This window comes from Ranitomeya imitator, chromosome 2 (genome assembly GCF_032444005.1).
Source record: "Ranitomeya imitator isolate aRanImi1 chromosome 2, aRanImi1.pri, whole genome shotgun sequence".
Classification (NCBI taxonomy): domain Eukaryota; kingdom Metazoa; phylum Chordata; class Amphibia; order Anura; family Dendrobatidae; genus Ranitomeya; species Ranitomeya imitator.
This window is the reverse complement of record NC_091283.1, coordinates 310,443,990-310,588,168: the sequence shown is the minus strand read 5'-3', so window position 1 is coordinate 310,588,168 and position 144,179 is coordinate 310,443,990. Positions and strand designations below refer to the sequence as shown.

General features: G+C 44.7%; 1 protein-coding gene across 1 annotated transcript; it reads left to right on the top strand.

Moving 5' to 3' along the window:
* The first annotated feature begins 34,572 nt into the window (after positions 1–34,572).
* On the top strand, positions 34,573–92,678 carry LOC138663395 (oocyte zinc finger protein XlCOF22-like). Its single transcript, XM_069749572.1, has 8 exons — positions 34,573–34,623; positions 39,065–39,089; positions 81,616–81,766; positions 81,898–82,074; positions 82,157–82,280; positions 82,367–82,464; positions 82,744–82,834; positions 90,266–92,678. Exons 2-8 carry the CDS (start codon positions 39,073–39,075, stop codon positions 91,444–91,446), a joined length of 1,839 nt encoding a protein of 612 aa, XP_069605673.1. The 5' UTR covers positions 34,573–34,623; positions 39,065–39,072; the 3' UTR covers positions 91,447–92,678.
* Positions 92,679–144,179: the final 51,501 nt, after the last annotated feature.

Here is a 144,179-nt window from a genome sequence, read left to right as displayed (position 1 = left end):
CAAGCCATTCATGACTGGATTCAACCCACATCTGTGAAGAGCCTTCAGAAATTTTTGGGCTTTGCTAATTTTTATCGCCGTTTCATTGCCAACTTCTCTAGTGTGGTTAAACCCCTGACCTATTTGACGAAGAAAGGCGCTGATGTGACTAATTGGTCCTCTGAGGCTGTTGAGGCCTTTCAGGAGCTTAAACGCCGATTTACTTCTGCCCCTGTCTTGCGTCAGCCGGATGTCTCTCTTCCCTTTCAGGTTGAGGTTGACGCTTCTGAGATTGGGGCAGGGGCCGTTTTGTCACAGAGGAATTCTGATGGTTCCTTGATGAAGCCATGTGCCTTCTTTTCCCGAAAGTTTTCGCCTGCGGAACGCAATTATGATGTTGGCAATCGGGAGTTGTTGGCTATGAAGTGGGCATTTGAGGAGTGGAGACATTGGCTTGAGGGAGCCAAGCATCGCATTGTGGTCTTGACCGATCATAAGAATCTGATTTACCTTGAGTCGGCCAAGCGGCTGAACCCTAGACAGGCTCGGTGGTCCCTGTTTTTCTCCCGTTTTGATTTTGTGGTCTCGTATCTTCCAGGATCTAAGAATGTTAAAGCGGATGCCCTCTCTGGGAGTTTTTTGCCGGATTCTCCTGGAGTCCTTGAGCCGGTTGGCATTCTTTGGGAAGGGGTGATTCTGTCTGCCATCTCCCCTGATTTGCGGCGGGCGCTTCGGGAGTTTCAGGCTGATAAACTTGACCGCTGTCCTGTGGGGAAGCTGTTTGTTCCTGATAGATGGACAAGTAAGGTAATTTCTGAGGTCCATTGTTCTGTGTTGGCCGGTCATCCTGGGATTTTTGGTACCAGAGATTTGGTTGCTAGGTCCTTTTGGTGGCCTTCCTTGTCACAAGATGTGCGTTCTTTTGTGCAGTCCTGTGGGACTTATTCCCGGGCTAAGCCTTGCTGTTCCTGCGCTAGTGGATTGCTTTTGCCTTTGCCCGTCCCGGAGAGGCCTTGGACGCATATTTCCATGGATTTTATTTCGGATCTTCCTGTGTCCCATGAGATGTCTGTTATCTGGGTGGTTTGTGACCGGTTCTCTAAAATGGTCCATTTGGTACCTTTGCCTAAATTGCCTTCCTCCTCTGATTTGGTTCCATTGTTTTTTCAACATGTGGCTCGTTTGCATGGCATTCCGGAGAATTTTGTGTCTGACAGAGGTTCCCAGTTTGTTTCCAGGTTTTGGCGGGTCTTTTGTGCTAGGATGGGTATTGATTTGTCTTTTTCTTCGGCGTTCCATGCTCAGACTAATGGTCAAACTGAGCGACTAATCAAACCTTGGAGACCTATTTGAGATGCTTTGTGTCTGCTGATCAGGATGATTGGGTGACTTTCTTGCCGTTGGCCGAGTTTGCCCTTAATAATCGGGCCAGTTCGGCTACTTTGGTTTCGCCTTTCCTTTGTAATTTTGGTTTCCATCCTCGATTTTCTTCAGGGCAGGTTGAGCCTTCTGATTGTCCTGGTGTGGATTCTGTGATGGACAGGTTGCAGCAGATTTGGACTCATGTGGTGGACAATTTGACGTTGTCCCAGGAAAAGGCTCAGCGTTTTGCTAACCGCCGTCGGTGTGTTGGTCCTCGGCTTCGTGTGGGGGATTTGGTATGTTTGTCCTCTCGTCATGTTCCTATGAAGGTTTCTTCCCCTAAGTTCAAGCCTCGGTTTATTGGTCCTTATAAGATTTCTGAGATTATCAATCCTGTGTCTTTTCGTTTGGCCCTTCCAGCCTCTTTTGCCATCCACAATGTTTTCCATAGATCTTTGTTGCGGAGATATGTGGTGCCCGTTGTTCCATCTGTTGATCGTCCTGCCCCGGTGTTGGTTGAGGGGGAGTTGGAATATGTGGTTGAGAAAATTTTGGATTCTCGTTTTTCGAGGCGGAAGCTTCAGTATCTTGTCAAGTGGAAGGGTTATGGCCAGGAGGATAATTCTTGGGTTGTTGCCGCCGATGTTCATGCTGCCGATTTGGTTCGTGCTTTTCATTTGGCTCGTCCTGATCGGCCTGGGAGCTCTGGTGAGGGTTCGGTGACCCCTCCTCAAGGGGGGGTACTGTTGTGAATTCCGCTCTTGGGCTCCCTCCGGTGGTTGTGAGTAGCATTTTTGTGAGTTCTGCTCTTGGGCTCCCTCCTGTGGTTTTGAGTGGTATGGCTGCTTCTTGGATTTAGCTTCAGCAGCTGTTTTTACTGATCGTCTTTCTGGCTCGGCTATATTAGTCTGGCCTTATCCCTCATTCAATGCCAGTTGTCAATTGTTCCTGCCTGGAGTCATTGCTCTTAGGATTTTCCTGACACTCTGACCAGTTCAGCAAAAGCTTGCTTGTCCTTTTGCAGTTCACTTGTTGTGGACTTTGTTGTTCAGCACTTTCTATGTTTTGTTCATTTGTCCAGCTTATCAGTATGGATCTATTCAGCTAGGCTGGAAGCTCTGGGCAGCAGAGTTTGCCCTCCACACCTTTAGTCAGGTGTGGAGATTTTTGCATTCCTCTGCGGTGGACTTTTTCTAGTTTTTATTACTGACCGCACAGCGTTCTGTCCTGTACTATTTCTATCTAGCTAGAAGTGGCCTCCTGTGCTTAATCTTGTTTCATACTACGTATGTCATTTCCTTCTCCTCTCACAGTCATTACTTGTGGGGGGCTAATCTATCCTTTGGGGATTTTCTCTGAGGCAAGATAGTTTTCCTGCTTCTATCGTTAGGGGTAGTTAGCTCTTAGGCTGTGACGAGATGCCTAGGCAGAGTTAGGAGCATTCCATGGCTACTTCTAGTGTTGTGTCGACCTTAGGGACTGCGGTCAGTATAGTTACCACCTGCTCAGAGCTAGTCGCATGTCGCTCCTTAATCACCAGATCATAACAATAACCCTTCCATTTGACAAGGTACTGAAGCTTCCGCCTCGAAAAACGAGAATCCAAATTCTTCTCAACCACATATTCCAACTCCCCATCGACTAACACAGGGGCCGGAAGATCAACAGAGGGAACAACGGGCTCCACATATTTCCGCAACAAAGATCTATGGAAGACATTATGGATCGCAAAAGAGGACGGAAGCGCCAGACGAAAAGACACCGGATTAATAATCTCAGAAATCCTATAAGGACCAATAAACCGAGGCTTAAACTTAGGAGAAGAAACCTTCATAGGAACATGACGGGAAGATAACCAAACCAGATCCCCAACCTGAAGCCGGGAACCAAAACAGCGACCTCGGTTAGCAAAACGTTGAGCCTCCTCCTGAGACAACACCAAATTGTCCACCACCTGAGCCCAAATCTGCTGCAACCTGTCAACCACAGAATCCACACCAGGAAAGTCAGAAGACTCAACCTGCCCAGAAGAAAAACGAGGATGAAAACCAAAATTACAAAAAAAAAAGGAGAAACCAAAGTAGCCAAGCTTGCCCGATTATTAAGGGCAAACTCGGCCAATGGCAAAAAAGCCACCCAATCATCCTGATCAGCAGACACAAAGCATCTCAAATAAGTCTCCAAAGTCGGATTAGTACGCTCGGTCTGGCCATTTGTCTGAGGATGAAATGCAGAAGAAAAAGACAAATCAATACCCAGCCTAGCACAAAAGGCCCGCCAAAACCTAGAAACAAACTGGGAACCTCTGTCAGACACAATATTCTCAGGAATACCATGCAAACGGACCACATGCTGAAAAAACAACGGAACCAAATCAGAAGAAGAAGGCAATTTAGGCAAAGGCACCAAATGAACCATCTTAGAGAATCGGTCACAAACAACCCAGATAACCGACATCCTCTGGGAAACAGGAAGATCGGAAATAAAATCCATAGAAACATGCGTCCAGGGCCTCTCAGGGACCGGCAATGGCAAAAGCAACCCACTAGCACAGGAGCAACAAGGCTTGGCCCGCACACAAGTCCCACAGGACTGCACAAAAGACCGCACATCACGCGATAAAGAAGGCCACCAAAATGACCTACCAACCAAGTTTCTGGTACCAAAAATGCCAGGATGACCAGCCAACACAGAACAGTGAACCTCAGAAATCACTCTACTAGTCCATCTGTCAGGAACAAACAGCTTCCCCACAGGACAACTATCAGGTTTGTCAGCCTGAAATTTCTGAAGAACCCGTCATAAATCAGGAGAAACGGCAGAAAGGACCACCCCTTCCTTCAAAATACCGACTGGTTCCAAAACCTCAAGAGAATCAGGCAAAAAACTCCTAGAGAGGGCATTAGCCTTAATATTCTTAGAACCCGGAAGGTACGAGACGACAAAATCAAAACGAGAAAAAAACAAGGACCATCGAGCCTGTCTAGGATTCAACCGTTTGGCAGACTCGAGGTAAATCAGATTCTTATGATCGGTCAAGACCACAATACGGTGCTTAGCTCCCTTAACCCCTTTACCCCCAAGGGTGGTTTGCACGTCAATGACCAGGCCAATTTTTACAATTCTGACCACTGTCCCTTTATGAGGTTATAACTCCGAAACGCTTCAACGGATCCTGGTGATTCTGACATTGTTTTCTCGTGACATATTGTACTTCATGATAGTGGTAAAATTTCTTTGATAGTACCTGCGTTTATTTGTGAAAAAAACGGAAATTTGGCGAAAATTTTGAAAATTTCGCAATTTTCAAACTTTGAATTTTTATGCAATTAAATCACAGAGATATGTCACACAATATACTTAATAAGTAACATTTCCCACATGTCTCCTTTACATCAGCATAATTTTGGAACCAATTTTTTTTTTGTTAGGGAGTTATAAGGGTTAAAAGTTGACCAGCAATTTCTCATTTTTACAACACCATTTCTTTTTAGGGACCACGTCTCATTTGAAGTCATTTTGAGGGGTCTATATGATAGAAAATGCCCAAGTGTGACACCATTCTAAAAACTGCACCCCTCAAGGTGCTCAAAACCACATTCAAGAAGTTTATTAACCCTTCAGGTGTTTAATAGGAATTTTTGGAATGTTTAAATAAAAATGAACATTTAACTTTTTTACACAAAAAAATTACTTCAGCTCCAATTTGTTTTATTTTACCAAGGGTAACAGGAGAAATTGGACCCAAAAAGTTGTTGTCCAATTTGTCCTGAGTACGCTGATACCCCATATGTGGCAGTAAACCACTGTTTGGGCGCATGGGAGAGCTCGGAAGGGAAGGAGCGCTATTTGACTTTTCAATGCAAAATTGACAGGAATTGAGATGGGACGCCATGTTGCGTTTGGAGAGCCACTGATGTGCCTAAACCATTGAAACCCCCCACAAGTGACACCATTTTGGAAAGTAGACCCCCTAAGTAACTTATCTGGATGTGTGGTGAGCACTTTGACCCACCAAGTGCTTCACAGAAGTTTATAATGCAGAACCGTAAAAATAAAAAATCATATTTTTTCACAAAAATTATATTTTTGCCCCCAATTTTTTATTTTTCCAAGGGTAAGAGAAGAAATTGGACCTCAAAAGTTGTTGTCCAATTTGTCCTGAGTACGCTGATACCCCATATGTGGCAGTAAACCACTGTTTGGGCGCATGGGAGAGCTCGGAAGGGAAGGAGCGCAGTTTGACTTTTCAATGCAAAATTGACAGAAATTGAGATGGGACGCCATGTTGCGTTTGGAGAGCCACTGATGTGCCTAAACATTGAAACCCCCCACAAGTGACACCATTTTGGAAAGTAGACCCCCTAAGGAACTTATCTAGAGGTGTGGTGAGCACTTTGACCCACCAAGTGCTTCACAGAAGTTTATAATGCAGAACCGTAAAAATAAAAAATCATATTTTTTCACAAAAATTATATTTTTGCCCCCAATTTTTTATTTTTCCAAGGGTAAGAGAAGAAATTGGACCTCAAAAGTTGTTGTCCAATTTGTCCCGAGTACGCTGATACCCCATATGTGGCAGTAAACCACTGTTTGGGCGCATGGGAGAGCTCGGAAGGGAAGGAGCGCCGTTTGACTTTTCAATGCAAAATTGACAGGAATTGAGATGGGACACCATGTTGCGTTTGGAGAGCCACTGATGTGCCTAAACATTGAAACCCCCCACAAGTGACACCATTTTGGAAAGTAGACCCCCTAAGGAACTTATCTGGATGTGTGGTGAGCACTTTGACCCACCAAGGGCTTCACAGATGTTTATAATGCAGAGCCATAAAAATAAAACAAAATTTTTTTCCCACAAAAATTATTTTTTAGCCCCCAGTTTTGTATTTTCCCTAGGGTAACAGGAGAAATTGGACCCCAAAAGTTGTTGTCCAATTTGTCCTGAGTACGCTGATACCCCATATGTGGGGGGGAACCACCGTTTGGGCGCATGGGAGGGCTCGGAAGGGAAGGAGCGCCATTTGGAATGCAGACTTAGATGGAATGGTCTGCAGGCGTCACATTGCGTTTGCAGAGCCCCTAATGTACCTAAACAGTAGAAACCCCCCACAAGTGACACCATTTTGGAAAGTAGACCCCCTAAGGAACTCATCTTGATGTGCTGTGAGAGCTTTGAACCCCCAAGTATTTCACTACAGTTTATAACGCAGAGCCATGCAAATAAAAAATATTTTTTTTTCCACAAAAATTATATTTTAGCCCCCAGTTTTGTATTTTTCCAAGGTTAGCAGGAGAAATTGGACCCTAAATGTTGTTGTCCAATTTGTCCTGAGTACGCTGATACCCGATATGTGGGGGGGAACCACCGTTTGGGCGCATGGGAGGGCTCAGAAGGGAAGGAGCATCATTTGGAATGCAGACTTAGATGGATTGGTCTGCAGGCGTCACATTGCGTTTGCAGAGCCCCTAATGTACCTAAACAGTAGAAACCCCCCACAAGTGACCCCATATTGGAAACTAGACCCCTCAATGAACTTATCTAGATGTGTTGAGAGAACGTTGAACCCCCAAGTGTTTCACTACAGTTTATAACGCAGAGCCGTGAAAATAAAAAATCTTTTTGTTTTCCCACAAAAATTATTTTTTAGCCCCCAGTTTTGTATTTTCCCAAGGGTAACAGGAGAAATTGGTCCACAAAAGTTGTTGTCCAATTTGTCCTGAGTACGCTGATACCCCATATGTTGGGGTAAACCCCTGTTTGGGCACACAGGAGAGCTCGGAAGGGAAGGAGCACTGTTTTACTTTTTCAACGCAGAATTGGCTGGAATTGAGATCGGACGCCATGTCGTGTTTGGAGAGCCCCTGATGTGCCGAAACAGTGGAAACCCCCCAATTATAAGTGAAACCCTAATCTAAACACACCCCTAACCCTAATTCCAACGGTAACCCTAACCACACCTCTAACCCTGACACACCCCTAACCCTAATCCCAACCCTATTCCCAACTGTAAATGTAATCTAAACCCTAACCCTAACTTTAGCCCCAACCCTAACTGTAGCCCCAACCCTAACCCTAACCCTAGCCCTAACCCTAGCCCTAACCCTAACCCTAGCCCTAACCCTAGCCCTAACCCTAGCCCTAACCCTAGCCCTAACCCTAACCCTAACCCTAGCCCTAACCCTAACCCTAGCCCTAGCCCTAACCCTAGCCCTAGCCCTAACCCTAGCCCTAACCCTAGCCCTAACCCTAGCCCTAGCCCTAACCCTAGCCCTAACCCTAGCCCTAATGGGAAAATGGAAATAAATACATTTTTTTTTATTTTTCCCTAACTAAGGGGGTGATGAAGGGGGGTTTGATTTACTTTTATAGCGAGTTTTTTAGCGGATTTTTATGATTGGCAGCCGTCACACACTGAAAGACCCTTTTTATTGCAAAAAATATTTTTTGCAATACCACATTTTGAGAGCTATAATTTTTCCATATTTTGGTCCACAGAGTCATGTGAGGTCTTGTTTTTTGCGGGACGAGTTGACGTTTTTATTGAAAACATTTTTGGGCACGTGACATTTTTTGATCGCTTTTTATTCCGATTTTTGTGAGGAAGAATGACCAAAAGCCAGCTATTCATGAATTTCTATTGGGGGAGGCGTTTATACCGTTCCGCGTTTGGTAAAATTGATAAATCAGTTTTATTCTTCGGGTCAGTACGATTATAGCGATACCTCATTTATATCATTTTTTTATGGTTTGGCGCTTTTATACGATAAAAACTATTTTACAGAAAAAATAATTATTTTTGCATCACTTTATTCTCAGGACTATAACTTTTTTATTTTTTTGCTGATGATGCTGTGTGGCGGCTCTTTTTTTGCGGGACAATATGACGCTTTCAGCGGTACCATGTTTATTTATATCTGTCCTTTTGATCGCGTGTTATTCCACTTTTTGTTCGGCGGTATGATAATAAAGCGTTGTTTTTTGCCTCGTTTTTTTTTTTTTTTCTTACGGTGTTTACTGAAGGGGTTAACTAGTGGGACAGTTTTATAGGTCGGGTCGTTACGGACGCGGCGATACTAAATATGTGTACTTTTATTGGTTTTTTTTTTTATTTAGATGAAGAAATGTATTTATGGGAATAATATTTATTTTTTTTTTTCATTATTTTGGAATATTTTTTTTTATTTTTTTTACACATTTGGAAAATTTTTTTTTTACTTTTTTACTTTGTCCCAGGGGGGGACATCACAGATCAGTGATCTGACAGTTTGCACAGCACTCTGTCAGATCACTGATCTGACATGCAGCGCTGCAGGCTTCACAGTGCCTGCTCTGAGCAGGCTCTGTGAAGCCACCTCCCTCCCTGCAGGACCCGGATCCGCGGCCATCTTGGATCCGGGGCTGGAGGGAGCAGGGAGGGAGGTGAGACCCTCGCAGCAACGCGATCACATCGCGTTGCTCCGGGGGTCTCAGGGAAGCCCGCAGGGAGCCCCCTCCCTGCGCGGTGCTTCCCTGCACCGCCGGCACATCGCGATCATCTTTGATCGCGGTGTGCCAGGGGTTAATGTGCCGGGGGCGGTCCGTGACCGCTCCTGGCACATAGTGCCGGATGTCAGCTGCGATAAGCAGCTGACACCCGGCTGCGATCGGCCGCGCTCCCCCCGTGAGCGCGGCCGATCGGCTATGACGTACTATCCCGTCCAGGGTCAGATAAGCCCAGGGCACCTCGACGGGATAGTACGTCTAAGGTCACAGAGGGGTTAAGCCAATGTCGCCACTCCTCAAACGCCCACTTCATAGCCAACAACTCCCAATTGCCGACATCATAATTGCGTTCAGCAGGCGAAAACTTACGGGAAAAGAAGGCACACGGTTTCATTAAGGAACCAACAGTATCCCTCTGAGACAAAACAGCCCCTGCCCCAATCTCAGAAGCGTCAACCTCAACCTGAAACGGAAGAGAAACATCCGGTTGACGCAACACTGGAGCAGAAGTAAAACGACGTTTAAGTTCCTGAAAGGCAGAGACAGCCGCAGGGGACCAATTCGCCACATCAGCGCCCTTCTTCGTCAAATCAGTCAAGGGTTTAACCACGCTGGAAAAATTAGCAATGAAACGGCGATAAAAATTAGCAAAACCCAAAAATTTCTGAAGGCTCTTCACGGATGTGGGCTGAATCCAATCATGAATGGCCTGAACCTTAACCGGATCCATCTCTATAGACGAGGTAGAAAAAATAAAGCCCAAAAAGGAAACCTTCTGCACCCCAAAAAGACACTTAGACCCTTTCACAAACAAGGCATTGTCATGAAGGATCTGAAATACCATCCTGACCTGCTGCACATGAGACTCCCAATCATCGGAAAAAATCAAAATATCGTCCAAATATACAATCAAGAATTTATCAAGATAATCCCGGAAGATATCATGCATGAAGGACTGAAAAACAGATGGAGCATTAGAGAGTCCGAATGGCATCACAAGGTATTCAAAATGGCCTTCGGGTGTGTTAAACGCAGTTTTCCATTCATCACCCTGTTTAATACGAACAAGATTATAAGCCCCCCGAAGGTCAATCTTAGTAAACCAACTAGCTCCCTTAATCCTAGCAAACAAATCGGAAAGCAAAGGTAAAGGATATTGAAACTTTACCGTGATCTTATTTATGAGGCGATAATCAATACAGGGTCTTAAGGAACCATCTTTTTTAGCAACAAAAAAGAACCCCGCTCCCATCGGTGAAGAAGATGGCCGAATATGCCCTTTCTCCAAAGACTCCTTAATATAGCTCCGCATGGCGGCATGTTCAGGTACAGACAGGTTGAAAAGTCGGCCCTTAGGAAACTTACAGCCTGGAATCAAGTCAATAGCACAATCGCAGTCCCTGTGCGGTGGAAGGAAACTGGACTTGGGCTCATCGAATACATCCTGAAAATCAGACAAAAACTCCGGAATTTCAGAAGAGGAAGAAGGGGCGATAGACATCAGAGGAACATCATTATAAACCCCCTGACAACCCCAACTAGTCACAGACATGGACTTCCAGTCCAACACAGGATTATGTACCTGTAACCAGGGAAAACCCAGCACGATAGCATCATCATGCAAATTATGCAACACCAGAAATTGACAATCTTCCTGATGGGCTGGCGCCATGCACATGGTCACCTGTGTCCAAAACTGGGGCTTATTTTTAGCCAAGGGGGTAGCATCAAGGCCCCTTAAAGGAATAGGGTTCTGCAAAGGCTGCAAGGGAAAACCACAACACCTAGCAAAGTCAAAGTCCATTAAGTTCAAGGCAGCGCCTGAATCCACAAACGCCATGACAGAAAAAGATGACAATGAGCAGATCAAGGACACAGATAACAGAAATTTAGGTTGTACAGTACTGATGGTAAATGAACTGGCGATCCTCTTTGTCCGCTTAGGACAGACTGAAATGACATGGGAAACGTCACCACAATAATAACACAACCTATTGAGACGTCTGAAACCTTGTCGTTCTGTTTTAGACAGAATCCTATCACACTGCATAAGCTCAGGAATTTGGTCTGAGGATAACGCCATAGCGCGCACAGTTCTGCGCTCCCGCAAGCGCCGGTCAATCTGAATGGCCAGAGACATAATATCACTCAGATTGGAGGGTGTGGGAAACCCCACCATAACATCTTTAACGGATTCAGAAAGACCCTTTCTGAAAATTGCCGCCAAAGCATCATCATTCCATGTAGTCAACACAGACCATTTTCTGAATTTCTGACAATACAATTCAGCCGCCTCTTGCCCCTGAGACAGGGCCAACAAGGTCTTCTCAGCTTGATCCACCGAATTAGGTTTATCATATAATAATCCTAACGCCTGAAAGAAGGAGTCTACATTAAGCAAAGCAGGATCCCCAGATTCCAGGGAAAATGCCCAATCCTGTGGATCACCACGCAGCAGAGAGATGATGATTTTAACTTGTTGAATGAAATCACCAGAGGATCGAGGTTTCAATGCAAAAAAAACAGTTTACAGTTGTTTTTAAAACTCAAAAATTTGGACCTGTCACCAAAAAACAAATCAGAAGTAGGAATCTTCGGTTCTAAAGCAGGAGTTTGAACAATATAATCAGAAATACCCTGTATCCTAGCAGCAAGCTGGTCTACACGAGAAGCTAATTCCTGAACAATCATGCAAGCATAAGACTCTTCAGCCACCCAGAGATAAAGAGGGAGGAGAAGACAAAACAGACTGAAGAAAAAAAAAAATGGCTCAAGACCTTTCCTCCCTTCTTCTGAGATGCATTTAACTCATTGATGGCCAGTTGTACTGTTATGATCAGCTGGCCTTGGAGCAGCATGAAAACCTTCTCTGGAGTAGGTGGTAACTTATACTGACCGCAAACCCTGATCCTATCACCGCAACTAGAAGTAGCCGTGGGGTGTACCTAACAAAACCTAGACACCTCGACACAGCCGGAGGACTAAATACCCCTAAAGATGGAAATAGGAAAACTATTTTGCCTCAGAGTAGACCCCCAAAGGATAGGCAGCCCCCACAAATATTGACTGTGAGTTGGAGAGGAAAAGACACACGCAGGCAGAAAACAGGCTTAGCAAAGGAGGCCACTTCTAGCTAAATAGAAAAGGACAGGACAGAGTTCTGTGCGGTCAGTATTAAAACCCTTCCAAAATATCCACAGCAGAAAATACAAAAACTCCACCATCTAACTAAAGACGTGGAGAGTATAACTGCAACTCCAGAGAATCCAACCAGACTGAGAAAAACAGCTGACACAGTCTAAGCTGGACAAATAGAAACAAAAGATCAGCACTGAAAATAAGCACACAGCAAGTGTGCTTCAGAAAAAGAAACAGACACTTATCTTTGCTGAACTGGCGGCTAAGCAGGTGAGGCCAGGCAGAGATCCAATACTTCCAAAGAAACATTGATAACTGGCAAGGGCTAATGAATCCTGCACACTTAAATATCCCAGTCCGAACAGCAATTAGCAGATACACCTGGCCAGGACTGTAACTCAGAGACAACTGCATTCCCACCTACAACCACTGGAGGGAACCCAAGAGCAGAATTCACAACAGAGGTGCCAGGGATATTGGCCCCCTCCCGGCTACAAATACCAGCCCCCATCTGCCCCAGAAATGGTGCATCTGTGAGATGCGCCAATTCCAGCACTTAGCCCCTCTCTTCCCACTCCCATGTAGTGGTGGGATATGGGGTAATAAAGGTTTAATGTCACCTTGCTATTGTAAGGTGACATTAAGCCGGGTTAATAATGGAGAGGCGTCAATAAGACGGCTATCCATTATTAATCCTATAGTAGTGAAAGAGTTAAAAAAATAAAGACTCAGCCAGAAAAAAAGTATTTTAATATTCTTAAATTAACCATACTTAATTTAGCCCGTAGAAGCGCAGGCACAGCGCAAAACGGCCGTCGTCCTCCCCTGCTCACACGAGCTTTGGCTCCCTCTCCCCCGGCAATGAATTTTATCTGGAGTTGTGATTAATAAAGAAGTGACTTTTGAAGACTGGTGAGTGCCCTCAGTATTTTTCTTACAAGGATTATGCGGATAGAAGTCTTTTTTTCCTGAAGGAGCACCCGAAATTCTGAGTCAGCGGTGTGTGGATAAGTTTCATGTAGTGGCATACCCTGTGTGAAACAGTCTCGTGGCATCGCTGGATGTGGGATTGTGCTGCTCGTGCTTTGTTTCTGTTGTGGTAGTATTAACCATACTTACCATACTCGATCACCTGCAAAAAATTTAAAATAATAAACAAACCGTATACTACCTGTCCGCCATAGTTCAACTAATAACGAATGTCCCACGATGATCTCCCCTATAGAAAAGTGACATCGGGTGATGTCACTGCTCTATAGGCCCTCCAGTGACACACTGACAGGAGACAATGGCTCCTGCAGTGCATCACTGAGGTTACCTGAGTTCATTGGTCTCACTTTATGGTATTGCTGCGTGGGAACTTTCTCACACTGTAGTGCCACAAGTGAGACTAGGGACTATTTTTTACAGTGGCGGAGGAATACAGTGCGGAAGGATACCTTCCGTCATTGTATTCCTCAAGCCCCAGGAGAGCGGTCGCATCAGCTGATGCTGCTGCTCTCCACGGGAGATTGTCGTGGGACACTCGTTTTAATTTGACTTCTGCGGATCAGGGAGTATAGTGTTTGCTTATTATTTTAAGATTTTTTAACAGGTGACAGTGGCTTCGGGATCAAAGTGACAAGTGATGGTGAGTATGTACTCTTTGTTATATGTACTGTATGTCTGCATGTACAGTACAGACCGAAAGTTTGGACACACCTTATCATTTAAAGATTTTTCTGTATTTTCATGACTATGAAAATTGTACATTCACACTGAAGGCATCAAAACTATGAATTAACACATGTGGAATTACATACTTAACAAAAAAGTGTGAAACAACTGAAATTATGTCTTATATTCTAGGTTCTTCAAAGCAGCCACCTTTTTCTTTGATGATTGCTTTGCACACTCTTGGCATTCTCTTGATGAGCTTCAAGAGGTAGTCACTGGGAATGGTCTTCCAACAATCTTGAAGGAGTTCCCAGAGATGCTAAGCACTTGTTGGCCCTTTTGCCTTCACTCTGCGGTCCAGCTCAACCCAAACCATCTCGATTGGGTTCAGGTCTGGTAAATGTGGAGGCCAGGTCATCTGCCGTAGCACTCCATCACTCTCCTTCTTGATCAAATAGCCCTTACACAGCCTGGAGGTGTGTTTGGGGTCATTGTCCTGTTGAAAAATAAGTGATGGTCCAACTGAACGCAAACCGGATGGAATAGCATGCCACTGCAAGATGCTGTGGTAGCCATTGTTACAAAACCCCCAACACTAAGAATATGTTATGCAGTATATATTATGTATAATAGGTTCCATGTGAAATGCATCAGTCCACAGGCTGCGCCCCTGGACAAGATATTCTCTTTCTGACCTCCCCCCACCTTTGTAATTCCCACAGTAAATAGCGGCAGGTTCCGGCCCCCTGCGGCTATTGTAATGTATGTCTGGCCAGCTGTTTTCCTATTGGCCTGCCCTGGGTATCTGTGTTATATATTCTGTGTGCTGTAAATAAAGGTTGTTCTTAGACTGGAAATACGTGGGGTAGCAGTCAGCTTTTATATGCTCTCACGTAATCAAGGAAGTCCAGCCAGCGTCCTTCATTCAGAATCCAGCAAAAACAGATTGGACCTCCTGAAACACGGGGTGGTACTGAAAGAGGTACCCCAGCTTGGTAGACCCCGTTACAGCCATGCTGGCTCAGTATGCCTTCAATTTTGAATAAATACCCAACAGTATCAACAGCAAAGCACCCCCACACCTCACACCTCCCCCCTGCTTCATGGTGGGAACCAGACATGTAGAGTCCATCCGTTCACCTTTTCTGCGTCACACAAAGACATGGTGTTTGGAACCAAAGATCTCAAATTTGGACTCATCAGACCAAAGCAAAGATTTCCACTGGTCTAATGTCCATTCCTTGTGATCTTTAGCCCAAACAAGTTTCTTCTACTTGTTGCCTGTCCTTAGCAGTGGTTTCCTAGCAGCTATTTTACCATGAAGGCCTGCTGCACAAAGTCTCCTCTTAACAGTTGTTGTAGAGATGTGTCTGCTGCTAGAACTCTGTGTGGCATTGATCTGGTCTCTAATCTGAGCTGCTGTTAACCTGCAATTTCTGAAGCTGGTAACTCGGATAAACTTATCCTCAGAAGCAGAGTTGAATCTTGGTCTTCCTCCTGAGGGTGGTCCTCATGTGAGCCAGTTCCTTTGTAGCGCTTAATGGTTTTTGCCACTGCATTTTGGGACACTTTCAAAGTTTTCCCAATTTTTCGGACTGACTGACCTTCATTTCTTAAAGTAATGATGGCCACTCGTTTTTCTTTACTTAGCTGCTTTTTTCTTGCCATAATGCGAATTCTAACAGTCTATTCAGTAGGACTATCAGCTGTGTATCCACCAGACTTCTGCACAACCCAACTGATGGTCCCAACCCCGTTTATAATGCAAGAAATCCCACTTATTAAACCTGACAGGGCATACCTGTGAAGTGAAAACCATTCCCGGTGACTATTTCTTGAAGCTCATCAAGAGAATGCCAAGAGTGTGCAAAGCAGTCATCAAAGCAAAAGGTGGCTACTTTGAAGAACCTAGAATATATGCCATACCGTAATATCAGTTGTTTCACACTTTGTTGTTAAGTATATAATATCACATGTGTTAATTCATAGTTTTGTTGCCTTCAGTGTGAATGTACAATTTTCATAGTCATGAAAATACAGAAAAATCTTTAAATGAGAAGGTGTGTCCAAACGTTTGGTCTGTACTGTATGTATTGTATGTAATGTATGAATGTACTGTATGTAAGTATTGTATGTTATATGTTGTATGCTATATGTTATATGTTGTATGTTCTGTTGTATGTAATATGTTGTATGTTCTGTTGTATGTTGTATGTTATATGTTGTATGTTATGTTGTATGTTGTATGTTATATGTTTGTGTTGTTTTTTTTTACATTCAACACATTAGCTGGATGATGGGACTACTACTGACCCATCATTGGCTACTGTGTCAATCACTGTCATTGCAGCAGGCATAGCCCGATGGGACTTGTAGTCCCATCGGACGATGCATGCACACTCACACACACAAAGACCCCCGGCAGCCCGCACAGACCCCCGAGAGGCCCGCCCAGACCCCTGTCAGGCCTGCACAGACCCTCGACAGACCCACACAGACCCTCGACAGGCCTGCACAGACCCCCGACAGGCCCGCACAGACCCACGACAGGCCCGCACACACCCCTGAGAGGCCCGCACCGACCCCCGACAGCCATGGACAGACCCCTGGCAACCCGCACAGACCCTCGACAGGCCCACATAGACTCCCAGCAGGCCCACACAGACCCCCGACAGGCCCGCACAGACCCCTGAGAGGCCTGCACAGACCCTCAGCAAGCCTGCACAGACCCCCAACAGGCCCGCACAGACCCCCGACAGGCCCGCACAGACTCCTGAGAGGCCCACACAGACCCCCGACAGGCCCACACAGACCCCCGGCAGCCCGCACAGACCCCAGACAGTGCCGCACAGACCCCACCTGCACACACAGTCTCCGCCCACACTCCACCCACACTCTTCCCCCCTCCCGATCTGCAGCATTTTCACCCACAACAAAACCGAAGATCTTTTTTACATCTGCGGATTTGCTGCGGAAGTGCCCGACTCAATACAAGTCAATGGGTGCAGAAATGCTACAGATCCGCACAAAGAATTGACATGCTGTGGAAAAAACAACGTTGCCTTTCCGCACGTTTTTTTCCGCAGCATGTGCACTGCGGATTTGGTTTTCCATAGGTTTACATGGTACTGTAAACTTATGGAAAACTGCCGCGGATCCGCAGTAAAAACCGCAACATGTTAACATGGCCTTAACCCCTTTACCCCCAAGGGTGGTTTGCACGTTAATGACTGGGCCAATTTTTACAATTCTGACCACTGTCCCTTTATGAGGTTATAACTCTGGAACGCTTCAACGGATCCTGATGATTCTGACACTGTTTTCTCGTGACATATTGTACTTCATGATAGAGGTAAAATTTCTTTGATATTACCTGCATTTATTTGTGAAAAAAATGGAAATTTGGCGAAAATGTTGAAAATGTTGCAATTTTCCAAATTTTAATTTTTATGCCATTAAATCACAGAGACATGTCACACAAAATACTTAATAAGTAACAGTTCCCACATGTCTACTTTACATCAGCACAATTTTGGAAAATCTTGATTTGAAACTACAACCAGATTCACCAGTTTGTACAATTGTTGGTTTTAGAGGAAAATGTGGAACTAAAGCAACCTTAGTTACTGATGTGACATTGGAAATACAGTACCTAGTTCTTTCAAGACAGGAATTGACATTTGGTATTGTCATGATTCTGAAAATATACTTGGCACAGATTTTATGCAGAAATTCGGATGGGTAGTCGATCTAGGAAATCAAGTGATCTGGAAAGATTCTAATGGTTGTAAACCTGTAGTCATTGATCCTAGTGATTATAGCCATGTTGGAAGTATTTGCTTAAATGATGTTGTGTCAGCAGATAATTTGTGGCCTGAAACTGGTGGTGATGAGGTATTGACAGACTTGTACAGCTTTTTCCTTCTCTTTGGGCTCAGTTCAGGAATGACGTTGGTACAATGAAGGAAATTGTAAATGTGGAAGGGCGAGATCCTCCACCACAACGTCAGTATAAATTGCCTCCAGAATCGATTCTATGTCAAAGATCATACAGGAATTGTTAGATCAAGGTGTCATCCGAAAGGCTAATTCTGTAAGTAAGAATCCATTGTGGTGTGTCTTGAAATCTGATGGTTCTTATCGAATGAAATTGAATTTGCGGATGTTTAACAAACATACTCCCAATGTAGCACCCATTGTTGCAGATACTCAAGACATGATGGCAAGGATGAATGCAAAGGCAAAATACTTCTCTGTACTGGACATCACTAATGTTTTTTTTCAGTATACCTCTTGAATAGGAAAGAATAGAGCCAATTGCTTCTCTGCCAATTCCAACATCACACAAGGCATTGCGACATTTCTTGGGTCGTGTGAACTATTCAAGGGACTTCATTGAGAATTTTGCAGACAAGGCCAGGCCTTTTGTTTGATCTTTTAAAAGATGAAAATTATTACTTTGGTCCTTGGGGTGATGAACAACAAATCTCATTTGAACAATTGAAAATCAATTTATAAAATGCACCTGCTTTGTCCACAGTAGATACTTTGGCGCCATTTGCTTTGCAAGTACACACATCAGGGACATCTGTGTCTGCTGTGCTATTAGAGTTCCAGGGAGAAGAGTGGAGAATTTGGGGCTATTTTTCTAAAGGTACCTTCACACTAAACAACTTCACAACGATATCGCTAGCGATCCGTGACGTTGCAGCGTCCTGGCTAGCGATATCGTTGTGTTTGACACGCAGCAGTGATCTGGATCCTGCTGGGAGATCGCTGGTCGGAGCTAGATGGCCAGGACTTTATTTCGTCGCTGGATCTCCCGCAGACATCGCTGAATCGGTGTTTGTGACGCCGATTCAGCGATGTCTTCACTGGTAACCAGGGTAAACATCGGGTTACTAAGCGCAGGGCCGCGCTTAGTAACCCGATGTTTACCCTGGTTACCAGCGTAAACGTAAAGAAAAAAAAAAAACACACTACATACTTACATTCCTGTGTCTGTCCCCCGACGCTGTGCTTCTCTGCACTGTCAGCGCCGGCAAGCCATAAAGCACAGCGGTGACGTCACCGCTTTGCTTTACGGCTAGCCGGCACTCACACAGTGCAGGAAAGCACAGCGCCGGGGGACAGACACCGGAATGTAAGTATGTAGTGTTTTTTTTTTACGTTTACGCTGGTAACCATGGTAAACATCGGGTTACTAAGCGCGGCCCTGCGCTTAGTAACCTGATGTTTACCCTGGTTACCAGGGGACTTCGCATAGTTGGTCGCTGGAGAGCTGTCTGTGTGACAGCTCTCCAGCGACCAAATAGCGACGCTGCAGCGATCGGGATCGTTGTCTAGATCGCTGCAGCGTCGCTAAATGTGAAGGTACCTTAAGCTTCTCTCACTCGTTGAAAAAGGATTTGAGACCTGTGCAAGACACCTGGTAAGTGTCCATATACTGAAGAGAAAAAAGGGTGGCACTCACCGTTTTTAAAATCCAATCTTTATTCTGACGGTTTAAAAGATCTTCAGCAGGGGGGTGTAGAACCGGAAGAAAAAAAATCGCCGTTTCATGCTCCTTTGCACTTTTACGGGTCCTGTTGGACTGGGACGTGACGAGGCAGAACAAATACCCTATGGCAAATAGGGTCCTCCCCCATTTTTTTCTCTCTCCTCCACTTCACTCCCTTAAAATTCCCAAAATACCTGTAACATACCTAGTGCAATAAATATATACAATTTCACATTTAAAATAACTTGATCGATACACAAAACCTCAAGGGACCAGAACTTATACAATTTTCAGAGAAGTTCACGGAAATTTTTTTTTTTTAAATGTTTTTTCTTTCAAAAAAACCTTTTCACAAAAAACAGACATGTCTAATTTATCATTGAAGCCGGTACTTCTATCGCCCATGTACTCATTATCCACCTGGCTTCTCTTCTCAGGGGTAATTTATGTAAATCTCCCCCTTGCGGTGGTGTAGGAACCCTTTCCAAACTTGCAAAATGTAGGACACCTGAATCCCCTTCATGTTGTTCTCTAATATGTTTAATAACTCCTTTACCTGTACTAATTGAATTCACATGTTCCCAAAATCTAATGAATAAAGGGCGAATAGTTTTCCCAATATAAAAAAACCTGCCCTGGGCAGAATAAAGCATAAACCACATAATTAGTCCTGCACGAAATAAAGTCCCGTACAGCATGATGAATGGAACCTGTTATGATCCGGTGGTTAGGACAAATAATGGACGAGCTCTGGGACGTGGGAACTCTGCTGACCGCAATCCCTAAACCTATCAAAACACACTAGAAATAGTCGTGGATTGCGCCTAACGCTTCCTATGCAACTCGGCACAGCCTAAGAAACTAGCTAGCCCTGAAGATAGAAAAATAAAGCCTACCTTGCCTCAGAGAAGTTCCCCAAAGGAAAAGGCAGCCCCCCACATATAATGACTGTGAGTAAAGACGAAAATACAAACACAGAGATGAAATAGATTTAGCAAAGTGAGGCCCGACTTACTGAACAGACCGAGGATAGTAAAGGTTACTTTGCGGTCAGCACAAAAACCTACAAAAGACCACGCAGAAAGTGCAGGGAAAAATACCTTCCGCATCGACTCACGGTGCAGGAGGCGCCCCTCTGCGTCCCAGAGCTTCCAGCAAGCAAGGCAATATTGACAAAAGCAAGCTGGACAGAAAAAATAGCAAACAAGCAAAATAGCACAGAGGAACTTAGCTTCTGCTGGAGCAACAGGAACTCAGAACGATCCAGGAGCGAACTAGAGCCATAGTACAACATTGACAGCTGGCATGGGGCAAAGATCTAAGTGGAGTTAAATAGAGCAGCCCACTAACGAATTAGCCTCGTCACCTGTGGAAGGAAACTCAGAAACACCCACAGGCACCAGAGAAAGTCCATGGACAGAACCAGCTGAAGTACCATTCATGACCACAGGAGGGAGCCTGACAACAGAATTCACAACAGTACCCCCCCCTTGAGGAGGGGTCACCGAACCCTCATGAGAGCCCCCAGGCCGACCAGGATGAGCCAAATGAAAGGCACGAACCAGATCGGCCGCATGAACATCAGAGGCAAAAACCCAGGAATTATCCTCCTGACCATAACCCTTCCACTTGACCAAGTACTGGAGTTTCCATCTCGAAATACGAGAATCCAAAATCTTCTCCACCAAATACTCCAACTCCCCCTCAACCAACACCGGAGCAGGAGGGTCAACGGATGGAACCACAAGCGCCACGTATCTCCGCAACAACGACCTATGGAACACATTATGGATGGCAAAAGAATCCGGAAGGGCCAAACGAAATGACACAGGATTGATAACCTCGGAAATTTTATACGGACCAATGAAACGAGGCTTAAACTTAGGAGAGGAAACCTTCATAGGAACATAACGAGACGACAACCAAACTAAATCCCCAACACGAAGTCGGGGACCCACACAGCGCCGTCGGTTAGCGAAATGTTGAGCCTTCTCCTGGGACAATGTCAAATTGTCCACCACATGAGTCCAAATCTGCTGCAACCTATCCACCACAATATCTACACCACGACAGTCCGAAGACTCAACCTGCCCTGAAGAGAAACGAGGATGGAAACCAGAATTGCAGAAAAACGGCGAAACCAAAGTAGCCGAGCTGGCCCGATTATTAAGGGCAAACTCAGCCAACGGCAAAAAGGACACCCAATCATCCTGATCAGCAGAAACAAAGCATCTCAGATATGTTTCCAACGTCTGATTAGTTTGTTCGGTTTGGCCATTAGTCTGAGGATGGAAAGCCGAGGAAAAAGACAAATCAATGCCCATCCTAGCAAAAAAGGATCGCCAAAACTTCGAAACAAACTGGGAACCTCTGTCCGAAACGATGTTCTCCGGGATGCCATGTAAACGAACCACATGCTGGAAAAACAATGGCACCAAATCAGAGGAGGAAGGCAATTTAGACAAGGGTACCAAATGGACCATCTAAGAAAAGCGATCACAAACCACCCAAATGACTGACATCTTTTGAGAGACGGGGAGATCCGAAATAAAATCCATAGAAATATGCGTCCAGGGCCTCTTCGGGACCGGCAAGGGCAAAAGCAACCCACTAGCACGAGAACAGCAGGGCTTAGCCCGAGCACAAGTCCCACAGGACTGCACAAAAGAACGCACATCCCGTGACAAAGACGGCCACCAAAAGGATATAGCCACCAAATCTCTGGTACCAAAGATTCCAGGATGCCCAGCCAACACCGAACAATGAAGCTCAGAGATAACTCTACTAGTCCATTTATCAGGGACAAACAGTTTCTCTGCTGGGCAACGGTCAGGTTTATCAGCCTGAAATTTTTGCAGCACCCGCCTCAAATCAGGGGAGATGACAGACAAAATTATCCCCTCTTTGAGAATACCTGCCGGCTCAGAAACACCCGGAGAGTCAGGCACAAAACTCCTTGACAGGGCATCAGCCTTCACATTCTTAGAGCCCGGAAGGTACGAAACCACAAAAACAAAATTCGAGAAAAATAACGCCCATCGAGCCTGTCTCGGATTCAACCGTTTGGCAGACTCAAGATAAGTCAAATTTTTGTGATCTGTCAAGACTACCACGCGATGCTTGGCTCCTTCAAGCCAATGACGCCACTCCTCGAATGCCCACTTCATGGCCAACAACTCCCGATTACCAACATCATAATTGCGCTCAGCAGGCGAAAACTTTCTAGAAAAGAAAGCACATGGCTTCATTCCCGAGCCATCAGAACTTCTTTGCAACAAAACAGCCCCTGCCCCAATCTCAGAGGCATCAACCTCAACCTGAAACGGGAGCGAAACATCTGGCTGGCACAACACAGGGGCAGAAGATAAACAACGCTTCAATTCCTGAAAAGCATCCACGGCCGCAGAAGACCAATTGACCACATCAGCACCCTTCTTGGTCAAATCAGTCAACGGTTTAGCAACACTAGAAAAATTAGCGATGAAGCGACGATAAAAATTAGCAAAGCCCAGGAACTTTTGCAGGCTCTTCACAGATGTCGGCTGAGTCCAATCATGAATGGCCTGGACTTTAACAGGGTCCATCTCGACAGTAGAAGGGGAAAAAATGAACCCCAAAAATGAAACCTTCTGAACTCCAAAGAGACACTTTGACCCCTTCACAAACAAGGAATTAGCACGAAGGACCTGGAACACCATTCTGACCTGCTTCACATGAGACTCCCAATCATCCGAAAAGACCAAAATATCATCCAATTACACAATCAAGAATTTATCCAGGTACTCTCGGAAGATGTCATGCATAAAAGACTGAAACACTGATGGAGCATTGGAAAACCCGAATGGCATCACCAGGTACTCAAAATGGCCCTCGGGCGTATTAAATGCTGTTTTCCATTCATCGCCCCGTTTAATACGCACAAGATTATACGCCCCTCGAAGGTCTATCTTGGTAAACCAACTAGCCCCTTTAATACGAGCAAACAAGTCGGACAGCAACGGCAAAGGATACTGAAATTTGACTGTAATTTTATTAAGAAGGCGGTAATCAATACAAGGTCTCAAAGAACCATCCTTCTTGGCCACAAAAAAGAACCCTGCTCCCAACGGTGATGACGATGGGCGAATATGGCCTTTCTCCAAGGATTCCTTTATATAACTCCGCATAGCGGCGTGTTCTGGCACAGATAAATTGAACAATCGGCCCTTAGGAAACTTACTACCAGGAATCAAATTAATTGCACAATCGCAATCCCTATGAGGAGGTAGGGCACTGGCTTTGGGCTCATCAAGTACATCCTGATAATCCGACAAAAACTCCGGAACTTCAGAAGGAGTAGAAGACGAAATTGACAAAAATGGAACATCACCATGTACCCCCTGGCAACCTCAGCTGGACACAGACATAGATTTCCAGTCCAATACTGGATTATGGACCTGTAGCCATGGTAACCCTAAAACGACCACATCATGCAGATTATGTAACACCAAAAAACGGATATCCTCCTGATGTGCAGGAGCCATGCACATGGTCAATTGGGTCCAGTACTGAGGCTTATTCTTGGCCAAAGGCGTAGCATCAATTCCTCTCAATGGAATAGGATGCTGCAAGGGCTCCAAGAAAAAACCACAGCGCCTAGCATACTCCAAGTCCATCAAATTCAGGGCAGCGCCGGAATCCACAAATGCCATAACAGAATAGGACGACAAAGAGCAAATTAGAGTAACGGACAAAAGATATTTAGACTGTATCGTACCAATGGTGGCAGACTTAGCGAACCGCTTAGTGCGCTTAGGACAATCGGAGATAGCATGAGTGGAGTCACCACAGTAAAAACACAGCCCATTCTGACGTCTGTGTTCCTGCCGTTCAGCTCTGGTCAAAGTCCTATCACACTGCATAGGCTCAGGCCCATGCTCAGATAGTACCGCCAAATGGTGCACAGTTTTACGCTCACGCAAGCGCCGATCGATCTGAATAGCCAAAGACATAAACTCATTCAGACCAGCAGGCATGGGAAATTCCACCTTGACATCTTTAAGGGCTTCAGAGAGACCCTTTCTGAAGATTGCTGCCAGGGCACATTCATTCCACTGAGTGAGCACAGACCACTTTCTAAACTTCTGACAATATATCTCTGCTTCATCCTGACCCTGACACAGAGCCAGCAAGATTTTCTCTGCCTGATCCACTGAATTAGGTTCGTCATAAAGCAATCCGAGCGCCAGGAAAAACGCATCTATATCACGCAATGCCGGATCTCCTGGCGCAAGGGAAAATGCCCAGTCTTGAGGGTCGCCACGTAACAAGGAAATAATGATCCTTACTTGTTGCACAGGATCACCTGAGGAGCGAGGTTTCAAAGCCAGAAACAATTTACAATTATTTTTGAAATTCAAGAACTTAGATCTATCACCAAAAAATAAATCAGGAATTGGAATCCTAGGCTCTGACATCGGATTCTGAACCACAAAATCTTGAATGTTTTGTAACCTTGTAGTGGGATTATCCATCCAAGAGGACAGACCTTGAATGTCCATGTCTACACCCGTGTTCTGAACCACCCAGAGGTAAAGGGGAAAAGTGAGACAGAACACGCTGCAAAGAAAAAAAAATGGTCTCAAAGCTTCACTTATCCCTCTATTGAGATGCATCAATACTTTTGGCCAGCTGTACTGTTATGATCCGGTGGTTAGGACAAATAATGGACGAGCTCTGGGACGTGGGAACTCTGCTGACCGCAATCCCTAAACCTATCAAAACACACTAGAAATAGCCGTGGATTGCGCCTAACGCTCCCTATGCAACTCGGCACAGCCTAAGAAACTAGCTAGCCCTGAAGATAGAAAAATAAAGCCTACCTTGCCTCAGAGAAATTCCCCAAAGGAAAAGGCAGCCCCCCACATATAATGACTGTGAGTAAAGATGAAAATACAAACACAGAGATGAAACAGATTTAGCAAAGTGAGGCCCGACTTACTGAACAGACCGAGGATAGTAAAGGTTACTTTGCGGTCAGCACAAAAACCTACAAAAGACCACGCAGAGAGTGCAGGGAAAAATACGTTCCGCACCGACTCACGGTGCGGGAGGCGCCACTCTGCGTCCCAGAGCTTCCAGCAAGCAAGGCAATATTGACAAAAGCAAGCTGGACAGAAAAAATAGCAAACAAGCAAAATAGCACAGAGGAACTTAACTTCTGCTGGAGCAACAGGAACTCAGAACGATCCAGGAGCGAACTAGAGCCATAGTACTACATTGACAGCTGGCATGGGGCAAAGATCTAAGTGGAGTTAGGCTTCTTTCACACTAGCGTCAGAATCTCCCCGTCGCAATGCGTCGTGGAGAGATTCCGACGCTAGCGTTTGCTGCATTGCACAATGGAGGCAGCGGATGCATTTTTCCGGCGTATCCGCTGCCCCATTGTAAGGTGCGGGGAGGTGGGGGCGGAGTTCCGGCCGCGCATGCGCGGTCGGAAATAGCGGTCCGTCGGGAGAAAAAAACGTTACATGTAGGGTTTTTTTCTCCCGACGGTCCGCCAAAGCACGACGCATTCGTCGCAAGACGGATGCGAAGTGTGCAAATCCGTCGCAAATGCGTCGTCAATAGAAGTGTATGGGGAAAAAACGCATCCTGCGAGCACTTTTGCAGGATGCGTTTTTTCTGCAAAACGACGCATTGTGACGGATTTAAAAAAACGCTAGTGTGAAAGTAGCCTTAAATAGAGCAGCCCACTAACGAATTAGCCTCGTCACCTGTGGAAGGAAACTCAGAAACACCCACAGGCACCAGAGAAAGTCCATGGACAGAACCAGCCGAAATACCATTCATGACCACAGGAGGGAGCCTGACAACAGAATTCACAACAGGAACCTATTTGCAAAGAATGACCTACAAGGTGTTGAGAATAAAAGGAACAATGGCCACATTTAAAATTACTCTTAGGGTACCGTCACATTTAGCGACGCTGCAGCAATATAGACAACGATTTCGATCGCTGCAGAGTCGCTGTTTGGTCGCTGGAGAGCTGTCACGCAGACAGCTCTCCAGCGACCAACGATGCCGAAGTCCCCGGGTAACCAGGGTAAACATCGGGTTACTAAGCGCAGGGCCGCGCTTAGTAACCCGATGTTTACCCTGGTTACCATTGTAAAAGTAAAAAAAAAACACTACATACTTACATTCCTGTCGCGTTCCCGCCGTCAGCTTCCCTGCACTGTGTAAGCGCTGGCCGGAAAGCAGAGCGGTGACGTCACCGCTGTGCTCTGCTTTACGGCCGGCCGGCGCTGACACTGGGGGACGCAGGGAAGCTGACGCTGAGGAACGTGACAGGAATGTAAGTATGTAGTGTTTTTTTTTTAACTTTTACAATGGTAACCAGGGTAAACATCGGGTTACTAAGCGCGGCCCTGCACACTTTTTTGAGGAACTATGTGGAAATGGGGATCATTTCCAAAAAGGGAGAAAAACTGCTACCGGAGTTCCCCCGTAAACCACATTGGTACCATATTCCTAAAATTCATAAATCCCGCACTTTACCACCAGGATAATTGTATCAGGGATAGGGTCCTTGACTGAACCCCTGTCCCGATACATGGATTGGCTCCTTCACCCATTACTACAGGATGTTCCCTCGCATCTAAAAGATACAAAAGATTTTTTGGACACTTTGAGAGATTTCACATGGCAGGAAAGTTTCCATCTAGTATCCATAGATGTAGAGAGTCTCTATACCATAATACCACAGGATATTGGGGTAAGAACAGTTAGAGAAGCATTATCTAGCACAGGCAAAACTTCTATTTTTGTTGATTTTGTGAGGGATTAGAATTTGTTTTGAAACCTAATGCTTTTCAGTTCATGGACAAATGGTACTTTCAATGAACCGGTACTGCAATGGGAACTCCGGTAGCATGTATGAGTCGCCCGCCAGGGCAGTGGGGTACTCGGTACAGGGTCCGGTCGCAATTAAAGGGGTGGTCACGGTGGCAGCGACCCGGTCTGTGGCCCTGGGTGCCCAAGTTAAGGGTAAAGTCTTAAAAGGGATTATAGGAATAAAGTTTGTGTTCGCGACGCCACCTGTGGTTCTAGGTCAGAAGGAACCAACGCTGCTTAAAGGGGTCCCCTGGGGCGATGTTACTGCAGCAAAGATGGTGACGCTTCCCACAGGTGAAGCGGGATCCCCAGGGCTTCCGGTGTGTTTGACAGGGATCGTAAATGCTGGCAAATAATTGAAGGACAAAGGGTTGCAGTCTTTACCTGGTTTATTGATGTTGCAGTCAGCCGGCAACAGGTGTCAATAGAGTCCAGGCAGCCCAGAAACAAGTGGGAATCCCTTTTACAGGTCAGTTTGGGAGCCTTCCACTTTGTTCTGGTTTCTGGTCCCTTAGTAAATGTGGTTGTCTGACAAGGTACCCTTTTTCTCCTATCCTGGGACTGTACCTGCACGGTAGGCAACTTGAGCCGTTCCCTTGGGGTCTCTGTACACGGTGACTCCGGGCTCTGAATGCTGCTGTACCTCAGGTGTTATTTGGGCAAGTCACTGTTAGCTTCTTGCCCTCAGGTTCTGCCGTGGGACCGGTTTCTGTGCTCTGGCTTAGAGGAGGCCCAATCGCAGCACTCCTCTAGCTCCTGATCACTCCTCTGCTCCTTCTCTGTCTCTTGTCTGCACCAGACTAACTCCTCCTCTAGACCAGGATGTATATAGGGAAGCTCCCCTTAAACCGGCTTTAGAGCTCCCCCTTCTGGCCTGGAGTCAAAATATGTTGCATGTAAGATTACCTGCCAAAGGGATCCCTCCTGTCTCCAGGCATGACGTTACTTTCCCAGAGAGGAAGGCAGCACCACCGTGGTACATGTGGCACCCTAGGAGTTCAGGTACGTTTGCTAATCTTTTTTTGGCAGTTTTTGAAGAGAAATATGTCTATTCTGATCAAAACAGTTTTTTGAAACACATCAAATTATATATGCAATTTGTGTATGACATTTCATGGTGTGGCATAAAAGCAGGGAGGATTTCCAGGGATTCATGGAGTTCCTCAATCTATCCAACACCATGAAGATGAAATTCACTTCCAATTTTGGAGGTTTATCCCTTGAGTTTTTGGATGTTAAAATTCACATCGATCAGGGTACAATCACCACGGAAGTTTATCGCAAGCCTACCTCGACAAACTCCCTTCTACATCCTAATAGTACGCATCCCCTGCATGTACAAAAGTCATTACCTTTTAGTCAGTTTCTCAGACTTAAGAGGGTGAATAATAATGTTGAAGGTTTCAAAAAAACAATCTGCTGAGATATATGATAGGTTTAGGGAAAGGGATACCCCAAAGAATTATTAGATACAGGCTTAGAAAGATCAGAGAATTTGGAGGATTTAACACATGATGGTAGGAGGAGAAAGAAAAATTCCAATGATAGATTTGTATTTTGCTTCAAGTATGGTCTAATGGACAGACAGATTCGTAGGACTATTAGGAAAAATTGGCATATCTTGGAACGAGATTCAGATATAGCAGAAATGGCCAATAGGGGACCATTGGTTACTTGTAGGAGAAATACGAGTCTGCGAGATGTACTCCTTCATAATCGCATGAGGGCTGATAAAAAAGACTGGCTGGGTATGGGGACTTCTAAGGGTAATTTTAAATGTGGCTATTGTTTTTTTTGTTCTCAACACCCTGTAGGTCATTCTTTGCAAATAGGTTCCATTCCTCATATCGTACGGGACTTTATTCCGTGCAGAACTAATTACCGGTATGTCGTTTATGCTTTATTCTGCCCATGCTGGTTTTTTTATATTGGGAAAATTATTTGCCCTTTATTCATTAGATTTCAGGAACACGTGAATTCAATTTGTACATGTAAAGGAGTTTCACGTCTTATTAAACATATTAGAGAACAACATGAAGGGGAATCAGGTGTCCTACATTTTGCAGGTTTGGAAACGGTTACTCCACCACTGCAAGGGGGAGATTTACATAAATTACTGCTGAGAAGAGAAGCCAGCTGGATAATGAGTACATGGGCATCAGAAGCTGCAGGCTTCAATGATAAATTAGACATGTCTGTTTTTTGTGAAAAGGTTTTTTTTGAAAGAAAGAAATTTTTTTTTCCGTGAATTTCTATGAATAATTTATAAGCTCTGGTCCCTTGAGGTTTTGTGTATCGATCATGCTATGTGAAGTTGTATATATTTATTGCACTAGGTACTGTATGTTACAGGTATTTTGGGAATTGTAAGGGAGTGAGGTGGAGGAGAGAGAGGAAAAAATGGGGGAGGACCCTATTTGCCATAACTTGGTATTTGTTCTGCCTCGTCACTTCCCACTACCAACAGGACCCATAGAAGTAAAAGCTTAGTCACACTAAACGACTTACCAATGATCACGACCTGGCCGTGATTGTTGGTAAGTCGTTGTGTGGTCGCTGGGGAGCTGTCACACAGACAGCTCTCTCCAGCGACCAACGATCAGGGGAACGATTTCGGCATCGTTGAAACTGTCTTCAATGATGCCGAAGTCCCCCTGCAGCACCCGGGTAACCAGGGTAAACATCGGGTTACTAAGTGCAGGGCCGCGCTTAGTAACCCGATATTTACCCTGGTTACCATTGTAAAAGTAAAAAAAACAAAACACTACATACTTACATTCTGATGTCTGTCACGTCCCCCGCCGTCAGCTTCCCGCACTGACTGTGTCAGCGCCGGCAGTAACAGCGGTGACGTCACCGCTGTGCTCTGCTTTACGGCCGGCGCTGACACAGTCAGTGCAGGGGAGCTGACGGCGGGGGATGTGACAGACATCACAATGTGAGTATGTAGTGTTTTTTTTTTTTTTACTTTTACAATGGTAACCAGGGTAAATATCGGGTAACTAAGCGCGGCCCTGCACTTAGTAACCCGGTATTTACCCTGGTTACAAGTGAACACATCGCTGGATCGGCGTCACACACGCCGATCCAGCGATGACAGCGGGTGATCAGCGACCAAAAAATGGTCCTGATCATTCCCCAACGACCAACGATCTCCCAGCAGGGGCCTGATCGTTGGTCGCTGTCACACATAACGAGATCGTTAGCGGGATCGTTGCTACGTCACAAAAAGCGTGACGTTGCAACAATATCGTTAACGAAATCATTATGTGTGACTCCAGCTTTAGTCTAACTCTGGTTAGTGGGCGACTGAGTTGTTCTGAGGACTTTGGCCGATACAGCTGTTCTCTGTCAGAACTATAGGGCTTTTGTCAGAACTGTCAATATGTGGCTATTTGGAGAAAGTAAATGGTTCCCAAAGGTCATAGGTTATAGGCTTAAGTATTTCAAAATGAGGTAATATGCAAATAATTAAAAATCATATTCCATAAGTTACTAGTGTTGTTCTAATATGGTAGAGGGTATGAATATAGCGGCAAATCGCCATATGTGGTTATGAGACAGGAAAAAGAGCAACCAATGTAAGTCTATGGGTCAAAATAGTACATAAGCCGAACTAACTCCTGTTCAGACAGAGCTCTCATACCTTGAGAATCTCCAACCCAGACCACATCAACCTCAAGACCATATGTAAGAACCAATGAATGCTTGTTTTATCTTCTATAATCGAATACATATTTTTGGGTGCTATGAACTTACTTTTCTTCATTTTTTTAATCAATTTTTTTGAATGAACTTTAAACAAGATTTGTTTTATCCACACAATTCAATATTGTTTTCATTTCTATCCTCTGTGCTCTTTGAAAAAATAACAATTTCTTACTTTTTAACTAACAGGTGCCTTTAAGAAGATCTATCAATGGTGCGGCTGTTAGGCTGCCGTCACACTAGCAGTATTTGGTCAGTATTTTACATCAGTATTTGTAAGCCAAAACCAGGAGTGGGTGACAAATGCAGAAGTGGTGCATATGTTTCTATTATACTTTTCCTCTAATTGTTCCACTCCTGGTTTTGGCTCAGGAATACTGATGTAAAATACTGACCAAATACTGATAGTGTGACAGCAGCCTTATAGTGAAACTCAGAATGAATAGCCGATAGTACCCACAATTCCAAGAAACGCCCTCACTTGCTTCTTGGAAAGTGGTTGCAGCCACTCTTGAATCGACTCGATCTTATTTATTTGTAGCTTAATTTCGCCCCTCCAAACGACATAGCCTAGGTACGTGGCATATTTTTTCGGAATTATGGTGAACCCCGCATTTCTTAAAGCATCCATAACTGTCTGTACCTTTGGCAGATGACTAGCCCAGTCAGGGCTAAAGACCACAATGTCATCGAGGTACGCTGCGGCATACTTCTTATGCAGAGTCAGGATCCGATCCATCGCCCACTGGAAGGTTACCGTGGCCCACTGAAGACCGAAGGACATTCTGGTGTATTGAAAACACCCATCAGGCATCGAGAAGGCCATCTTCTCCTTGACACTATGGGACATGGGGATTTACCAATAGCCCTTCGTCAGGTCTAGGGTTGTAATGTACCTCCCGAGGTGCTTCTGGAATTCTATAGGGCTTCAGGTTCACCCTGACATGCGGTCCTGTTAACATGTCATGCTCTACCACCTGAGTATGCCTTGACAGCTCCGAGAACAGGTCATGGTTCTGCTGCAACAGCTCCCTTCACCATTGCCTCTGGGTGGGTGTTGAGTCTCTGCAACAGTGACATCATCCACTGTGGCTTTGGGACTGGCTCCCAGGCAAGGGACGTCCAGCGATTCTCAGTCTCGCCAAGGTTTTAGCAAGTTCACATGATGAGACTTGGTGCGGCTTCCTTCGGCCCAGCTGTGTACCTTGTAAATAACGTCACCCAGTTTTTCCACCACCTCATATGGGCCTTTCCACTTAGCTAGGAATTTGCTCTCCGCCATACAGATAAGCACTATTATTGTTTTATTATTATTATACATTTTTATAGCGCCATTTATTCTATGGCGCTTTACATGTGAAAGCACTAGCATGGGGTTCCCGGGCTGGAACTGCCTCAGTCTCGCTGATTGGTCATAGACCCTTGCCTGTGCCTGGAGAAGATCCTACTTCATGATAGTCATTACTTTCACCATTTTCTCCTGCAGCTGCAGAACAGAATAATATTAGGAAGAAGGAAAAAGACGCAAGGCGATTATACACAGATAGGAATAATAGAGAGGAAATATTGGAGAACAATACATGTAATATAGAGATGGATCCAATCATTGTTTTATAAAAAAAATCTACTTATTAAACGAAAAAAGCTCCGCTCCATACACACACGGCTCCGCTCCATACACCTCATACACACAGCTCTGCTCAGTACATGTCGTAGACACACAGCTTCGCTCTGTACAAACATGGCTCCTGTCCATACACAAACTCTGCTCTGTACATACAGTACATGCATGGTCAGCACCGTACACCCTGTACACACACCACTCCACTCAACACACCCTGTACACAGGCGGCTTCACTCCATATATCACACACTAGCTATTGAACCCGTTCTACACCCGGGTGGCGAGCATTTATATTGGTATATGGTCTCCATCCTGGTATGTGCTGCTCCATCCTGCGTCCCCATCCTGTCATGTGCTGCACCCATCCTGCGTCCCCATCCTGTCATGTGCTGCACCCATCCTGCGTCCCCATCCTGGTATGTGCTGCACCCATCCTGCGTCCCCATCCTGGTATGTGCTGCAACCATCCTGCGTCCCCATCCTGGTATGTGCTGCACCCATCCTGCGTCCCCATCCTGCATCCCCATCCTGGTATGTGCTGCAACCATCCTGCGTCCCCATCCTGGTTTGTGCTGCACCCATCCTGCGTCCCCATCCTGGTATGTGCTGCACCCATCCTGCGTCCCCATCCTGGTATGTGCCGCACCCATCCTGCGTCCCCATCCTGTCATGTGCTGCACCCATCCTGCGTCCCCATCCTGGTATGTGCTGCACCCATCCTGCGTCCCCATCCTGGTATGTGCTGCAACCATCCTGCGTCCCCATCCTGGTATGTGCTGCAACCATCCTGCGTCCCCATCCTGCGTCCCCATCCAGGTATGTGCTGCAACCATCCTGCGTCCCCATCCTGGTATGTGCTGCACCCATCCTGGTATGTGCTGCAACCATCCTGCGTCCCCATCCTGGTATGTGCTGCAACCATCCTGCGTCCCCATCCTGGTATGTGCTGCAACCATCCTGCGTCCCCATCCTGGTATGTGCTGCAACCATCCTGCGTCCCCATCCTGGTATGTGCTGCAACCATCCTGCGTCCCCATCCTGGTATGTGCTGCAACCATCCTGCGTCCCCATCCTGGTATGTGCTGCAACCATCCTGCGTCCCCATCCTGGTATGTGCTGAACCCATCCTGCGTCCCCATCCTGGTATGTGCTGCAACCATCTTGCGTCCCCATCCTGCGTCCCCATCCTGTCATGTGCTGGAGCCATCCGGGGGCCTGAGCAGGCGGGGACACCGGCGTGCTGTGGGGTCAGGTGCCGGTATCGCCGCCAGCTCAGGCCCCCCAGCACTTACTATACTCACCTGTCTGTCCCGTTCCACCGCTGGGCGCCGCCATCTTCCCGGTCTCCTGGCTGTGACTGTTCAGTCAGAGGGCGGCGCCGGCGCGCATTAAGCGCGTCATCGCGCCCTCTGAACTGAAGGTCACAGGCCGAAGACCGGGAAGATGGCGGCGCTCAGCGGTGGAACGCAGGACAGGTGAATATGGCCGATACTCACCCTCCTGGCGGTCCCTGCTTCTCTGTTGGAGATCACGGTGTGCGTTCAGTGTGAACGCACACCGCGATCTCCCGGGAGCGTCACTCTGTGAGGCCCAGACTGCGCTGGCGCTTCCGCAGTCTATAAAGGCTTCGGACAGAGTGACGCTCCCAGCGTTATATTATAGATGGCTCTGCTCCGTACACCGCGTACACACATGGCTCCACTCCGTACACACATGGCTCCGGTCTGTACACCTTGTACCCACACGGCTCCGCTCCGTACACCTCGTACACACACGGCTCCGCTCTGTACACCTCGTACCCACACGGCTCCGCTCCGTACACCTCGTACACACTTGGCTCCGCTCCGTACACACATGGCTCCGCTCTGTACACCTCTTACCCACACGGTTCCGCTCCATACACCTCGCACACACACGGCACCGCTCTGCAAACCTCATACACACACAGCTCCGCTCCGTACACCTCGTACACACACGGTTCCGCTCCGTACACCTCGCACACACACGGCACCGCTTCGCACACCTCATACACACACGGCTCCGCTCCGTACACACATGGCTCCGCTCTGTACACCTCGTACACACACGGCTCTGCTATATCCACACTGTAAACCCCTCCTGACCTCACACATAAACTTCCCCTCATCCAGCACCATGACAACCAGCACAGCACAGTTCTGCATACACTGAGGCCTCTGATCATGTGACCCCTGACTCCTCCCCTCCTGTGACCTCATCACAGGTCCTGTGCGCACAGAACTGCCATATATGTGGTGTTCGGCTCTGCAGGTGAAGGTATGTGGAGATTCCCCATTACTGGCGCATTAATATTAGAAATATATTGCTTGGTCTTCCAGACCTTATCTTGACCTCCACTGTTCCTGGTAACTGCTATTTATTAATTACATTTAGGACTGAGGAAAGGGCAACTTGTAAACACTTTGTTATCTTCTTCTATCCTCCTCCTGCTTTGTGGCCTCCACCATTGTCAGAGCTCGGCAGCTGCTTAGAACCCATGGCTGCTGTTTTTTGGCACAAGGTTGGAGGAGGCCGGGTTTTTACAAAGTTGGGAAATTTGCATCGCCTGACCTTTCCTAACAATGATAGTGAACAAGTCATAATCATAACCCTAAGGCTACGTTCACATTAGCGTTTCCCGACACAGCGTCGGGAAACACTGCGGCGACGCATGCGTCCCTATATTTAACATGGGGGGCGCATGGACATGCGTTGTGCTGCGTTGTGCGACGCATGCGTTTTTTTGCCGTCGGGCGCAGAAAACGCAACAAGTTGCATTTTTCTTGCGTCAAAATTTCGGCAAAAAACGACGCATGCGTCGCAAAACGCAGCGTTTTTGCGTGCGTTTTGGTGCGTTTTTATTTGCGTTGTGCGTTGCGTCGCCGACGCAGCGGCGCACAACGCAAATGTGAACGTAGCCTAAGGCTGTGTGCACACGTTCAGGATTTCTCGCAGAAAATTCCTGAGAAAAACCGGACATTTTCTGCAAGAAATCTGCAAGAAAACCGCATGCGTTTTTGCCGCGATTTTGCCGCGGTTTTGACGCGTTTTTTTCCTGACACTTCCCAATGCATTTTGTAGTGGGAAATCCGCAAAAAACCCCGCAAAATTAATGAACATGCTGCGTTTTTTACCGCGATGCGTTTTTTCGCGGAAAAAAATGCATCATGTGCACAAAACATGTGGAATTCATTCTAAATGATGGGATGCTTATTGTATGCAATTTTTTTTTTTCGGTTTTATAGCATTTTTATCGGGAAAAACTGCGAAAAAAACGTGAAAAAAACGCAACGTGTGCACACAGCGGGTATGTGCACACGTCAGGATTTCTTGCAGAAATTTTCCTGACAAAAACCGGACATTTCTGCCAGAAATCCGCATGCGTTTTTACCGCGATTTTACAGCGTTTTTTATGCGTTTTTGGTGCGTTTTTTCCCCAAATGCATATAATTGCGGGAAAAACGCAGAAAATCCGCAAAAATAATGAACATGCTCATTTTTTTACCGCGATGCGTTTTTTTCGCGGAAAAAAACACATCCATGTGCACAAAACATGCAGAATGCATTCTAAATTATAGAATGCATAATGTATGCGTTTTTAATGAGTTTTTATAGCGTTTTTAGCGCGAAAAAACCTGAACGTGTGCACATAGCCTAACAGGCTAATTAAGGTGTGAAACCTGAGTCAAAGTTATCTGAGCGCACACATCTGCCCAAACTTTTTCATCACCCCCTTTTCCTTTTTTGTACTTTTTAAAATATAAAAAATGCCAATATATATAAATAAAATACAAGGACATGTGTCATCTTTAACTTTAGGCCTTTTAGACATCATTGAATCTTTAACTTGCTTACCTGTTCACAATAACAATAAAAAACATCTTTTACAATTGGGATAACTTTGAGTTTAGTACTTAGCAGCACATCTGCACTTTTATTATTTCCCTTTTTGCACAGTAATATTGCATTCACTATGCTAGGGTTGGCGGAACGCACCGAATATATTTATTAAGTGAGATTGGTGCGTTCGCAACCCGGGATCCACCGTGCAGGAAAGAACCTGCTGCTAAGTAAATGGCGGCACTTTATGGCGGTAAGAACCAGCTCTGTTAGCTTCACAGAGCAGCCGAGAAGGCAAAGCTCTGTGCCCTGTTACACTTTCACAGAGGCACAGAATAACCACCCAATGAGAGCAGTCAGTGGTCATGCATGCACACAAAACTCCTCGCCGGAGGTGCCAGCATTCTAGGGGCATTTGCTGCAGGGAAGATATGAATAATAGTGTTTAAAATAAAGATCTATGTGCCCCCCGCCCTCCCACCCCCTGTGCGCCCCCCCGCTGTTCTGAAAATACTCACCCGGCTCGCTTCCTCGCCGGCGCTGCTTCCTCTCCTAGCCGCGTCTTCTCCTGTATGCGGTCACGTGGGGCCGCCGATTACAGTAATGAATATGCGGCTCCACCTCCCATAGGGGCGGAGCCGCATATTCATTACTGTAATCGGCGGCCCCACATGACCGCATACAGGAGAAGCTGCGGCCAGGAGAGGAAGCAGCGACAGCCAACGAGGGAGCCAGGTGAGTATTTTCAGAACAGCGGGGGGGCGCACAGGGGGTGGGGGGGCGCACAGGGGGTGGGAGGGCGGGGGGCAGATAGATCTTTATTTTAAACACTATTATTCATATCTTCCCTGCAGCAAACGCTGCTGCAGGGAACATATGAATCGCGGCATCAGCACCAGATGCTGGTACGTGTGGTACCCAGTGGGCACACGGGCGCCACACTGATGTACCACAGAAATGTAGGGGCACACGGACACGGATAATTCCGGTACCGATTTTTTCCGGTACCGGAATTATCTGGACGTGTGGGACTGCCCTTAAATAGTTGCAGCACGTTCAGGACCTTTCAAAAAAGGACCAATGGAGTTGCTGCAGTACCTGAGCATGTGACCCTAGATCTCCACTGAGAGATCCTGCCCTGGGCATGCTTAGTGTGTGCAAAATAACAAAGGTATTAAGTAGCAACATCACGTAGATGTAAAATATATTTCTGTTTCCTATATAGCGGACTATACCAAAACCAAGTCGTTTATTAACCAATACAACGGGGGTGTGGAAACCACAAGAGACGACCAAAACTGGATCAATCAAATTCATAAATAATCTTTATTCAAAGTACAAAACATTGTAATTTTAAAATCATAACAATGATCAGACAATAATGATACAAGGTGAAGAAATGGTGCGTGTCACCGCAACGAATTGTTCCTATGCAGAAAACATGCGGACCGGATACAACAGGCTCCAAAATATAAAAGATGTGCCTATAGGGGATAAAGCACCTGAATACAAGTGCTAGCTATAGAATGAGGTGCGCTTTAAATATACTGTATATCATATCCTGGGATGCAAGTGCTAAAATACACCAAAATATTATAATCATACCACAATGGGTTAAGAAGATGAAAAGCTGCATCCAACCAGGCCAAGAATGCTGATCCCTAAAAAGGGGGATAACGCTATACATGCATCATTAGCCTACAATCCCTATACATACTACTCTCCCCATGGTCATACATGACCATACATAGACAGGATGCCAATATAAATACAGGGCAAGCAGCCACTCTGCCAGTGTAAATTACCTATTCTGGGGGGCGCGCAGGTGTAACCAGGTCCAGTCCGCACGTTCATCAGAACAATGACTCTGTACCATTTCTCGATACACTAGTAACTAAAGACACATTGGGGAACCTCCAGACGACCTGTTTTGTAAACCAACAGACTGTAACAGTCTATTACATTACACCAGTTGTCATCCTAAGAGCACTAAGGACAGTATTCCGCGCTCACAATTCGACAGGGTTACACAAATTGTTTCTGAGACCACTATAGCAACCACCAGACTCGAAACAATGGCACAGAAATTTCAAGAAAGGAGCTACCCACTGATATTATTGGTCAAAAAGAAAACCCGTGCCCTCACTCCATCTTCACCTCCTCTGCCCACTCAGCACAGAGAAAGGGTGCCATTTGTACACACATACCACCCCCTCATGCTGAAAGTCCATACCATCATTCGGAAACACTGTCCCCTTCTGGCCCAGGCCTACCCCAATATTGAACCCTTTAACACCACTGCACTGGTGTGCACCAAAAGGGCAGCCAACTTGAGGGACAAATTAATACGAGCAGATATAGGCAGTGCGCACCCCACAACCACACAAAGGCTATTAAGCATTAGACGTCATGGCACATTTCCTTGCCTTAGCTGTGCCTCCTGCTCAAATATTATAAAATCAGAGAATATTGTACATCCAAGAACTGGTAAGTCCTATCCTATAAAAGGTTACTATACCTGCAACTCAAATTTTGTTGTGTATGTCGTGAAATGCCCATGTGGCCTCCTTTATGTGGGGGAGACCACACAACATGTTAAGGATAGGAAATCCAGTCACAAGTCCACTATTAGATGTGGCAAAACTTGGCTCACCTTACCAGACCATTTCCTCAAACACCGCCACTCGGTGGCACAGTTGAAATTTCAAGTGATTGAGCAGATAGACCGCCCTAGGCGAGGGGGCGATCGAATAAGGACCTTGAAAAAAAGAGAGGCTTACTGGATCCATACTATAGACACGTTGGAACCCAGGGGCCGTAATAGGGAAATCAATTGGCTCATCTAAATATCTCTAACCACTCTCCTTTTGCCTTTTAGACACGCTGATGCCATTCGGTTCTAGGTGAGTGTCCACTCCTAACTCCCCTGGATATATTATTTTTGTTTTTTCATTTTTTTTCACTTTTTTATTTGTTTCATTTTTTTTATTTTTTGTCTTTATTCAACTTTATTTTCATGATTTTCATGTCATTTTATCTTCAAAAAAATTTCCTGTGTTTGCGGTTTTTCATTTTTTCTTTCTTTATACATTGTTTTTTTCATTATATTTACTATTATTTTTATTTTTCCATTACGTCATCATCCAGGTCATCCACATTTATTTATTTCTTTCCATTCATCTTTCCAGCTATAGCAGTACATGAATCTATTTGTTTCAACATACCAAAGAGGCTTATTGTTCAGGGGTTAATTCCTTACACTATCTAGAATTTATCACTTAGGCCTTGTGCACACGTTCAGTTTTTTGTGTGTTTTTTTCGCGCTAAAAACGCTATAAAACTCATTAAAACGCATACATTATGCATTCTATCATTTAGAATGCATTGTGCATGTTTTGTGCACATGGATGCGTTTTTTTCCACGAAAAAAATGCATCGCGGTAAAAAAATGAGCATGTTTATTATTTTTGCGGTTTTTCTGCGTTTTTCTCGCAATTCTATGCATTTGGGAAAAAACGCACAAAAAACGCGTCAAAAACGCGTTAAAAAAACGCATGCGGATTTCTGGCCGAAATGTCCGGTTTTTGTCAGGAAAATTTCTGCAAGAAATCCTGACGTGTGCACATACCCTTAGGGGTTAATCCAAGGAGGCAGACCATGCACCCAGACAGCCACTTTCTTGGAATGACACAGACTCTTACAACATGGCTCAGGTTACATCCTGCCAAGATCACTCAGTACACAGCAGCGCCATGGTTACCTACGCTTGGACAGTGAGGTATATCATTTTCAGTCAGAGCTGAAGCAAGACAATCTCCTGACATGCACAGCCACATGCGCTACCTCAGCAACCCACCTCCCACTCACCAGGGAGCAGCACCATGGTTACTGAGTACACAAACACTCGGGCATGCTCAGTAGCCCAGTTTAAAGGGAACCTGTCACCCCGTTTTTTCAGATTGAGATAAAAGTACTATTAAATAGGGCCTGCGCTGTGCGTTACAATAGTGTATGTAGTGTACCCTGATTTCCCACCTATGCTGCGAAATTCATTACCAAAGTCGCCGTTTTCGCCTGTCAATCAGGATGGTCAGGTCAGGTTGGCGTGGTGACATCGCTGTTTCTTCCCCAGCTTTCTGTTGGTGGCGTAGTGGTGTGCGCATGTCCAAGTTCCGAATCCACTGCGCTCAGGTGAAGAAAAAGCGCGCGATCTGCGCTATTACCCTTGTCATCGGTGGGGGCGGCCATCTTCCTGAGGCCGCGCGTGCGCAGATGGAGTGCTCTGCTGCACGGGGCTTCAGGAAAATGGCCGCGGGATGCCGCGCGTGCGCAGATGGAGATCGCGGCGGCCATTTTCCTGAAGCCGAGATGCAGGTTATTTTTTACCTAAGTGGTGAAAAAAAATTCCAAACTTTGCTAAAAAAAAAAAAATTGCGCCATTTTCCGATACTCGTAGCGTCTCCATTTTTCGTGATCTGGGGTCGGTTGAGGGCTTATTTTTTGCATGCCGAGATGACGTTTTTAATGATAGCATTTTGGTGCAGATATGTTCTTTTGATCGACCGTTATTGCATTTTAATGCAATGTCGCGGTGACCAAAAAAATGTAATTCTGGCGTTTCGAATTTTTTTCTCGCTACACCATTTAGCGATCAGGTTAATGCTTTTTTTTAATTGATAGATCGGGCGATTCTGAACGCGGCGATACCAAATATGTGTAGATTTGAATTTTTTTTTATTGATTTATTTTGATTGGGGCGAAAGGGGGGTGATTTAAACTTTTATATTTTTTTTTTATTTTTTTCACATTTTTTTTTTACTTTTTTTTTTTTACTTTTGCCATGCTTCAATAGCCTCCATGGGAGGCTAGAAGCAGGCACAGCACGATCGGCTCTGCTACATAGCAGCGATCTTACGTTCGCTGCTATGTAGCAGAAAATCAGGTGTGCTGTGAGCGCCGACCACAGGGTGGCGCTCACAGCTGCCGGCGATCAGTAACCATAGAGGTCTCAAGGACTCTATGGTTACAATGTACAAGCATCGCCGACCTCCGATCATGTGACGGGGGTCGGTGATGCCGTCATTTCCGGCCGCCCAGCCGGATGTGGTAGTTAAATGCCGCTGTCTGCGTTTGACAGCGACATTTAATTAGTTAATAGGTGCGGGCAGATCGCGATTCTGCCCGCGCCTATTACGGGCACAAGTCAGCTTTTCAAAACAACTGACATGTCCCGGCTTTGATGCGGGCTCACCGCCAGAGCCCGCATCAAAGCGGGGCTTCTGACCTCGGACGTACTATCCCATCCGAGGTCAGAAAGGGGTTAAGCCTACATGTCCACCAGCAAGACGCAGATGCGCCACTGTTACCCCTCTACAAGGTAAAAACTCATCTTACCTCCCTTAGGACACTGCCCAATACCAACAGCATGGCTGACCAATTATCTATAACATTGCAGGCTTTATCCAGAATTGGCAAATCCATTAAACCACATACAACTTACCAGCAATTTAAGGCTGATACGCTAGCACCTGCAAAAAAGGTATTTTCCCCTCTAGCAACCTCTGGACACCACTAACATATATGGTTATCGCCCCTTACCATCGTGATTATACATTCCAGGTTGTCTCCAGTGACATACCAACTTTCTATTTAAATCGCATATATGCAAACAGCAGCAAGACCCTGATGCACCGCTGCTATTCCTCAACAAGGTGATTATTCATTCTAGATACACCAGGGTACTAATATTAACTACCTTTCACTGACACTTATGTATATGGTATTACAGGTCATACTCAGAGAAAAATCAACTATTAGGCCATACTTGGTATCAAAGAGACTGTACCTGGTAAATCACTATTACTTTTGGACGTATGTTGGGCCTCTATGTAACTGCCTATCCATCACAGGCTGCTAACGTCACTATCATTCTCCTCAGCCCCTTGACACGACAGGAATAACATCCTCTTTACCATAAGAGCTACTCATACATCCTGGATTAAGGTAACAGCTATACTTTTTACTACAGAAGCACTCGTAGACACATTGTCACGTGACTGACTCCCGTTTGACAGACCTCATGCTACAACTTGGCCTCACAATGTAGTCTATTGGGGTATAATATTATAAGTCTAAACATACTCTTTATACTGTATATATTGTTTTGTATATGTGTTGTCTTGTAATTTTTGTATATTATGTATCTAAAGATTTTGTATTTACTGTTTTGTATTCACAGTGCAACTTTAGAGTAAGACCCGGGAGGGTCGAAACGTCAATCGCATTGAGTCGCTTGTACAATTGTTTAATAAGTGCCTACTATTTGATCTGTCACATTTGATTGATTTCTGTTTTTCAGTTGAATGAATTAGCAAGTTTCAAAAAATTCTTTTGTTTCTAAGATATTCCACACAGGGAGTGCGGTGGATTTCAATAATATTGATACTAGACCTTACGGTCTGTCTCACCAGCACCCCTATCTAAATTTAGAGTGCAGGCCAAATTAGATATATCAAAGCAGAACTTAGTCCTAGCACCTTCAGGACCTTCCAAGAAGGACCAATGGAAGTCGCTGCAGTACCTGCAGAATGGGAGACCGCAGCAGACACGGATCGAGATTCCCCCTGTGCAGAAGAGGAAACTCGACTCCTAACCTGGCCCCCCCTCCTTGAGCCTCGCTACGCTCAAAAGCTGCAATGAGCAGCGGAGCCCGAATGTGCTCCACAGGCTCCCAGGTTCTATCCTCTGGACCGTGACCCTTCCAGTCCACCAGATAAAATTTTTTGCCATGTACCACCTTGCACCCCACGATAGCATTCACCTCAAACTCATCCGTGGATGAACCCGATGTCCCGGCAGATGACTCAGAAAACCGGGACAAATGAACGGGCTTTAAGAGGGAAACGTGAAAAGTATCGGTGATACCAAGGCGTGGAGGAATAGCCAAACGGTAGACCACAGGGTTGACCTATTCCAGAACCTTGAACGTGCCAATGTAGTGAGGAGCAAACTTAGTGGACTCAACTCGCAGCCTGATGTTATGGGCGGAGAGCCACACTAAGTCGCCAGGAGCAAAGGTCAGAGCGGGACACCGGTGTGTATCAGCCGAAACCCTCATTCTCTCCTTGGAGGCCCGGATGGCATCCTGTGTGCCGTCCCAGATGTCACGTGCCTCCACCGCCCAGTCTGCCACCCTAGAATCGGTGGATGACATGGGCATGGGCACAGGGACACGCGGATACTGGCCGTAATTAAGGAGAAAAGGAGTCTGGCCAGTGGAATCGGCTACGGTGTTGTTCAAGGCAAATTCCGCCCAAGGTAGCAAAGATGCCCAGTAATCCTGCCTAGCAGAGACAAAATGTCGCAAATATGTCACCAGAGTCTGGTTGGTCCTCTCCACCAACCCATTCGTCTCTGGATGGTATGCAGAAGAGAGGTTCAACTCTATGCTGAGTAAACGGCAGAGCTCTCTCCAAAACCGAGACGCGAACTGGGGACCCCGATCGCTGACAATTTTATCAGGCATACCATGTAATCGGAAAACGTGCTTAATGAACAACGCCGCCAAGGCCCGTGCAGAAGGTAATCGTGGAAGCGGCACCAAGTGCACCATCTTAGAGAAATGGTCGGTGACAACCCAGATAACGGTGCAGCTACGTGACATGGGTAAGCCCACCACAAAGTCCATCCCAACCATCTCCCAGGGCCTGTCTGCCACCGGTAGAGGGTAAAGCAACCCATCAGGCCGTTGCCGAGGAGACCGATTCTGGGCGCAGGAAACACACGCCGGAATATAGTCTCCGACATCACGAGCCATATGCGGCCACCAGTACGTTCTCGCCAAAAGCTCGGATGTCCTTTTGGTCCCAAAATGGCCACCCACTCTGGACGAGTGAGCCCAAGCGAGAACCTCCAGTCACAAATTCGCTGGCATGAAAGTCTTGCCCGGGGGCACAGACTCTAGCGAAACCGGAGCTACAGTTCTCAGGCTCTCAGAAGGGACAATCAGCCGAGGCTCCTCCTCCTCAGATGACACTACGGAGCGGGAGAGAGCGTTGGCATGAATTTTCTTCTCCCCAGAGAGAAAATGGAGAGTAAAATGGAACCGGGAGAAGAACAGGGACCATCTAGCCTGGCGAGAATTCAGCCGCTGGGCCGTCTGCATATATACCAAGTTCTTGTGGTCAGTGAACACTTGGAAGGGAAAGCAAGCTCCCTCCAAGAGGTGTCTCCATAAAGCCAACTTCATGGCCAGCAACTCCCTGTTCCCGATGGAATAATTCCTCTCCGCTGGTGTGAAGGTCTTGGAGAAGAAGAAGGAAGGATGCTTCCGACCTTGAGCATCCTTTTGGAAAAGGACTGTTCCAGCACCAACGGATGAGGCATCCACCTCCATGATAAATGGCTTATCTACATCGGGGCGATGTAGGATGGGAGCGCTAGCGAAGTGTGACTTAATCAAGAGAAAGGCCTTGGAGACCTCCTCTGACCACAACTTGGGATTTGCTCCCTTCTTGGTGAGGGCAACCAAGGGAGCTACCAAAGTTGAGAAGTGTGGAATGAACTGACAATAGTAGTTAATGAACCCCATAAAGCGCTGCACCGCTTTAAGTGAATGGGGTTCCTGCCAGTCCATCACAGCCTGTAGTTTGGCAGGATCCATAGCCAAACCCTGGGCAGAGATAATATAACCAAGCAAAGGCAAGGACTCCTGCTCAAACAGACACTTCTCCAACTTGGCGTAGAGGGAGAGGTCGAAGACTTTGCGAACATCTCTCTGATGGGAGTCAATATCTGGAGAGTAGATGAGAATATCATCCAGATAAACTACGATCGAGGTGGTGAGCATATCCCGGAAAATGTCGTTCACAAAGTCTTGGAAAACGGCTGGGGCATTACAGAGCCCGAAGGGCATCACCAGATATTCATAGTGCCCATCCCTGGTGTTAAAAGCCGTCTTCCATTTGTCCCCCTCACGGATGCGAATCAGGTTGTAAGCACCCCGCAGATCTAATTTTGTAAATACCCTTGCTCCCCGAAGCCTATCAAAAAGCTCAGATATCAGGGGTAATGGGTACTTGTTCTTAACGGTGATGGCGTTAAGACCCCTGTAGTCTATGCATGGACGTAAGTCTCCAGTCTTCTTCTGTACGAAGAAGAATCCAGCCCCTGCAGGTGACACTGATGAATCCTCTTGCCAGATTCTCTTGGATGTACTGAGACATTGCCTCCGTCTCCGGGAGAGATAACGGATAGACTCGACCCCGGGGAGGCTCAGCACCAGGCAATAGGTCAATAGGACAGTCATAGGGGCAGTGAGGCGGAAGGGTCTCTGCAGCCCTTTTGGAGAACACGTCAGCATAGGGCCAATAGTGCTTGGGGAGAGAGGAAAGATCTGCGGGTACCTGTGTTGTAGCAACCTGAACGCACTCCCTCTGACATCTACCCTCACAGGATTTACTCCATCACAAAATTCTCCCTGAGGACCACTCTATATGAGGAGAATGATAGCGTAGCCAAGGTATCCCCAACAGGACCTCATCAATTCCCTCAGGAATGACTAATAGGGAGATAATCTCCTGATGTGATGGAGACACAGAAAGCATGATAGGAATGGTTTGGTGGGTAATCTGTGAGGGTAGTGTTGACCCATTTACCACTCGAACGGTTACTGGTTTGGCGAGCATCACCAGGGGTATTGCGTGACGCTGGGCGAAAGCAGATGACATAAAATTACCCTCTGCCCCAGAGTCCACACATAGCTCTACCATAAGAGTGGATGGGCCTATGGTAATTGTCCCCTTGAAGGACAACTTTGAGGCAAACGCCGCCGTGTCTAGTGTACCTCCTCCAACTGCCACTAGACGCTGACGTTTCCCTTACCGCTGAGGACACTTGGAGGCAAGATGTCCTGACTGCCGGCAAACATGACCGACCTTATGTGCATGAGTGGACTGGGACTTTGGATCCCGCTCGTGTCACCTCTACCCTCATGTGACTCGGACGCCTGGACTGGAGATTCCAAAGGTTTGGCGAAGATGGGAGCCAGACGATACCTCTGCCTACACTGGGCTCGCTCCAACCTTCGCTCGTGAAAACAAAGGTCTATGCGAGTAGATACAGCTATGAGCTCCTCCAGTGTGGCGTGAATCTCCCTAGTAGCCAAAGCGTCCTTCACATGGTCAGCCAGCCCCCTCCAAAATACGGGAATGAGGGCTTTATCTGGCCATTCCAACTCAGACGCTGATGTCCGGAAGAGAACAGCAAAATGGCTGACCATGGTTGAACCCTGAGTCAAAGCCAGCAGTTGGAGCGCTGTATCATGGGTGACTTGAGGTCCTACAAAGACCTGTTTCAGAGTGTCCAAAAACCGAGGAACACTCCGCACCACATGATCGTTGCGCTCCCACAGCGGCGTAGCCCACTTCAACGCCCTGTCCGACAAGAGAGATATTATGAATCCCACCTTTGCCCGCTCTGTGAGAAAACGTGCAGCCAGGAGCTCGAGGTGTATACCACACTGGCTCACGAAACCCCTACAGGACTTACTGTCCCCAGAGTATTTCTCAGGCAAAGGGAGGTGAGATAGGGTCGGAACAGAGGGGGCAGTGGGTAAAGCTGCTGCAGCCACGCTAGCAGCCTGAACAGCTATTGCGGTAACATCCACCGCCGAGGTTGCACACTCAAGAGACGCCAACCAGCCCTCCAGCAGCTGGATGTACCCCTGCAATCGCTGTTCATCCGCCATTACTTAGCCAGATCCTGTCGCTAGTATACTGTTAAGGTTGGCGGAACGCACCGAATATATTTATTAAGTGAGATTGGTGCGTTCGCAACCCGGGATCCACCGTGCAGGAAAGAACCTGCTGCCAAGTAAATGGCGGCACTATATGGCGGTAAGAACCAGCTCTGTTAGCTTCACAGAGCAGCCGAGAAGGCAAAGCTCTGTGCCCTGTTAGACTTTCACAGAGGCACAGGCTAACTACCCAAATGAGAGCAGTCAGTGGTCATGCATGCACACAAAACTCCTCGCCGGAGGTGCCAGCATTCTAGGGGCTTATTTCAGCCCGGTCCCTGAACACATGCAAACACATGACCATACTGGCGCAAAGCACATAACATATGAAGATACTAGCACATGCCATGCGAGCCTTAAATAGTTGCAGCACGTTCAGGACCTTTCAAAGAAGGACCAATGGAGTTGCTGCAGTACCTGAGCATGTGACCCTAGATCTCCACTGAGAGATCTTGCCCTTGGCATGCTCAGTGTGTGCAAAGCAGAACTTAGTCCTAGCACCTTCAGGACCTTCCAAGTAGGAACAATGGAAGTCGCTGCAGTACCTGAGCATGTGACCCTAGATCACCACCGAGAGATCCTGCCCTGGGCATGCTCAGTGTGTGCAAAGTAGGACTTAGTCCCAGAAAAGCCTGCTCACCGCAGAACAGTGCAGGGTACAATAGCAGAGCCTGGAGAGGCAGTAGTAACCCTTTGCACAGTACCAGTCTCAGCGAGACACTGGGAGCGACGTCTCCGTTGAGCAGGCTCCACTGCGGCCGATGCAGAATGGGAGACCGCAGCAGACACGGATCGAGATTCCCCCTGTGCAGAAGAGGAAACTCTACTTCTAACACACTAGTCCCATATTTTTTCTTTTTAAAATATTTTTATTAGGTTTTGTATTAAAAAACGGGATGAGGGAAATAAGGGAAGGGAAGGGTTAACAGTGGACAGTGGAAGGGATCAATAAAATTAGAGAACCCTAATAACAGTCTCTAACAAATTATGATTTGCAATTTGAAGAATGTTGTATGTTTATGTAATACTTAAATGTATACAATTCCGAGGAAAGAGACACAAAATGGCAATTTTAAACCTTATATTTGCTGTTCCAGATCTTCCATTTCTTAGAATATTTGTAAACACTGCTATTGTTAGCCGCAAATCTCCATTCCAGAGCGCTATGTTGGTGAATTTTGTCCAAAAATGTTTCGGGTTTTTTCCACCAGAATGCCAATGCATTTTTGACAACTAGGAGGATCTGTATGATGAAATTTCTAACCGAGGGGTCAAATTGCTCCATGTCAAGGGAAAGAAGCGCCCTTTGAGGGGTGATGACAAAGTTTTCAGAAAAGGAGTTAATATGGCGCATTACCTCGAACCAGAGATTTTTTTATTATCGGACAACCCCAAAATAAGTGAAAGAGATTACCCTGTTGTCCGCAGTCTCTCCAACATAAGGGAGAGTTCCTGGTTTATATGTGACAATCTGATGGGCGTTAGATACCATCTTGTCATTATTTTAAAGTAGGACTTCTGGAACGCCATAGATATGTTTGACTGGTATGTGTTTTTTTCAGCGCTGTCCCATTGTTCAGTTCGCAAGTCTGTACCAAGGCCGGACTTCCACCTCTTCACATATACGTTTTTAGAGCTAACATTGTCCTTGATAAAGTACAGTGCCTTCCAAAAGTGTTCGGCCCCCTGGAACATTTCGACCTTTTCTCACATATCACGCTTCAAACATAAAGATACCAAATGCAAATTTTGGGTGAAGAATCAACAAGTGGAACACAATTGTGAAGTTGAACGAAATGTATTGGTTATTTTAAATTTTGTGGAAATTCAAAAACTGAAAGTGGGGCGTGCAATATTATTCGGCCCCTTTAATGTAATACTTTGTTGCGCCACCTTTTGCTGAGATTACAGCTGCAAGTCGCTTGGGGTATGTCTCTATCAGTTTTGTACATCGAGAAACTGAAATTCTTGCCCATTCTTCCTTGGCAAACAGCTCGAACTTAGTGAGGTTTGATGGAGATCGTTTGTGAACAGCAGTTTTCAGCTCTTTCCACAGATTGTCGATTGGATTGAGGTCTGGACTTTGACTTGGCCATTCTGACACCTGGATACGTTTATTTGTAAACCATTCCATTGAAGATTTTGCTTTATGTTTGGGATCATTGTCTTGTTGGAAGACAAATCTCCGTCCCAGTCTCAGGTCTTTTCCAGATTCCAACAGGTTTTCTTCAAGAATGGTTCTGTATTTGGCTCCATCCATCTTCCCATCAATTTTAACCATCTTCCCTGTCCCTGCTGAAGAAAAGCAGGCCCAAACCATGATGCTGCCACCACCATGTTTTACAGTGGGGATGGCGTGTTCAGGGTGATGAGATGTGTTGCCTTTACGCCAAACATATCATTTGGCATTGTTGCCAAAAAGTTCAATTTTGGTTTCACCTGACCAGAGCACCTTCTTCCACATGCTTGGTGTGTCTCCCAGGTGGCTTGTTGAAAACTTTAAATGACACTTTTTATGGATATCTTTGAGAAATGGTTTTCTTCTTGCCACTCTTCCATAAAGGCCAGATTTGTGCAGTGTACGACTGAATGTTGTCCTATGGACAGACTGTCCCACCTCAGCTGTAGATCTCTGCAGTTCATCCAGAGTGATCATGGGCCTCTTGGCTGCATCCCTGATTAGTCTTCTCCTTGTTTGAGATGAAAGTTAGAGGGACGGCCGGGTCTTGGTAGATTTGCAGTGGTATGATACTCCTTTCATTTCAATATGATCGCTTGCACAGTGCTCCATGGGATGTTTAAAGTTTTGAAAATCATTTTGTATCCAAATCCGGCTTTAAACTTCTCCACAATAGTATCACGGACCTGCCTGTTGTGTTCCTTGGTCTTCATGATGCTCTCTGTGCTTCAAACAGAACACTGAGACTATCACAGAGCAGGTGCATTTATACGGAGACTTGATTACACACAGGTGGATTATATTTATCATCATTAGGCATTTAGGACAACATTGGATCATTCAGAGATGCACAATGAACTTCTGGAGTGAGTTTGATGCACTGAAAGTAAAGGGGCCGAATAATATTGCACTCCTCACTTTTCAGTTTTTGAATTTCCGCAAAAATTTAAAATAACTACCGTATATACTCGAGTATAAGCCGACCCCCCTACACCTAATTTTGCCACAAAAAACTGGGAAAACTTAATGACTCGAGTATAAGCCTAGGGTGGAAAATGCAGCAGCTACCGGTAAATTTCAAATGTAAAAATAGATACCAATAAAAGTAAAATTAATTGAGACATCAGCAGGTTATGTGTTTTTGAATATCCATATTGAATCAGGAGCCCCATATAAAGCTCCATAAAGTTTGATGGGCCCCATTAGATGCTCCATATTAAAATATGCCCCATATAATCCTGCATAAAGGGTAATAAGGGCCCCATAAGATGCTCCATAGAGATATTTGCCCTATATAATGCTGCACAAACGTTATGGCCCCATAAAATGCTCCATACAGATAATTGCCCCATATAATGCTGCACAAACTTTATGGCCCCATAAGATGCTCCATACAGACACTTGCCCCTTATAATGCTGCACAAACTTTATGGCCCCATAAGATCATCCATACAGTCACTTGCCCCATACAATGCTGCACAAAAGTTATTGCCCCATACGATGCTCCATACAGTCACTTGCCCCATATAGTGCTGCACAAACGTTATGGCCCCATAAGATGCTCCATACAGTCACTTGCCCCATATAGTGCTGCAAAAACGTTATGGCCCCATAAGATGCTCCATACAGTCATTTGACCCATATGCTTTTGCTGTGTTTAAAAAAAAAATATCACATACTCACCTCTCGTCGCTCAGGACCCCCGGCACTTTCAATATTCACTGCTCCTCGTTCCGGTGCGGCTCCGTCTTCAGCACTGACGTTCACGCAGAGGGCGCGCACTGACAATGTCACCGCACCCTCTGACTTGAGCGTCACAGCCAGAGGACGCTGAAGACGGAGCCGCACCAGAACGAGGAACGGTGAATATCGCGCAGCGCTCCCCTCCCCGTATACTCACCTACTCCTGGCGGGGTCCCTGCACGTCCCTGCTTCTTCCAGCGCTGCATCTTCTTCCTGTATTGAGCGGTCACAGTTGCTGCTTATTACAGTAATGAATATGCAGCTCCACTTCTATGGGAAGTACAGGAAGAAGCTGCAGCGCTGGAAGAAGCAGGGACGCGCAGGGACCGCGCCAGGAGTAGGTGAGTATAATTACACAGCTGCCGCTCCTCCTCCCCTGCCGACCCCTGGGTATGACTCGAGTATAAGCCGAGAGGGGGACTTTCAGCCCAAAAAAATGGGCTGAAAATCTCGGCTTATAATCGAGTATATACGGTAATACATTTCGTTCAACTTCACAATTGTGTTCCACTTGTTGTTAATTCGACCCGAGCAACGAGCCCAATGTAAGTCTATGGGAGACACGAGTATTTTTACCACGATTCCCCCCGGGGGTCCTTTAAGGTCTAAAAACGTCTGAAAATGATGGAAACACTGCTCAAATGACACAGGGACCTCATGGGGATCGCCCCTGGAAGCATTCCTGACTCCTAGTTCACAGCTTTAAACAATTTTTTCTGAGATTCATGCCATTTTTCCCAGTGCCACAAAAAACACACTAAAACGAAACCAAAACGGGTTTTGCTGGGAAATATGTTAAGGCACATCCTTTGCAGGTCAATGACTTGCCTGTAAGGCCAAATAATTAACCGCAGACCGAAAATTTCCTCCCCTACTTGGGCTTAGTTCAGACGCAGAGTTTTTTAAGAGTTTTTCAACTTTAACATTGCTTTCAACCACTACAAATACATTCACTGGAAAATGTCATTGTAACATTTAACACCCCTAGCTGGCCATGTGGTGTGTGACACATAAGCAGACCCATCTTGTTTCATTTATGAAGGAGGGACTCTTAGGCTGTGTGCACACGTTTAGGAATTTTCGTGTTTTTTTTGCGATAAAACCGCGAAAAAAACGCATACATTAAGCATCCTATTATTAGAATGCATTCCGCATTTTTTGTGCACATGCTTTTTTTCGCAGCGGAATCACATTTTGGAAAAAACGCAGCATGTTCATTCCTTATGCGGAATCGTGGGGATTCCACACACATAGGAATGCATTGATCTGCTTACTTTCCGCATGTGGCTATGCCCACCATGTGGGAAGTAAGCAGATCATATGCGGTTGGTACCCAGGGTGGAGGACAGGAGACTCTCCTCCAGGCCCTGGGTACCATATAATTGCTAAAAAAAATAATTAAAATAAAAAATAATGACATTCTCACCTTCCAGAGTCCCTCGGCAGGCTTCCTGCTTCTCGCAACGCTCCGGTCCCAGTAATGCATTGCGAAAATGACCTGTGATGACATACGGTCTCGCGAAACCGCTACGTCAACTGAGGTCATGCCGCAAAGCATTACTGGGAACGGAGCATCGCGAGGAGCGGGAAAGGCTGTCGGGGGACGCCAGAAGGTGAGAATATCACGATTTATTATTTTTTTTATTATTTTTAACATTCGATCTTTTTACTATTGATGCTGCACAGGCAGTAAAAAGTTGGTCACACTTGTCAAACACTAAATTTGACAAGTGTGACCAACCAGTCAATCGCTAGCATTCTGCAAACTAATTACGCTTGCAAAACGCTAGCATTTAGCAGGAAAAGGCATGCCGATTCCGCATGCGATATACCTGCGTCAGGAGTTGCAAAATTTCCGCGGCAATACTGCAACGTGTGCACTTAGCCTTAAAGTCACAGGGCCTATTTTTACTGGTGCATCAGGCAGCATTAATCTTCTTAAAGGGCCATTATTAACCCCTTACCGACCCATGACGCCACGTAGGCATCATGAAAGTCGGTGCCAAACAGACCTGTGACGCCTATGTGGCGTCATGGAAAGATCGCGTCCCTGCAGATCGGGTGAAAGGGTTAACTCCAATTTCACCCGATCTGCAGGGACGGGGGGTGGTACTTCCGCCCAGGGGGGGTGGCTTCACCCCCCGTGGCTACGATCGCTCTGATTGGCAGTTTCACTTTCAACAGCCAATCAGAGCGATTTGTAATATTTCACCTAAAAAAACTGGTGAAATATTACAATCCAGCCATGGCCGATGCTGCAATATCATCGGCGATGGCTGGAAACACTGATGTGCCCCCCCACCCCACCGATCGCCCCCCCCCAAGCCTGTGGTCCGCTCCCCTCCGTCCTGTGATCCACTCCCCCGTCCTCCTGTCCGCTCCCCCCGTGCTCCTATGCCACCCCCCGTGCTCCGACGCCCCCCCGTGCCCCGATCTCCCCCCCCCCTTTTACTTACCGAGGCTCACCGTGTCCGTTCGTCTTCTCCATAGGCGCCGCCATCTTCCAAAAGGGCGGGTGCATGCGCAGTGCGCCCGCCGAATCTGCCGGCCGGAAGATTCGTTCCATGTACATTTTGATCACTGTGATAGGTTTTATCACAGTAATCAAAATTAAAAAAAAAAGTAAATGAATCCCCCCTGTATCACCCCCATAGATAGGAACAATCATAGAATAAAGAAACATTTTTTTTTATATACTACAGTTAGAACTAGGGTTAGGGTTAGGGTATGTGCACACGTATGCTGGTCCTCTGCGGATTTTTCCGCAGCAGTTTTTATAAATCCGCAGTGCAAAACCGCTGCGGATTTATTGCGTTTTTTCTGCGGATTTCACTGCGGTTTTCTATTGGAGCAGTTGTAAAACCGCTGCGGAATCCGCAGAAAGTGAAATGTGCGGAATGTAAAACGCTGCGTTTCCGCGCAGTTTTTTCCGCAGCATGTGCGTAGCGATTTTTGTAAACTCATGGGAAACTGCTGCGGACACGCAGCGGCGGAAACGCTGTGGATCCGCAGCGTTTTCCGCATCGTGTGCACATAGACTTAGAATTAGGCTATGTGCACACGGTGCGGATTTGGCTGCAGATCGTAGCAGTTTTCCATCAGCTTTACAGTTCCATGTAAACCTATGGAAAACGAAATCCGCTGTGCCCATGGTGCGGAAAATGCCACGTGGAAACGCTGTGTTGTATTTTCCGCAGCATGTCAATTCTTTGTGCAGATTCCGCAGCGTTTTACACCTGTTCCTCAATAGGAATCCGCAGGTGTAAAACCGCAAAAAACACTGGAAATCCACGGTAAATCCGCAGGTAAAACACAGTGCCTTTTACCCGCGGATTTTTCAAAAATGGTGTGGAAAAATCTCACACGAATCCGCAACGTGAACACATAGCCTTAGGGTTAGGGTTGGAATTAGAGTTAGGGTAGGAATTAGGGCTAGGGTTGGAAATAGGGTTAAGATTAGGCTTGTGGTTAGGGTTATGCTTAGGGGTGTGTTGGGGTTAGGGTTGTGGTTAGGGGTGTGTTGGGGTTAGGGTTTGGATTAGGGTTAGGATTATGTTTAGGGTTGGGATTAGGGTTAGGGGTGTGTTGGGGTTAGGGCTGTGGTTAGGGTTAGGGGTGTGTTGGGGTTAGTGCTGGAGTTAGAATTGAGGGGTTTCCACTGTTTAGGCACATCTCCAAACGCAACATGGCACCACCATTGATTCCAGCCAATCTTGCGTTCAAAAAGTCGCCTCCCACTATTTGACTCACCATGGAGGTAGGTGCCTAAATACGAGGGTTGTGGGTCTTGAGCACATTAGGTGCTCGGACAGAGGTGGTTCACTGGCTCAAAAACTTTTACAAATTGAAGCATGGTGGATCTTCTTGTTACACTCCTCAGTGCCGAATGGCATGAATGAGGATCTCCTATTTACGGGATTTCTTGGGTAACTTACCTGCTTCTTTTTGAATTTCATTGATCTTGTACTTCCCTCAGGTCATCAAGTTTATATCACGGCTGGTAGAACTATGTATTTTGGACACGGATTCACAGCAGGTGCTGTGGACCCATTGGATTTGGAATTTCCTTTTTTGACATCATGGCTCTTGTGATCCATGCATTGTGTCCGGATCGGCTTACTGTACCAATGGTTGCGAAGATTTTGTGGCCTATTACGCCAATGGACTATTTTCCAGTCAGCAGTGGACTTTGCCTTTTATTACACTCTGGATCTTGTTATGTGGCTATACTCTGTTTTTGGCATTGATATTCAGGAGCATTATAATAATATTCTTTGACCGTTTATTTTTTTTTTTCATTATTTTTTATTATTTAGTTTTCTTTATTTATTCATTTTTTGTATTTATTTATTTTCTTTTCTTTATTGAATTATGTGTGTTTATTTATTTTGGTTTATTGTATGCATTATCTAATATGTGCAGTTTTTTTTTTTTTTTTTTGAAGTTTCACAGCGCTACTCTTTGCTCCTGCTGTAATCTTACTTTTTCGGCTGCCTTCATCTATTAGCCTGGTCTGCTTTGAGTCACTTTTCATTCAACGCATGCGCTCTCTGGTGGTCAATTTTCTTTCCAATGCACCGCACTGACTATGTCTGGCGCGTGCGCATTGGATTGTATGGGCAGACACGTCTGCCCTTAGTTTTTGTGTCTTACATCACTTCCGGTTTCTCGCCGGCTGACCAGGCTCTCACACCTGCGCTCACTGATGCGATGATTGTAAGGTATTTATACTTGGGTTTTGACATTATACCTCACACTTCCCCTGACGAAGCCGTCCGGGCAACGGCGATACGCGTTGGGCTCCTGCCTCCCACGCTTTCCCCGCTCCCCTCCCCCTGGCTCTTCTCTCCTCGGGAACTGCACGCCTTGGCTCTATCTGCACATGTCAGCAGTCCACTTCATCGCTCCAAGTCCCTTCAGCATTACTGCTGTGATCACTTTGGGGGTTATTCCCTTTACGTGGACTCAGGTAGATCGCTTATTTCAGCAGGCCCACGGGCCCCCCAGCTCTGATCATGGGCAATTGACGCATTGTGTCCTTTTGGCGTACCTTTTGCTTCCCTGTGGTTATTTCTGCAGATTATTGCTCTAGGAGATTTTTTCCTCATTATCCTACATTTACGATCTTTTTGCCATTATCAGGGGTGTGCCGGGATTATTATGGTTGAGGTATTTTGCATCATTATGGACATACAATGGTTTGACATATAATGTTGTAAGTACGTTCATACATTCACATGCAATATTGTGCCATATACCTGTACTATTGTGGGGTTATTCACATGCGTGGGTGGTGTTGGTTGGTCTTTAGTTTTTAATTGTTTTTAAACAGTGTGTCAATAAAAGTTTACCTTTTATATTTATTCAATAGTGGTGTGCATTCCCTATGGTGGTTTTCTTGTTCTTTTGAGGTCATTTCAGCTTTATTACCACTAGTTTGCACCCCTGTGATATGATATGTTATATTGGTAGTGCGCCATCGCTTCCTTTCTCATAAGGGGTTTTACTGTTTAGGTACATCAGGGGCTCTGCAAACGCAACGTGACGCCCGCAGACCATTCCATCAAAGTCTGCATTTCAAAACGCCACTACTTCCCTTCCGAGCCCCGACGTGTGCCCAAACAGTGGTTTCCCCCCACATATGGGGTATCAGCGTACTCAGGACAAACTGGACAACAACTTTTGGGGTCCAATTTCTCCTGTTACTCTTGTAAAAATAAAAAATTGCGGGCTAAAAAATAATTTTTGAGGAAAGAAAAATGATTTTTTATTTTCACGGCTCTGCGTTGTAAACTTCTGTGAAGCACTTGGGGGTTTAAAGTGGTCACCGCACATCTAGGTTAGTTCCATGGGAGGTCTAGTTTCCAAAATGGGGTCACATGGGGGGGAGCTCAAATGTTTAGGCACACAGGGGCTCTCCAAACGCGACATGGTGTCAGCTAACGATTGGAGCGAATTTTTCATTCAAAAAGTCAAATGGCGCTCCTTCCCTTCCAAGCCCGGCCGTATGCCCAAACTTATCACTTCACTGTATCTTTATTATTAGTCCGCACTTTATGCACCGCTCTATTATGGATATTGTTGTCACTGTACACTGTGATCCATCTATGTATGTCCATGTGATTTTTTTACTTTTTTACTATAGATAGATTTGTTTTTATTTATGTATTACTGTACATGTGGATCAAATATTGGACGCACTTTACACGTATCAGGGTATTAACTCGATCACTATGCACTTTATATATATTTATTTATTTTTATGGCTCTAATATCGGACGCACTTTACACGTATTAGGGTATTAACTCGTTCACCATGCACTTTATATCTATTTATTCATTTAGTCCATTTGGTTTTTTGGACCCTTATTGTATTTATCTATATCTGTTTATTGGGAGTAATATCGGCAGTATGGTCCCTTATCTCATTAGTTCTTTCTGGGGCTATTTATTTATTTATTTTTCTTCCCCCAGTCTCCGGGATGATTGTGCGCGGGTCTCCCTCTCCGTGCACTTCAGCCAGCGTCACTGGTGGTATCCGCTTGCGTTCCAGCTTGCGGTCCACCCGGCGGTTGTCATGAAGTGCTATTTCTTCCGGAGTTAGTTTGATCTGCGCATGCGCCGCCGGGTCATCCATGGAGACTGGCGGTAACTCACTGGCGGTAGTACCGTGATTTTTGGTGGCATGGGATTGGATCAGAGGCATTATATAAGGTCACTCTGCCCGGGTATAGACACGCCCCCGGAAGAAGCCAGGGCGAAACGCGCATCGGGGCGCTGGGAAGGAGACGTGGGAGGACGCACATCATCCAGACCTTTATTTGGTAACCGCTCATATATACCTTTTCTCTTACTTACCTTACGTTGATACGGGTCTTATGACAGGTTTATGGAGATATGGTAGGGTAGTAGTGTTTTAGGGCTGCCTCTATATATGGGACATTGATATTTAGGAAGGGATGCGGTCTGCACCTATATTTGTATATGTCCATTTAGAAGTATAGGCGGTCTGTTATATATGTACCTTATTTTGCTCTGAGGATATCTTTGTGGTGTGCTTCTCACGGCTTTCCCATGGGGTATTACCCGGATGAAATGCTGTAGCTTTTTTAGATATATGTGTACTATTCATATTTTTTTTGATATTTTTTTGTGTAATAAAATTTATTTGATTTTTTTTTATCTATGGTCAGCTTCTTTATAGATGACAGGGATTTTACTGCCATCTTGTGGTTGGTTTATATGCATTTAGGAAGTACCATTCGCTTTATATATTTGGACTTTTTTGGTATTACTCTTGACCAGCGCAGGTCTGGTTCTCAGGCCTTGGCTGGCATAGTCTGGACTCCGGGTCTTGACCAGGGCAGGTCTGGTTCTCGGGCCTTGGCTGGCATAGTTTGGACTCCGGGTCTTGATCAGCGCAGGTGTGGTTCTCGGGCCTTGGCTGGCATAGTCTGGACTCCGGGTCTTGATCAGCGCAGGTGGGGTTCTCGGGCCTTGGCTGGCATAGTCTGGACTCCGGGTCTTGATCAGCGCAGGTGTGGTTCTCGGGCCTTGGCTGGCATAGTCTGGACTCCGGGTCTTGATCAGCGCAGGTGTGGTTCTCGGGCCTTGGCTGGCATAGTCTGGACTCCGGGTCTTGATCAGCGCAGGTGTGGTTCTCAGGCCTTGGCTGGCATAGTCTGGACTCCGGGTCTTGATCAGCGCAGGTGTGGTTCTCAAGCCTTGGCTGGCATAGTCTGGACTCTGGGACTCATCTGGTGCCGCCTGGGTACTGCCACCACAACCAGCTGCCTCGGGCAGTTTACCATGGCCTGGTACCTCAGATTCTTCACTGGCACCCTGTTTTTTTGCTTGTTGCTAAACATGTTCTGGCTTTGGGGCTATGGCCTTTATAATAACAGGAAACTGTGTCATCAAGGTCACCTGACCTGGTGTACCATCTACACTGTTTCTTCCTGAAACTCTTTCTCTTCCCATTGATTCTGAAGGGTCCTGTCTGAATGGCAGATGGCAGTCTTTTTGTACAAATGCCGAAAATCCTGAGGATTTCTTCTTCTTATGACACTTGTTTTTACACCCCTTATGCAGTATATATGATTTCCCTCACACAGTATAAAGGTTCCACAGTACTGGCATGTCTCACACAAAAGATATTTCCACAGTTTCACCATACCCCCAAACATAGTATAATCTCACAGTCCCGCCATTCTCTCCACACAGTATGTTTCCATAGTACCATCATCCCACCACACACAGTGTAATGTTCCCACAGTACCACCATCCTCCTACATAGTATAATGTTCCCACAATAGCAGGTTCCTACACACAATATAATGTTCCCACATTACCGCCATCCCCCTACATAGTATACTTTTCCAACAATAGCAGCTTGCTATTCACACAGGATAATGTTTCCAAATTATTATACAAATTGGATTTAAGTGTCATAAAGATTTCATTGTTTTGTTTTTCAAATAAACTCGTGGATGGTATAGTGTCTCAGGGCTCAATGGATCACTGAAATCAATCTTAACCCCTTCCCGACCTGTGACACAGCGTATGCGTCATGAAAGTCGGTGCCAATCCGACCTGTGACGCATATGCTGTTTCACAGAATGATCGCGTCCCTGCAGATCGTGTGAAAGGGTTAACTCCAATTTCACCAGAAACTGCAGGGACAGGGGGAGTGGTACTTTAGCCCAGGGGGGGTGGCTTCACCCCCCGTGGCTACGATCGCTCTGATTGGCTGTTGAAAGTGAAACTGCCAATCAGAGCGATTTGTAATATTTCACCTATGAAAAGTGGTGAAATATTACAATCCAGCCATGGCCGATGCTGTAATATCATCTGCCATGGCTGGAAACTCTGATCTGCCCCCCCCCCCCCACCGCCACCGATCTCCTCCCCAGTCCTCCGTTCTGTGGTCCGCTCCCCTCCATCCTCCTGTCCGCTCCCCTGTGGTCCGATCCCACCCCCGTGCTCCGATCCCACCCCAGTGCTCCGATCCCTCCGTGCTCCGATGAGCCTCCCGGTGTCCGTCCGTCTTCTCCATGGGCGCTGCCATCTTCCAAAATGGCGGGCCCGCCGAATCTGCCAGCCGGCAGATTTGTTCCAGATACATTTTGATCACAGTAACCTATCACAGTGATCAAAATAAAAAAAAATAGTAAATGACCCCCCCCCTTTATCACCCCCATAGGTAGGGACAAAAATAAAATAAAGAAAATATATACCGGTATATATTTTTTTTCCACTAGGGTTAGTGTTAGAACTAGGGTTAGGACTAGGGTAAGGCTATGTGCACACGTATTCTGGTCCTCTGCGGATTTTTCCGCAGCGGATTTGATATATCCCCAGTGCAAAACCGCTGCGGATTTATTGCGGTTTTTCTGCGGTTTTACAACTGCGGTTTTCTATTGGAGCAGTTGTAAAACCGCTGTGGAATCCGCAGAAAGAAGTGACATGCTGCGGAATGTAAAGCGCTGCGTGTGCGCAGCGTTTTTTGTTTCCCATAGGTTTACATTGAACTGTAAACTCATGGGAAACTGCTGCGGACCCGCAGCTGCGGAAAGGATGTGGATCCGCAGCGTTTTCCGCAGCATGTGCACATACCCTTAGAATTAGGCTATGTGCACATGGTGCGGATTTGGCTGCAGATCCACAGCGGATTGGCCGCTGCGGATTCGTAGCAGTTTTCCATCAGGTTTATAGTTCCATGTACACCTATGGAAAACCAAATCCGCTGTGCCCATGGTGCGGAAAATACCATGCGGGAACGCTGTGTTGTATTTTCCTCAGCATGTCAATTCTTTGTGCGGATTCCGCAGCGTTTTACACCTGTTCCTCAATAGGAATCCACAGGTGACATCCGCACAAAAAACACTGGAAATCCGCGGTAAATCCGCAGGTAAAAGCAGTGCCTTTTACATGCAGATTGTTCAAAAATGGTGCGGAAAAATCTCACACGAATCCGCAACATGGGCACATAGCCTTAGGGTTAGGGTTGGAATTAGGGCTAGGGTTGGAAATAGGGTTAAGATTAGGCTTGTGATTAGGGTTATGGTTAGGGTTAGGAGTGTGTTGGGGTTAGGGTTGTGGTTAGGGTTGGGATTAGGGTTGGGTTTAGGGTTAGAGGTGTGTTGGGGTTAGGGCTGTGGTTAGGGGTGTGTTGGGGTTAGGGTCGTGATTAGGGTTATGGCTAGAGTTGGGATTAGGGTTAGGGGTGTGTTGGAGTTAGAATTGAGGGGTTTCCACTGTTTAGGCACATCAGGGGTTTCCAAACGCAACATGGCGCCACCATTGATTTCAGCCAATCTTGCATTCAAAAAGTCAAATGGTGCTCCCTCCCTTCCAAGCCCCAACGTGCGCCCAAACAGTGGTTTACTCCCACATATGGGGTACCAGCATACTCAGGACAAACTGGGCAACAACTATTGCGGTCCAATTTCTCCTGCTACCCTTGTGAAAATAAAAAACTGCTTGCTAAAACATCATTTTGAGGAAAGAAAAATGATTTTTTATTTATTCGGACTCCCATGACAGCACACGAGAGAGGGGATCCGCCCTTAAGGAACAGGAAACCTACAGATACAAAAGGGCGGCACCTCTCCCCATGCATCAGTTGGTTTCCTGTTCCTGAAGGGACTGGATGCCTATAGAATCTACAGGAGTCCAGGCCGGCCGGACCGATTCTGGTGGCGAGGGGGTCTCCCACTTCGGCCGGTGCGGGTACCTGATGTAGTCACGGTGGCCCTGGCAGGGCGGCACGGCGGTGACTAGGCAGCGAGGAGCGGTCGCCAGGGGGTGTCCGGTCTCCGGGGCCAGCGTCTGGTAAGTCGCCCTTCCCGTGGGCTGTGGGTCTCTCTGGACAGGGGGGGGGCGCGGCGGCATCTAGGGGGCGCCGATCGGATCGTAGCTGGCCGGCCTCGGCGTTCCACGAGGGCTGCAGCGCTGACAGGAAGCGCTGAAAGCTGTGGGACGTCGGGGGGCGGAGCCGGCGACGTCTTCCGGATCGGTGAGCTCCTGCGCATGCGCGGGGGCTCCAAGATGGCGGCGCCCACCGGAGATCATGCCGCAATCCCTCCGGAGTGACGATTGATTCCCCACAGCTGCGGGAGGGCGGGAAAATTAAACAAGCAAGCTGGGCAGGATGCGCTGACCGAAGGAGGGGCTTTATAAGGCGGCTCCAGCAGCATGTTCCCGGGTTCTGGCTCCAATTTACTGAAAATGGATTCAGATCAGGATCAGCAGGTTGTGCTGCTGGAACAAGCATCCCAGAAACCCAAGGAGAAGGAACATGAAAAGAGGAGCGATGGTTCGGGCCGCAGAAGCTCCTCCAGACAGGGGTCTGGAGGGTCAGCCAAAAAGTGCTTCGGTATTTCTGGGTGTGAGCAGCCACTGGTAAGTGATCTTCGAGAAAGTTCACTTAGTGACTAGTCTCCCCTCATGTGTTTTTATGTAGGGAAGGAAAAACGTCAGTAAGGCGAAGCATAGGGAATGTGCCATCTGCGGGGTTCCCTTGCCTGACTCACACCCTAAAAAACTATGTGACCCCTGTATCCAGCAGACGGTGAGGTTCTGGAAGGAGGGGAGGGGGTATAGCATGTAGATCGTACACTCTAGTCTACCTTACTTATCCCCGTAGGTAGCCGAAGAATCCTCCTCTATTACGGCCAGTCTCAAGGAGATGATTAGAATGGAGGTTAAAGAGTCCTTTAAAAACCTTTCACAGTCAGGAGGTTCTAGGCAGAGAACTGAGTGGGCATCTGATTCGTCTATGGAAAAGGACAAGTCCGAAGAATCAGACAATTCAGCAGCATCATCCTCCTCTTCGGAAGAAGACGCTGCTCGGTTTTGCCTACCCCTAGAAAGGATAGACAAATTGGTAAAGGCGGTCAGAGGCACAATGGGTATATCGGAACCCAAGCCTCAACTATCCAAAGAACAAATGATGTTCAGTGGATTGGAGCAAAAGAAGCGCAGAGTGTTTCCTTTAAATGAGAAAATACAAGATCTTATTAATAGGGAGTGGAGAAAACCGGAGAGAAAAGGCTCCTTACCACCTGCGCAAAAACGTCGATACCCTTTTGATGACCCAGCAGTAGGTAACTGGGAGAAAGCACCAAAGCTGGATGCAGCAATTGCCAAGGTAGCTAAACGATCTTCTCTCCCATTTGAAGATATGGGAACACTTAAAGACCCCCTGGATAGGAAAGTGGATACCTTCCTGAAGGGAACCTGGGAGATGGCAGCTGGCTCCTTAAGACCTGCGGTAGCTTCAACCTGCACGGCAAGGTCAATGATGGTCTGGCTGGACCAGTTGGAGACCCAATTAAAACAAGGGGCCTCTAGAGATTCCATTCTCTCAGCATTACCTGTAATCCAGGAGGGGGCGGCTTTTTTATCAGACGCCTCAATTGACTCCGTAAAGTTGGCAGCTAGAGCAGCAGGACTTTCTAATGCTGCAAGGAGAGCCCTATGGCTGAAATGCTGGCCGGGGGATATGCAGGCAAAAGCGAAGCTCTGCGCTATCCCTTGTAAAGGCGAGTATTTATTTGGGCCTACCCTGGATGAACTCCTGGAGAAAGCAGGAGATGATAAGAAAAAGTTTCCCAACCTGTTCAATCCATACCGTCGTCCCTTCAACAAAAGAAGGTTCAACCGGGGAGGAAAGCGAGCCTTTTCACCAGGGAGAGATCGTCCCAGATGGGAGGATAGGCGAAAGCGAGGTACAGGTCTCATGTTTCGCCGTAACCAGACGGAAAATAAAAAACAAGACCAATGACTGGCAATTCCAGTGGGAGGGAGACTATTGCGTTTCTCGGCAGAGTGGTCGAAAATCACAAACAGCGTTTGGATAAAAGACACTGTTTCCCATGGTCTCAAGCTGGAATTTGTTCATATTCCACAGGACAAATTTAGTTTAACACCCTGGCGCTCATCTCCCACTGAACAATTCGCCCTAGAAGAGGAAGTGAGGACTCTTTGTTCCAAAAATGTTTTGGTAGAAGTGCCGTATTCTCAGGCAGGGGAAGGGTTTTACTCTCCCCTGTTCCTAATCCAGAAGCCTGATAAATCTTACAGGACCATTATAAATCTTAAGGGTCTCAATAAGTTTTTGGTGAAACACACTTTCAAAATGGAGTCCATCAATTCGGCAATAAAAATGCTTTTCAACAACTGTTTCATGGTAGTAGTGGATTTGAAAGATGCCTACTATCATGTACCCATTCATGCTGATTTCCAACGGTACCTGAGGGTAGCGATACTAATGGGGGGTAGGATTCAACATTTTCAATTCAGAGCGCTCCCCTTTGGGATCACCTCGGCACCTAGGGTGTTTACTAAAATAATTGCGGAAGTCATGGCGCATTTAAGAGAGTCAAATATCCTTATAGTCCCCTACTTAGACGATTTCCTCATTGTAGGTAACTCGGTAGATCATTGTCTGTCACAATGGGAGATTGCTAAAACCAAACTAGAACGGTTGGGTTGGATCATAAACTTTGAAAAATCAAAATTACAGCCCCTAAATGTTCAAAAATTCCTGGGGTTAATGTTGAATTCAGTGACACAGCAGTGTCTCCTCCCTATGGAGAAAATGGACCAAATTCAGAGTTTTGTATTAAGAGCAATCAATACACCTTCCATGACACTTAGACAAGCAATGTCTCTACTTGGGTCACTCACATCTTGCATCCCAGCAGTTAAGTGGGCTCAGTTCCACACCAGGTCCCTACAAAAAGAAGTCCTGTTCCATGACAGAGCCTTAGGAGGCGCATTGAATGGGAAATTGACATTGAGGCCGATAACATTGAATTCCCTTAGATGGTGGCTAGATAAACAAAATTTATCAGCAGGGGTTCCCTGGATGGTAGATGTCACCCACGTGATAACCACGGATGCCAGCTCTTCAGGGTGGGGAGCCTATATGGGGGACATGGTGGTCCAGGGACAGTGGGAACCCTTCACAACATTTTCATCAAATCAAAGAGAGTTGTTGGCGGTTGAACTGGCTGTTAAAAAATTCCTCGTATATCTGCAGGGCCAGCACGTCAGAATTCTGTCGGACAACAGAGTGGCGGTCGCTTACATAAACCGGCAAGGGGGAACTCGTTCCGAAACTTTAATGCAGATCACGGATCGGTTGTTCCAGGTGGCAGAGCTCAATTTTCTATCTTTGACAGCTCTTCACATCAAGGGAAAAGAAAATGTGGCAGCAGATTTCCTCAGCCGAAATGTGTTAAAACAGGGAGAGTGGTCTCTCAACGAGGACATTTTCAATCTCGTCGTCCGCAGATGGGGTCAACCAGTGGTGGATCTATTCGCCACCAGAAACAACAGAATCCCCTGGCGGTAGACGCGTTTCTCATAAAATGGGATTTTCCACTGGCCTATGCTTTCCCACCACTGAACCTGATACCTCTAGTGGTGAGGAAAATCAGGGAGGATCGAGCGAAAGTCATCCTTATCGCCCCCTTTTGGCCCAGAAGAACCTGGTTTGCCTGGCTCAAGACAATGTCTGTAGCGGTCCCCTGGGTACTGCCAGAGATCCCGAACTTGCTTTCTCAGGGACCGATCTCCCATCCACAAGTGGCGGGGCTCCATTTGACGGCATGGAGTTTGAACAGTCACTATTAGTGGGGAAAGGCTTCTCTCCAAACTTGGTGGAGACGCTCCTAAAGAGTAGAAAGCAAATAACTACGAGAATCTACTCTAGGACTTGGAGAAAGTTCTTGTCTTGTTCAAAGTTTAATGTCCAAGACGGGGTGCCAGTACAACAAATCCTAGAGTTCCTACAGAAGGGGTTCGAGTTAAAACTCTCTCCTAGTACCCTTAGGGTACAGGTCTCAGCTTTAGGTGCCCTATTTTCCTGTAATATAGCGAATAACTACTGGATAGCGAGGTTTATGAAGGCAGTTAGTAGATCTACACCACTGCATAAAGACAGAACAGTTCCATGGGATTTAAATTTAGTTCTGTCCTCTCTAACTAAACCCCCTTTTGAACCTCTGCAGGAGGCCTCGATCAAAATGTTGACACTTAAGACAGCCTTCCTGATCGCCATAACCTCAGCTCGCAGGATAGGGGATATACAGGCACTTTCCAGAGCTCCTCCATACACTGAAATCTTGTCAGACAGAGTAGTCCTTAGACCAGACCCAGCATATCTGCCAAAGGTGGCGACACGGTTCCATAGATCACAGGAGATAGTTTTGCCGTCCTTTATTCCTAATCCCTCTAATCCTAAAGAGCAGGAGCTTCATACGTTAGACGTCAGGAGATCTCTTCTTCAGTATATTTCAGCTACTGATAATTGGAAGAAAGATGGGGCACTGCTTCTTTCCTTCCAAGGTCCAAGGAAAGGGTTTAGAGTATCGAAATATTTACTGGCTAAATGGATTAGGGAAACTATCTCTCTAGCTTATACAGCAGGTGGGGGGCCAGCTCCGCAGAACCTAAAGGCACATTCCACCCGGGCCATGGCGTCATCCTGGGCAGAAAGATCTGGAGTGTCAGTGGAGCAGATATGTAAGGCGGCCACATGGTCATCCCCTTCCACTTTCTTTAAACACTATCGGTTGGATTTGGGGTCCTCCTCTGATCTTTCCTTTGGGTTAAGGGTGCTACAATCTATAGTCCCTCCCTAAGGTAGCTTACTTCTCTGTAAATCTCTCGTGTGCTGTCATGGGAGTCCGAATAAAGCATTAAGCTACTTACTGGTAGCGGCATTTTTCGGAGGCCCATGACAGCACCCTTAGTTCCCTCCCTATTCACATGGGGGTAGCACTTCCTGATATGTATATAGCGTAATATGTAAATCTCACGTATGGTGTCTTATTACAATAATGGATTATTTTGTTTCAAATGTATATAATGTATATAATGTATATTTGTGTACCACTAACCGCGGCAGTCCTCTCAGGCTCTGAAATACAACTGATGCATGGGGAGAGGTGCCGCCCTTTTGTATCTGTAGGTTTCCTGTTCCTTAAGGGCGGATCCCCTCTCTCGTTTGCTGTCATGGGCCTCCGAAAAATGCCGCTACCAGAAAGTAGCTTAATGCTTTTCACGGCTCTGCGTTGTAAACTTTTGTGAAGCGCTTGGGGGTTCAAAGTGCTCACCACATATCTAGATAAGTTCCTTTGGGGGTCTAATTTCCAAAATAGGGTCACTTGTGGGGGGTTTCTACGTGACGCCCGCAGACCATTCCATCAAAGTCTGCATTCCAAAACGTCACTACTTCGCTTCTGAGCCCCGACGTGTGCCCAAACAGTGGTTCCCCCCCCATATGGGGTATCAGCATACTCAGGACAAACTGGACAACAACTTTTGGGGTTCAATTTTTCCTGTTACTTTAGTGAAAATAAAAAATTGCAGGCTAAAAAATTAATTTTTGAGGAAACAAAAATGACTTTTTATTTTTATGGCTCTGCATTATAAACTTCTGTGAAGCACTTGGGGGTTTAAAGTGGTCACCGCACATCTAGATTAGTTTCATGGGGGGTCTAGTTTCCAAAATGGGGTCACATGTGGGGGAGCTCCAATGTTTAAGCACACAGGGGCTCTCCAAATGCGACATGGTGTCAGCTAATGATTGGAACTAATTTTTCATTCAAAAAGTCAAATGGCGCTCCTTCCCTTCCGAGCCCTGTCATGCGCCCAAACAGTGGTTCCCCCCCACATATGGGGTATCGGCGTACTCAGGACAAATTGTACAATAACTTTTGGTGTCCAGTTTCTCTTTTTACCCTTGGGAAAATAAAAAATTGTTGCTAAAAGATCATTTTTGTGACTAAAAAGTTAAATGTTCATTTTTTTCCTTCCATGTTGCTTCTGCTGCTGTGAAGCACCTGAAGGGTTAATAAACTTCTTGAATGTAGTTTTGAGCACCTTGAGGGGTGTAGTTTTTAGAATGGGGCCATATAGACCCCTCAAACTGACTTCAAATGTGAGGTGGTCCCTAAAAAAAATGGTTTTGTAAATTTTGCTGTAAAAATGAGAAATCACTGGTCAAATTTTAACCCTTATAACTTCCTAGCAAAAAAAAATTTTGTTTCCAAAATTGTGCTGATGTAAAGTAGATATGTGCTTAATGTTATTTATTAACTATTTTGTGTCACATAACTCTCTCGTTTAACAGAATAAAAATTTGAAAATTGCAAAATTTTCAAAATTTTAGCCAAATTTCCATTTTTTTTTCACAAATAAACGCTAAAGTTATCGACCTAAATTTACCACTAACATGAAGCCCAATATGTCACGAAAAAACAATTTCATAATCGCTAGGATCCGTTGAAGCGTTCCTAAGTTATTACCTCATAAAGGGACACTGATCAGAATTGCAAAAAACGGCCAGGTCATTAAGGTCAAAATAGGCTGGGTCATGAAGGTGTTAAACACATGTGATAATTAGTTTTCCAGGTGTTTCTAATTAAATCCCAGCCCCCCAAGGAAGACATTGCGAATTGCGCGTCGGGGCGCGTGGCTACAGATGGACATCTACAGTACAGACCAAAAGTTTGGACACACCTCATTTAAAGATTTTTCTGTATTTTCATTACTATGAAAATTGTACACTGAAGGCATCAAAACTATGAATAAACACATGTGGAATTATATACTTAACAAAAAAGTGTAAAATAACTGAAATTATGTCTTATATTCTAGGTGGATGACTATATGAAAATAGTCGTGTGTTCAGGCTTCCACTATGTGCGCCTAGTGGATCCTGTGCCTCGCGCAGGTATTGTCAACCCACAGGATATTAACTTAAATGTGACCTGACTAAAGTGCTCTGCACACTACAGGGTATGGGTGTGTGGCGTATATATGCCCACATGTAAATTGTGTAAACCACATACACCGGTAGGGCCGGCTGAGGACTCAACAGGATCCAAATGAGTTGTGGATGTGGTTCTGCTTTATATGTTGCTGCCTGAAAAGATCTGTGGTGGCGGTCCTGGTGTTCAGATGGCAGGAAGGTGGATTAGTGGCAGCCGCGGCACAGCAGGAATGCAAAGAAGCTGCGTAGAATCAGGGAGAGCCCCGGCCGGTGGCGTCCGTGGATACGAGTGGGGGCAGAGTGGCCGTGGGAAAGCCTGGCATGTGATGGAGCAGTGCTGAGGTCAAGAGGGTATCCGATGCGTTTCGAAGGAGAAGCGTCCTTCTTCATCAGGGTTACCGCTAAATGAGACCTCAGTTGGGTCTCATTTAGGTTAATATCCTGTGGGTTGACAATACCTGCCCGAGGCACAGGATCCACTAGGCGCACTTAGTGGAAGCCTGAACGCACGACTATTTTCATACAGTCATCCACCCCTAAACTGCCAGGGTTTTTGTTGCAGCCGCACCTGTTCTGTCCCTGCGGTGTACATCTATGTTCTGGGGTCCAAAAGAGTTTATTTAAAAACAAATGTTTAGCATGTTAAAAATAATAGAATGTGTCTTCTGCTTTTTTATGTTTTTTTTTCTTCTTCCAAGAATTGTTGGTGTCTATTTTCTCTTTTTTTAAACATTTTAATATTTGCTTTTTTTCTGTTGTCTTTCTTGTAATGTAGAAAAGCCTAAGGCCAGAAATAAACCCCATAAAACACTGTATATGGAGACTTTGGTGTCAAGTACCATATTTTTTGGACAATAAGACGCACTTTTTCCCTCCAAAATTTTAGAGAAAAGGGTGCGTCTTATAGCCCAGATGTACTTTATAGTGGCTATGGGCAGGGGGGAAGTGGCAGAGACAGAGGAGCAGGTTACAGGAAGCGGAAGCCAGCAGCTGCGGCTAACACATTTGCCCACTGTTAAAGAACATGAATATTCACTGCTCCCCACGCCCATAGTCCCTCTCGCCCACAGTCCCTCTCACTGGGCCTGTGGAGCAGTGAATATTCATTCTCTTTAATAGCGGGCACACATGATCGCCCACCCACTATTAAAGAAAATGAATATTCACTGCTCACCACGCCCAAAAATATGGGCGTGGGGAGCAGTGAATATTCTGGAAGCTGACCTCAGCGTGTGGAGACTACTTACACGTTGTGCGCTGCTTGCACTCTGAAATCAGCTGATTAAATCAAACATGGCGCTGAGCAGAGAAAGGGTGCGTAAATTCGTTTATTTTTTATGTGAGCAGCGTGATAGGGCCATGTCTACCAGGATTGGGTGGCATCTATACCATGATAATGATGAGAGCCATGTTTACCAAAATGGGGATAGTGGCCATGTACTGTATATGAGGTTGGGGATGGGGGCCATGTATACTATGATGGAGATGGGGGACATGTATACTAGGATGGGGATGGTGGCCGTGTAAACAAGGATGGGGTGCCATGTATACCGGGATGGGGCCAGCCATATATACCAGGATGGTTAACCATGTAAACCAGGATGGGGGTGGGGGCCATATACACCAGGATAAGGGGCCATGTATACTCAGTGGGGGGCACATATACCTGGATTGGTGGCCATATATAACTGAATGAGGACATACATACCATGATAGATGTTATATTTACCTGAATGGAGCCACTTATATCAGGATTAAAACATATACAGCTCTGGCAAAAATCAAGAGACCACTGCACAGTTTTCTAAAAAATCACCATCTCTACATGTCTGACAGCCATTCCATTCCAGGGTCAGTTCATTTCCAACCAAAGTACACCTCATTCTACTTAATGTGATTCAGATTAGGTGATCAGATGAACAAAATCTTATTCAACGAGGGAAAGTATAAAAAAAACACTGTTGTGGTCTTCACAATCCTCTTGCAATAGGACAAGCTGGATGACCAAACAAGTGCTAGAAATAGTTATTTAGTTAATAGTTAATTACGGTAATTTGAATGAAAAAATAATTTGTAACCATGTCAAAAAAGTTGAAAAGAAAGTTCTTGAGTGAGGAAAAGATGGGCTCAATTCTGGCTTTACTAGTAGACGGACTGTAGTCCATTACAACATAGTCAAGCAGCAGACCTTGGGGACAACAAAGCTACAGACCGGCAGAGGGTGAAAGCGACTCTCCACTTACCGGGATGACTTTCCTCTTATTCGAATGTCACTCAGCAACCCCAGGATGACATCAAGTGACCTACAAAAGGAATGGCAAATAGCAGCTGGGGTGAAGTGTACAGCAAGAACAGTTCATAACAGACTCCTAGAGGCAGGCCTCAAGTCATGTAAAGCTAGAAAAAAAGCCTTTCATCAATGAGAAGCAAAGGAGAGCCAGGCTGAAGTTTGCCAAAGACCCTAAGGATTGGACCATAGAGGACTGGAGTAAGTAATCCTCTGATGTGTCTAATTTTCAGCTTTGCCCAACACCTGGTCGTCTAATAGTTAGAAAGAGACCTGGAGAGGCGTACAAGCCACAGCGTCTTGCACCCACTGTGACATTTGGTAGAGGATAGGTGATGATCTGGGGATGCTTCAGCAAGGCTGGAATTGAGCAGGTTAATCTTTGCGAAGGAAGTATGAATCAAGCCGCATACAAGGTTATCCTTGAAAACCACTTGCTTCCTTCTGCTCAGGCAATGCTCCCTTACTCTGGGGGCTGGTTTTTCCAGCAGGAGAATGCCCCATGCCATAGAGCTAGGTCAATCAATGTGTGAATAAAGGAGCACCACATCAAGACCCTGTCATGGCCAGCCCAATCTCCAGACCTGAGCCCCATTGAAAACCTCTTGAATGTAACCAAGAGGAAGATGGATAGTCACAAGCCTTCAAACAAAGAACTGCTTAAATGTTTGTTCCAGGAGTGGTATAAGGTCACCCAAAAGCAGTAGGAAAGACTGGTGGAAAGCATGCCAAGACGCATGAAAACTGTGATTAAAAATCATGGTTATTCCACCAAATATTCATTTCTGAACTCATCCTGAGTTAAAATATTAGTATTGTTGTTTCTACATGAATAAGAATTTGTTTTCTTTGCATTATTTGAGGTCTGAAAGCACTGTTTCTTTTTTATTATTTTGTCAATTTCTCATTTGCTGAAAATAAATACAACATTTTTAGCTTTAAATTTCGGAGACATGTTGTCAGTACTTTATAAAATTAAACAGTGTACATTTTACTCAAAAAACAGCCAGGGATTCAAGCTTGAGGAGGCTAATTTGCATATTCCAGGTGCCTTCTGGGAAAAGCGAAGAGTCTTCCTAAGCTAGAAGATCGTTGGGTACAGCCGGGACCAGCTGCTTGGAAAGCATCACCAAACCAGGGATTCAAGCTTGAGGAGGCTAATTTGCATATTCCAGGTGCCTTCTGGGAAAAGCGAAGAGTCTCCCTAAGCTAGAAGATCGTTGGGTACAGCCGGGACCAGCTGCTTGGAAAGCATCACCAAACCAGGGATTCAAGCTTGAGGAGGCTAATTTGCATATTCCAGGTGCCTTCTGGGAAAAGTGAAGATTCTCCCTAAGCTAGAAGATCGTTGGGTACAGCCGGGACCAGCTGCTTGGAAAGCATCACCAAACCAGGGATTTAAGCTTGAGGAGGCTAATTTGCATATTCCAGGTGCCTTCTGGGAAAAGCGAAGAGTCTCCCTAAGCTAGAAGATCGTTGGGTACAGCCGGGACCAGCTGCTTGGAAAGCATCACCAAACCAGGGATTCAAGCTTGAGGAGGCTAATTTGCATATTCCAGGTGCCTTCTGGGAAAAGCAAAGAGTCCCCCTAAGCTAGAAGATCGTTGGGTACAGCCGGGACCAGCTGCTTGGAAAGCATCACCAAACCAGGGATTCAAGCTTGAGGAGGCTAATTTGCATATTCCAGGTGCCTTCTGGGAAAAGCGAAGAGTCTCCCTAAGCTAGAAGATCGTTGGGTACAGCCGGGACCAGCTGCTTGGAAAGCATCACCAAACCAGGGATTCAAGCTTGAGGAGGCTAATTTGCATATTTCAGGTGCCTTCTGGGAAAAGCGAAGAGTCTCCCTAAGCAAGAAGATCGTTGGGTACAGCCGGGACCAGCTGCTTGGAAAGCATCAGCAAACCAGGGATTCAAGCTTGAGGAGGCTAATTTGCATATTGCAGGTGCCTTCTGGGAAAAGCGAAGAGTCTCCCTAAGCAAGAAGATCGTTGGGTACAGCCGGGACCAGCTGCTTGGAAAGCATCAGCAAACCAGGGATTCAAGCTTGAGGAGGCTAATTTGCATATTCCAAGTGCCTTCTGGGAAAAGCGAAGAGTCTCCCTAAGCTAGAAGATCGTTGGGTACAGCCGGGACCAGCTGCTTGGAAAGCATCACCAAACCAGGGATTCAAGCTTGAGGAGGCTAATTTGCATATTCCAGGTGCCTTCTGGGAAAAGCGAAGAGTCTCCCTAAGCTAGAAGATCGTTGGGTACAGCCGGGACCAGCTGCTTGGAAAGCATCACCAAACCGCGCACCGAATTTTTGCCTCTAGGACATTATTGCAAGAGAGCTTGGCTGAGTAGATTACACAAGAAGGAAAACACACAGCAAGTCAGCATGATCTAGGAGCAACATGGCAGATGTGACAACCTACATGGTGAGCTGCAGCATGTGCTACATGTTCACAGATCGACCAGAAGAAGAATCAAATTTCACCTGTCAGAAGTGTAGACTAGTGGCCCTTTTAGAAGAAAAGGTGTGGGGTCTGGAAGAAAGAATAGCAACTTTGAAACTCATCAAAGAGAATGAAGACTTTCTAGACAGAACAGAAGCATCTCTACTGGTCACAGAAGGTGAAAAAAGTGTCAGAGAACCTCCAAAAGCAGATGAGTGGAAGCATGTGACCAAAAGAAGCAAGAAGACCATGGAGAAATCACCAACCACACAACTGAAGAACCGATATCAAATCTTTGCAGAGGATGAAGATGGCACACCTAAGGATGAAGCAATACCAGCAAGCGAAAAAGAAAAGGGCACACAGCAACAAGTGACAGCAAAAAGTACAGCCAAGAAGCAACGAAGAGTGGTGGTGGTGGGAGACTCACTACTGAGAGGCACAGAAGCAGCCATCTGCAGACCGGACATAGCTGCAAGAGAAGTATGCTGCCTTCGGTGGGAGACTCACTACTGAGAGGCACAGAAGCAGCCATCTGCAGACCGGACATAGCTGCAAGAGAAGTATGCTGCCTTCCAGGTGCGATGATCAAGGATGTGACCGATAGGATACCAAAGCTCTTCAGCTCCAAGGACGTCCACCCATTTCTTCTGATACATGTTGGCACCAATGACACGGCAAGGAAGGACCTACCGACAATCTGCAAAGACTTTGAAGAGTTGGGGAAGAAAGTAAAGGAACTGGATGCACAGGTAGTTTTTTCTTCTATCCTTCCAGTAGACGGGCATGGCACCAGGAGATGGAACAGGATCCTTGATGCAAACAACTGGCTAAGACGATGGTGCAGACAACAAGGATTCGGATTCCTGGACCACGGTGTGAATTACTTGTACGATGGACTCCTCGCCAGAGATGGACTACACCTCAACAAACCTGAGAAACACACATTCGCCAGAAGACTCGCTACACTCATCAGGAGGGCGTTAAACTAGAAGAAGAGGGGATGGGAAGAAAAACATTAGACTTGAACAAAGAAGACCCAGGAAAACATACTCAGAAGGGAGGTAAGAACATTTCTAAAACTATCCACAGCGAGGAGATTGGAACAAAACAAAATCCTCTAAACTGCATGCTCGCAAACGCCAGAAGCCTGACAAACAAGATGGAAGAACTAGAAGCAGAAATATCTACAGGTAACTTTGACATAGTGGGAATAACCGAGACATGGTTAGATGAAAGCTATAACTGGGCAGTTAACTTACAGGGTTACAGTCTGTTTAGAAAGGATCGTAAAAATCGGAGAGGAGGAGGGGTTTGTCTCTATGTAAAGTCTTGTCTAAAGTCCACTTTAAGGGAGAATATTAGCGAAGGAAATGAGGATGTCGAGTCCATATGGGTCGAAATTCATGGAGGGAAAAATGGTAACAAAATTCTCATTGGGGTCTGTTACAAACCCCCAAATATAACAGAAACCATGGAAAGTTTACTTCTAAAGCAGATAGATGAAGCTGCAACCCATAATGAGGTCCTGGTTATGGGGGACTTTAACTATCCGGATATTAACTGGGAAACAGAAACCTGTGAAACCCATAAAGGCAACAGGTTTCTGCTAATAACCAAGAAAAATTATCTTTCACAATTGGTGCAGAATCCAACCAGAGGAGCAGCACTTTTAGACCTAATACTATCTAATAGACCTGACAGAATAACAAATCTGCAGGTGGTCGGGCATCTAGGAAATAGCAACCACAATATTGTACAGTTTCACCTGTCTTTCACTAGGGGGACTTGTCAGGGAGTCACAAAAACACTGAACTTTAGGAAGGCAAAGTTTGACCAGCTTAGAGATGCCCTTAATCTGGTAGACTGGGACAATATCCTCAGAAATAAGAATACAGATAATAATTGGGAAATGTTTAAGAACATCCTAAATAGGCAGTGTAAGCGGTTTATACCTTGTGGGAATAAAAGGACTAGAAATAGGAAAAACCCAATGTGGCTAAACAAAGAAGTAAGACAGGCAATTAACAGTAAAAAGAAAGCATTTGCACTACTAAAGCAGGATGGCACCATTGAAGCTCCAAATAACTATAGGGAGAAAAATACTTTATCTAAAAAACTAATTAAAGCTGCCAAAAAGGAAACAGAGAAGCACGTTGCTAAGGAGAGTAAAACTAATCCCAAACTGTTCTTCAACTATATCAATAGTAAAAGAATAAAAACTGAAAATGTAGGCCCCTTAAAAAAATAGTGAGGAAAGAATGGTTGTGGATGACGAGGAAAAAGCTAACTTATTAAACACCTTCTTCTCCACGGTATTCACGGTGGAAAATGAAATGCTAGGTGAAATCCCAAGAAACAATTAAAACCCTATATTAAGGGTCACCAATCTAACCCAAGAAGAGGTGCGAAACCGGCTAAATAAGATTAAAATAGATAAATCTCCGGGTCCGGATGGCATACACCCACGAGTACTAAGAGAACTAAGTAATGTAATAGATAAACCATTATTTCTTATTTTTAGGGACTCTATAGCGACAGGGTCTGTTCCGCAGGACTGGCGCATAGCAAATGCGGTGCCAATATTCAAAAAGGGCTCTAAAAGTGAACCTGGAAATTATAGGCCAGTAAGTCTAACCTCTATTGTTGGTAAAATATTTGAAGGGTTTCTGAGGGATGTTATTCTGGATTATCTCAATGAGAATAACTGTTTAACTCCATATCAGCATGGGTTTATGAGAAATCGCTCCTGTCAAACCAATCTAATCAGTTTTTATGAAGAGGTAAGCTATAGGCTGGACCACGGTGAGTCATTGGACGTGGTCTATCTCGATTTTTCCAAAGCGTTTGATACCGTGCCGCACAAGAGGTTGGTACACAAAATGAGAATGCTTGGTCTGGGGGAAAATGTGTGTAAATGGGTTAGTAACTGGCTTAGTGATAGAAAGCAGAGGGTGGTTATAAATGGTATAGTCTCTAACTGGGTCGCTATGACCAGTGGGGTACCGCAGGGGTCGGTATTGGGACCTGTTCTCTTCAACATATTCATTAATGATCTGGTAGAAGGTTTACACAGTAAAATATCGATATTTGCAGATGATACAAAACTATGTAAATCAGTTAATACAAGAGAAGATAGTATTCTGCTACAGATGGATCTGGATAAGTTGGAAACTTGGGCTGAAAGGTGGCAGATGAGGTTTAACAATGATAAATGTAAGGTTATACACATGGGAAGAAGGAATCAATATCACCATTACACACTGAACGGGAAAGCACTGGGTAAATCTGACAGGGAGAAGGACTTGGGGATCCTAGTTAATGATAAACTTACCTGGAGCAGCCAGTGCCAGGCAGCAGCTGCCAAGGCAAACAGGATCATGGGGTGCATTAAAAGAGGTCTGGATACACATGATGAGAGCATTATACTGCCTCTGTACAAATCCCTAGTTAGACCGCACATGGAGTACTGTGTCCAGTTTTGGGCACCGGTGCTCAGGAAGGATATAATGGAACTAGAGAGAGTACAAAGGAGGGCAACAAAATTAATAAAGGGGATGGGAGAACTACAATACCCAGATAGATTAGCGAAATTAGGATTATTTAGTATAGAAAAAAGACGACTGAGGGGCGATCTAATAACCATGTATAAGTATATAAGGGGACAATACAAATATCTCGCTGAGGATCTGTTTATACCAAGGAAGGTGACGGGCACAAGGGGGCATTCTTTGCGTCTGGAGGAGAGAAGGTTTTTCCACCAACATAGAAGAGGATTCTTTACTGTTAGGGCAGTGAGAATCTGGAATTGCTTGCCTGAGGAGGTGGTGATGGCGAACTCAGTCGAGGGGTTCAAGAGAGGCCTGGATGTCTTCCTGGAGCAGAACAATATTGTATCATACAATTATTAGGTTCTGTAGAAGGACGTAGATCTGGGGATTTATTATGGTGGAATATAGGCTGAACTGGATGGACAAATGTCTTTTTTCGGCCTTACTAACTATGTTACTATGTTACAAAGAGAAAAATCAGAGAGACTGAAAATTTTGCAGTGTTCTCGTAATTTTTGCCAGAGCTGTATATATATAAAATGTAAAACCTGGGTGCGTCTTATGGTCCAGTGTGTCTTATAATCCAAAAAATATGGTAATTTCTGACCATGGGGTTTTTGAAAACAACATTTTTTTTTTTAACCCCTTTAACCCCAAGGGTGGTTTGCACGTCAATGACCAGGCCAATTTTTACAATTCTGACCACTGTCCCTTTATGAGGTTATAACTCTGGAGTGCTTCAACGGATCCTGGTGATTCTGACATTGTTTTCTCGTGACATATTGTACTTCATGATAGTTGTAAAATTTCTTTGATAATACCTGTGTTTATTTGTGAAAAAAACGGAAATTTGGCGAAAATTTTGAAAATTTCGCAATTTTCTAACTTTGCATTTTTATGCAATTAAATCACAGAGATATGTCACACAAAATACTTAATAAGTAACATTTCGCACATGTCTACTTTACATCAGCACAATTTTGTAACCAAAATTTTTTTTTGTTAGGGAGTTAAGGGTTAAAAGTTGTCGAGCAATTTCTCATTTTTACAACACCATTTTTTTTTAGGGACCACATCACATTTGAAGTCATTTTGAGGGGTCTATATGATAGAAAATGCCAAAGTGTGACACCATTCTAAAAACTGCACCCCTCAAGGTGCTCAAAACCACATTCAAGAAGTTTTTTAACCCTTCATGTGTTTCACAGGAATTTTTGGAATGTTTAAATAAATATGAACATTTAACTTTTTTTCACAAAAAATTTACTTCAGCTCCAATTTGTTTTATTTTACCAGGGGTAACAGGAGAAAATGGACCCCAAAAGTTGTTGTCCAATTTGTTCTGAGTACGCTGATACCTGATATGTTGGGGTAAACCCCTGTTTGGGCACACGGGAGAGCTCGGAAGGGAAGGAGCACTGTTTTACTTTTTCAACGTAGAATTGGCTCGAATTGAGATTGGACGCTGTGTCGCGTTTGGAGAGCCCCTGATGTGCCTAAACAGTGGAAACCCCCCAATTATAACTGAAACCCTAATGCAAACACACCCCTAACCCTAATCCCAATGGTAACTCTAACCACACCTCTAACCCTGACACACCCCTAACCCTAATCCCAACCCTATTCCCAGCCGTAAATGTAATCCTAACCCTAACTTTATCCCTAACCCTAGCCCTAACCCTAGCCCTAACGGGAAAATGGAAATAAATACATTTTTTTTATTTTTCCCTAATTAAGGGGGTGATGAAGGGGGGTTTGATTTACTTTTATTGCGGGTTTTTTAGCGGATTTTTATGATTGGCAGCCGTCACACACTGAAAGACGCTTTTTATTGCAAAAAATATTTTTTGCGTTACCCCATTTTGAGAGCTATAATTTTTCCATATTTGAGTCCACAGAGTCATGTGAGGTCTTGTTTTTTGCGGGACGAGTTGACGTTTTTATTGGTAACATTTTCGGGCACGTGACATTTTTTGATCGCTTTTTATTCCGATTTTTGTGAGGCAGAATGACCGAAAACCAGCTATTCCTGAATTTCTTTTGGGGGAGGCGTTTATACCGTTTCGCGTTTGGTAAAATGGATAAAGCAGTTTTATTCTTCGGGTCAGTACGATTACAGCGATACCTCACTTATATTATTTCTTTATGTTATGGCGCTTTTATACGATAAAAACTATTTTATAGAAAAAATAATTATTTTGGCATCGCTTTATTCTGAGGACTATAACTTTTTTATTTTTTTGGTGATCATGCTGTATGGCAGCTCGTTTTTTGCGGGACAAGATGACGTTTTCAGCAGTACCATGGTTATTTATATCTGTCTTTTTGATCGCGTGTTATTCCACTTTTTGTTCGGCGGTATGATAATAAAGCGTTGTTTTTTGCCTCGTTTTTTTTTTTTCTTTTCTTACGGTGTTTACTGAAGGGGTTAACTAGTGGGCCAGTTTTATAGGTTGGGTCGTTACGGACGCGGTGATACTAAATATGTGTACTTTTATTGTTTTTTTATTTATTTAGATAAAGAAATGTATTTATGGGAATAATATATATATATTTTTTTTCATTACCGTATATAGGAATTTTTTTTTTTTTTTTACACAATTGGAATTTTTTTTTTTACTTTCTTACTTTGTCCCAGGGGGGGGACATCACAGATCGGTGATCTGACAGTTTGCACAGCACTCTGTCAGATCACCGATCTGACTTAGAGCAGTGCAGGCTTCACAGTGCCTGCTCTGAGCAGGCTCTGTGAAGCCACCTCCCTCCCTGCAGGACCCGGATGCCGTGGCCATCTTGGATCCGGGCCTGGAGCAGGGAGGGAGGTAGGCGACCCTCGCAGCAACGCGATCACATCGCGTTGCTGCTGGGGTCTCAGGGAAGCCCGCAGGGAGCCCCCTCCCTACGCGACGCTTCCCTGCACCGTCGGCACATCGCGATCATGTTTGATCGCGGTGTGCCGGGGGTTAATGTGTCGGGGGCGGTCCGTGACCGCTCCTGGCACATTGTGCCGGATGTGAGCTGCGATAGGCAGCTGACACCCAGCCGCGCTTTCCCCGTGAGCGCAGCCGATCACTATGACGTACTATCCCGTCGAGGGTCAGATAGGCCCAGGGCACCTCGACGGGATAGTACGTCTAAGGTCAGAGAGGGGTTAATAAAAGCCTCAAACTTATCTGTGTAAATCAGGCATGAGATCTCACATGATAAAAGATTACAGTGCAGGGAAGACTGGAAACATTCATATAGAGGCCGGTGGTGATGTAGTCAGTGATGGACTCTGGAAAAATATGTTCCTAGAGCCGTAGTAGAAGATGATGTCATCCTCATCATGAAGTAGTTATTTCTCCTGTCACGTGTAATGAATATCTCCTGCAGTATTGTTAATGCCGATTTCAGGGTCTGTAAATGAGACGAGAATTAGCGTTATGGAAGATGAGTCTATGAGAAACGTTTTCAGCTGCCGACTCCGAGGAAGAAACTATTTGTTGTCTGTGGCCTAAACTTTATAGGTTTTATTAGTAGATGTCAGAGAAAAAACAATGTTGTAAAATAATTTAAAAAAAAAACATTTTGCGGACTATAAGACGCACCAGACCATAAGACCCACCCCAGATTTACAGAAGGAAAATGGGGGAAAAAAAAAAGTCAAATGGTGGTCCGTCATGCAGACCGAATTCAGCTTACCGTGGGAAATCAGTAACGCTGGTGGAGGGTGGTCACAAGGGGTGTTCGGTGGTCCAGCATATGACTCCTATCACAGACTGATGCGGTAGGTTCTCGTGGTGCGGTGGCTCCTCCAACATTTTTTGAAAGCCCGGAGCACCCGCACATCCATTGCTGTGAAGCAGTAGCCTCTGGGAAATCCCATCCCAGGCTGATGCGGCAGGTTTGTCGGTGCTCAGGGTTGCGGGCGCTACGCTGTCATTTTGTGAAAGCCCTCGAACCCCGCACACCCCCACTGCTGCAATGCGGTGGCCTCCGGTAAAATGGCCTCTGGGAAAATGCCACTGTAAATTGAGATCTCGGCTCCAAGATCTCATCTCCCGAGATCTCAATGTGTACATGTGCCAACCCGGTGGACATTTTACCAGGGTCTAACGCATGGCAGTAGTGTGGATGTGCAGTGCTCCGGTCTTTCCAAAAATGTTGGCAGAGCCCCACACCACTGCACACCGCCGAATACTTCCGCCCCAGCCTAGGAAGGGAGTGTGATCTCCCTGCAGTGTAAGACTGCCGTAGAATCACCCGACTCCTGCTGCCGTCACACTAATTGTAAGTATATTCCGACTAGAAGACGCACCCCCATTTTCCACCCAAAAATTTTTTGGGAAAAAGTGCATCTTGCAGTCAGAAAAATACGGTAATTGCTGCTTGGGTCCCCGCCAGACTCTGTATTTTCTGGTCTGTCCCAATGAACTTTTGATTCCTACAGCAAGTTAATTGCCGAAGCAGTGAGTAACATAGCCAGTGATTGGTTGCATGGAGGAGATGTCTTACTCAGTAATTCAGCTTATGTTCCAGTCCATACAAGACTAGAGAATACAACATCTACACGTTCTGTCTTCTGAAATGTTTCCCTTACTATCTCCAGTAATTTTATTATTATTAGAATTCTTTATAATGATTCATCCTCTCATCGTCTTCCTATTCAGGTCCCTACAATATCCGATCCTTTCAGTAGACATCTTCTATATTAAGAGAATTTTTCCTAACTACCCATCAAGAATGGATACGAAGAGGGACAAGATGGCAGAGAGGATATTACACCTCACCCTAGAGATCCTCTTCCGTCTTACTGGAGAGGTGAGAGATTTTGATAGCGTCACATTAAATAATTCTTATTTATGGCAATAAAACTGTTGAACAGAACTCAAGAGGTGAGGAATCTGGAAATGTCTGTAGAGAGATTTATTAATGTGTCTCTCCATAACCAGGATTACATAGTAGTGAAGACCTCTAGTGAGCGCTGTCAGGACCCTGTGTCTGAGGGATGGGAAAGACCCCTGCGCCCAATCACAAAGCCTCCACCTCAACCACTGATACATGAGGACATCAATGACCAGAAGATCCTAGAACTCACCTACAAGATGATTGAGCTGCTGACTGGAGAGGTGACACTGCTGGGAATGCTGGGACATTATACAGTAAAACTATGAAGGGATCTGGGGATGACGGTATCATTGTATGTGCCAGGTTCCTATAAGGTGTCAGGATGTCGCTGTCTATTTCTCCATGGAGGAGTGGGAGTATTTAGAATTACACAATAATCTGTATGAGGACATCATGATGGAGGTTCCCCAGCCCCCCACATCACCAGGTAATAGGATTAAATACACACAGCCTATAATTATCTGTATTATCTGTATGTAAGGAATGAATTCAGTCCCTGTGTGTTTCCTCCAGATCTATCCAGTAAGAGGACAACACCCGAGAGATGTCCCCGTTCTCTTCTTCCACAGGACTGTAAACAAGAAGATCCTAATGTTCCTCAGGATCATCAGGTAGATGGAGAGAAGGTGTCCTGAGATCTCTCTTATGATGTGTAGACGGCTGTGAAGGTCTTGTACCCAGTGTTGATTTATCCACCAGTATTACATTTTTCATACTGGTTTCATGAGAACGGTGGAGATGGGTGAAGGTCTTGTGCTCAGTCTAGTTTTATCCACCAGTATTACATGTTTCATACTGGTTTCATGAGAACGGTGGAGATGGCAGGATTAGAGCTGATTATAGATGTGACTTTCTCCATCTGTCTGTGACTTTTACAATGTTTATTTCAGGGTGAAGATCTGACCCATATTAATACTACAGAGACATATGTGAGGGGTGATGAGCGGTGTAAAGAGGAGATTCCTGCATATGACTACCCAGGTGAGTAGTGACCACTAACTACAGAGAAGTCACAGATTCTTCTCAGTCACCGGCTGTGGCTGCTTTATCAATGGTGTAGTTCGGACGTGGCATCATGTGATCCTCATTTTGCGGGTAGAGCATAACATTCTCCTCCATCCGAAAATGTTTAAATGGCTTTGTGAAATTGTGAAAACTCTTTTGTATAGCGCTTACAACCTGCAAGTGTAAGGCGGCCAGGGTGGTAGTCGTGGCAACGAACTGTAGTGTTTCCACACGCTGGCACCCCGCAGATGAAATACAAAATTCTTTCTGGTGTGTGTGTGTGTGTGTGATGTGTGCAGCAGAGTACTCATTTCAGTTCCCTCGGTTTCTTTCACTCCAGCTTCAGGATTCCAGGTTCCATAAAACACTGCAGCGTCACAGTCCTTTTCAAACAGTTCAACTTTACTGACAACATGGGCACCCATCACTTTTGCAGTACATTTCACACAAAGCATCATATTTTGCACTTTCCCTGCCTTCTGGGCAGACTCCATTTCCTCTATAACCTCTCGTTCTTCTCTCCCGGCAATTCATGCAATTTCTGTGGACAATCTGTGCCCCTTCCGTACTACCTGCATCACCAGCTCCCTGTCAGCCCCTTGTCCGATTCCATCTTGCAAAGGTGCCAGGAGTTCCATCTTACTGACTCCAGCCCCAGTCGTAGACCCCTGAACCGCCCTGAGGATGATCCTATTGAGCTAATGCCCGACTGTTCTATTCTCCAGCCTGGGGCCCCTTATTGCCATCCGCAGCTTTACCCTGCTTTGACCTGTAGCTGTCTCATACACTGCATGCATCCTGCCCTTGGCAAGGCTGCCCGGGTGTCTGTCTCTAATAAGGAAGTATCCTGATTATACTTCCCTGCTCCTTGCTGTACCTCCCCTTTAGTTAACCCCTGTGCTGCCTACCTCCTGCTCTATTCTATAATATCATCTATCACTACTGTGCCCCCATCTATTCTAGCCCCACTACAGTTCTAGCCTATCCTATTCTAGCCCCAATCCTATAAACAGTACCCATTGAGTATATTTACATATAAATATACATACAGTACAGACCAAAAGTTTGGACACACCTCATTTAAAGATATTTCTGTATTTTTCATGACTATGAAAATTGTAAATTCACACTGAAGGCAACAAAACTATGAATTAACACATGTGGAATTATATACTTAACAAAAAAGTGTGAAGCAACTGAAAATGTCTTATATTCTAGGTTCTTCAAAGTAGCCACCTTTTGCTTTGATGACTGCTTTGAACACTCTTGGCATTCTCTTGATGAGCTTCAAGAGGTAGTCACCGGAAATGGTCTTCCAACAATCTTGAAGGAGTTCCCAGAGATGCTTAGCACTTGCTGGCCCTTTTGCCTTCACTCTGCGGTCCAGCTCACCCCAAACCATCTTGATTGGGTTCAGGTCTGGTGATTGTGGAGGCCAGGTCATCTGGCGTAGCACCCCATCACTCTCCTTCTTGGTCAAATAGCCCTTACACAGCCTGGAGGTGTGTTTGGGGTCATTATCCTGTTGAAAAATAAATGATGGTCCAACTAAACGCAAACCGGATGGAATAGCATGCCTGCAGGAGATGTGTTGGCATGGCTCGAGTCCTGGTTTCATAGATTCACTCCATGTCATAAATTACATTATGTTTTCAATCATAAGAAATTTGGATTACTGCACAATCTCTCCTGAAATGGGGGCGCTAATACTTTCTCTACTCTTCTGGTCAGGACTCAGTAGCTCCAATTGTCCACCATAAACGAGTGCAACTCCAGTTTAGTGTTGGAGTTCTCCCCTCGTACATACTTTTTTGGGGGAGATGTAACATATTTTTTGTTCTATGGTTTTTTTTTTACATGTTCATTCTGGTTGATGCTTTGACTGTGGTAGGATCAGCCTGCCTCAGTTAGGTGAGTTTGTAAGTTTGGAACTCCCTGGTATCTTTTTTTTTTTTTTTTAAAGTCTCCATTACCTCTTCCAAATGTGTGAGATCTAAATTGAAGATGCCCCAGCTCTGCAGTATTATAAAAAGTTCTCTTTAAATGTCTAATATTTTTTTCTTGAATCTCATCTGATAGAAAATATTGGCCCTTATGATAGTTTAGATTGCCAAGAGCCACTGAGCACCATACTCTAATTACTCCAGAGAGTTGATACCACTACTCATATTTTACTGATGAAGACTGTTGAATTTGAACATTTTGATAGATGTTATTGTCCATAGTCACAGTTTTTGACTACAGTAGTTACTGCCCAACATACTCCCATTTTTCACATCTGACACGTCGCTTTTTGTGGTGATAACTTTAGAATTCTTCACAAAGGATAATAGGAAACAAATGGACCTCACAAATTATTGTCCAACATCTCTTGAATCCAACAATACCCTGTATACGGTTGTACGGTCGTACACTACTGTCTGGGCACATGGCAGGGTTAAGAAGGGAAGGAGCACCATTTGGCTATTTGAATGCATATCTTGTTGGAATAGATTCCAGACACAATGTATTGGTTACCTGGCAGCTCAAAATATGGCTACCACAATCAGGCTTGGCACTATCTACTCAGCTTTGCAGATCCCAAGGATTACCTTGCTCAACATTCTTTACATGGATCTGTTCTTACACAGAGATCCCTAGGCTTGGGCCATGGTGTTACCTGCTGTTCTGTGGAGTGAGGTGGGATGACGAATAGTCAAGTAGTTGGGTCAGATCCACGAGGGCAGAGAAAATACAAAATCATAAGAAGCAAGATTAAGGGGTCACAGCAGCTTAGCACAGAGAGGACTGAACCAGAGGAGAACAAGGCTGTATCTGGCATCTTCCTGCAATTTGCTTTGAGCTTTAGTAGGGTGGGGTGCTTTCCAATTGGCAAAAGCAGGAAGCAGATTACTCCAGATGGACAGCACACACACCCATAATGCCTGACTGGATGGTACTTGTCACGGGGCTACCGCGACAGAGAGGTTCCAGAGAACCGCAGCGCTCTGGGCCTCGTTCACACACCGTGAACAGAAGCTCTTCACCTGTGTTCTGACCTTTGTGCCAGCAGTGCAGGAGTTAACCTTATTGCTGAGAGCTGGGTCTCTCTCAGCTGAAGTGGATTTTGTGATCTGCTCCTCTATATAGACCCAGTCCTGACTTCAAGCTATTGTCAGTGATCAGTTCTACTGCCTGGCTTGGAGGTTGAAGGAGCGTAGTGTTGGTGTTGGAGGTTTATTTACAGAGATTGGTGTCTGCTGTTTTGGTTGCATGTTAAACCTGTTTTCCTTCCTAAGTTTATTCCTTCTCTTCCCATCTCTGTGTTTCCTCTGTGGTTGTGTGAGCATTTGGTGAGTTTGAGACTTTTAGTTACCTTGTCTGTATGCCCTGTTATTTGTTGTATTATTACACTGGTGCAGTCCACCTCCTTTGGGGGATAGGGGCCACTGATAAAGCCTGCACAGAAGACAGGGATACGTTGGCAGATCGGGCCTCCTAACCATCATAGGTACCCCCAAGATAAGGGAAAGCCAGGGCCCCATTAAAGTGGTAGGGACAGGTGCGGGTCCCAGTATGCCGTCCTGCCCCTTTATCGCCGCTTACAGCGTGACAGTACTACAGTTCACAGCAACCCTAATCTAAGAGGCTGAACAGAGCCTGCACCATCCAGAGCTTCTGGTTCCGATATCTCCTCCATCCCCAGTGTTGCCTGCAGAATGAATGAGGCCATGCCTGGTGACAGAAGTAGAGGTGGCAGATGTGGATCCCAGGCGAGATGGTACACGCCATTTTCACAAGCCTTAATATGACAAAATGCAGAAAACCAGAGCAGTTTAAAACCTCATAAAGTGACTCCATTTTGGAAATGATTATGAGTCACCCCCAGGGCAGTGGGGTACTCTGTATCGGGTCCGGTCTCGAGGGGGAATGTCACGGTGGCTGCGATCCGGTCCGTGGCCCTGGGCCTCAACGTTAAAGGGGAATGGTCTTTTAAGGGAAAAGTGACTAAAGCCTGTCGTGATGTCACCTGTGGAGTTCGGTCAATAGTGAGACCGACGCTGCATTAAAGGTGTCCTCTGGGGGATTTGTTGGCAGCACTGATGTGACTCTTCCCACAGGTGAAGCAGAGTCCTAAGATGTAAGGCGTGGATGTTATGTGCCGGTGAATAAAGATAGGACATAAGTTGTACGTCTTTACCTGGTTTACTGCAGTTGGCTGGCCACAGTCCAGGGCACCAGGCACGGGTGGTGGTATGGTCCGGCCAGCTCAGAGGCAATGGAGGGTCCCCTTCTCCAGGTGAGGTCCATGAGCCTTTCCTCTAGAGCCTCTTAAAGATGAAGTCTGTTATGATGGCAATCCAGTGACACAGTGTGCCAGCAATCAGAGCACATACAGTGATCTGACAATAACCCAAAAACAATAGAACGAGCTTTGAGACGTGGAATCTCTGTAGACCGCAATACCTGAACCTATCCTAAACACAACTAAAGGCAGCTGTGGATTGCGCCTGACACTACCTATGCAACTCGGCACAGCCTGAGGAACTGACTAGCCTGAAGATAGAAATACAAGCCTGGCTTGCCTCAGAGAAATACCCCAAAGGAAAAGGCAGCCCCCCACATATAATGACTGTTAGCAAGAGGAAAAGACAAAACGTAGGGATGAAATAGATTCAGCAAAGTGAGGCCCGATATTTTAGATAGAGCGAGGATAGCAAAGAGAACTTTGCAGTCTACAAAAAACCCTAAAGCAAAAAACCACGCAAAGGGGGCAAAAAGACCCACCGTGCCGAACTAACAGCACGGCGGTACACCCTTTGCGTCTCAGAGCTTCCAGCAAAACGAATAGACAAGCTGGACAGACAAAATAGCAACAAAAGCAAAGAAGCACTTATCTAAGCAGAGCAGCAGGCCACAGGAAAGATCCAAAGCTCAGATCCAACACTGGATCATTGACAAGGAGCAAGGAAGACAGAATCAGGTGGAGTTAAATAACAAAGCAGCCAACGAGCTCACCAGAACACCTGAGGGAGGAAGCCCAGAAGCTGCAGTACCACTTGTGACCACAGGAGTGAATTCAGCCACAGAATTCACAACAGAAGTCCCTGCTGCCTGAAATTTCCAAAAGGGTCCTCCCTTTTCCCCCTGTCCTGGGACAGGTACCTGCACGATGGGCAGTTCGAGCTGTTTTACAGGGACTCTATCATGCCCTGAGCTCCTTAGGTGCTGCTGTGTCTCAGGTGAGGTGTGGGCCAATTACATACAGTTCCTGGCCCTCCGGTTCTGCTCTGTGTCCTAGAGTTCCACAAAACCCTCAAGCTCCTGGTACCTGGTTCCTGTGCTATGGCTCTGAGGGTGCCCGGTCACAGTTCCCCTCTGAGCCCTGTTCATAACCTTTGCTCCTTTCCTCTCCAGGTACTCCACATCAACCCTCCAGGTTCTTTCTTCTTTCCCAGAGGCTGCAGCTCCCTCGTGGCTGTCAGACCTCTCTGCGTCTCTCCTAGACGTCCGTCCACTTCATTGTTCCTCTCCAACTAACCTAACTCCTCCTCCAGGTCAGGATACATATAGCTGGAGGACGCTCCCCTGGATTCAGAATGTGTTGCATGTGGGTGCCTTACCTGGTGAAGAGAACTCCCTTGCCTCTGATCATGACATTACCTTCCCCGAAAGAAAAGCAACATCACTGTAGCAACCGGTTACCTGGGGTGCTACATTAACCTTCAGTGAATTAATCTATAGTAGTGACTATTTTGACTCCACAGCCACTTTCCAAAAATTAGCGCGCAGTGGATGTTGGAGAGTGAAAACTGCGAATATACCATTTTATTACTCACCACATAGTGCCCAGATTGTGCTCCAAGAGACACACACCGTAAATTAAGTGGGTTCTTCTCACAATAATAATGACAACTACATGGGTCCTAATTTTGATTTGGGCACACTGAAAGGCTCAGAAGCGATGGGAAGTCATAATGCTATTTGAACATTTCCATTGAAGAAGAACTCTCCACCTCTTGTGGCAACCTGTTCCACTCATTGATCACCCTCACTGTCAAAAGGTTTTTTTCTAATACCAATCTGTGTCTCCTCCACTTCAGTTTCATCCCATTGCTTCTAGTCTTTCCTTGTGCAAATGAGAATAAATCAATAAAGCTATTTTTACATACCATATATACTCGAGCATAAGCCGACCCGAATATAAGGCGAGTCACCTAATTTTACCTAAAAAAAGTGGGAAACTTATTGACTCGAGTATAAGTCGGGTATGCATTGTCCCCTCATCCCTATCCTTGTATGCATAGCTCCTCATCCCTATCCTTGTATGCAAGGCTCCTCATCCCTATCCTTGTATGCAAGGCTCCTCATCCCTATCCTTGTATGCAAGGCTCCTCATCCCTATCCTTGTATGCAAGGCTCCTTATCCCTATCCTGGTATGATTGGCCCCCATCCCTATGCTTGTATGCATGGCCCCATCCCTATGCTTGTATGCATGGCCCCATCCCTATGCTTGTATGCATGACCCCATCCCTATCCTTGTATGCATAGTCCCATCACTATCCTTGCATGCACGGCCCCATCCCTATCCTTGTATGCACTGCCCCATCCCTATCCTTGTATGCACGGCCCCATCCCTATCCTTGTTTGCACGGCCCAATCCCTATCCTTGTATGCACGGCCCCATCCCTATGCTTGTATGCACGGCCCCATTCCTATCCTTGCATGCATGGCCCCCAATATTATCCTTGTATGATTGGCCTCCATCAAAAAACATTAAACAAATAAACCATTACACTTACCTTCCTTCGCTTCCTCGCAGCATCTTGTCTCAATGCCAGCAGCTGCTTTATGCTTGTAAGCATTGCATGGCAGGGACATCATGCGCTGCTCACAAGCAGAGCACGACTTCCGGAATACTCACCGCTCCCAATGCCGGAACTATGTGTGTGGGGCAGTGAGTATTCAGTAGCGCACACAGCATCAACTGACAGGCGGTCATGTGTGCCACTACTTAAGAGAAATTAATATTCAGAATGAGTATTCATCTCTGTTAAGTAGCGGCACACATGACCTCCCGGCAGCTGCAGGACCAGCTGCTGCAGCTGACACTGCGCGAGCTTTTACAGAGAAATGAATATTAATTTCTTTTTAGCAGCGGGCACCGCAGTTAGCTGCAGCAGCCGGGTCCTACTTCTGTGACCCTCTGCTCCGCCGCTGCCTCTCCCTCTCCATGTTCTGGACACCTCACTCGAGTATAAGCTGAGGGGGGGTGATTTCAGCACAAAAAATGTGCTGAAAACCTCTACTTATACTCGAGTATATACATCAACTTACCATTTTTACAGACAGTTTTAGGGGAAATCTTCAAAAAAATAAAGTTCAAGGATATCTTATTGAAAAATAATTGGTTTTATTCTTGACAGATGACTGTACCTGGAAATCAGAGGGACAGCTGACATCTTCAATTTTAAAATCAGATGATCTTGAGATCTCACAGGATACAATTGAAGTGAATGCCATTAGTGTATCTGGAGTATCATCCCTTCACAGCAAATATCTGCCATCTGATTCACTACCGACTACTGAGGAAAATCAAAGACCCAAAAGAGGCATTAAAAAACAAACTGCTCCTAAAGCAAGGAAGTCTTTTTCCTGTTCAGAATGTGGGAAATGTTTTGCCCTCAAAGAGAATCTTGTTAGACACCAAATATCTCACACAGGGGAGAAGCCTTTTTCATGTTTAGAATGTGGAAAATGTTTTGTGACAAAATCAACTCTTATGGTACATCAGAGACTCCACACAGGGGAGAAGCTTTTTTTCTGTTCAGAATGTGGAAAATGTTTTGTGACAAAATCAGATCTTGTTAAACACCAGAGACTCCACACAGGGGAGAAGCCTTTTTCCTGTTCAGAATGTGGGAAATGTTTTGCCCTCAAAGAGAATCTTGTTAGACACCAAATATCTCACACAGGGGAGAAGCCTTTTTCATGTTTAGAATGTGGAAAATGTTTTGTGACAAAATCAACTCTTATGGTACATCAGAGACTCCACACAGGGGAGAAGCCTTTTTTCTGTTCAGAATGTGGAAAATGTTTTGTGACAAAATCAGATCTTGTTAGACACCAGAAACTCCACACAGGGGAGAAGCCTTTTTTCTGTTCAGAATGTGGAAAATGTTTTGTGACAAAATCAGATCTTGTTAAACACCAGAGACTCCACACAGGGGAGAAGCCTTTTTTCTGTTCAGAATGCGGAAAATGTTTTTTGACAAAATCAGATCTTGTTAGACACCAGAGAACCCACACAGGAGAGAAGCCTTTTTCATGTTCAAAATGTGAGAAATGTTTTGTCCGGAAATCGGATCTTGATAAACACCAGAGACTCCACACAGGGGAGAAGCTTTTTTTCTGTTCAGAATGTGGAAAATGTTTTTTGACAAAATCACATCTTGTTAGACACCAGAGAACCCACACAGGAGAGAAGCCTTTTTCATGTTCAAAATGTGAGAAATGTTTTGTCCGGAAATCGGATCTTGATAAACACCAGAGAACCCACACAGGGGAGAAGCCTTTTTTTGTTCAGAATGTGGAAAATGTTTTTTGACAAAATCAGATCTTGTTAGACACCAGAGACTCCTCACAGGGGAGAAGCCTTTTTTTGTTCAGAATGTGGAAAATATTTTGTAGCCCTGCTCTATGTAAGAGAAGCAATCAGACAAGTGCAGCTTCTAGTCTCCCATGGGGACTATTGAAGCAAGTAGATACAGTATATACTCGAGTATAAGCCGAGATTTTCAGCCCATTTTTTGGGGGCTGAAAGTCCCCCTCTCGGCTTATACTCGACAGTGAAAAGAGGGAGACACAAAAGCGCAAAGAGGGTCTTATCAAACGTTACACAAAGTTGCCCACCAAGAAAACTACTCACCTGATGAGATTGAAGGAAGGACATATATTAATGGCGGCTGCTGCAGATCCACAGGTCAGTGCAGGACCTGATTGAAGCACACATTTAGATAGGAGAAAAAAGGATCATCCCCGCGCTGCCGCAAGAAGAATTTCAAAAATTGTAGAGGTTTTCAACTTGGTTTATTCTACGCATTTCAGAGTTCAGGTGACCCCTTCATCAGGACATACCACAAATATTGTACAAGAGTCATAGGTATACAGGGTTTAAGTACATGTCAGCATTTGGAAGCAACGCCCAATGTCAGATAACATCCAGTGTCAGAGTTCAGGCTCATCAGGAAATTCACATACCAAAATTAACAATCATCAGAGAAATACAAATTGATATTTTAAACATTTAGCCTTATTTTTGTTTATAGGATAACAAAAATTGAAAAGAGAGAGAATAAAAAAAAAAAAAAAAAAGAGAAGCACGGTCTCACAAAGTGGAACCGAACTCACATCGGAAAAAATAAAACATTCAGAGGTGCTCTCCAAGAGTCTATCCTCCAGTTCAGTAGCTCAAAGTAAATGCCTTCACCTCTGAATGTTTTATTTTTTCCGATGTGAGTTCGCTTCCACTTTGTGAGACCGTGCTTCTCTTTTTTTTTTTTCTTCTCTCTCTTTTCAATTTTTGTTATCCTATAAACAAAAATAAGGCTAAATGTTTAAAATATCAATTTGTATTTCTCTGATGATTGTTAATTTTGGTATGTGAATTTCCTGATGAGCCTGAACTCTGACACTGGATGTTATCTGATCCATTGGGCGTTGCTTCCAAATGCTGACATGTACTTAAACCCTGTATACCTATGACTCTTGTACAATATTTGTGGTATGTCCTGATGAAGGGAACACCTGAACCCTGAAACGCGTAGAATAAACCACGTTGAAAACCTCTACAATTTTTGAAATTCTTCTTGCAGCAGCGCGGGGATGATCCTTTTTTCTCCTATCTAAATGTGGGCTTATACTTGAGTCATACCCAGGGGTCGGCAGGGGAGGGGGAGCGGGGGCTATCTAATTATACTCACCTACTCCTGGCGCGGTCCCTGCACGTCCCTGCTTCTTCCAGCGCTGCATATTCTTCCTTTACTGAGCGGTCACATGGTACCGCTCATTGCAGTAATGAATATGCGGCTCCACCTCCCATAGGGGTGGAGCCGCATATTCATTACTGTAATGAGCGGTAACAGTGACCGCTCAGTACAGGAAGAATATGCAGCGCCGGGAGAAGCAGGGACTGCACCGCGCCAGGAGCAGGTAAGTATACGGGGAGGGGGAGTGCAGCGCGATATTTACCTCTCCTCGTTCCGATGCGGCTCCGTCATCAGCGTCCTCTGGCTGTGACGCTCAGGTCAGAGGGCGCGATGACGTTGTCAGTGCGCGCCCTCTGCTGAACATCAGTGCTGAGGATGGAGCCGCACCCGAACGAGGAGCAGGTGAAAGTGCTGGAGTCCTAAGCAACTGAGAGGTGAGTATGTGATTTTTTTTTTTTATGGCAGCCACAGCATATGGTGCAAGTGACTGTATGGAGCATCTGTATGGGGCCATAACGATTGTGCAGCACTATAAGGGGCAGTGACTGTATGGAGCATCTTATGGGGCCATAACGATTGTGCAGCACTATAATGGGGCAAGTGACTGTATGGATCATCTTATGGGGCCATAACTTTTGTGCAGCATTATATTGGGCAAATGTGTCTATGGAGCATCTTATGGGGCCCTTATTACCCTTTATGCAGGATTATATGGGGCATATTTTAATATGGAGCATTTAATGAGGCCCATCAAACTTTATGGCGCATTATATGGGGCTCCTGATTCAATGTGGATATTCAAAAACACATAACCTGCTGATGTCTAAATTAATTTTACTTTTATTGGTATCTATTTTTACTTTTGACATTTACCGGTAGCTGCTGCATTTTCCACCCTAGGCTTATACTTGAGTTATTAAGTTTTCCCAGTATTTTTGTGGCAAAATTAAGGGGGTCGGCTTATACTCGAGTATCTACGGTAGTTAACAAAAATGTTTTCAAAAATATTGAATAAAAAAATATATAAAAGTTCATATCACCCCCCTCTCGCGCCATTCAAAATTTAAAAAAAAAAAACAAATATACACATATTTAGGATCACCGCATTCAGAATCGCCTGCTCTATCAATATATGAAAAGAATTTATCCAATCAGTAAATGGTGTATCGAGAAAAAAAATTGAAACGCTGCAACATTGCAATACAATGCAAAAATGCAATCAAAAGATCGTATCTACACCAAAATGGTAACAATAAAAACGTCAGACCGGTGTGCAAGCAATAAGCTCTCATCCAGCCCCAGGTCCCGAAAATGGAGAGGCTATGGGTCTCGGAAAATGGAAACTTTTTTTTTTTTTACAAACTTTGGAATTTTTTTTTCACCACTTAAATAAAAAAGTTTAGTGTCTGTGAGCTTGTAATGACCTGGAGAATCATAATGTCAGGTCAGTTTTAGCATTTAGTGCACATGGTAAAAAAATAAATAAAAAAACCTGTTGTGGAATTGCACTTTTTTGCAATTTCACCGCATTTGGATTTTTTTCCCATTTTCCCTTGCATGGTATGGTAAAATAAATGGTACCTTTCAAAAGTACAACTTGTCCTGCAAAAAACAAGCCCTCACATGGACATATTGACGGAAAAATATAAAAGCTATGGCTGTGTGGATAAGGGGAGCAAAAAATGGAAACTCAAAAACAGAAATAACCCTGGTTCTTAAGGGGTTAAATAGACCAATCATGAGGAATAAGAAGGGGTTGTCCTAGTAGTGGACAACCCTTTTAAATATCTAAAATCCCACACAGATAGCAGTCATTATTAGCGATGAGCGAGCACTAAAATATTTGAGTCAACAGGTCGCATGCTCAGCAGACGTTTCCAGGAAGACTGAGGGGGCAGGAAAATTGCTGAAATGGATGAAAACAGCACTAAATTGGAATGAGAACAGCATGGGGAAGATGGCTGGATGCATCTCTGACTCTCAGGTCGCTTTTGGGATCAATGTTGTCGGAGTAGTACGCCACTTTTAAGGAGTGACAACAAAACATCCAAAACCGAAAATAAAATGTACAGGGGGATTGGCCCCTACACACGTCCGTCATTAACGGACAGGTGACGTCACCGTTCAGTCACCCCCCCTTCCCGCTCACCACGCTACTCCTACAGCGGCGCCATCGGCTGAGGCTAACCGCTGTGAACACCAGCATTTTCACGGGGTGTTGCAGCTTTGGGAGGACGCTCCCGCATCTGATACAAGTGGACATTGGGCAGGAAACTACCACGCAAGTCCGACCACCCTTTACAGGACCACACGTGCACCTATAAGTGCCTCTCAGCACAGCAATCTAACTTTTACTGTTCATTTATTTCTCGGTTTTAAGGCAGTTTTACACAACACACCTGTCGGATTGCCTGCTGCTTTGGCTTCGGGCACATCGTGACTAGCGCCATTGTGATTTGCTGGTTCAGCATTTGCATTACGAAAATAAAATGTGTTTTCCAAGTAAAAACATTTGTTCTTGTATATAAGGCAATTTAAAAAAGAGAAAAAATAAGCTTCCTTCACCCCTTAGTTTGTGTTTACACGTAGCCTCTTTGCTGCATTTTTCCATTTTCTCATTGCTTTAAGTGGTGAAAAAAACATTCATTGTAAATGTAATTTTAATATTTTAATACCTTATCTGGACATGTGTGTGACCTAGTGAGACACATCCTGTTTACTTTATAGAGGGACTCTGAAAATCACAAATCCTATGCGGACTAAGAACTTCCAAAAATTAGTAGGAAGAGGGACTCTGATACACCCTGTATTAGACATAAAGGAGGGTCTCATAAAAAATTATTTTAAAATTGTTAGGAAGTGGGACTTCTAGACTCATAAAGTTTATGCACGGTGCAAGGTCTAGCAAAATTTTAAATGGGGGTGTGATGACACGGCATTTTATTTTAGTTAACCAGATGTCTATTTTCAGTAAGCCAGGAGGAATAGACTGTTATCTATATGACGACTTTTGAATTTATGCAATTGTTCTTCAGTTGGTCAAAAACCATACACTGTTGTCATGAGTCTTAAATGTTGATTTTTGATCATTTTAAATGGCTGTTTGCCTCTCACATCAGCTCCTACAACTAAAGGTACCTTCACACTGAACAACTTAACAACGATAGCGATCCGTGACGTTGCAGCGTCCTGGATAGCGATATCGTTGTGTTTGACACGCAGCAGCGACCAGGATCCTGCTGTGACATCGCTGGTTGGCGCTAGAAGGCCAGCACCTTATTTCGTCGCTGGATCACCCGCTGACATCGCTGAATCGGCGTGTGTGACGCCGATCCAGCGATGTCTTCACTTGTAACCAGGGTAAACATCGGGTTACTAAGCGCAGGGCCGCGCTTAGTAACCCGATATTTACCCTGGTTACCATTGTAAATGCAAAAAAAAACAAAACATACTCCTATTCCGGTGCCTGTCACGTCCCCGGCGTCCGCTTCCCTGCACTCCTCCTGCATCCTGTGTCAGCGCCGGCCGGCCGTAAAGCAGAGCACAGTGGTGACGTCACCGCTCTGCTTTACGGCCGGCGCTTACACAGGATGCAGGAGGAGTGCAGGGAAGCAGACGCCGGGGACGTGACAGGCACCGGAATGTGAGTATGTGTTTTTTTTTTTTACATTTACAATGGTAACCAGGGTAAATATCGGGTTACTAAGCGCGGCCCTGCGCTTAGTAACCCGATGTTTACCCTGGTTACCTGGGCACTTCGGTATCGTTGGTCGCTGGAGAGCTGTCTGTGTGACAGCTCTCCAGCGACCACACAAGGACTTTCCAACGATCACGGCCAGGTCGTATCGCTGGTTGTGATCGTTGGGAAGTTGCTGAGTGTGATGGTACCTTTATTGTCTGCTTTCTGTGCATTACACTGATGCAGGGTCATTGAACAATGGATGTTTGCTTAATTTATTGAATGACCATTGTGTGGGTCTTGTGGCTTGTTGACTTACAAAACAAAGGAATAAGAACTATGCAAATAGATTAGTCAAACTATACAAGTTAACCTCATCAAGTCTTCCTCTTGACCTCTGGATGCTGGCTTGAAAGACAACAATTGTGAGCTATGGGATATGCCTCTAACAATATGCATCCTGACAGCCAAGAGATCCAAAGAACCAGAGACTCTTTACATAACCATAGCTAGGAACACTTTACAGGATAGAACCATGATCTGGCAGCTATCACGAGTGACACAGATCAGACATTCTACAGGATGCCAGCCAGGCCCCAGCTGAAAGAATATACATCTGCTTCATTGACCATCACTGAACCAAAGAATACATTTGGGGTAGTCAGGATTTGGACTCACCGGAGACCCATGGATACATTTGTGAAAGCCAGGAATGGGACTCACCGGTCACCTGGCTCCATGGAGATGTTCGGAGAAGCCAGGTTGTGACCTTCCTGGCACCTGGCCTTGTACCTCAATGGACTGTCAGCTTCCTATTCTTGCCGTTACCTTCTCCATGTCCGAGGGAGATGTCGAGGTAGTTGGCCCTGGAAGCTCTGAAGTCACAGCTGCTCTTATCCCAGCGAGTCAGTGGGTGAGACTGTAATTTGCACCATCTTGGGTATTTTGCTGGTACTGTTCTATGTGTTATTTAGAAGTATAAAATGAAAATAGTGGCAGAAGTGTTAAAGTTTTATCTGCAGTGAATGTTATGATCTGGTGACCTTGGAGCAGCATGAAAACTTTCACTGGAGTAGGTGGTAACTATACTGACCGCAAATCCTGATCTTAACACCGCAACTAGAAGTAGCCGTCGGGTGTACCTAACAAGCCCTAGACACCTCGTCACAGCCGGAGGACTAAATACCCCTAAAGATGGAAATAGGAATACTATCTTGCCTCAGAGCAGAACCCCAAAGGATAGGCAGCCGCCCACAAATATTGGCTGTGAATAGGAGAGGAAAGACACACAGTCAGAAAACAGGATTTAGCACAAGAGGCCGCTCTAGATAAAATAGGAAAGGATAGGACAGAGTTCTGTGCGGTCAGTATTAAAACCCTTCCAAAAATATCCACAGCAGATTATACAAAAAATTCCTCCATCTAACTAAAGATGTGGAACGTATATCTGCAACTCCAGAGACTAATACACTCAGAGCAGGAATAAACTAAAGAGTCCTGCAAACCTAAATACTCCAGTCAGAACTGCAATCAGTAGATACACCTGTCCAGGACTGCAGCCCAGAGACAACTGCATTACCACCTACAACCACCGGAGGGAGCCCAAAAGCAGAATTCACAACAGTACCCCCCCCTTGAGGAGGGGTCACCGAACCCTCGCCAGAGCCCCCAGGCCGATCAGGATGAGCCAGATGAAAGGCAAGAACCAAATAAGCGGCATGGATATCAGAGGCAAAAACCCAAGAATTATCCTCCTGGCCATAGCCCTTCCATTTGACAAGGTACTGAAGCTTCCGCCTCGAAAAACGGGAATCCAAAATCTTCTCAACAACATATTCCAACTCCTCATCAACCAACACAGGGGCCGGAGGATCAACAGAGGGAACAATGGGCTCCACATATTTCCGCAATAAAGATCTATGGAAGACATTATGGATAGCAAAAGAGGCCGGACGCGCCAGTCGAAAAGACACCGGATTAATAATCTCAGAAATCCTATAAGGACCAATAAACCAAGGCTTAAACTTAGGAGAAGAAACCTTCATAGGAACATGACGGGAAGACAACCAGACCAGATCCCCAACCCGAAGCCGGGAACCAACACACCGACGACGGTTAGCAAAACGTTGAGCCTCCTCCTGAGACAACACCAAATTGTCCACCACATGAGCCCAAATCTGCTGCAACCTGTCAACCACAGAATCCACACCAGGACAGTCAGAAGGCTCAACCTGCCCAGAAGAAAAACGAGGATGAAAACCAAAATTACAAAAGAAAGGCGAAACCAAAGTAGCCGAACTAGCACGATTATTAAGGGCAAACTCGGCCAATGGCAAAAAAGCCACCCAATCATCCTGATCAGCAGACACAAAGCATCTCAAATAAGTCTCCAAAGTCTGATTAGTTCGCTCTGTCTGACCATTTGTCTGAGGATGAAACGCAGAAGAAAAAGACAAATCAATGCCCAGCCTAGCACAAAAGGCCCGCCAAAATCTAGAAACAAACTGGGAACCTCTGTCGGACACAATATTCTCCGGAATACCATGCAAACGTACCACATGCTGAAAAAACAACGGAACCAAATCCGAAGAGGAAGGCAATTTAGGCAAAGGCTCCAAATGAACCATCTTAGAGAACCGGTCACAAACAACCCAGATAACCGACATCCTCTGGGAAACCGGAAGATCGGAAATAAAATCAATAGAAATATGCGTCCAGGGCCTCTCAGGGACCGGCAATGGCAAAAGCAACCCACTAGCACGGGAACAACAAGGCTTGGCCCGCGCACAAGTCCCACAGGACTGCACAAAAGAACGCACATCACGCGACAAAGAAGGCCACCAAAAGGACCTACCAACCAAGTCTCTGGTACCAAAAATGCCGGGATGACCAGCCAACACGGAACAGTGAACCTCAGAAATCACTCTACGAGTCCATCTGTCAGGAACAAACAGTTTCCCCACAGGACAGCGGTCAGGTTTGTCAGCCTGAAATTCCTGAAGAAGTAAATCAGGGGAAATGGCAGAAAGGACCACCCCTTCTTTCAGAATACCGACCGGTTCTAAGACCTCAGGAGAATCAGGCGAAAAACTGCTAGAGAGGGCATCAGCCTTAATGTTCTTAGAACCCGGAAGGTACGAGACCACGAAATCAAAACGGGGAAAAAACAAGGACCATCGAGCCTGTCTAGGATTCAGCCGTTTGGCAGACTCGAGGTAAATCAAATTCTTATGATCGGTCAAGACCACAATACGGTGTTTAGCTCCCTCAAGCCAATGTCGCAACTCCTCAAACGCCCACTTCATAGCCAACAACTCCCGATTGCCGACATCATAATTGCGTTCAGCAGGCGAAAACTTACGGGAAAAGAAGGCACATGGTTTCATTAAGGAACCAACAGGATCCCTCTGAGACAAAACGGCCCCTGCCCCAATCTCAGAAGCGTCAACCTCAACCTGAAACGGAAGAGAAACATCCGGTTGGCGCAACACCGGAGCAGAAGTAAATCGACGTTTAAGCTCCTGAAAGGCAGAGACAGCCACAGAGGACCAATTCGCCACATCAGCGCCTTTCTTCGTCAAATCGGTCAAGGGTTTAACCACGCTGGAAAAATTAGCAATGAAACGGCGATAAAAATTTGCAAAACCCCAAAATTTCTGAAGGCTCTTCACAGATGTGGGCTGAATCCAATCATGAATGGCCTGAACCTTAACCGGATCCATCTCTATAGACGAGGGACAAAAAATAAAGCCCAAAAAAGAAACCTTCTGCACGCCAAAGAGACACTTAGACCCTTTCACAAACAGGGCATTGTCACGAAGGATCTGAAATACCATCCTGACCTGTTCCACATGAGACTCCCAATCATCGGAAAAAATCAAAATATCGTCCAAATATACAATCAAGAACTTATCAATATAAGTCCGGAAAATATCATGCATGAAGGACTGAGAACCAGATGGAGCATTAGTGAGCCCGAATGGCATCACAAGGTATTCAAAATGGCCTTCGGGCGTGTTAAACACAGTTTTCCATTCATCACCCTGCTTAATACGAACAAGATTATATGCCCCCCGAAGGTCAATCTTCGTAAACCAACTATCTCCCTTAATCCTAGCAAACAAATCGTTAAGCAAAGGTAAAGGGTATTGAAACTTGACCGTGATTTTATTCAAAAGGCGATAATCAATACAGGATCTCAAGGAACCATCTTTTTTAGCAACAAAAAAGAACCCCGCTCCCAACGGTGAAGAAGATGGCCTAATATGCCCTTTCTCCAAAGACTCCTTAATATAGCTCCGCATGGCGGTATGTTCAGGCACAGACAGGTTGAAAAGTCGACCCTTAGGAAACTTATAGCCTGGAATCAAGTCAATAGCACAATCGCAGTCCCTGTTCGGTGGAAGGAAACTGGACTTGGGCTCATCGAATACATCCTGAAAATCAGACAAAAACTCTGGAATTTCAGAAGAGGAATAAGAGGAGATTGACATCAAAGGAACATCATTATGAACCCCCTGACAACCCCAACTAGTCACAGACATGGACTTCCAATCCAACACAGGATTATGTACTTGTAACCACGGAAAACCCAGCACGATAGCATCATGCAAATTATGCAACACCAGAAATCGACAATCTTCCTGATGGGCTGGCGCCATGCGCATGGTCACCTGTGTCCAAAACTGGGGCTTATTTTTAGCCAAGGGTGTAGCATCAATGCCCCTTAAAGGAATAAGGTTCTGCAAAGGCTGCAATGGAAAACCACAACGCCTGGCAAACTCAAAGTCCATTAAGTTCAAGGCGGCGCCTGCTGTGAATTCCGCTCTTGGGCTCCCTCCGGTGGTTGTAAGTGGCACTTTTGTGAGTTCTGCTCTTGGGCTCCCTCCGGTGGTTTTAAGTGGAATGGCTGCTCCTTGGATTTAGCAGTCTGCAGCTGCTTCCACTAATTGTCTTTCTGCTCGGCTTTTATGCCTGGCTCTTCCCTTCAGCCAGTGCCACTTGTCAATGGTTCCTGGTTGGATTGACATCTCTGCTTGGATTTCCCTGATATCCTGAGCAGTTCAGCAAAGATAAGTCCTTGCTTTGCTCTTTTCTGTCCACTTGTTGTGGACTTAATTGTTCTGTGCATTCTATGTTTTGTCCAGCTTGTCAGTATGGATTATTTCTGTTAGCTGGAAGCTCTGGGAAGCAGATTTACCCTCCACACCTTTAGTCAGGTGTGGAGATTTTTGTAAACTCTGTGTGGACTTTTTGTAGTTTTTTTATACTGACCAAACAGTATCCTGTCCTGTCCTTTTTATCTAGCTAGACTGGCCTCCTGTGCTATATCCTGGTTTCATTCTATGAATGTCTTTTCCCTCTCCACTTAGTCATTACTTGTGGGGGGCTATCTATCCTTTGGGGATTTTCTCTGAGGCAAGATAGCTTTCCTGTTTCTATCTTTAGGGGTAGTAAGTTCTCAGGCTGTGATGAGGTGTCTAGGGAGTGACAGGAACATACCACGGCTACTTCTAGTGTTGTGTTGAGCTTAGGGACTGCGGTCAGTACAGGTACCACCTCCTTCAGAGCTCGTCCCATATTGCTCCTAAACCACCAGTTCATAACAGTACAAGTGGCCAAAAATGAATTAAATGCATCTCAAAAGAAGGAAAAAAAGATTCTGAACCATTTCTTTTTCTGTGCTCTGTTTTGTCTTTTTTTTCCTCTTAATCTCTGGGTGGTTCAGGATATATGCTCTGGCATGGATGTTCAGGGTTTGTTTTCTCGTGTGGATCAACTTGCTGCAAGAGTACAGAGTATCCAAGATTATGTTGTCCAAACTCCGGCTTTAGAGCATAGAATTCCTACTCCTGATTTTTTTGGGGACAGATCCAAGTTTTTGAACTTTAAAAATAACTGCAAATTGTTTTTTGCTTTGAAACCCCGTTCTTCTGGTGATCCCAGTCAGCAAGTTAAAATCATCATATCCTTGCTGAGTGGTGACCCTCAGGACTGGGCATTTTCCCTTGAATCAGGGGATCCGGCATTGCTGAATGTAGACGCATTTTTTCAAGCGCTCGGATTATTGTATGACGAACCTAATTCTGTGGATCATGCAGAAAAAACCCTGTTGGCCCTGTGTCAGGAAGAGGCAGAATTATACTGCCAGAAATTTAGAAAATGGTCTGTGCTCACTAAATGGAATGAGGATGCTCTGGCTGCAATTTTCAGAAAAGGTCTTTCTGAAGCCCTTAAAGATGTTATGGTGGGCTTCCATACGCCTGCTGGTTTGAGCGAATCTATGTCTCTAGCCATTCAGATTGATCGGCATCTGCGCGAGTGCAAAGCTGTGCACCATATGGCAGTGTCCTCCTGAGCAGAGTCCTGAGCCTATGCAATGTGATAGGATTTTGACTAGAACAGAACGGCAGGAATTCAGATGTCAGAATGGGCTGTGTTTTTACTGTGGTGATTCTGCTCATGTTATTTCTGATTGCCCTAAGCGTACTAAGAGGGTCGCTAGGTCTGTTACCATCAGTACTGTACAGCCTAAATTTCTCTTATCTGTGACCCTGATTTGCTCATTGTCGTCCTTTTCTGTCATGGCATTTGTGGATTCAGGCGCTACCCTGAACTTAATGGACTTAGAATTCACCAGGCGCTGTGGTTTTTCCTTGCAGCCTTTGCAGAGCCCTATTCCTTTGAGGGGCATTGATGCTACACCATTGGCCAAGGATAAGCCTCAGTACTGGACGCAGATGACCATGTACATGGCTCCAGCACATCAGGAAGATTGCCGTTTTCTGGTGTTGCATAACCTGCATGATGTTGTTGTACTGGGTTTTCCATGGTTACAGGAACATAATCCGGTGCTGGATTGGAAAACTATGTCTGTGACTAGTTGGGGTTGTCAAGGGGTACATAGTGACGTTCCTTTGATGTCAATTTCCTCTTCCCCCTCTTCTGAGGTCCCTGAGTTTTTGTCAGATTTCCAGGATGTATTTGATGAGCCCAAGTCCAGTTCCCTTCCACCGCACAGGGACTGTGATTGTGCTATTGACTTGATTCCTGGCTGCAAGTTACCTAAGGGCCGACTTTTCAATCTGTCAGTGCCAGAGCATGCCGCCATGCGGAGTTATGTTAAGGAGTCTTTGGAGAAGGGGCATATTCGGCCGTCCTCGTCACCATTGGCAGCGGGTTTCTTTTTTTGTGGCCAAGAAGGATGGCTCCTTGAGACCCTGTATAGATTATCGTCTTCTTAATAATTTGTTTGATTTGTTTGCTCGGATTAAGGGGGCTAGTTGGTTTACTAAGATTGACCTTCGAGGGGCATATAATCTTGTTCGTATTAAACAGGGTGACGAATGGAAAACTGCATTTAATACGCCCGAAGGCCATTTTGAATACCTTGTGATGCCATTCGGGCTCTCTAATGATCCATCTGTGTTCCAATCTTTCATGCATGATATTTTCCCCAATTATCTTGATAAATTCATGGTTGTATATTTGGATGATATTTTGATTTTTTCCGATGATTGGGAGTCTCATGTGAAGCAGGTCAGGATGGTATTCCAGATCCTTTGTGATAATGCTTTATTTGTGAAGGGGTCTAAGTGCCTATTTGGAGTTCAGAAGGTCTCTTTTTTGGGTTTTATTTTTTCTCCCTCATCTATGGAGATGGATCCTGTTAAGGTCCAAGCCATTCATGACTGGATTCAACCCACATCTGTGAAGAGCCTTTAGAAATTTTGGGGCTTTGCTAATTTCTATCGCCTTTTCATTGCCAACTTTTCCAGTCTGGTTTAGCCCCTTACTGATTTGACGAAGAAAGGTGCTGATGTGACGAATTGGTCCTCTGCAGCTGTTGAGGCCATTCGGGAGCTTAAACGCCGATTTACTTCTGCCCCTGTGTTGCGTCAGCCGGATGTTTTTCTTCCTTTTCAGGTTGAGGTTGACGCTTCTGAGATTGGGGCAGGGGCCGTTTTGTCTCAGAGGAATTCTGATGGTTCTCTGAAGAAACCATGTGGTTTTTTTTCCAGAAAGTTTTCGCCTGCGGAGCGCAATTATGACGTCGGCAATCGTGAGTTGTTGGCTATGAAGAGGGCATTTGAGGAGTGGCGACATTGGCTTGAGGGAGCCAAGCACCGCGTTGTGGTCTTGACTGATCATAAGAATCTGATTTACCTCGAGTCGGCCAAGCGGCTGAACCCTAGACAGGCTCGATGGTCCCTGTTTTTCTCCCGTTTTGATTTTGTGGTCTCGTATCTTCCGGGATCTAAAAATGTTAAGGCTGATGCCCTCTCTAGGAGTTTTTTGCCTGATTCTCCTGCAGTCCTTGAGCCGGTTGGCATTCTTAAGGAAGGGGTGATTCTTTCTGCCATCTCCCCTGATTTGCGGCGGGTGCTTCAGGAATTTCAGGCTGATAAGCCTGACCGCTGTCCTGTGAGGAAGCTGTTTGTTCCTGATAGATGGACAAGTAGGGTAATTTCTGAGGTTCATTGTTCAGTATTGGCTGGTCATCCTGGGATTTTTGGTACCAGAGATTTGGTTGCTAGGTCCTTTTGGTGGCCTTCCTTGTCGCGGGATGTGCGTGCTTTTGTGCAGTCCTGTGGGACTTGCGCCCGGGCCAAGCCTTGCTGTTCCCATGCTAGTGGGTTGCTTTTGCTTTTGCCTTTGCCGGTCCCTGAGAGGCCCTGGATGCATATTTCCATGGATTTTATTTCGGATCTTCCTGTTTCCCAGAAGATGTCTGTTATCTGGGTGGTTTTTGACCGGTTCTCTAAAATGGTCCATTTGGTACCTTTGCCTAAGTTGCCTTCCTCCTCAGATTTGGTTCCATTGTTTTTTCAGCATGTGGTTCGTTTGCATGGCATTCCTGAGAATATTGTGTCTGACAGAGGTTCTCAGTTTGTCTCTAGGTTTTGGCGGGCCTTTTGTGCTAGGATGGGCATTGATTTGTCTTTTTCTTCGGCGTTTCATCCTCAGACTAATGGCCAAACTGAGCGAACTAATCAGACCTAGGAAATCTATTTGAGATGCTTTGTGTCTGCTGATCAGGATGATTGGGTGGCTTTCTTGCCGTTGGCCGAGTTTGCCCTTAATAATAGGGCTAGTTCGGCTACTTTGGTTTCACCTTTCTTTTGTAATTTTGGTTTTCATCCTCGTTTTTCTTTGGGGCAGGTTGAGCCTTCTGATTGTCCTTGTGAGGAAAATGTATATCATAAGTTAGTTTTCTTGCTAGCCTGCGTAGGCTAAGCCCCCCTTCTTGGGGTGATGCTGCAACAGTTTGTAGCTTCAAATTCCTTCCCTTTCACTCAGCCAAGAGCTGCTTTGCCAATGTACTGGGGGGAGTTTTATTGCCGAAAGGAATTTACGACTAGGCTCAAATCTCCTCTAGCAGAGAACTGCAGAGAACTGTTTAAAATTTTCCAGAAATCCATGAGAGTCTTTGTTCTGTTATTGTAAGATATTAGGCAAACGATTTAAGCTAGAAATAGGAAAATATATATTCTTTACACCCCTCGGTGGATCTATTCACCACGTAAAACCTGAGTTTCTAACTCCATCTGGTAAAAAAGTAGGGATTTCTCTGTAAATATGTATCCTAGATAGGACATATTTGATCTCATTAGAATGCCCACGTTAATCCGAGATGAATGATGGGTTTGTTATGACTATGACATGTTTTGTAGCAAAGTTATAGAAAGTAGATAGATTTAAGATTGAAGTTCTCAGAATGTAGAGAGAGGAGGGTCTGGATAAGTCAGCCTTTCTGTGATGTCACAGCCTTAAGGTTTTAAGTTTGTGGCAGGCTCCCCAGCTCAGTCTTCTGCTTGATTTCTTCTCCTGAAGCCAGCAGCACGTCCAAATGAGCTGGGACTTATGGTTGCCTGCCATGCTTTGAACATGTGAGTGTTACCTTTTCTCATTTAATCCCTGTTTATTTCATAATTACCCTTGTACATATTTGCAATTGTCTCATTTGTAACATCTTTATAAAATATTTTTGATAAAGCACTGCCTAATTTTTTATGGGATATAATATGTAATATTAGTTCATTCTCCTGCTCTAAACGTAACCTGTCTCTGGAAGAGAATTACGCTACTGTGTTGGGTTAGCTTCGGACCCGTTTAATCGAAGCTGGTGGCAGTGATACCGTGCAGACTGTTGAGTGATGCTGTAGTGACTGCGGCATTGATAATTATTGTTCCTGCCTGAGTGGGAGTAGTTATCGCGTCGCTGCAGCGTGCCCAATAGCCAGTACATAGCAGGCAGCCTTTCTGGCGACTAATTACCCAGGGTGCAGTACCTAATCTGACCTGAGAGTAAGGGGGGCGCCAGAGAGCTGCAAGTGTTAAGTGGAACTGTAAGCGGGATATACATAAATCCCTGCAGTTTGTGGTATATTGAAAAGCAGTGGGATACCTAGAATAAGCCCCTGCTGTAAACTAAGAGGTCAATAGCCTTGTGTGTATTTTCTCATCACATTGTTAGCAGTGGAGGGATAACTAAGGTAAGCCCCCCTGCACATGTGATAGCCGTCTGTTGGCCCAAAGTCACCCCGACCCATGACGTAGGGGTTGATGGTCACGGTGTGAATCGTGACAAATTGGTGACAGCGGTCAGGGGAATCGTGACAGTCCTGGTGTGGATTCTGTGGTGGACAGGCTGCAGCAGATTTGGACTCATGTGGTGGACAATTTGACATTGTCTCCGGAAAAGGCTCAACGTTTTGCTAACCGCCGTCTGTGTGTTGCTCCCCGGCTTCGTGTGGGGGATTTGGTTTGGTTGTCTTCTCGTCATGTTCCTATGAAGGTGTCTTCCCCTAAGTTTAAGCCTCGGTTTATTGGTCCTTATAAGATTTCTGAAATTATCAATCCGGTGTCTTTTCGTTTGGCTCTTCCAGCCTCTTTTGCCATTCATAATGCTTTCCATAGATCTTTGTTGCGGAGATATGTGGTGCCCGTTGTTCCCTCGGTTGATCCTCCTGCCCGGTGTTGGTTGAGGGAGAGTTGGAATATGAGGTTGAGAAAATTTTGGATTCTCGTTTTTCGAGGCGGAGGCTTCAGTATCTTGTCAAGTGGAAGGGTTATGGCCAGGAGGATAATTCTTGGGTTGTTGCCTTCGATGTCCATGCCGCCGATTTGGTTCGTGCTTTTCATTTGCCTCGTCCTTATCGGCCTGGGGGCTCTGGTGAGGGTTCGGTGACCCCTCCTCAAGGATGCGGTACTGTTGTGAATTCCGCTCTTGAGCTCCCTCTGGTGGTTCTAAGTGGCACTTTTGTGAGTTCTGCTCTTGGGCTCCCTCCGGTGGTTTTAAGTGGAATGGCTGCTCCTTGGATTTAGCAGTCTGCAGCTGCTTCCACTAATTGTCTTTCTGCTCGGCTTTTATGCCTGGCTCTTCCCTTCAGCTAGTGTCACTTGTCAATGGTTCCTGGTTGGATTCACATCTCTGCTTGGATTTCCCTGATATCCTGAGCAGTTCAGCAAAGATAAGTCCTTGCTTTGCTCTTTTCTGTCCACTTGTTGTGGACTTAATTGTTCTGTGCATTCTATGTTTTGTCCAGCTTGTCAGTATGGATTATTTCTGTTAGCTGGAAGCTCTGGGAAGCAGATTTACCCTCCACACCTTTAGTCAGGTGTGGAGAATTTTGTAAACTCTGTGTGGACTTTTTGTAGTTTTTTATACTGACCGCACAGTATCCTGTCCTTTCTATCTAGCTAGACTGGCCTCCTGTGCTACATCCTGGTTTCATTCTATGTATGTCTTTTCCCTCTCCACTCACAGTCATTACTTGTGGGGGGCTATCTATCCTTTGGGGATTTTCTCTGAGGCAAGATAGCTTTCCTGTTTCTATCTTTAGGGGTAGTTAGTTCTCAGGCTGTGACGAGGTGTCTAGGGAGTGACAGGAACATCCCACGGCTACTTCTAGTGTTGTGTTGAGCTTAGGGACTGCGGTCAGTACAGGTACCACCTCCTTCAGAGCTCGTCCCATGTTGCTCCTAAACCACCAGTTCATAACAGGCGCCTGAATCCACAAACGCCATGACAGAAAATGATAACAATGAGCAGATCAAGGACACAGATAACAGAAATTTAGGTTGTACAGTACTGATGGTAAATGAACAAGCGATCCTCTTTGTCCGCTTAGGGCAGACTGAAATGACATGAGAAGCGTCGCCACAATAATAACACAACCTATTCTGACGTCTGAATCCTTGTCGTTCCGTTCTAGACAGAATCCTATCACACTGCATTGGCTCAGGAGTCTGCTCTGAGAACAACGCCACACCGCGCACAGTTCTGCGCTCCCGCAAACGCCGGTCAATCTGAATGGCCAGAGACATAGAATCACTCAGACCATAACATCTTTAACGGATTCAGAAAGACCCTTTCTGAAATTTGCCGCCAAAGCATCATTATTCCATTTAGTCAACACAGACCATTTTCTGAATTTCTGACAATACAATTCTGCCGCCTCTTGACCCTGAGACAGGGCCAACAAGGTCTTCTCAGCTTGATCCACAGAATTAGGTTCATCATATAATAATCCTAAAGCCTGAAGAAAGGAGTCTACATTAAGCAAAGCCGGATTCCCAGATTCCAGGGAAAACGCCCAATCCTGCGGGTCGCCACGCAGCAGGGAGATGACGATTTTAACCTGCTGAATGGAATCACCAGAGGATCGAGGTCTCGGAGCAAAAAATAGTTTACAGTTGTTTTTAAAACTCAAAAATTTGGACCTGTCTCCAAAAAACAAATCAGGAGTAGGAATCTTCAGCTCTAAAACAGGAGTTTGAACAATATAATCAGAAATACCCTGTACCTTAGCAGCAAGCTGGTCTACACGAGAAACTAATTCCTGAACATCCATGCTTGCACAAGGCTCCTCAGCCACCCAGAGATAAAGAGGGAAGAGAAGATAAAGCAGACTGAAGAAAAAAAATGGCTCAACACCTTTCTTCCCTTCTTCTGAGATGCATTTAACTCATTATGGGCCAGTTGTACTGTTATGATCCGGTGACCTTGGAGCAGCATGAAATAGTAAAAAGTTGGTCATACAGGGTTAATAGCTGAGTAACTGGAGTGCGATACACTGCGCTCCGCTAACGCTGGCATTAACCCTGTGTGAGGGATGACTGGAGGGGAGTATGGAGCGGGCACTGACTGCAGGCAGGAAAGAGCGGTCATATTGCCGCCGGACTGTGGCCGTCGCTGACTGGTTGTGGGCGTTTTGCCACGACCAATCAGCGACTTGGATTCCATGACAGACAGAGGCTGCGACCAATGAATATTCGTGACAGACGGAAAGACAGACAGAAGGACAGAAAGACGGAAGTGACCCTTAGACAATTATATAGTAGATAAGAACAATGTAAATATATAGATCAGAGCAATAAAAGTGTCGTACAAAATCTGGAAATATTGATAGGAACTCCTAATTACATGCAAATTTCGAAAAACTACTGTCTACAAAATACAAAAAGCATTTATTAAATACATAACACCGATAAAGTCCGACCAGAGGATTCAAGTTCTTAAGGCTAATAAGCCGTATAATTAAGTATATGTATGTCGTAAAAAACCTAGTCAGATCAATTAGCCCAAGATTGATCCTCACCCATATTGGTCGCAGTGTGGAAGAGGGGCTGACAGTTCGCTTCCACACTGCGACCATTATGGGTGAGGATCAATCTTGGGCTCATTTATCTGACTAGCGGTATTTTAAGACCAACATATACTTCATTATAAGGCTTATTAGCCTTAAGAACTTGAATCCTGTGGTCGGACTTTACTTTATCAGTGTGGTTTTCTGGACTCTTTACCTGTGTCCTTCTTGCTTTTGATACCCATGTGATGGTTATATGTATCTAATTGTACTTTTGTAACTTTTACTTTATTATGTGACATTGCTATTTAATAAATGCTTTTTTGTATTTTGTAGACAGTAATTTTGACTCCATATTTTTTGAATTTCACAATAAAGAACAATGCCTATTCATTATGCTGCACAGAGTGTATTAAAGGTAGATGTTGGTATGGTAAAAGCAGTATTAGTCTGACTACTACCGTATAGAATATGGCTCAGTCTCAGCACTGAAGGATCAAATGTCTTCCTGGGATTGTTGCCTGCCAGGCAATTGCACAAGAGAAATAGCGGAGAGCTGCCCCGGCCAGTGCCAGCAAATCTCTGTTCAGTATCTTCTAAGATCAGCGGTGGGTCCGGTCACAGTGCCTTGGTGCTGCGCCTCGATACTGCGATCGTTGTGGATAGTGCAGGTTCCGATGATGCTTCTCAGTTCCTGTGTACTCCACGTGCCGGTAAGGCAATTGCTGCGGCTGGAGCAGGGCCTGTGTGATGTGTTAGACCAGGTGATGTCTGCGTGACATGAAAGAGGTACGGAACATAGTAATGACCATTCAAACCAATGTATTTCGGAAAACAGGCCACCCTTTCTCTAAACATTTTGTTGGAAAACATGGGGGTCTGACACGGGATATGGTGACTTGAAACATCTACCTTTAATAGACCCCGTGCATCATAATGAATATGCATTGTTCTTTATTGTGAATAATTGCATAACTTTTTCTTGTGGAAATAGGGGTTAATGAGTACAGCCCTTTTATCTAACAGTACCTACCAGTATTTATATGCATAAACAACTAACTGGGCATTTTTCACAATTAAAATAGTGTGAATAGGCGCCAGCTTAAATGCCAACAAAAAGTATCAATATTTTATTAATCACAACAATAAATAAAAACAAGTCTCATAGTAGCCAGTGGAAATACATGTGACAGAATAATACTGTCTGCATACAGGAATATAACAGGTCAAGTAATACATATACATATGCCTAAAGCAATAGCCACAACCTTATAAAAAGATAGGGTAGGTAGTAATGAATCTCCTATATGTTATTAGGATACCCTATCAAATATAGCCCACTCATTAAGTATTACTGCAAAATAATCAGAGCATATACTGGTATGTTGCTCTATGAACGCATATATATAGATGCTATAGTGTCATATACCTAAGTAGGATAAGAAAAGCCTATATATATACAAAACAGCTAACAATAGTAATGAGGAGAGGGCAAGTATATGCACAAAAGTCCAGAGTGTCTACCTATGATCTATAATGTTACAGTGAACAATTCTGGAAAGGGTTAACACCGTGAGGCACAATCCATAGCAAAGTTGCTTACCAGCAAAAAAAGAACCTCATTCAGTAGAGCAGGACATATAGCATATTGCACCACTAGTAAGAAGTGCATATAGTGCATATAAGTGGCCTAAGAATAAAAAATGGCATATTACCTAGATACGCAGGTCAGTATAAGGACCCCGACGTGCGTTTCGCGGTATGCTTCGTCCAGGGGGATAGTCACAGCACATAGTGGCTATTACAGGGTTTATATATAGGGTGTAATCAGTGGTGGCAGCGGTTTCTAATGGCGCTTGTTTCAACAACCCGGCTCGGACGTTACTGCCGGTCAGCGTCACATGCGGCTTGTCCAATCCCCTCCCCGACGCGTCAGGGCAGGGGGCGGAGTCAGCCACACTACAGGCGCGTCTCCACAGTGACCCGAAAACCGGAAGTATCAACAAGCGCATACCGCAGGAATAGTAAGTATAACTAGGATACTGGCGGGATAGCTTGCGCCTGCATAAAGAAAGTGTCTAAGTGCTAAATAAAGTGCATAACTAGTGCCTCGGTGTATAATATATATACTGGTAGCCACACTATATAGACGCGTTTCCATAGCAACCCGAAATCGGAAGTGGTCATAAGTGCCCTCCTCAAGATGATCAATGTCGCTGGAATACTAACGGAATATACTGCGCCAGCTCATACACTATAGACACGTATCCATAGCAACCCAAAACTGGAATTATTTATAAGTGCTCACCGCACGATAGTCAATGTCGCTAGGATACTAAAGGGGTATACCGCGCCTACCCGTCCAAGATGTCTCAGACAAATAAAGTGCTCAACTAGTGCCTACGTGCAAAATGCATAAAAAGAGCAGTATATATATATATATATACATATACAGTACAGACCAAAAGTTTGGACACACCTTCTCATTTAAAGATTTTGTCCGTATTTTTATGACTATGAAAATTGTAAATTCACACTGAAGGCATCAAAACTATGAATTAACACATGTGGAAATATATAAAATATGTTTTATATTCTAGGTTCTTCAAAGTAGCCACTTTTTGCTTTGATGACTGCTTTGCACACTCTTGGCATTCTCTTGATGAGCTTCAAGAGGTAGTCACCGGGAATGGTCTTCCAACAATCTTGAAGGAGTTCCTAGAGATGCTTAGCACTTGTTGGCCTTTTGCTTTCATTCTGCGGTCCAGCTCACCCCAAGCCATCTCGATTGGGTTCACGTCTGGCGTAGCACCCCATCACTCTCCTTCTTGGTCAAATAGCCCTTACACAGCCTGGAGGTGTGTTTGGGGTCATTGTCCTGTTGAAAAATCAATGATGGTCCAACTAAACGCAAACCGGATGGAATAGCATGCCGCTGCAAGATGCTGTGGTAGCCATGCTGGTTCAGTATGCCTTCAATTTTGAATAAATCCCCAAGAGTGTAACCAGCAAAGCACCCCCACACTATCACACCTCCTCCTCATCCATGCTTCACGGTGGGAACTAGGCATGTAGAGTCCATCCGTTCACCTTTTCTGCATTGCACAAAGACATGGTGGTTGGAACAAAAGATCTCAAATTTGGACTCAGCAGACCAAACCACAGATTTCCACTGGTCTAATGTCCATTACTTGTGTTCTTTAGCCCAAACAAGTCTCTTCTGCTTGTTGCCTGTCCTTAGCAGTGGTTTCCTAGCAGCTATTTTACCATGAAGGCCTGCTGCACAAAGTCTCCTCTTAACAGTTGTTGTAGAGATGTGTCTACTGCTAGAACTCTGTGTGGCATTGACTTGGTCTCTAATCTGAGCTGCTGTTAACCTGCGATTTCTGAGGCTGGTGACTCGGATAAACTTATCCTCAGAAGCAGAGGTGACTCTTGGTCTTCCTTTCCTGGGGCGGTCCTCATATAAGCCAGTTTCTTTGTAGAGCTTGATGATTTTTGAAACTGCACTTGGGAACACTTTCAAAGTTTTCCCAACTTTTCGGACTGACTGACCTTCATTTCTTAAAGTAATGATGGCCACTCTTTTCTTTACTTAGCTGCTTTTTTCTTGCCATAATACAAATTCTAACAGTCTATTCAGTAGGACTATCAGCTGTGTATCCACCAGACTTCTGCACAACACAACTGATGGTCCCAACACCATTTATAAGGCAAGAAATCCCACTTATTAAACCTGACAGGGCACACCTGTGAAGTGAAATCCATTTCCGGTGACTACCTCTTGAAGCTCATCAAGAGAATGCCAAGAGTGTGCAAAGCAGTCATCAAAGCAAAAGTTGGCTATTTTGAAGAGCCTAGAATATAAGACATATTTTCCGTTGTTTCACACTTTTTTTGTTAAGGATATAATTCCACATGTGTTAATTCATAGTTTTGATGCCTTCAGTGTGAATTTACTATTTTCATAGTCATGAAAATACAGGAAAATCTTTAAATGAGGTGTGTCCAAACTTTTGGTCTGTACTGTATATATATAATAAATTTAAAAAAAAAACACCCTTATAAAATGTCAATGTATGTATATATAGTGATTAACACTATATAACTAAAGAGGTGAAAATGTAAATAATTACCTATGTAAGAAATAATAAACAAATGTGCTATACCAATGAGTAATTGGTTCATCTACATAAAAAAAAAAAAATAAGATATATGTGTGTAGTATTATATATTATAGTGCAAATATACTACCCGTAAAACATTGTGTTAATTAATGTGGCTATAATATATATACTCCCTATAAAATATACACATAATAAATACTAAATATGATAGTGATATATATGAAAAATATAAAAAATATAATAATACGATAAATGATAATACCAAATTTAAAGAAAATATATATAAACATACATGTAATACAGTATAATACAAAAAAAGAATTATTATACAAAAAAATAAGAAAAAACATTGTTGATAGATGCAGGTCCCAATCCAGACGGGAAATATCCTAGGATGTCAAAGCCAGAGCACTGTGTTGGTCAAATCAAGTATTATGGAGACAATATCAGGAGCTAGAAAACTAAAAAACACAGAATTAAAATCAAACAATAAAAACACCACTACAATATAATAAAATATACATTAAAGAAAGGGGGCAAAGCTAAGCACCTCATTCAAACCACACGGCTGAACAGAATTAATTTTTGATAATCTTTTGATGAATCTTTTGATTTTTGATAATCTTTCAAGTTACTAGATCTTCGATATGTGATAGATGGATACATAGGTAAGTATTTCGTCAAATCCTTATCTGTTTGCAGCAGAGGCCAATACTTCTTCAACACTTCTCTCATCTGGTTCCATTGCTCAGTAAAGGTAGATATAAATTTCACCTTTTGTTCTACCATTGGTTCAATTTTGGTCTTCATTAATGCAGAACATGTCAGTCTCTTCGCCTTGTGGAGTCCTCTCTTAATACTACGCCTTGAATAGCCCCTGTCCTCAAATCTAGATGAAAGGTTGTCTGCCTGTTCAGAAAAATTCTTTTCATTAAAACAAATTCTCTTGATTCTAATAAACTGTCCAGTTGGTATGCCTTCAATTAAGGATTTAGGATGAGAGGATAAGGCGTGCAGTAAGGAATTTACTGCCGTGTCTTTTCTGAAAACATTAGTTACCAAGAAACCATCAGATCCTTTAGTGATCTGAATATCTAAAAAGTCCAGAGACACTTGACTGTACTTACATGTAAGTTTGATATTCATAGTGTTGTTGTTAAGAATATCCAAAAAAGTGAGAAGGTCCTGTTCTGAGCCCTGCCACACCATGAGAATGTCATCGATGAAGCGGACCCAGAACAAGACCTTCTCAATGTATGCGATGGGGTTGACAAAAAATATCTGTCTCTCCCAACTCCCCATAAAAAGGTTAGCATATGAGGGGGAAAATGCTGCCCCCATTGCAGTACCTCTTTGCTGTACATATATGGTTTCCTTGAAAATAAAATAATTATGCTCAAGGACAAATTTAAGTAAGTCAAGGAGAAAATGAATCAAATCTCTGTCCATATGCGTCATCTGTAGAAAGGACTCCACTGCCAAAATGCCATGATGTTGTATGGCAGTATATAACGACTCAACGTCTAATGACACCAACCACATATCATCTTCCATCGGTATGCCATCAATTCTACCCAAGACATCTCCTGTGTCTCTGATATAAGAAGGTAAATTGCATACCAAGGGCTTAAGGTAAGAATCAAGGTATTTACCAATTGTCTCACATAGACTCCCATTTCCCGATACGATTGGTCATCCAGGGGGTGTAGTCATATTCTTATGAATTTTCGGTGTGAAATAAATGCAGGCCAGTTTCGGATACATCGGGATTAAATTGAATCTAAGTTCCTTTGTTATCACTCCTTCCTAGAGTGGCCACTTTTATGCGCTAAACGCTCTCATTTTTCATATTTCTAGTGCAGTAATGCAGTTCAATTTTCGTGTTTCATGTTTGCATGTTTTAGCGCTGCAGTGTGCTGCCTTATTTTCTTGACTACATATGAGTTGGCGACTCTAGGTTCAGCACCTGTTCACACTTAGTCTATGTTTGGATGTTACGGTCAGTCTTTTGAAATGTATTCTTTAGCCTTCTGACTGAGGACTCTGCCTCCTAGTCACCGGTGTTTTAATTACAGCAGGTCCATTACCCCTCCATAGAGAGAGAGAATTTTAGTCTAAGAAGAGGTTTCACAGGTACCCCATTCAGATGGAGACGTTTATTCTCAGCGAGGAAAGGCAAGTGTAGGACCTGGTATAAGAGAGATGCCGTAAAGTGGCTACCAGGTACACATAAAATTGGCCACTTTTATGTGCTAAACGCTCTCATTTTTCATATTTCTAGTGCAGTAATGCAGTTCAATTTTCGTGTTTCATGTTTGCATGTTTTAGCGCTGCAGTGTGCTGCCTTATTTACTTGTCCACAAGGCTTAACAAAAGGTGAGATTTATATCTACCTTTACTGAGCAATGGAGCCAGATGAGAGAAGTGTTGAAGAAGTATTGGCCTCTGCTACAAACAGATAAGGATTTGACTAAATACTTACCTATGTATCCATCTATCACATATCGAAGATCTAGTAACTTGAGAGATTTATTGGTACATAGTTACTATGCAGGCCCTAATATCAATAAGGCCTTTGGATCAAGATGCCAAAAATGGGGTTGTTTCCCTTGCAAGAATTGCATTGCGTGTCCAAATATTCTACAGGCTTCAACGTTCACCTCAAGTGATGGGAAGAAGAACTTTAATATAACTCAACATATCACTTGTAATACATTGGGAGTGGTTTACTATGCACAGTGTCCATGTCCCAAGACTTATGTGGAACTAACGTCTAGAGCTTTAAAAATCAGAGTGAGGGAACATTTCAGAGACATTACCATTTCCCGTCTGGATTGGGACCTGCCTCTATTTTTTTGTATAATAATTATTTTTCTGTATTATACTGTATTACACGTATATGTTTATATATATTTTCTTTAAATTTGGTATTATCCTTTATCGTATTATTATTTTTTATATTTTTCATATATATCACTATTATAATTTAGTATTTATTATGTGTATATTTTATAGGGAGTATATATATTATAGCCACATTAATTAACACAATGTTTTACGGGTAGTATATTTGCACTATAATATATAATACTACACACATATATCTTATTTATTTATTTTTTATGTAGATGAACCAATTACTCATTGGTATAGCACATTTGTTTATTATTTCTTATATAGGTAATTATTTACATTTTCACCTCTTTAGTTATATAGTTTTAATCACTATATATATACATACATTGACACTTTATAAGGGTTTTTTTTTTTTTTTTTATTATATATATATATATATATATATATATATATACTGCTCTTTTTATACATTTTGCACGTAGGCACTAGTTGAGCACTTTATTTGTCTGAGACATCTTGGATGGGTAGGTGCGGTATACCCCTTTAGTATCCTAGCGACATTCACTATCGTGCGGTGAGCACTTATAAATAATTCCAGTTTTGGGTTGCTATGGATACGCGTCTATAGTGTATGAGCTGGCGCAGTATATTCCGTTAGTATTCGAGCGACATTGATCATCTTGAGGAGGGCACTTATGACCACTTCCGGTTTCGGGTTGCTATGGATACGCGTCTATATAGTGTGGCTACCAGTATATATATTATACACCGAGGCACTAATTATGCACTTTATTTAGCACTTAGACACTTTCTTTATGCAGGCGCAAGCTATCCCGCCAGTATCCTAGTTATACTTACTATTCCTGCGGTGTGCGCTTGTTGATACTTCCGGTTTTCGGGTCACTGTGGAGACGCGCCTGTAGTGTGGCTGACTCCGCCCCCTGCCCTGACGCGTCGGGGAGGGGATTGGACAGGCCGCATGTGACGCTGACCGACAGTGACGTCCGAGCCGGGTTGTTGAAACAAGCGCCATTAGAAACCGCTGCCACCACTGATTACACCCTATATATAAACCCAGTAATAGCCACTATGTGCTGTGACTATCCCCCTGGACGAAGCATACCGCGAAACACGCGTCGGGGTCCTTATACTGAGCTGTGTATCTAGGTAATATGCCATTTTTTATTCTTAGTCCGCTTATATGCACTATATGCACTTCTTACTAGTGGTGCAATATGCTATATGTCCTGCTCTACTGGATGAGGTTCTTTTTTTGCTGGTAAGCAACTTTGCTATGGATTGTGCCTCACGGTGTTAACCCTGTCCAGCAACATTATAGATCATAGGTAGACACTCTGCACTTTTGTGCATATACTTGCCCTCTCCTCATTACTATTGTTAGCTGTTTTGTATATATATAGGCTTTTCTTATCCTACTTAGGTATATGACACTATAGCATCTATATCTATGCGTTTATAGAGCAACATACCAGTATATGCTCTGATTATTTTGCAGTAATACTTAATGAGTGGGCTATATTTGATAGGGTATCCTAATAACACATAGGAGATTCATTACTACCTACCCTATCTTTTTATAAGGTTGTGGCTATTGCTTTAGGCATATGTATATGTATTTCTTGACCTGTTAAATTCCTGTATGCAGACAGTATTATTCTGTCACATGTATTTCCACTGGCAACTATGAGACTTGTTCTTATTTATTGTTGTGATTAATAAAATATTGATACTTTTTATTGGCATTTAACCCCTTAGCGACCGCCGATACGCCTTTTAACGGCGGCCGCTAAGGGTACTTAAACCACAGCGCCGTTAATTAACGGCGCTGTGGAAAAAGTAAATAGCGCCCCCCAGAGTCGGATTTTCTCCAGGGTCTCGGCTGCCGGGGGTAGCCGAGGCCCCAGAGAACATGATTTGGGGGTTTTCTTACCGACCCCGCATTTGCGATCGCCGGTAATTAATCGTTTACCGGCGATCGAAAAAAAAAAAAAAAGTGATTTCTTTTTAATTTCTCTGTCCTCCGATGTGATCGCACATCAGAGGACAGAGAAAAGGGGTCCCAGATAGCCCCCCGATACTCACCTATCTCCCCCGGTGCTCCTCGTGGCTCCCGGTGGGCGCCGCCATCTTCAAAATGGCGGGCGCATGCGCAGTGCGCCCGCCGGCCGGCACCGTGAGAGTCTTTGGGGTCTCGGCTGCCGGGGTAACCAAGACCCCAAAGAACATGATCGGGGTCGGTTTTACCAACCCCTGTTTTGCGATCGCCCGTAATTAACTTTTTACTGGCGACCGCAAAAAAAAAATCAAAGTGATCGCACATCAGAGGACAGAGAAATAGGGGGATTCAGGGACCCTATCATACTCACCTGTGTCCCTTGATCCTCCTGCTGCTCCTCCTGGCTGCCGGGGAAAAGAAAATGGCGGGCGCATGAGCAGTGCACCCGCCATCTATCGCCATCTACCGGCCGACAGGAGAAGAGCAGTTGGGGCTAAAATTAGGGTTAGGGCTAGGGTTAGAGCTAGGGTTAGGGCTAGGGGTAGGGCTAGGGTTAGAGCTAGGGTTAGGGATAGGGTTAGGGTTAGGGTTGGGGCTAAATTTAGGGTTAGGGTTGGGGCTAAATTCAGGGTTAGGTTTCTTTCACACTTACGTCGGTACGGGGCCGTCGCAATACGTCGGCCCGATATACCGACGCACGTTTTGAAAATTGTGCACAACGTGGGCAGCGGATGTAGTTTTTCAACGCATCCGCTGCCCAATCTATGTCCTGGGGAGGAGGGGGCGGAGTTACGGCCACGCATGCGCGGTCAGAAATGGCGGACGCGACGTACAAAAAAACGTTACATTGAACGTTTTTTGTGCCGACGGTCCGCCAAAACACAACTGATCCAGTGCATGACGGACACGACGTGTGGCCATCCGTCATGATCCGTCGGCAATACAAGTCTATGGGCAAAAAAAAGCATCCTGCGGGCACATTTGGAGGATCCGTTTTTTGTCCAAAACGACGGATTGCGACGGATGCCAAACGACGCAAGTGTGAAAGTAGCCTTAGGGTTAGGGTTGGGGCTAAAGTTAGGGCTAGGGTTGGGGCTAAAGTTAGGGTTAGATTTGGGATTAGGGTTTGGATTAAAGTTGGTATTAGGGTTGGGGTTGGCTTTAGGGTTACGCTTGGAATTAGGGTTAGGTTTGGGATTAGGGTTAAGGTTAGAGTTGTGATTAGGGGTGTATTGGGATTAGGGTTAGGTTTGAGGTTAGGGTTGAGATTAGGATTAGGGGTGTGTTGGATTTAGGGTTTTGATTAGGGTTATGGTTAGGGTTGACATTAGGGTTGTTTTGGGGTAAGGGTTGTGATTATCGTTAGGGTTAGTGATTAGGATTATGGATCAGGTTGGGATTAGGGTTAGGGGTGTGTTGGGGTTAGGGTTGGAGCTAGAATTGGGGGGTTTCCACTGTTTAGTTACATCAGGGGGTCTCCAAACACGACAGCCAATTTTGCGCTCAAAAAGTCAAATGGTGCTCCCTCCATTCTGAGCTCTGCCGTGCGCCCAAACAGCAGCACATATGGGGCATCAGCGTACTCGGGATAAATTGGACAACAACTTTTGGGGTCCAATTTCTCCTGTTACCCTTGTGAAAATAAAAACTTGGGGGCTACAAAATCTTTTTTGTGGGAAAAAATATATTTTTTTTATTTTCACGACTCTGCATTCTAAACTTCTGTGAAGCACTTGGGCATTCAAAGTTCTCACCACACATCTAGATAAGTTCCTTGGTGGGTCTAGTTTCCAAAATGGGGTCACTTGTGGGGGGTTACTACTGTTTTGGTACATCAGGGGCTCTGCAATCGCAATATAACGCTCACAGACCATTCTATCAAAGTCTGCATTCCAAAACAGTGCTCCTTCCCTTCCGAGCTCTGCCGTGCGCCCAAACAGTGGTTTACCCCCACATATGGCACATCAGTGTACTCGGGATAAATTTGAGAACAACTATTGAGGTCCAATTTCTCCTGTTACCCTTGTGAAAATAAAAACTTGGAGGCTACAATATCTTTTTTGTGGAAAAAAAATATTTTTTATTTTCACGACTCTGCATTCTAAACTTCTGTGAAGCACATGGGGGTTCAAAGTGCTCACCACACATCTAGATAAGTTCCTTAAGGGGTCTAGTTTCCAAAATGGTGTCACTTGTGGGGGGTTTCCACTGTTTAGGCACATCAGGGGCTCTCCAAACGCGACATGGTGTCCGATCTCAATTCCAGACAATTCTACATTGAAAAAGTAAAACGGCACTCCTTCTCTTCCAAGCTCTGCGGTGCGCCCAAACAGTGCTTTACCCCCACATAAGGGGTATTGGCATATTCAGGAGAAATTGCATAACAAAATTTATGGTTACATTTCTGTTTTTACACTTGTGAAAATAAAAAAAAATGGTTCTGAATTAAAATGTTTGCAAAAAAAAGTTAAATGTTCATTTTTTCCTTCCACATTGTTTCAGTTCCTGTGAAGCACGTAAAGGGTTAATAAACTTCTTGAATGTGGTTTTGACAACCTTGAGGGGTGTAGTTTTTAGAATGGTGTCACACTTCGTTATTTTCTATCATATAGACCCCTCAAAATGACTTCAAATGTGATGTGGTCCCTAAAAAAAAAAAGGTGTTGTAAAAATGAGAAATTGCTGGTCAATTTTAACCCTTATAACTCCCTAACAAAAAAAAAATTGTTTTTCAAATAGTTTTTATTAACAATTTTTTTTTTTAAACAAAACCAATATAATGCATTTGTGAAATATTAGTATGCATCTACATTAAAGAAAAGGAAGTGGCTGGGAGAAGGGGGGAAGGGGAAAAGGGGAACAGGAGGGGAAGAGGAAGGGGCAGGGGAAACATAATAACAAAACAAGAAAGAACAAAACTAACAGATAAGCAATAACCTTGCTTTTTGGGCCACTGACCTAGTTAGGCCAGAAACAAATTGCCCTAATAAAGAAAGAAAACTTTTAACTTAGTTACTCGTCTTAATTTGATCGTCAACAACACCACAATCCACAGAAAAGATTACTGATTTTGGAATCTGAAGTTCCATTTATTCCATTTTTTTTCATATTTTTGTAAACATCCATTCGCTATAGCGAATTTAAGATCTAAGGAATTGTGAAGATTAAGATTGTCCACAACGTCAGGGAAACTCGAAGCCTCAGAGCTCTTCCACATCGCTGCAATTTTGTTTTTAACTATCAACAAGATATGGATTATTACAAACCTCATTGAGTAATGTAATTTTTCGATGTCCACTGACAGAAGAGCCGTCTGCGGAGTCAGGACAAAGTCCTCATTGAGCAGACTACTAATGTATTTGGAGACCTGCTTCCACAGGTTTGTTAATTTTGGACATGACCAAAATATGTGAAGTCCCCCTTGTTTCCACATCCCCTCCAACACAACGGTGAAGAGCTTCCGCCGAAATGAGTAATTCTATCTGGTGTAAGATACCACCTTGTAACTAATTTGTAATATGTCTCGTGGAGTGGAAGCGAGATATTAGAGGCATAAGTGTTTTTTAATGCTTCTTCCCACTGCTCGTCATCTATTTGTAGGCCTAGTGTTTTCCCCCATTTTTTCATGTATTTGTTCTTTTTAAATGTATAGTCTTTATTGAAAATATTATATAGGAACTTAGTGCTCCAGAAAACTTTATGATCAAGATTTCTAAGCAATAAATATATTGGTTCGAATTTAGGAGAAGCCTTAGAAATGAAGATCTGAAGGCATTCTTTAACAATGAGGTACTGATTAAATTCTGATGAAGGGATATTAAGTTTTTGTTTGATTTCTGAGAAATTTAGTAGTTTATTGTTTGCCAACAAGTCTCCTAATTTTTTTACTCCCTTTTGTTCCCATAATGTTGGAATTTTTTGTCCGAATAGAGAGGTTATTAATGAAATTGGTAGAATTTCCCCAATTGTTGTTTTATTTTTTTCCCCCGGGATTTTAGCTAATTTATCCCATGCTTGAAGAATGGCTGAGATAATCGGATGACTACGTTTATATTTGTCTAAATTTAGAGTATGTTTAATGAGAAGGTTTCCCAAAGAATCAGATTTATTTAAAGACAACTCCATATCGAGCCACACCGGGTTATCTTTTTTATTGAACCATCCCTGGCTATGTTTTATTAAATTAATTTTGTGGTATGCTTGTAAGTTCGGGAGACCTAATCCACCATTTCTTTTACTTTTGTAAAGGATGTCCCTAGATATTCTGGCTTTTTTCCCACTCCAGACAAAAGACAGTATTTTTTTTTGACAGTTTTTGAAAAATTCTGAAGAAAACTTCAAAGGTAATCTTCTAAAGATGTACAGAATTTTTGGAAGTATCATTGATTTGACCGCTAGAACCCTACCCATCAATGATAACCCCACTTTACCCCATGATTGAAAATCTTTATTAATTACTGAAAGAATGTTCTCCCCATTAGTCTTGGCCAATTCGCTAACCCTTTTTGAAAAAGTAATTCCTAAATATGAAATCTGTTCCTCCTCCCAGGTAAAATCTACCATTTGTTTTATTGAATTAATGGTTTCTTCTTGTAAGTTGAGTTGAAGTATCTTTGATTTAATATTGTTTATCTTAAATAGAGAAATTTTAGAAAATTCCTCAAGTATTTCCAGGAGGTTTTTAATGGAATTGTGGGGGTCTGTTAGAGTTAGTAACATATCGTCTGCAAACAGGGATATTTTATATTGGTTGTTACCGATGTCCACTCCTAGAACATTCTTGTTAATACGAATCATTCCTGCCAAGGGTTCAATTGCCAGGGCAAACAACAGGGGGGACAGTGGGCAACCCTGTCTAGTTCCATTACTTATTGGGAAGGATTTTGATAAGTTGTTGTTAATGTATATTTTTGCACTGGGTATCGAGTAAAGCGCAAATACCGATGTGAGCCATTTATCATCAAAACCGAATTTCTCCATCACCATTTTAAGATACTGCCAATTTATTCGATCAAACGCCTTTTCGGCATCAAGTGTCAACAGGACAGATGAAGTACCATTGGCGTTAATTTTGCTGAGAATGTTGAGTAATCTCCTGGTGGCATCGGAGGTTTGTCTCCCCTCGATAAACCCAGATTGGTCATGTTTTATCACTTTTGGTAAGATTTCTTTTAACCTATTAGCTAAGATTTTCGAATAAACTTTAACGTCTGTGTTTATAAGCGAAATAGGCCTATAGTTTTTTATTTCGTCGATGTTGCTCTGTGGTATTGGGATCATTATCAAAGTTGCCTCCAGCATTTCTTTGGGAAAAACACCTAAGCTTGATGCAGTGTTGAAAATATTAGTCATGTGAGGGGCCAATAGATCTGAGAAGATCCTGTAATATTCATTAATCAACCCATCTGGTCCTGGTGATTTTTGGAGTTTAAGGGATTTTATTGTATCTCTGACTTCAGATACTGTGATGGCCTTTGTTAAATTATCTAGATCTGATGATTCCACTGTTGGAAGGTGTAATTTACTAAGAAATGACCTAATTTCTTTTGGATCTGAAATGGGGGTTAAAGGATCATCCTTTAAGTTATATAATTTGTGGTAGAATGTAGCAAATTCTTCTGCTATGTTTGTTGGATGGTGGATCATATCCCCCGAACTATTTTTTATTTTATTTACTCTTTTATTTATCCTGTCTATTTAAGTTTGGCTAGCATGTATTTCGTCGGTTTATTAGTCTCGGAATAGTTCTTAAATTTTGATGCCTTAATTATTTTTTCATAGTCCTCCATAATAGCTTTATTTAATTGTTGTCTCAGTGCGAGTATGTCTTTGTAAACGCTTTGTGCGTCATTATTTGGGTTATTAAGATTATTTTCTTTTTTCTGATTTTTTTCTGAATATTCATAATTTTTTCTCTTTGTTTTGCGTTATGTCTCGCTGAGATCTGAATTAATTTTCCCCTAATTACTGCTTTGTGGGCGTTCCATATCACAAATGGGTGTGTTTCACCATTTATGTTTTCTTTGAAATAATTTTGCAATGAGGTTTTAATTTCCTCTCTGTATTCTGGAACGTTCAGCAGGTAACTATTGCATTTCCACAAAGCAGAATTTTTAAGATATGGTCCAATCATGACTTCAGTTACTATGGGTGAGTGATCAGATATTGACCTGTCCAGAATAGTGGATTTTTTATTTTAGTTATAGTATATATTTCTGTTAGAAACAGGTCAATCCTGGACTCCGTTTTATGTACCAGTGAGAAGTAGGAAAACTCCCTCGAGGTAGAGTTTAAACATCTGAAAGTGTCAAATAACTCATTACTGGTAATCCATTTGTCGAGATTAATAGAGGAACTACGTGAGGCAGAAGTAGAGTCAAGTTTCCCATCGGGGACCATATTAAAATCTCCCATAATGTATAATTCTCCTTGTTTACATTTATGGATTTTCCTCATAACCTTATTTAGGAAGCTTAGTTGTTTTGTACTAGGGGCATATATATTTACGATGGTACAAATTACCGCGTTAATTTGACAAATTAAAATATGAAATCTGCCATTTGTGTCTTAAACCTCTTCTATAAGTTGGAATGGAACAGTGTTTTTAACCAATGTAATCACTCCTGCCTTCCTTCCTTTGGTCAATGAAGAAAAGCAGTGTGAGAAGTTTTTATTTGAGAATGTGGGGTGATTACCTTCTCGGAGCTTTGTTATCTGCAGGCATACAATTTCTGCCTGCAGTTGTTTAATCTCCTTCCAGACGGCACACCTCTTCCACGGACTGTTGAGTCCCCTGACGTTGTAGGACATGAATTTCAGTTGCATGTTGTGGACCGTTGACGATGCTGCAAGAAAAAAACTTTAAACAAATTTAATACCTAAAGAATATCAAGATTGAACTAGAAATATAGAACATAAAAGAGAAAAAAAAGAAAAGAAAAACCAGTTGTGTTGTTTAACTTCAAATAATCCAGTTCAATCGACCGATCTTCATCCCTAAAGGGACCTTTGATCCAATGGGGGAAAAGTTTGTGTATAATAAAACTCCCACAATACCCCCTTAATTAGAGACCATCTTTTAACTAAAGCCTATTATAAAGGAGAGAAAAGGTTAGAAAAACTACCCAGTTCTGTCAATTTTGAGATCTAAAGAGGTTCAGACCCTCCTCTACTGAGTTAATGATCTTGAATTTGTCCTTATAATGGAACATAAGCTTTGTAGGGAAACCCCACTTGTATTGGATATGTTCCTCCTTGAGAATATCAGTCAGAGGTTTAAAGGACCTGCGCGTATCCAATGTATGTTTAGAAAGGTCTGTGAAGATTTTCAACCTATCATAAGGTTCCGGTAGGGATCCCTTATCTTTGACAAAATTCTGTATTTTTTCTTTAGTCCCGTAAAAATGTAAGCGGAGAATAGTGTCCCTAGGCTTCTCCTCTGATATTCCTTTTGGTTTAGGCAATCTATGGGCTCTGTCAATGCAAAGTTCCAGATTTGAGATATCGGGCAAAGCTTTTTTGAACACTGTTTTTACAAAGTCCGGAAGGTCTGACTGTTTTACTTCCTCCGGTATACCCCTTATTTTTAGATTATTCCTGCGACTCCTATCTTCAATGTCCGCTATTTTAAGCCTCATGTCATTTATTTCCTTTTTTAGTGCCATGTTTTGGGTAGTTAGGGACTCCGTTTTCTGTTCTAATTCGAATATTCTAGAGTCTTGCAGTTCCAGTTTTTTTGCAAAACCTTCACATACTTCTTCAAATATTGAATTGTGTTTAGCAAATCCGGCGTTTAGTTTGTCATCTATTAATGATATGATGGTTTGAAAAAATTCTTCTTGAATATTTGGTTTAACTGCCCCTATGTCCGAGTCCGGATGATCCCTTTTAGTGTTACCTATAGGTACTAATGGCTCCTCAGAAGCGGATCTTTTTGCTGACAAGGAAGTATCCATCGCCTGTACCCCAGCTGGGATAACAACAGGTGGAGAAGGGGCACCTTTAACTTTCACTTCTGTGTTTGTTTTTGTGCTGTTGGACCGTGTTGCAGGCACACTTTTTTGCAAAGCCATTTTTATGTTACTTGATTGCAACCCTGTTGCCTTATTTGATTTATAATCGTCCCCTTTTTGTGGGGATCTAGACTTGTCTGGGCTCTGCAAATTAGGTATGTCCACATATGATCTGGAAGCGTGTTTTTTTATTCCGGTTCTTTGCTCTATTTAATAAGTATTAAGATTATAATGTGACCACAATCCCTTTATAGGTTACTTTTTGTGGGATCTCCCCAGATTTATTTTGTACAGTGGTGGACCCGTAGAAGCGCCGGTGTGGGCGCGAAACGGCTGTTGTCCTCTCCCCCGCTCACCTCCTCTATTTTGTCTCCCCCGTGCCGTGAAGATGGTCTCACGTTTGCTTTAATAAAAGGTAAAGCCTGCTTCACAGGATCGGTGAGTGTTGCCACGTCTCTCTTCATTCCAGTGATAATAGTATCTTCACATATGTTAGGTTTCTGTACTCAGGTTACCACTATGCAAGGCTAAGTGCACCTCCCCGCTCTGCTGCCACTGCCCAGCTCTGCCACAGTATGTGATAATCACTCTAACTTGTTTGTGCCTATATGCACACTAATTGATGTTATTTTGGTGGTACACATCTCCAAAGTCCCCTCTGTTATATAGTCTTAGCCTCTCAGGATTTATACCCCTTACTTTATATGAAAGCAGTTGTTTATTCCACAGCTTTACTGCCCGCTCACTATTGCAGTAACTTCCGGATCACAGTGCACAATTCTTGAACAGCGCGCTGCTCCTTGCCAGCAGAGACAATTATTTATATTCCACAGCTTTGCTACCCGCACCTTATTGCAGTATTTTCCGGCAAACAGTACACAGATTTATACCACAGCGCGGCTTCCGCTAATAAAGTTATCAGTGTTCCATAGCTGCGTGCTCCCAGCTTTAAATATGCTCGTCGGTGCTAGGGGTGATCTCTGTAGCAGTCTTACCTTCTGCCTATTAAGGCGGCGCTGCTGTGTCCCCGGCACCAGTTCTTGCGGCCGCTACTGTAATGCTGTGATACTTTTGCAGGGGTTCTGCTACAGTGTACCGTCCTCTCAGGCTGCGGTGACGGTTGCTCCTGGACTAGCTGTAGATCTCCGAATCCTGGCCTGAGAAGGCGGTGCTGCGGTGCTCGCGTCCTAGTTTGCTGTGTCCTCTAGTAATTAGCGGCAGGTCGCGGCTTCACATCTGGCGCGGAGGTGTCCTCTCCAGCGATGGCCGCAGCGGCAAGAGGTCTCCCTCCCGCCGCTGCAGCGGTCCGGAGCGGCCCCTCAGCTGTGATGAGGGGGGCTCTGGAGCGGCCCCCACGGTCCTGCGCCGCAATAATCGAACTGCAATCCTCCTGGCAGCCGGAGGTGTCTGGGGATATCCCCAGCAACAGGCTCTTTCTTCAGCTGCTTGTCACTGCTCAGCTCCAGTGTGTGAGAGCCTGTAGATGTTGTAATCCTTCAGGAGGGGAGACAAAGACTTCTCAATGGCAGTGTCACCATGAGGTGCTTCTAGCACAGAAAGTTCAGATCTTCCTATCTCGGTTTCTGCTTTGCCTAGAGACCTGGTTTTGGTCTCATTTTAAGCTTTAGAAGTTAGGCTTTTGATTGAAGGCAAAATCTTGGCAAAAAAAGGTCTCAAAGTCACTTTTGACGCTTTGTTGTCAGGGTTTCTGTGAGAGCTTAAGACTCCTGCTTCCTCACATTGCAGCAGCCAGGACACGCCCCCCACAAAAAAAAATTTTGTTTCCAAAATTGTGCTGATGTAAAGTAGACATGAGGGAAATGTTATTTATTAACTATTTTTTGTGACATATCTCTCTGATTTAAGGGCATAAAAATACAAAGTTTGAAAATTGCAAAATTTTAATTTTTTTTTGCCATATTTCTGTTTTTTTCATAAATAATTGCAAGTAATATCGAAGAAATGTTACCACTAACATGAAGTAGAATATGTCACGAAAAAACAGTCTCAGAATCAGCGGGATCCGTTGAAGCGTTCCAGAGTTATAACCTCATAAAGTGACAGTGGTCAGAATTGCAAAAATTGGCTCGGTCATTAAGTACCAAATTGGCTCTGTCACTAAAGGCCCCTTCACATTTAGCGACGCTGCAGCGATACCGACAACGATCCGAATCGCTGCAGCGTCGCTGTTTGGTCGCTGGAGAGCTGTCACACAGACCGCTCTCCAGCGACCAACGATGCCGGTAACCAGGGTAAACATCGGGTAACTAAGCGCAGGGCCGCGCTTAGTAACCCGATGTTTACCCTGGTTACCATCCTAAAAGTAAAAAAAAACAAACACTAGATACTTACCTACAGCCGTCTGTCCTCCAGCGCTGCGCTCTGCTTCTCTGCTCTCCTCCTGTACTGTCTGGGAGCCGGAAAGCAGAGCGGTGACGTCACCGCTCTGCTTTCCGGCTCACAGACAGTACAGGAGGAGAGCAGAGCACAGCGCTGGAGGACGGACGACTGTAGGTAAGTATCTAGTGTTTGTTTTTTTTTACTTTTAGCATGGTAACCAGGGTAAACATCGGGTTACTAAGCGCGGCCCTGCGCTTAGTTACCCGATGTTTACCCTGGTTACCAGTGAAGACATCGCTGGATCGGTGTCACACACGCCGATCCAGCGATGTCTCCAGGGAGTCCAGCGACGAAATAAAGTTCTGGACTTTCTTCAGCGACCAACGATCTCCCAGCAGGGGCCTGATCGTTAGTCGCTGTCACACATAACGATTTCATTAACGATATCGTTGCTACGTCACAAATAGCAACGATATCGTTAACAATATCGTTATGTGTGAAGGTACCTTAAGGGGTTAAGCTTCCGATTGTTCTTTTTGATTGATTTTGCATTTATGGGAGTGCCTTCTTTAGTTAGGCCTTTTATTTGGTTAATGAATAGGCGCAAGGTCTACAGTATTTTAATCCTGTTCACTTCCCCCTTTATCCACACTGCCCACAGATCATTCTATATGTTATACTATCTTATTGGTCCTCTTTGTACTGACTAGTGTGAACAGGTACAAGGCCCAAAGCTAGCTCACACTGTTCACCAGTCATTTTTCAATTTTACCAAGGTGTATCAGCGCAAATATTCATAATACTTATCTAATTAGTTATTTGCCTGTTTTGTGGTTCAATAAAGAATTGCCACATTGTTTTATTATCATCCTGTGTTGTCTGAGTAGTATTGTGCACACGGTAAAAAGAGAGCGGGCATTCAGTGGGATGAGCTCTGGTCCATGCGATTTCGGCTAGCGGACTAGAGCACCCGCTGACCCCAATGTCTCTACAGAGGGACTGCAATACACTATGGAAGACTGTGAGGGACAAAGTAAATGTCTCTCCACTCTTGAAATTTGCCCCCACCCTTGGCATTCATTCCCCAGGATCATTGTTTACCTTTAATTAACTCAAGCTCTTTGAAGCTCTTGACACAACAGTGTGAAATCTTCTGCAGCTGCAAGCCAGCTGGCCCCTTTGTGTGACTAAGCACATGGTACAACAAGTCGCAGCAATCTCTGAGGTATTGAATCTGGAAAATGATTTATAATAGCAGAATGAAATATCTCTGGGACTAGCCAAGCACATAATCCGAATCATCGTTCCTTTCCCCACGCACCCATATTATTTAGCCACATGTAGCACTCTTGATTATGGAGTTATAAAGCATAGCTAACAGGAATTACATACGATAGGCAAATTTAGTCTCTATGCACAGATAACATCCAGCGGAATCTAGTGGCGGTACAACCAACCCATTCAGAGCTTTGGCCGCAAAGTTATGGGCCAGCCACCATTCTGGACAGATAATCATGTTCTCAGAGATGGGAGGAGAGAGGCTGCACCACCCAGGGGTGGGAGCAAATGTGTGAGGTAGCAGCCTAGGAGAAATAAAGTAGCCCCTCATTTTAGGCTTAGTTTTTCTGATGGCCAGAGGATACATTAGCTGACGTAGCCCGGAAAGCCTGTTACTAAGATTTGGACCTGTGATCCATCAGCGCTTTCCTGGGGTCACATGCTACATAACACGGTAATTGCAACCTATCTATACCCTATCTTTGTACTACACTCCTGAGTGTATATATTTGCTCTTGTATATATAACTGTAGTTTCTAGTGCTCCTCGTCAGCGATTAAATATAAAATTAATCTTGGGCTGCTCTTTTATCTCTATCCACGAATCCCCACGTCCTCACACTCAGTTGGCCCGATATAAGCCTGCTGTCGGAAGGGGCTTACTTCAAATGAGGAACTAGTGGCAGAATACCATACTGTTTTAGTGAGCAACTCTGGCAGCGACGTCCTGGAGGTTTAGATATAGATCCCCAGCCTGGACTAGTGATATATTTTCCCCCTCACTAACTCGTATCTATAATGGTAGCCTTTCCAGCGACTATCTGCCTTTGGTTCAGTTCCCTGACTAACCTGAGGCAGATGGTGGCGCCAGAGACCCGATCCCTGCTGGGTCCTTCTCTCCCCTCCCCCGTGGTGAGCAAAGTTGACCCGCCTCCTTCCCCTGTGAGATCCCTTACAAAGACACTTAAAGGATGACGTCGGGATAATTTTTTTGACAATTTTATAAAAATTGTGATGGAGCCCTCTCCCATGACTACCTCCTTGGGCTACGTTACATTTTGCTGCATTGTGAATATCTGTCTACAGATGACCACAAACAGCCTACATTTGTCCAAGAATTCATGGAAACAGCTGTCATGACTGTGGAGGAGATTTATGTGACCAGAAGGAAAACTCATTTCCATTAGATGATACTGACATGAGACAATGAGAAATAGAACAAGATGGGAAAAAGCAAGAACTTAACTTGAATGAAACAGAGAATTTTCAAAACAGTGGGACTCGTAGACTGCTTAAGCCTATGAACTATGTACAAGGGCTGCCAAAAAATAGAGGGAGATACTGCAATATATGTATGTAATTTTATATCTGCCCTAGATTCAATCCCTCCCTTGTTATATGACCAAGTAGCAAAAGAGCACTTAGTTTATAGTCAATAATGGTGATCTAGTCCTGTACAAGGATAATAGATAAGCAAGCGTGCTTCGCCTATTCAATCCCCTGCAGCTGTAGTAAAAATATAAAAGAAATCTAATAAATATGTAAATGTCTATTAAAAAGTATCACATGAGGACCATAAAACACTTGCTTACGGTATGACTAAGGTGAATTTACCTGATGCGCCTAGGCGTATGATTCACTCTCTTCTGATCCTTTGATGTTACCATTCCAAAAATCCATATTAGGAGGTCATAAATATCTCCTTGCAGTGTAAGGACTGTGGGCGCTGCCCCGGCCGGCGGCAGAACACCCCTAAGTAGTTGCCAACGTGGAGTAAATGAACGCTGCGCTTGTGTAGCCGCTCGGTTTACTGTAGGTACAGGACCTTGCGTGATTGCTCACGTGACTGGCTAAGGAGAGCGCGGTGGACCAATTCCTACGCATTTCGGAATAGACGTATTCCTTCCTCAGGGATGGTCCATAGAAGGATGTCTGTACCTATATCTTCAGCGGCGATCGCCTGACCTATTTATGTATTAAATGCAAATAGCTCAATTCCGCTTTTGAGACCTTTAGGCATCAAAGTGTCCAATTCAAATATCATCTTGCTTTCTTCCCTTGACATTTGCTGAATATAATTACCGTATATACTCGAGTATAAGCCGAGATTTTCAGCCCAAAATTTTGGGCTGAAAGTGCCCCTCTTGGCTTATACTCGAGTCACGGTAGCGGTGTGGTCGGCGGGTGAGGGGGAGAGGGCGCTGAGGTATACTTATCTAGTCCCAGCGATCCTGACGCTCCCCCTGCCGTCCCACGGTCTTCTGTGCTGCAGCTTCTTCCCCTCTTCAGCGGTCACGTGGGACCGCTCATTAGAGAAATGAATAGGCGGCTCCACCTCCCATAGGGGTGGAGCCGCCTATTCATTTCTCTAATCAGCGGTGCCGGTGACCGCTGATAGAGGAAGAAGCTGCAGCACAGAAGACCGTGTGACAGGAGGGGAGCGCCAGGATCGCTGGGACTAGGTAAGTATGTAATATTCACCTGTCCACGTTCCAGCCGCCGGGCGCCGCTCCATCTTCCCGGCGTCTGCGCTCTGACTGTTCAGGTCAGAGGGCGCGATGACGCATATAGTGTGCGCGGCGCCCTCTGCCTGATCAGTCAGCGCGCAAAGACGCCGGGACCGGACGCTGGGAGCTGCAAGCAAGAGAGGTGAGTATGGCATTTTATTTTTTTTGCAGCAGCAGCAATGGCAGAGCTTTCTATGGCACAGCTATGGGGCAGTACTGAACGGCACACAGCACTATATGGCAGCTATGGGGCAGTACTGAACGGCACACAGCACTATATGGCAGCTATGGGGCAGTACTCAACGGCACACAGCACTATATGGCAGCTATGGGGCAATACTGAACGGCACACAGCACTATATGGCAGCTATGGGGCAATACTGAACGGCGCAGAGCACTATATGGCAGCTATGGGGCAATACTGAACGGCGCAGAGCACTATATGGCAGCTATGGGGCAATAATGAACGGTGCAGAGCACTATATGGCACAGCTTTATATGGCACATCTATGGGGCAATGATGAATGGTGCAGAGCACTATATGGCAGAGCTTTCTATGGCACATCTATGGGGCAATAATGAACAGTATGGAGCATTATATATGGCACAGCTTTATATGGAGCATCTTATGGGGCAATAATGAACGGTTTGGAGCATCTATTTTTATTTTTGAAATTTACCAGTAGCTGCTGCATTTTCTACCCTAGGCTTATACTTGAGGCAATAAGTTTTCCCAGTTTTTTTGTGGCAAAATTAGGGGGGTCGGCGTATACTCGGGTCGGCTTATACTCGAGTATATACGGTACCTTTTCTCCAGCTTTTATGAACTAGTTTCAAGCCAGTGATAATGGTACCTTTTATTGAACATCCATGATGAGTCACACAATGTTTTGATAACAGAGGGCCTAGGAATTTATTGTTGTGATGTTCGTCCTTCGTTTTCGAAGATGACCATGACTTCAGGGTTAGAAGAGAATTAATAGTTATGGGTCCGGAGGTGGCTGATGAGTCCAATCCGGGCCCTGATGGTTCGCCCACATACTTGACATACAAAAGCAGATGTGGTCAGTACACCAGATTCTGCTTGTGCCTTGCGTACAGCACGCTTTCTTTTTGCATCACAGATTTTCCTATCTTCAGCTGCACGTGCTCCTGAGGTGATCCTGCCCCACCAACCTGGACGATCCAGGGCAAGCTCTTCCCATTCATTGGTGTTGACTTCCAGGTTTTTGAGAGACACCTTAAGGCAGTCTTTATAGCGCTTCTTCTGCCCCCCAACTGCTCGCTTTCCTTGGCACAGTTCTCCGTACAGCAGTTGTTTCGGTAGTCGGCTGTCCGGCATTCGGACCACATGTCCAGCCCACCTGGCTTGGACTTTCAGCAGGAGAGTGTAAACGATGCAGAGCCCAGTTTGTTCCAGAATTGCCGTGTCTGGGACATTGTCTTCCCACCTGATGTGGAGGAGTCTACGGAGGTAACTCATGTGGAAATGATTAAGCCGTTTAGCATGCCGGCTGTACACTGTCCAGGTCTCGCTAGCATAGAGAAGTGTGGTGAGGACCACCGCGCAGTAGACCTTCAGCTTGGTGGTAAGGCTGAGTCCCCTTCGTTCCCAGACGTTCTTACGCAGTCACCCGAAGGCGGCACTGGCTTTGGCGATTCTGTTGTTAACCTCAGCGTCTATGGTTACTTCACGAGAAAGTGTGCTGCCTAAGTAGGTGAAGTTATTGACTGCTTTGAGGTTTTGCTCCTTCACCGTGATATGTGGCTCCTTGTACAGTTTTCCTGGAGCCGGTTGATACATAACTTCGGTTTTTCTAATGTTGATCTCGAGACCAAAACTGTCGCAGGCTTGCGAGAAACTGTCCATTTCATGCTGCATCTGCTGTTCCGTGTTAGCGTTAACCCCTTAGTGACAGAGCCAATTTGGTACTTAATGACCGAGCCAATTTTTGCAATTCTGACCACTGTCACTTTATGAGGTTATAACTCTGGAACGCTTCAACGGATCCCGCTGATTCTGAGATTGTTTTTTCGTGACATATTCTACTTCATGTTAGTGGTAACATTTCTTCGATATTACTTGCGATTATTTATGAAAAAAACGGAAATATGGCGAAAAATTTTAAAATTTTGCAATTTTCAAACTTTGTATTTTTATGCCCTTTAATCAGAGAGATATGTCACAAAAAAATAGTTAATAAATAACATTTCCCTCATGTCTACTTTACATCAGCACAATTTTGGAAACAAAATTTTTTTTTGTTAGGAAGTTATAAGGGTTAAAAGTTGACCAGCAATTTCTCATTTTTACAACACCTTTTTTTTTTTAGGGACCACATCACATTTGAAGTAATTTTGAGGGGTCTATATGATAGAAAATAGCAAAGTGTGACACCATTCTAAAAACTACACCCCTCAAGGTTCTCAAAGCCACATTCAAGTTTATTAACCCTTTACGTGCTTCACAGGAACTGAAACAATGTGGAAGGAAAAAATGAACATTTAACTTTTTTTTGCAAACATTTTTATTCAGAACCATTTTTTTTTATTTTCACAAGTGTAAAAACAGAAATGTAACCATAAATTTTGTTATGCAATTTCTCCTGAATATGCCAATACCCCATATGTGGGGGTAAACCACTGTTTGGGCGCACCGCAGAACTTGGAAGTGAAGGAGCGCCGTTTTACTTTTTCAATGCAGAATTGGCTGGAATTGAGATCGGACGCCATGTCACGTTTAGAGAGCCCCTGATGTGCCTAAACAGTGGAAACTCCCCACAAGTGACACCATTTTGGAAACTAGACCCCTTAAGAACTTATCTAGATGTGTGGTGAGCACTTTGAACCCCCAAGAGCTTCACAGAAGTTTATAACGTAGAGCCGTGAAAATAAAAAATTGCATTTGTTTACACAAAAATGATCTTTTCGCCCACAAATTATTATTTTCACAAGGGTAACAGGAGAAATTAGACCACAAAAGTTGTAGTGCAATTTCTCCTGAGTACGTCGATATCCAATATGTGGGGGTAAACCACTGTTTGGGCGCACCGCAGAGCTTGGGAGAGAAGGAGTGCCGTTTTACTTTTTCAATGTAGAATTGTCTGGAATTGAGATTGGACGCTATGTCGCGTTTGGAGAGCCCCTGATGTGCCTAAACAGTGGAAACCCCCCACAAGTGACCCATTTTGGAAACTAGACCCCCCATGGAACTTATCTAGATGTGTGGTGAGAACTTTGAATGCCCAAGTGCTTCACAGAAGTTTAGAATGCAGAGTCGTGAAAATAAAAAATATTTTTTTTCCACAAAAAGATATTTTAGCCCCCAAGTTTTTATTTTCACAAGGGTAACAGGACAAATTGGACAACAACTTTTGGTGTCCGATTTCTCTTGAGTATGCTGGTACCCCATATGTGGGGGTAAACCACGCACGGCAGAGCTCGGAAGGAAGGAGCGCCGTTTTGGAATGCAGACTTTGATAGAATGGTCTGCGGGCGTTATGCTACGTTTGCAGAGCCCCTGATGTACCTAAACAGTAGAAACCTTCCACAAGTGACCCCATTTTGGAAACTAGACCCCCCAAGGAACTTATCTAGATGTGTGGTGAGAACTTTGAATGCCCAAGTGCTTCTCAGAAGTTTCGAATGCAGAGTCGTGAAAATAAAAAAATATTTTTTTTTTCCACAAAAAGATATTGTAGCCCCCAAGTTTTTATTTTCACAAGGGTAACAGGAGAAATTGGACTGCAATAGTTGTTGTCCAATTTATCCCGAGTAGACTGATGTGCCATATGTGGGGGTAACCCACTGTTTGAGCGCAGGACAGAGCTTGGAAGGGAAGGAGCGCTGTTTTGCAATGCAGACTTTGATAGACTGGTCTGTGGGCGTTATGTTGCGATTGCAGAGCCCCTGATGTACCTAAACAGTAGTAACCCCCCACAATTGAACCCCATTTTGGAAACTAGACCCCTTAAGGAACTTATCTAGATGTGTGGTGAGAACTTTGAATGCCCAAGTGCTTCACAGAAGTTTAGAATGCAGAGTCGTGAAAATAAAAAATAAAACATTTTTCCACAAAAAAGATTTTTTAGCCCCCAAGTGTTTATTTTCACAAGGGTAACAGGAGAAATTGGACCCCAAAAGTTGTTGTCCAATTTATCCCGAGTACGCTGATGCCCCATATGTGGGGGTAACCCACTGTTTGGGCGCACGGCAGAGCTCAGAAGGGAGGGAGCACCATTTGACTTTTTGAGCGCAAAATTGGCTGTCGTGTTTAGAGACCCCCTGATGTAACTAAACAGTGGAAACCCCCCAATTCTAGCTCCAACCCTAACCCCAACACACCCCTAACCCTAATCCCAACCCGATCCATAATCCTAATCACTAACCCTAACGATAATCACAACCCTTAACCCAAAACAACCCTAATGTCAACCCTAACCATAACCCTAATCAAAACCCTAAATCCAACACACCCCTAATCCTAATCTCAACCCTAACCTCAAACCTAACCCTAATCCCAATACACCCCTAATCACAACCCTAACCTTAACCCTAATCCCAAACCTAACCCTAATACCAAGCGTAACCCTAATGCCAACCCTAACCCTAATACCCACTCTAATCCATACCCTAATCCCAACTCTCACCCTAACTTTAGCCCCAACCCTAGCCCTAACTTTAGCCCCAACCCTAACCCTAGCCCTAAGGCTACTTTCACACTTGCGTCGTTTGGCATCCGTCGCAATTCATCGTTTTGGACAAAAAACGGATCCTCCAAATGTGCCCGCAGGATGCGTTTTTTTGCCCATAGACTTGTATTGCCGACGGATCGTGACGGATGGCCACACGTCGCGTCCGTCGTGCACTGGATCAGTTGTGTTTTGGCGGACCGTCGGCACAAAAAACGTTCAATGTAACGTTTTTTTGTACGTCGCGTCCGCCATTTCTGACCGCACATGCGTGGCCGTAACTCCGCCCCCTCCTCCCCAGGACATAGATTAAGCAGCGGATGCGTTGAAAAACTACATCCGCTGCCCATGATGTGCACAATTTTCACAACGTGTGTCGGTATGTTGGGCCGACGCATTGCGACGGCCCTGTACCGACGCAAGTGTGAAAGAACCCTAACCCTGAATTTAGCCCCAACCCTAACCCTAAATTTAGCCCCAACCCTAACCTTAGCCCTAACCCTAACCTTAGCCCTAACCCTAACCCTAGCCCTAACCCTAATCCTAACCCTAGCCCTAACCCTAGCCCTAACCCTAATCCTAGCCCTAACCCTAGCCCTAACCCTAATTTTTGCCCCAACTGCTCTTCTCCTGCCGGCCGGCAGATGGCGGGCGCACTGCGCATGCGCCCGCCATTTTCTTGTCCCCGGCGGCCAGGAGGAGCAGCAGGAGGACCCAGGGACACAGGTGAGTATGATAGGCTCCCCGAATCCCCCTATTTCTCTGTCCTCTGATGTGCGATCACATCAGAGGACAGAGAATTTCACTTTGATTTTTTTTTTTTTTTTGCGGTCGCCGGTAAACAGTTAATTACCGGCGATCGCAAAACAGTGGTCGGTAAAACCGACCCCGATCATGTTCTTTGGGGTCTCGGCTACCCCCGGCAGCCAAGACCCCAAAGATTCTCCTGGGGCCGGCCGGCGGGCGCACTGCACATGCGCCCGCCATTTTGAAGATGGCGGCGCCCACCGGGAGCCACGAGGAGCATCGGGGGAGATAGGTGAGTATTGGGGGGCTACCTGTGACCCCTTTTCTCTGTCCTCTGATGTGCGATCGCATCGGAGGACAGAGAAATTAAAAAGAAATCGCGTTTTTGTTTTTTTTTTGCTATCGCCGGTAAACGGTTAATTACCGGCGATCGCAAATGCGGGGTCGGTAAAAAAAAAAACCCGAATCATGTTCTCTGGGGTCTCGGCTACCCCCGGCAGCCGAGACCCCAGAGAAAATCCGACTCTGGGGGCGCTATTTACTTTTTCCACAGCGCCGTTAATTAACGGCGCTGTGGTTTAAGTACCCTTAGCGGCCGCCGTTAAAAGGCGTATCGGCGGTCGCTAAGGGGTTAATGTTCCGTAGATGTTCTTTTATTCTTACATGAAGGGGACGTTTCGTTCTCCCTGTATATAGTTTATCACAAGTGCACTTCATTGAATAAATGACTCCTTCGGTATTGCATGATAAATAGTCTTTAATTGACCAGTCCATAGTACCATTAGAGATCGAGAATTGCTTTTTTGTCTTAAGTTGCTTGCAAGGTTTGCATTTTAAGCACGGATAAAAGCCTGAGCACTTGTAATGAAAAGAATACGTTATTGGAACATGGAGGTTTGGGACAGTAGGAGCTATTTTATTGCCCAGATTGTTGGCCTTTTTATAGATAAATGTTGGACGTTCCGGTAACTTTTCGCCAATGATCTTGTCCTCCTTTAAAATATCCCAATGTCTATTTACTATCTTTCTAAGGAGGTATTTGCATTAAATTGCGTGATGATTGTAACATCTTGGAAAAGAATAGATGTAGCCCGAAAAAAGGACTTTTGGTTTTAACTTGCAGCAGCAAGGACTGTAAGACAATAAACCTGCATATATGCCTCTAATGCTAAACTATCCCTGATCCAGCAGCTTGCCCTACAATAATATAGCCTCCTCATAAAGCCTAAACACTAAGTGCAAGAGCTGCCAAAAATTAGGACCAGTAAAATAACTTGTAGGAACAAGGAGCGCAGATAGTGTTTTATCTCACAAATTATAGAAGATTTACCTGTAAAATTAACTGCTCACCTGATGTAGAATATTCACTAGCATAAATTGTTGGCTGCCACAGATCCACTGGTCGGCATGCGACCGTAGCTAAATCGCAGAATAGTACTATATAACATATAATAGCAGCCACGCAGTATCTAACACAGGCGACTTAGTATATATCACAGGCCACGCAGTATCTAACACAGGCGACTTAGTAGATAACACAGGCCACGCAGTATATAACACAGGCCACGCAGTATATAACACAGGGCACGTAGTATATAGCACAGCGCACGCAGTATATAACAGCCCACGCAGTATATAACACTGGCCACATAGTATATAGCAGCCACGCAGTATATAACACAGCCCACATGGTATATAGCAGTGTTGGCACCATATCCCTGTTAAAAAAAAATTAATTAAAATAAAAAAGTTATATACTCACCCGCCGGGATCCAGCGAAGCTCTGGCGATGCGCGCGCGGCTGCCGCCATCGTCCGTTCCCAGGATGCATTGCGACATTACCCAGATGACTTAGCGGTCTCGCGAGACCACTAAGTCTTCTGGGTAATTTCACAATGCTTCTCTGGGAACGGAAGATGGCGGCAGGCTCAAGCGCATCGTCGGACGACGGAAGGTGAGAATAGCAGTTTTTTTGTTTTTTTATTATTTTTAACATTACATCTTTTTACTATTGATGCTGCATTGGCAGCATCAATAGTAATAAGTTGGGGACACACAGGGTTAATAGCAGCGGTAGCGGAGTGTGTTACCCGCAGCATAACGCGGTCCGTTACCGCCGGCATTAACCCTGTGTGAGCGGTGACTGGAGGGGAGTATGCAAAGAACCGGTACTGCGATGGGAACTCCGGTAGCATGTATGAGTCGCCTGCCAGGGCAGTGGGGTACTCGGTACCGGGTCTGGTCACAATTAAAGGGGTGGTCACAGTGGCAGCAACCCAGTCTGTGGCCCTGGGTGCCCAAGTTAAGGGTAAAGTCTTAAAAGGGATTATAGGAATAAAGTTTGTGTTCATGACGCCACCTGTGGTTCTCGGTCAGAAGGGACCGACGCTGCTTAAAGGGGTCCCCTGGGGCGATGTTACTGCAGCAGAGATGGTGACGCTTCCCACAGGTGAAGCGGGATCCCCAGGGTTTCCGGTGTTTGGCAGGGATGGTGAATGCTGGCAAATAAATGAAGGACAAAGGGTTGCAGTCTTTACTTGGTTTATTGATGTTGCAGTTAGCCTCAGTCCAGGGTATTGGCAACAGGTGTCAATAGAATCCAGGCAGCCCAGAAACAAGTGGGAATCCCTTTGACAGGTCAGTTTGGGAGCCTTCCACTTTGTTCTGGTTTCTGGTCCCTTAGTAAATGTGGTTGTCTGACAAGGTACCTTTTTTCTCCTATCCTGGGACAGTACCTGCACGGTAGGCAACTTGAGCCGTTCCCTTGGGGTCTCTGTGCACGGTGACTCCGGGCTCTGAATGCTGCTGTACTTCAGGTATTATTTGGGCAAGTCACTGTTAGCTTCTTGCCCTCAGGTTCTGCCGTGGGACCGGTTTCTGTGCTCTGGCTTAGAGGAGGCCCAATTGCAGCCCTCCTCTAGCTCCTGATCACTCCTCTGCTCCTTCTCTGTCTCTTGTGTGCACCAGACTGTCTAACTCCTCCTCCAGACCAGGATGTATATAGGGAAGCTCCCCTTAAACCGGCTTTAGAGCTCCCCCTTCTGGCCTGGAGTCAAAATATGTTGCATGTAAGATCACCTGCCAAAGGGATCCCTCCTGTCTCCAGGCCTGACGTTACTTTCCCAGGGAGGAAAGCAGCACCACCGTGGTACATGTGGCACCCCAGGAGTTCAGGTACATTTGCTAATCTTTTTTTTGGCAGTTTTCGAAGAGAAATATGTCTATTCTGATCAAAACAGTTTTTTGAAACACATCAAATTATATATGCAATTTGTGGATGACATGTTCATGGTGTGGCATAAAAGCAGGGAGGATTTCCAGCGATTCGTGGAGTTCCTCAATCTATCCAACACCACGAACATGAAATTCACTTCCAATTTCGGAGGTTTATCCCTTGAGTTTTTGGATGTTAAAATTCACATGAAGAGGTAAGCTATAGGCTGGACCACGGTGAATCATTGGACGTGGTATATCTCGATTTTTCCAATGCGTTTGATACCGTGCCACACAAGAGGTTGGTACACAAAATGAGAATGCTTGGTCTGGGGGAAAATGTGTGTAAATGGGTTAGTAACTGGCTTAGTGATAGAAAGCAGAGGGTGGTTATAAATGGTATAGTCTCTAACTGGGTCGCTGTGACCAGTGGGGTACCGCAGGGGTCGGTATTGGGACCTGTTCTCTTCAACATATTCATTAATGATCTGGTAGAAGGTTTACACAGTAAAATATCGATATTTGCAGATGATACAAAACTATGTAAAGCAGTTAACACAAGAGAAGATAGTATTCTGCTACAGATGGATCTGGATTAGTTGGAAACTTGGGCTGAAAGGTGGCAGATGAGGTTTAACAATGATAAATGTAAGGTTATACACATGGGAAGAAGGAATCGATATCACGATTACACACTGAACGGGAAACCACTGGGTAAATCTGACAGGGAGAAGGACTTGGGGATCCTAGTTAATGATAAATTTACCTGGAGCAGCCAGTGCCAGGCAGCAGCTGCCAAGGCAAACAGGATCATGGGGTGCATTAAAAGAGGTCTGGATACACATGATGAGAGCATTATACTGCCTCTGTACAAATCCCTAGTTAGACCGCACATGGAGTACAGTGTCCAGTTTTGGGCACCGGTGCTCAGGAAGGATATAATGGAACTAGAGGAGTAGAAAGGAGGGCAACAAAATTAATAAAGGGGATGGGAGAACTACAATACCCAGATAGATTAGCGAAATTAGGATTATTTAGTCTACAAAAAAGACGACTGAGGGGCGATCTAATAACCATGTATAATATAAGTATATACGGGGACAATACAAATATCTCGCTGAGGATCTGTTTATACCAAGGAAGGTGACGGGCACAAGGGGGCATTCTTTGCGTCTGGAGGAGAGAAGGTTTTTCCACCAACATAGAAGAGGATTCTTTACTGTTAGGGCAGTGAGAATCTGGAATTGCTTGCCTGAGGAGGTGGTGATGGCGAACTCAGTCGAGGGGTTCAAGAGAGGCCTGGATGTCTTCCCGGAGCAGAACAATATTGTATCATATAATTATTAGGTTCTGTAGAAGGATGTAAATCTGGAGATTTATTATGATGGAATATAGGCTGAACGGGATGGACAAATGTCTTTTTCGGCCTTACTAACTATGTTACTATGTTACTATGTTACATCAATCAGGGTACAATCACCACGGAAGTTTATCGCAAGCCTACCTCGACGAACTCCCTTCTACATCCTAATAGTACGCATCCCCTGCATGTAAAAAGTCATTACCTTTTAGTTAGTTTCTCAGACTTAAGAGGGTGAATAATAATGTTGAAGGTTTCAAAAAACAATCTGCTGAGATATATGATAGGTTTAAGGGAAAGGGGGTACCTCAAAGAATTATTAGATACAGGCTTAGAAAGATCAGACAATTTGGATTTAACACATGATGGTAGGAGGAGAAAGAAAAATTCCAATGATAGATTTGTATTTTGCTTCAAGTATGGTCTAATGGACAGACAGATTCGTACGACTATTAGGAAAAATTGGCATATCTTGGAACGAGATTCAGATATAGCAGAAATGGCCAATAGGGGACCATTGGTTACTTGTAGGAGAAATACGAGTCTGCGAGATGTACTCCTTCATAATCGCATGAGGGCTGATAAAAAGACTGGCTGGGTATAGGGACTTCTAAGGGTAATTTTAAATGTGGCCATTGTTTTTTTTGTTCTCAACACCTTGTAGGTCATTCTTTGCAAATAGGTTCCATTCATCATATTGTATGGTCTTTATTTTGTGCAGGACTAATTATGTGGCTTATGCTTTATTCTGCCCATGCTGGGGTTTTTTATTTTGGGAAAAATATTCACCCTTTATTTATTAGATTTCAGGAACACGTGAATTCAATTTGTACATGTAAAAGAGTTTCACGACTTATTAAACATATTAGAGAACAACATGAAGGGGATTCAGGTGTCCTACATTTTGCAGGTTTGGAAAGGGTTACTCCACCAC

What these genes read in the sequence shown, in the direction of transcription:
- LOC138663395 (XM_069749572.1), top strand. An exon ending in TCTTCCGTCTTACTGGAGAG is followed by an intron (nt 81,767 to 81,897) that starts GTGAGAGATTTT and finishes CTCCATAACCAG; the next exon opens with GATTACATAGTAGTGAAGAC. An exon ending in TCCTGCATATGACTACCCAG is followed by an intron (nt 82,835 to 90,265) that starts GTGAGTAGTGAC and finishes TATTCTTGACAG; the next exon opens with ATGACTGTACCTGGAAATCA.